The following is a 144,179-nucleotide window of genomic DNA, read 5'->3' on the forward strand; positions in this document are numbered from 1 at the left end:
GTAATATAGTTTAATTAGCTTTGAACACACACACACCAATGTGTGCCCTTTAGTTTTATACCTTAAGAAGCAAATGTTTCCATCAGAGGCTCTTTGAACAGAGCCCAGACGGGTGCATATCAGCTCTAAGTCATTATGCAAATTGCTAACTAGAATAGCCTTTTGCAAACATTTCAGCCAAAACCTTGGATTTTTCAAGTTAAGAGGGCACTTTGGATACCCTATTCTAATCCCACTCATTGCATCAGACTGATTTATTATTATTATTATTATTTATTAGATTTATATACCTTGAGAAGCACACGAGCAGTTCCTTCAAATGTTTCACCAGAATCATGCAGAACTAGCCTTTGTCTTGCTTCTGTGGCGCAATGTATTTTATGGCATATATGTATGGTGCACATCTACCACAAATAGGAATGTCACCCTGGTGCACCTTGCAGTACTACCTGCAGAGCTATCTGTGCCTTGGAATAGTTTGTTGAGGGCAAAACCAGATGCAATGTGAGAGTCGTGATCAGGTAACCTGACATGTTTTAATTTGCTTAGAAGTCGCTTTGCAGGAACAGAGGCAGCTGGTTTGGATGAGGCCCATGACACTTTAGGGAAAGGGGGTAACGCTTTCCTTCCACACACAAAAATATCCCCCTTCTTCAAGCTGCAGAGGGTTAGAAGCTGAGAACAATATAGGATATTTGGATAGGACCTGTATGTGTGGTTGAAACACAGAATTGTGTGTATTCCTTTCCCTAATTTTCCTGGGGTTTTCTATCCTCTCCACTGCAGCCCAAATGCAATGTGACGTGTTAGATGTATATTTCTCTTGCAATATATTTTTATTCAATGTGGCTGCAAAATTGGGGGTATGTTCTCCTGATACCACCACAAATTCCAGTCCAATGAGGACCAGTTAGACATTGCAGAAACTACCCCTTGTCAGTAAAGTGAAGCGTGCACACATAGTTGCCTTGAAACCAGCTGGTGCTACTGCAAGCCCATCTCTTGGAAATGACTTTTCCTTGTTTTGAAAAATACAGAGGCTGTGAATACTGTCCATGCAATCCAATAGTGTTATGGAAGTGGCAGTGAGTTCAATGGGACTTACTCCAAGGTAAGTGAATATAGGATTGCTGCCTGAGTTACCGTATATGGAAGCTGACAGCTTTGAATACTAATTTTGCCTGATATTATGAGCTCTTAGCCAATTCATGTGTGTGGATTTTTGTCTGAACTTCTTGCCCAATGACTTCCTTACGCAATGAAACAGTGGGAATTAATTTGTTTCAAAAACGACATAGAGCTTGTCAGCCTTCATTGGAGTGAAGATGCTCAGAGCTTGCCTCTTCCATTAGAACGCTATTTAATTAAAATTTCAACTCCTTAAAACAGGTCTTCAAGTGCCTCATTGCATTGAATTGTAGTGGGTAGCAGAGTGTGAATCATTCTCTAGGAACCAGTTCCACTCTCAGCTCTGCCTTTATCACCCACCATCAGCTAACAAACAAAGCTCCAGTTTTTGTTACAAAGCTAGTGTATGGGTTTTCAGTCAGCAGTTTCTCAAAGAGAGAATTCAACAGGTTGCCGCACTTGGCCTCAATAAAGACTTCAAAAGGACGTGCATCTATTGAGAAAACAAAACAAAACCACCATCCCATAGTGGGTTGATAATATAATTGCATGCAAATGTCAATAAAATATTAAGGCAATCTTCTGCTAAGTTGGTGGAAATGGCATCTTTGTTTCGCACAGAGCTCTGCTGGATGATACCGAGACTGGTTCTTCAATCAGTATAATTTATTTTATTTATTATTGAACAAAATGATTATAATAAAACCTCTAAGCAGCTTACAAGAAATATTAAAATCATTGGTGAAAACATTTAAAAACAATTAAAAACATTTAAAAAATAATTAATTTTAACCGTAAAGACTTATCAACATTTATGTGTCTGGATAAGCTTGCCTATCATAAAGGTCATACTGGCTAACAAAAACAACTTTACTGCTAAAGTATAGACAGAGGCGTCTATGCAACTCTGAGACAACCTAGAGGTGCACTGCTTCACTCTGCCATTAACGATAAACATGTGTTAAGCCTCCTCAGATGTTTTGGACAACAGCACCCATCAGCCCTGACCGTTGACTATTTTGTTAGCTGACATTAGCTCATTAAGGAAAGGAACAACAACAACAACAGTATCCCACCCATTTTGCCTCAGCCACTCAGCATCTTCCAACACATATGAAAACATAAAAGATTACACATTAAAACTTCCCTATATAGGGCTGCCTGTCTTCAGATGTCTTCTAAAAGTTGTATGGTTGTTTATTTCCTTCACATCTGATGGGAGGGCGTTCCACACGGTGGGTGCCACTACGGAGAAGCCCTCTGGCTGGTTCCCTGTAATTTCACTTCTTGCAGTGAGGGAACCGCCACAAGGCCCTTAGAACTAGATCTAATTTCCTAAATGCTTTTAGTAAATAAATAAGTCATGGTTACTGGTGGAGCAGACATGCTAACTTTGCCTAGATTGCTGTTTTCTATTGTTTTCTTTGTGAATCAAAGTTAAGGTTGATACTCCAATTTAAGTGAAAAGCAGGTAGTATAATATTCTGGAGTATGTTCTGCGAGACCATCTTGTGATGTAGAAGGAGCTGGCAGGAAACAATGGCTGCTGGAAGTCAGCCTCTTAATTCGGGGATTTCATAAGCTGTAATTGCGTTAAGGGCAATAAGAACTCCAGCTAAATAAAGTGGCATGAAAAGAAGTAGTCAGCACACAGCAAATGGCACTGATTGCTCTTCACCCACTGCAAGCTTTAGAGTGTCGTCTCGGGAAATCCAACCACACATCCTAAGTGAAGAAAGTTAAGTCAGGTTTCGACTGGCCCTGCTCAAAGCAGAAATGGAAATCCCCCCCCCCCGCCCGCCCACTCCTCCTTGCTATTAGCTGTGGTGGTGAAGAATATCACTGTCAAGACTGCTCAGAGAACAATAGGCAATCCTGGAGTAGCTGGAGCTGTTTCATTCAGGCACAAAAAAGAAGCTAAAGTTCATTTGCCCCTGAAAAGCTCCCCCCATCTCAGGCTATGTGTTGAAACCAGAAATTAGTATACACCCAGACACACGAGGTTTTTGGTAACCCACCCTGCCATCACCAACATTTTGTAGAAAAGACTAATTGCCAAGTACCATATGCATGTGGGACCATTAGTAATTCCGTAGCTATGCAAATTAAAACAGTGATGTATGATTTATAGCTTTAATAATGTTCTGAAGGCTCTTAAATTTTAATCACTTGCAACATCCTTTTTAATATTCAATTACTTTATTAACTAATTAGGTCACTTGCTGAAAAAGCACATAAGGTTGGTGCTATTTTAATATCAGCTGAGCCTCACAAAATACCTTTGAAATGGCGTCAATGGTTTATTTATTTTAAACAGATCATTAAGATGCTATCATTAATAAACCATTTATAGGGAGGAAAGCCCCCCCCAAAAAAACCATAACCCCAAATTGCAACTGCTGTGTCCAGAGGCTTCACCACTGACTAGGAATAGTCACTCAGGTGCGAGACTCAGAGGCTCCTGGATGAAGAGGAAGATTGGCTCAAGTCATAAGAGTAATCTAGGGTTCCTGGTAAATGGAACCATCGGGCTAGTGATCAGTTTGCAAATATTCTTGGAAAGCACACACAGTGCTAGCGACCAGAAGCGTTTTCTAGCTTTCAAAAATGATTTGCCATCTCGGCCTTCCTTCCTCTTGGGAGAACATGGACTTGGGAACTATCATTCATGCCATGGTGACCTCAAGGATTGATTACTGCAATGCGCTGCATGTGGGATTGCTCAAGATGGTTGGGAGGCTATATGATGTGAAATGCCTGGGTGGTAGTCCACCAGGACCATGCATGAATCTGTTCTTTGCCATCACAGGGGTGGGCAGCCTTGTTGGGTTGGTTAGTTTTTTACTAGAACTATTTGAACCACTCTGCTTTTGCTGCTGTTTTATCTTTGACGACTTTGGTGATTCTAGCATTTTACTGAATATTGTCATTAGTTACTGTTACTTATTCATTTTACCGCTGCTTATTTCTGGTTTTTAAATGTATTGTGTTGTGATGTTAGGGGAAGCTGCCTTGGGAGGATTTTGACCCTAAAAGATGGCTTGTAAATATTTAAAACAGAAAGCCAATGAGAGCCAGGTGCAAAATAGATACGATTAGCATGAAAGAGCAGGGTACCGCTGGGCAGAATCTGAGACTAGGAGTTTGTTTTCCCATACCAGAAGTGCACTGAGCTCACTGTCCCTTCAAGCACAAGTCTTTCTTCATTTCATCAGCCTAATTTTGGCAGGAAAAGTCATTTTGTTGCTACTGTTGGTGAACTATTGAGAGTGAGAAGCCCTTTATAATCTATTGCAGAACAGCCAGAGAGACCAGTAGTTTCTAATATCCCCTCATACCTTATTGGTTCAAATAAAAGTTTTGTCTAGGCAGGCATCCCGCTTCTAACAGCGGACAGCCAGCAGTCACAGAAGAGCCTATGAGCAGATATGAGGACAAACATAATTTCAGTTGAGAGATACATTTCCTCTCAACATGGAGGTTCCATTTGGCTACTGTTAAGTTGTGGGCGAACATATCAGATGACACAGCGATTCTTCAAACAGCTCTTGTTTATTCAAAGGCCAGAACAGAACTGAACTGAGGAGCTCAGTCAACCTGCTTATATAGAGCTCCAGAACAACGTAACTGTTGCAACTTTCTAAAATTATCCAATCACTGAAAGTCACTTTCGATCCTTCATTTGCATACAAACTATCCAATCACTGAACGTCACTTTCAATCCTTCATTTGCATAACTATCTACAGTATTCCCCTGCTGGCCCAGGGTGAGAACTTCAGTACATAACAGCTACCATGGCTAAAAACTGCAGTTTCCCTGTAACCACCTATGTGGCTTGGGGACATCATTTCTTAAAGGGCACCTTTCTCCATAATAATTTCTTTTCATCTATGGAAACTGATTTGCTCAGGGTTCCACCTGTCTATGAAGTACTGAAATCTGCTAGGGTATGTAGAGTGAGGTTGCCTGACACATCAGACACCCCCCTTTTAAAAAACCCTCAAATCTTTTTATTCTTCTTCTGAAGGTAACAAGGTCTACACAGAGAATTTTATTGCAGCAGACTCTACCCTCTGTCCTCAAATGAACTAATTGCTGGTCCTCATCCAGATAATCCTTGATCAGGATTAGAAAAATCACAGTTTATTCATTACTTCTCCAACATGTATGGCTTCCTTTTGCTATAAAGAACTCGAAGTTTTCACCACAAGTGAAGGTAGTTTCAAATGCTGTGTATACCAATAACGTCTTAGAAAAGGGGATTCCTTTTCCTAAGTATTACTTAATCCTCAACATTTCCTGGTAAGCAGCCCTTAGTAAACCAAGGGTAGAACACAATTTTAAACCTATGCAGGACATATTGGGACCATACCTTTTTCCAACGCATGTTTCCTTTCTAGAAAATGTACATATTGTCAAACTAAAGTAAGCACTGTATTATTTTCTGTGCATATATAATAGGTTTTCTGCTGCATAATTTTGTTTTTCTCTCACTTTTCTTCAACACGTCTGATGCTGGAATCTTAGACATGGCCTTTGAACAAAGCTACTTTGGGGAAATACGAGACTTTTTAAAAACACAGAAATGAAGTCAGTGTCTTGTTCTGTGTGTTATTCATGTAGCATTTTGTTAGGGCTGCCATAAGTCCGGATTTTCCAGGACACTACTGGGATTTCAAAGGCGGAATTGATATCCGGGGGGAATTTCCAAAAGGCAGCACTTTGTCCTCGATCTTAGGCAAGTCCTTGACCTTAGGCAATTCAGACCTCAGGTCTGAATGCCATCTGTCCCATAATACATTCATTACATGGCCTTGGGGGGGGGTGCATCTTGCACAGTCCCCCCACCACCACCAAGAGGAAATACACTTCAGCAGACCAATATTCAGATACCATTACATCTGAACCAGCAAACCATGGTTTACAATTCTGATTAGGAGGAGGAAAGCAAACCACAGGTTGCCCATTTGAGTGTAACAGCAGATGGTGTGTCATGAGAGAGGGGGGATGGCAGTGAACAGAAACTCTTTAAGCCTCAACTGCCCTGCTTTCATCTATATTAGGATAATATTGGGTTGTATCTAATGGTGTCACTCAGCTGATGGTAAGACTTCCATCAACAGAACAAGATGGAAGCCATTTTTAGCAATCTTCCCATCACCCTGCAGCCCCCAAATCTGATCTGGAGGGTTCCTCAGCTGAAAGATGCCTGACCACCAGCTGAATGACTGCACTGGACACAGCCCACTGTCACAGCTTTCCTGACAGTTGTAAGGATTGCGACGATATGTGAAGCACCTTGAGCATTTCAGAGCATTGCATATAAATTATATAACTGTTGTTTTCTATCCTTCTTTAATTGCTTGCTAGAGTGCCATCTAGCTTCAGCTGATTGATTAAATGGGATCTGAACTGATAATCAGAATGTTGCTCTCACCCATTTCTGATGACATTGGGTTGTATCCAATGTTAGTGATACTCACAATAAATCTACTGAAATTACTAGCATGACTAACTTAAGCCTCTAAACTCCAATGAGTCTATTTTGACTAGGACTAACATACAAACAACCCATTGTTTTGCCCATTACAGAGACTAAAGGTTGATATGTTTGCTGTGTCCAAAAGTTAATTCAAATAAGATGAGTTCTGTGGCAACTGCAAAAGACAGCATATTTCTATTGTGGGGTTTCAAAGATTTTAGTCCATTTGTTTGGAAAAACCAGGCAAATTCTTTTCAAGTTATAATAAGCAATTCATTGGCAGTTAAAGCTTTACAAATTTCAAGAAACACTGCCAAAAGCACAGCTTTTCTTTGATTTAACATAACATATTTACTTATGTATGATAATAGCTTTGTGACACTGTGCGGATTTCAGCAAAAATCAGCAACAAGCAGGAACACATGCAGCCTCAGGGCTTGTACAAGTACTCGTATTGCACTACATAATACCTGCAGTTTTGAAACCAGGGGGCATTGTACCCCCCAGAGTTAGGCTGACTTAGAGGCATCCATACTTTTCACATCACTAGCACATTATTTCAATTCCTAGTCCAATTCTTTCACCTAAGGCTTGGGGTACATTAAAATATCATATTGGTTTACTACTTGTCAAATGGGATTTCTTAACCACATTTCAGGACATAAACCTCCCAAGACAATTCACAAGCATTTTTTCATTAAAAAATAATAATCAGGTGCTATTATTTGTATTAAATACAAATTGCTGAAGTTCAATACCATTCCATAGACATCATACAACAAACCTCATATAATGAAAAATACAATCTGTGGCACAAAGGGCCAGTGTGTTTGGCTGTTAACCAGAAGGCTGGTGGTTCGAGCCCACTCAGGGATGGCTGTGGGCAGGATTCCTGCGTCGCAAAGGGTTGGAGTAGATGACGCTTGGGGTCCCTTCAAACCCTGCGATTCTATGATTCTAATAATGAAAAAGATTAATAAAAGCAACATAAAATGTCCCCTAAGAGGCAGAACATAAGGAAGTACAACTTAGCCTATGCTTCAAGAGCATAAGGTTTATTTAGAACCACAATGAAACAATGAGAGCCTAGGCTTTGTTTTACAGGACAATTTTAATAGGTGTGGGTGAACAAAATGGTCTTCAACTGCACTGAAAAGACCATTCCCTCTTCCCTCCCTGACCATTTTTCCTTGTGTGCCATGTTTCTTTAGATTGTAAGCCTACAGGCAGGGGACTGCCTTAATTAATTAATTGTATGTAAGTCACCCTGGAGCCTTTTTGTCTGGAGAGAGGAGTACAAATGCTCTAAATAAATAGATAAGGTGCTAGGAAACTGTTCTGCAACTACTGGGGTGCTACCACAGAGAAAGCCCTTTTTTCTAGCAGCCGCCTGCCTCGCCTCATTTGGTGGTGGCTCATAGAGTGAAGCCTTTGAAGAGGATCTTAAGGTTTAGGTAAGTATATGCAAGGAGGCAATCTTTCAGTAAAATTACAGCAACCTCCTGATTTATAGGCAGCAAGAAGAAAAGTTCAAAGAACAGCACTATGCGATTGAAATAGGAAAGTTTCCGAGGATCTCTTAAAAGCCATTAAAGATGGGCCCATGCACATTTCCTTGGGAACATTACAACGAAGAGGAAAACATCAAATCAATCATCTACTAAAATGCCAGGCTGTTAGCAGCCAAAATTTGGCAACCAAGCTAAACCAAGATTTTTTAAAAAAGCAACAGCAGCTTTGCATCACTTGGGCCTAATGCAAATTTGCATCTGGCCAAATATATTCACCTCTTTTATTACAACCTTCTCTGTAATGGAAGCCCAATGAAGCAACAGGAGAGGTTCCCCAGCCAACCATCCCACCTCCATAACCCTCCCCCTACATTGTTCCCCCCACCAGGCATAGTTTCAAATCTGTATTTATAATGGAAGGGAATAAAAAGGGGCTAAGGAAGGCCCCAGGGATGGGGAAGCATATCATACAATCATTGAATTTTAGAGTTTGAAGGGACCCTGAGGGTCATCTAGTCCAAGTCTCCATGGCAGACGGCCACCCAACCTTTGCTTAAAAATATCCAAGGCAAAGGACTGTACTATCACCCTGGAAAACTATCTGGGGTTGCATTCCAGTCAGTGACACACAATCACCAAACACTTGACACAAAGCTATTTCCCCATTAAAACACACGCAGACATTTAATTCTTAGTAACTCCAGTCAAGTTTCACCTTCTATTTTCCCAAAATGCTTTGGGGGGTGGGAATTAATCTGTTCTGTATTTGCAAAAAGTAAAAAACAATATCTCAGTAATTATGGAAGACAGATGCAAATAACATCAGGTCACAGCTGAACTGCAAGCCTTGCCTTACCTAGACCCTTAGATCATCTTTGGAAGACCTCCTCAAGATCCCCTCTTCGGGGAAGGCTGGTGTCAAGGGTGAGAGCCTTTCAATTGTGGCTTCCCATCTGTGGAATGCTCTCCCACCTAGCATCTTCTTTAGCACGTTCACACAAAAACCTGATTCTCCACTGCTCATTGTCATCATTTCAGCATCCAAAGCAAGATTGGGGGGCAGCGGTGTGTGTGTGTGTGTGTGTTGCTGCCGCTAAACAATTTGTTAAACCCTTCTAAATATGAAAGCCCAGCCAATCTACTGCTAACCACCAGCAGATCTTAGTTTATCTTTTGGCCACCCCCCAATACATAGCACAGCTTTTTGAAAACAGTAGCACAGTGTCCCCTAGTCTGGTGGCCTTCCAGATGTTTTTGGGACTACAACTCCCATACTTCCTGACTAGTGGTGATGCTGAATGGCTCTGATGGGAGCTATAGTCCGACAACATATGCAGGGACACAGATGGAGAAAGCTGCAGTACTGGATCACAGGTTTCATCTGAAATCTTACTGGCTTGGAATCTGGAAAGGAAGCAGAAATACATGTATTGCATCCAGCACACTCTTATCACAGTAGATTATCATGCATTATGCTGGCTTCAGCAATCAGACTTTGCTGTGTAGCTATTGAATCGAATTGTTTTATACCACAATAGGAATTAAATGCATTTCTTTGCCCCTGTGAACATTTCCAGGAAGGGCTTTAAATGAGAAATCTGTTCTCTTTCACATCAGCATGTTTTATTGCAACCACTACCTGTCTACCCGTTTATTTATTTGTGTGGTGGAACACTAGGCTCTTTTTAGCTAATTTGCATTGCTAAAATAAGCTGGTTTTGTAGAATGTAGAGATCACTATTTTAGTGGTGCAAAGGAACGGGGAGATGCCAACTTGAAAGGATACTGGAGCCCAGTGTGCAGCTGAGCACCAGAAAACGAAAAGGGAACAAAACGAAACAAATACTCTTGCCAGCGCTGCCCATGCTTCACAATGGAAGGAAAATGGGAGTTCTGTTTGCAGAGACAAAGGCACGGGTACCAAACAGTTGACTGTTAACCTCACCAGCCCAATTCAATGTGACAGTGACACTTCACAGCACATTGCATCCAATCTCTTTTGAAGCTGACGAAGATTGTTTCTGTTTTATATCTATTGGTTTATTAATGGACCACAGCCTCTTAAACAGATGCATATTCATTAGGTAGCCAGCTGTTCGGAGGTTCCCAGATGTCGAATGTAGCTTTGTCTTAGAATGTGTGTGTGCTTTTCTTTCTTTCTTTTTTTTTATAAAAAAAAGCCCCTTATCATGAAACAAAGTAATTCAGGCCTATTAAAAGAGCTAGTTAATTACTAAACTGGTACCTTATGGCACCCAGTCATTCTTTTGCCCCTTTTTATGATTTGAGTCATAAAAACCCTGGGGACTTATTTATGAAAGCCATCCAATACTTTAAAATGAAACACTACAGAATTTTAGACTCCTTTGTGTAATTGTATCTACTAGAAGAACTCACCTAAATTGGCAGCTGAGTTGTACATTATGGGCCGAGGTCAGAGATAGCACAGATTCTCAAAACTATGGGGTGGAAGCCTTACCCGCAATAGCCTAGAGAAACAAAAGTAGGCAATTTGCATTCAATCTCTGCTGTTGCCATTGAATATTGGACTTGAAGATTGGGGGGAAATGCAAAGAGGAATTCTAGCGTGCCTATGGGAGGTTATGGTACATGCAGGAGCAATATCCATGGTACAGGTCTCTGCTGCAACTGGGTGAGAGGTATTCATGGCTCCTTTGTAATTGTTTCATACAGTGAATTTCCCACACATTTGATCAGTGCTAAGTCCCTTTTCAACATCAACCAAACCTTCAGCTTGAATGGGGAAGTAGAAATCCAAGAAATTTACAGATATAATAGCTGCCATCAGAGGAATTGCTTCCTGCAGCTACAGCTTTGCCCTGCCCCATTCATGGTTTTTATTTCCCCCACCCAAGCAGGCAACAAATCACTGGTTTGAAGCCGAGATGGCTCAGTCGAAGTGAGAATGTAAGAGCTCTAAAGGATAGAAGGGCCCCAATACCTAGTGGCCAGAAAATCATGGGACTGAAATGCTTGAACATTGTTACATAGCTGGATTCTGTTGCATAAGTAAAACCTTATCACACAGATATGCAACCAATCATGAGTCTCTTTTTAAGAATTACTTGTAATCACAATTTCTTACCTTACGTGGCTGTTTTGCTCCAGCTTTACACAAGCACTGGCTAAGGGCAACTTTAATTGGGAATTTTCATTTTCCAGAGCCATTTTTCTGCATTGGTGTTTCAAGACATAGCACTCCATTCCATGCATTATCGTCACATAAAGCCTTGTCAGAACTTGCCATAAAGTGACACATAAAGTGGCCATGTTTGATACAGACACCAGTGTTTGCCCAGTACAGGTCAGGCTGAACTTCCCTTGTTGGTTTTCTTGCTGGAATAGCAGTTCATGGCTCTTGTTCCTTTGGCCAATGGGTGGGGTCAGAAGGATTACAAAATTGTTTGTGAATGGGAGTAATCAGGGAAGAGTTTCTTCCTGGCAGCGGCCCTCCTCTTCCGTGGAAGGTCCCTCCCACCCACTTGAGAAAAAAAAGAATATTCCTGATGCTCATCAGAGTCTAGTTAGTGAAAAAGGAAACACATTTGAACGCTTTTGCATTCCCCCTTCTTTTCCTAAGTGTCAAGAGTATCATATTCTTACCAATTTGACAGCTGAAAATTTATAGCCCAGTTGAATGCCAATTGAGCCCTAAGTCAGTCATCTAAGTGGGTTTAGTGGAACTTATTCCCAGGCAAACAGACACAAGATTGCAACCATAATAACTATTGGAATACAAATTAAAATGAGAGAAGAAAAATAGCCTTCCAAAGTAATTTGTAACTAAAAAACAGCAATTTGAGCACATTCCAAATCAAAGCTTTTATTACATTTCATATTATACCTACAAACACCTCAATCTGTGTTTCACTGCTTACAGAATTTCAACTTGTTACTGTGGATAGAAAGTGGGTTTCACTTTTGGGAAAGTAAGATGCAGCTTTGGAGTGAGAACCCAAGAGCCTAGTACACAAGCTATTTTAGGGAAGTGTGACACAACTAGGTGGCTTCTATTGGAACGTTGCAGAAAGCTGAAAGGACTATTGCTTTTCCAAATGTTGTTGGGGATCAAATGCAAGTCAAACTTTCTTTAAAACCTCCTCAGACATTTCGTAAATTCCAGAAATAAGCTATAATATTAAACATAGCCAAGAAGCAGCCTGGTATGGACTTGCAAGTGAACCTGCTACAAAGCAGTGCATTGTGCAAAGTAGTGCATTGTGGTATCCTATTTTCCAGGATACTTCATTCCACTGAACTTCCCTCTGGTCCCTATTCAAGCAGTCAGCATTTTGTGACCAATGAACAGGTTAAATCCTCATTAAGCCAATTTTTTGTTCCCTAACCCCACTTTTAAAGGTTTTTTTTTTAACAAACAAAAAATCTTCTCCTGCAAACATTGAGACCCTTCCATGCCTGCTAATGTTTAGATGGTGCTGTTTGGGCTACATAAGGATCTAGACTCAAGAGCGTGAGTCCACTATAGCAGTGGTTTCAACCAGTGTGCCATGACCCCCTGGGGTGCCTTGAATGATGGTCAGGGGTGCAGTGGGCAACACTGGCCTCTGTCCCTCTTTCTTTCCCTCCCTCCTCTGATGCCCTCTTGTATCTCTGCTTCCAAAAGGCTTGCACAGTTGTTTACTGCTGCAGCCCCGACTATAAGCTCTGCAGGCAAATGGTGCCTCTGGAAGGCACCTCTCTTTGGGGTGGGGGCAGCTCAGAGACCTGGGACAGCAGCAGCTACCCGGAGGACTCCCAAGGAGAGGAGAAGAGGCTGAGGGATCTCTCCACAAGGGAGGGTGTTCAAAAAAGGGTGAGAGGTCACAGGCAAGGGGCAACATAACTGGGCTCCTGAGCCCCTCAGCGTGATGCAGAAAGAAGGTAGTTGGTCAAAGGAGCGATGGACTCAAAAAGATTGAAAACCTCTGCACTATAGGATGACGGTTGCTGCACTGAATACCTAGGTATGATAAAGTGTCCTGGAATACACATCTCTGGAAACCCGAGACCTGGGAGAATATAAATGGTTTTAAGCGCTGGTTACATTTATTGTTGATATCACCTTGAGTGCAGGATGCCTGCTTACATTATGCAAAAACTTCATTGATAAATCCCTCCTGCCCTCCTCCTCTCCACCAGAAGTGTCAAGCTCCTCTTTGCTGATGGATCGAGATGAAACAGATGCTGCCATAAATACTCTTGTTTAGTGGTTTCAGATGCAGTTTCTGTTTTGTAGAACACACTGAGTGCTCAGGTTATCAGCAAGCGTGCACCTGTGCCGTTTATGCCTTTGCTAGGTCCTAGTGTTCTGCGATGGCATGGTAAATGCATTCCGAAGCACAGCCTTACAAAAAGACCCAAGCATAATGCTTAAGTTGCATACAACACGATCATCTATTTTGGGTGGAAACTTTAAATCTGAAACATACCAAGTACCTGATGAATGTGAGTCCTATTGCCTTCTTCGTACAATCTTTTCTTATTTTTTACCTGCAAGTCTCATGACGTCCCAATGTGAGCCTGTAAGACTGCCAAGCCTCTGCAGGTTGCTTTGCAACTATCTGCCATTTCTTTTTCCTCTGAGCAATTGTTTATTTGGGGGCAATTTGTGAGATCTGCACACCAAGGTGAATACTCTTGATACTACCATCCATGGTGGTTGATTGAACTTAACACGATTATGTAGAGAAGCAAGCTTCAGGAGTATCCACTTTTATGGATGTCCTTTTTCTTGAAAGTTTGACAATACATTTTTCACAAGCAAACACATGTTACCATATGCCCTAGCACTTTGTGGCCAGGTTTAAGAGGCACAGGTTTTCAATGTTTTTAATGCCTGCTTTGAATGTGTCACTGTTACTGCCTGGACCCCTTTGGAAAGCAATAGGATTCAATCCCAACGCAGAACTACTACCGAAATACTTGAAGAGTTTCACATCATTTCCTAAAGTAAATCTAGTCCAGTTTCAACACTACTTTGTTCCCACTTGCTTTTTGAAGCATTCTTTTAAAGCCTGAAGAGGCACATCCCAGCCTTTCATTGTATTGTATTGAGCATACATTATTGGACTTTGGTGCCTTGACATCGTAACAGTAGAACGAGGTTTTTAAAAACAGGTTTGACAACTTCTCCGTTCCCCCTGAAAACCCGTTTGCTCCCACCTCCTGCAGTTTTGTAGGTTCATTTTTATTTTATTTTTACTTTTTTGTTTTGCTTCTCAACATCTGTCACAAGACAAACTTATGAAGACAATTCCCACAAAAAGTTCAAGGGTTTCAAAACTGGAGCTGAAGAGAAGGCGATCTGTCCCGCACAGCCAGTAAAGCTTGTCTTGATTACTTTGATGTAACAACACTTGAAAGCTCTATTCTTTGAAACTAATTTAAACACATTGAATTGTTGAAAGATTAAAAACCGCAGTCAGCTAATTACACTCACTCTCATCTCTTATTCAGCAAATGAATCACTTTTCATTACCACTTAGCTGAAGTACATGAATTTCTGCCTAATTAGAAATGTTGTAGATGGAGCATTAGCAAGGCTGGAGTGGGTCAAGATATCTGCGCTGCTTCATTTTTAATTCCTAACAGTAGAGTCAGATAGGGAAGGCGGGAGATAAAAAGTCATTAAACAATTTTAAATTATTTATAAAAATTACTTTGCCCAAATTATAATTATTTCTCTCTCCCCCCCTGCTCTCATGAAATGTCAAATGGAATGAAAGGAGAAGCAGCCCCAACACTGTTTTTAATGAACACTTTAATGTTATGTATAACAGAACATTATGAATACAATGGAAATAAAGTTTTATCAATTTAATAATAATAAAAAATATCCAACGTAAGAAAGGGGAGCCAATAAAGTTTCATACCTAGAATATAGTACTCATTCTCAGTAGCAGCCCTGGCTCTGTGAATATAAACTGAACCTCTGCATCCCAGACTAAAAACCATGATCTGTGTTTGAACCTAAATGCAGAATCATAGCAGGAAAAGAAAAAGCCTTTAATTTATTCTTTCATTTCCTTTATTTTCATTAATCCATAAAATCTGACTGCTACAGGTTTCCTTTAATAATAATAATAATAATAATAATAATAATAATCTATATATTTATTCATTTATATATATTTATTTAATCCCTTTCTATTGGATTCCGCAATTGCTAAGGCCATATTTACATAAAACAAGTGAAGTCACCAAATGTATAAAATTTAGAATCCAATGCTGCTGGATTAACAAAAAGTTTAGAGGTGTTCTTTCTTAATTTAAAGATGCTGTTTCTCATTTTTTGTGTTGCAAGAAAAAAAAATTCTTGCATTTTGACTGTCAGTGATGTAAACAGTGACCCCAGAGACCCCAAGGGGGGCTGCCACTTTTCACTGGAGTATGGCTGCAGAAAAACCACCCCAACCAAAACCCAACCATATATATATATTCTCTAGAGTTCTCTGAAAGGAAACCATACAGCAGTCTGAATGAAGCTTCTACCAGTTCTGCATTGTGTACTAAAGCAGAAAGAGGTAGGAAAACCCCACCCGTCCCACCCTATTCATCAGCAAATTGCTTAAAGAGGTCTATAATAAAAATTTGGATAGTATAGCAGTGTTGCTGGAAGAGTAGCAAAAGTATATATACATTCCAGGTCCCTTTGAATTAGCCATAATCACATATGTAAGCCATTTTTTTTTTTGGACAAAAATATATATATATTCTTATAAAAAATTGATCAGCATACTTTGACTTCAAATTTGACTCAGTGGTAGGAAAAGGAACGGATCCAATTATGATAAATAGATTCCAGGAGGGGAAAAAAGAAATCAAGTATAAAATTAGATTCACACAGATATACCCAGCCCCCAAATTCCAGAGTTTCCACAAGTTTCAAAGTTAAAACTGGTTCTGCCATCTAAGAAAGGCTTTTAATTCTCTTGTTAAAAAACAAGGCCTAGTGATTGCAATATCAACCATATCACTCGGTGGAGGACGTTTTCTTCACCAAAACTTGAACAAAAGTAGGTTGGGAGTTTACAAAATGACCTTTGGGTTCTTTAGATGGGCTCCTTTAAAGTAAGCAATAAAAGAAAAAGAGAAAGCATTTGATCAGCATTTTCAACCCTTATCCCAGCTTTATTTGTGCAGCTAAAATCCTTCATTCAATCTGATTGGTTTACAATCTTTATTTGCTAAAATTTGCAAAATTTGCAAAGGCATCTTGCTTAGGTTGCACAGTTCCAGGAGTCATGGAGGATGCCACAGCTATATTAGTAATGCCCATGCCCGACAAACCCATTCCAGAAGTTGGCATTGCCATGTTCACATTCATTCCCATCATGCCCTGGTTCATCATAGGTGTGCCTCCCATGGAAGCCATCCCGATTGTGCCAGTCATCACAGTGGGCATTCCCATGGGAACAGGCCCGCCCATCAATGGGTTTGCAGGAGGTCGAGCAGGCATCATGCTGGGTGGTGAGTTGAGGCTCATGGTTGCAAAATTCTGAGACATCACATTCATCGGTTGTTGCATATCTACAGGGCAGAAATGAAGTTTTAAATGTTAAGGTGATTTTTTATGATATTTCTATCATTCAAAGAAAATGCAAGTATATTCCCACCCCACCCTTATTTAACGCATTGGCTGTATATTAAAAACAAAGCTGATCCTTAAAGGCATCACCCAACGTATTTCTATATGCCTGACAACTGAAGTCCAGCACAAATCCTAGTTGTAATAGTTCCCCTCCCTCCAGTTCTCTTCTTTCTCCATGGCCAAACCATGCTTTGTCTAGATATCCACTTATTTATTATGCCCAGGGATCCACAAATATAGTGCATTCCCTCTACATTAGATCTTTTTAGGCACAACTTTGTTAGTACCTGGTTCAGAAACTGGGGGAAAGGGAGAAGAAAATGAAAATTCTGTTGAACAAGAATCCCCTTTCACTGCTTGGGGGCTGACTGTTCAAGAGTTTGGGAAGAGACACTACAAAAAGCTTTTAAAGGCTGCACTATATTATTAGATCAGGGTGAGGAAAATTCAAAGCACAAGCAGGCCGATATAGTTTGTGATCCATCAAGCTGAACATAGTTGGCTCACCAGCCACATGCTCTCTGGGATCGCAAAAACAAAAGGCAGAACCCAATGAATGGCTGGTCAATCAAAAGTTGTGCATACTCAAGCAAGAGAGTTTTTAAATAGTAGAAGGCTACGAAGTTGCAGATAATATACTCTGGTCACAGAAAAGAGAGAATTTATAGGTGCTGAGGAAGTCTAGTGTTCTGGGGCTTTTTAACACCCACCCACCCTTTGATCAAGAATATATTGTGAAGTGTGACCTCATTGAAATACATGCACAGCAAGAATTGTATTACTTACTTTGTTGCTGAATCATTGTGTTGAGTGATGGTTGCTGGGGCTTGGAAGGCTGCATACCAGGAACTAAATTGTCCAAACTGATATTTACACTAGGGTCTGACCAAGTGGATGGCAGGGTTTTGCCTACATTTTTGGGGACCATCTCTGTGCCCATATTATAAAGTGGATTAGGCTTCTGTATCATTGGGTTAACACCATGCAAAGGCTAGAGGCATTAAAGAAAGAAAAAAAGAGATCTTTAGAGTTATGCTACGAATTGCCAACACAGTATTTTACAGCTATAATTTATAAGAGAGAGGAGTTCATCCAGTCTTCATAAAGAGAAACAGATGGACATTTATGTTCTCCTAAGAGAACTGAAGAAAGTTGAAGTTCATGCTCATAAAATTCTCAAGAGCATCTCTTTAAGTACTTTACCTATCATCTGGTAGTCTTCTGGAACTGTGCCAAGAGTGGTAATTCAGAAGTGCCTTGCTTCCCCCCTTACCTAAAAATACTTTCTCTGAACCATCCTTCTATTTTAGATGCTTTGGAAAGTTAGTTTTCTTCTTCTTACATTTACAGTATATTCCTCCTTTCTTCCATCATGTAACCCACACAAGTAATTTCCACGAGGTCTTGCACTGACCAGACCCTGACTTGCTTAATTTCAGTAGGTTAGTGGCCTCATGCGACTTCAGACCATACCTGATCAACTAGTTGCTAAGTTTTCCAAGTCCAAAGACTTGTTTTCAATAGTCAACTACTCTTAAACTGGGTAAAACTATATGTGAGCCAGTTTGTCAGAAACAGGTGGCACTGCCCACCCTCATCCCCCTTGCTACAATCAATGTGCCACAAGTTTGAAGTCTTTCTTATGTTCTACAACTCTTAAGATTGCTTTAGATGGTTCCTCTCTCAATTTACTTGAATCTTGAAGAGGGGCCAGTGAAGCAAAAAGGCAAGAAAACACTTTAAGAGCTACAGAAAAGATGCTTTAAGTTAAGTGTGTGTCAAAACTATCCGTTGAGTAAACCGTAGTCAAGGGACTGCAGAACAGCACCATACCTGTGACCTTGACATAGGTAGATTGATGCTGACAGTGCTGGAACCCATCATAGATAAATTCATGCTTTGGGAAGAGGTCATGGTGGCTTGGGAGGTACCCATCAAATCAAAGAGGTCAGAAGGATTTGAAGCAGCTGGAGGCTGGCCAAGGCTCTGCTGAGCAGAGCCACCAAAGAGCTCAACAGCTGGCTGAGCAGAGCCACCAAAGAGCTCTCCAGCTGAAGCAGCAGGGCTTGGAGAGGTTTGGTTGAAGGCACTCCAGTCGCCAAACTCTCCATTCCCACTTGCTGTTGTACCTGGGGAGGGAAAAGAAAGGTAAGAGTCTTGATGAAAAGCACAGAGCAAATGCCACATTCCATGAAGTGAAACAAATGAGAGCCGATGTATGTCCATCCAGATTAACATCTGCAGGTAGGATCTCCATCTGGACATTACTCTCCCTCATGAATATTCCAACAATTTTAACAGGATAGCAAAGGGGGGGGGGACATAAGAGTGAAACAGCCACACCAGTGCTAAAGTATGGCTGGTTATGTGCCACCTGTGGAGTCCACGTGAGTGGGACATAGATTTCCTAACAGGCAAATCTGCAGGATCCACTTTCAACACATAAGAATGTGGCAGGCATAAAAGACACCTGAAGCATAGCAGAAGCTCAGTATCTAAACTGCCAGTAGCTCAAAATTGGGAGCCTTAAGCAAAGCTGCAAACATTAACTCATTGATGTTTTGAATCAATCACTGTGAACAAGGCTGGTCTCACAGTCGCAAGAAGTCATAAAAACAGCAATTTGTTCAAACTCATCTGATTACATATACATTACTTGCTGTATAGAGTTATTAAACCGGTACAGCTAAGTGGGATACCAATAAAATAATGGGCTTTCAAATTCAGTTGCCTCAGGGTGTTTATCTCACCTCTGTTGTGCTTGTTAACAGCATTGTGTAGTATTTATTTAGCGCTCTATGGGAGCTTTGATAAATATGCATTCAAAGCTCACACATGCTCTCAAATCTTTGTATAGCATGTGCATAGAGAGCTGCAAGACATTTAGTTCTTTTAATGGCAGTCTGCCTGTCTTTACATATTTTAAAAATACAAATTTTACGTGAATAAACTTGTGAGTGAAGCGCCAAGGTGTAAAGATCATGAGGAAATAGATGTTTGGTTTTTAAAGCGAACGAGCCTTTGGTATGATTATCAATTGCTAGCCGCTGATGAGTATTTCAGTTTTGAAGCGCAACAGTTACGTAGATCTTACTATTGTAGCCTGATGCACAAAGGCACACAGGGGCACACATGCCAGCACTGGTTTTCACACAGTTGAACAACTTGCAATTTACATTTAACTGTTAGGCCTCATCAGTGCAGATGGAAAAGAAAGCATTCAAAATTTTAAAGCAATGTTCACCTGACAGGTTTAAGTCTGAGAGAGGAGAGACCCTGCTGATTTCAGAATAATCTGGTCTGTACAGCCAGCTAAGAATTAGTGATCTACAAACCTGCCTATTACTTAGAATCTAACTCACCTAATCTTAAAAAGGTTGCAATAATTTACATTTCATGTCAATAATTCGTAATAGTACCTGTTCGCCTGGGTATAAAACCCTTGTTTTAATTAATTTCTCCTCCACAGGTGGATTAAAATTTAAGTAAGGAAGGGCAGGGAGGGAAAAGTACATCCATCGCTTATCTGTGCACTACAATCCACTTTAATGCAAGTGCTGGGCTAGAATTCATTAGCTTGGGGCCACAATGAAACATTTTGCTTTGATCTCCCTTACAAAAGGGACTTTATTGGGAATATTTCAATTAGTACTGCCTATTAAAAATTTAAGCACACTTACAAGTATTCCTGATGGATAAGTAAATGCTGATTCTCCAGTTACGGGATGCTCATATCCAAACACAAATAAAGGAAAGGGGGAGAAGACAGAGGCATTTGATGCCACTCTTCGGGGAACTTTACCAAAGATGATTAATCAACAAAAGATTTCTGGGGGGGCTTTATTGCTCAAGAATGATTAATCATTGCTGGCTGCTTGCATAAAGGTGATTGGTGGAGATTAATCATATTAACACTGATAAAGGAGTATTATCAAGCTTAGACTGCATTATTAGCATAATAGGATTTGAGCACCACAAACCTAAATTTTCAATAACCTGTAAAATCAAGGCAGAACATTATTAAAGCTTAAAGTATTTAAGGGCACAGTTCTCAAGTCAAATCCTATCCCTCAATACAATGCATTTTATTACTGATGGCTGCAAGAAACACCACACCTTCTTCTATGCAATATGCTTTGTGGTAGAACAATTGTTTCAGCTACTGCTTGGTTCAAAACTCTTTGAACAATCCCAGCTCTGTTGACCAGCTATCTTTCCTCAGTAATAAAACATTAATTCATTGGGTCTTTTAAAAAGTAATTTGGGTAACAGCAATTATTATAGCAGTGTGGCAAGAATACAACAAAAGACAGTATTTTAGGGCCAATCATAACATTTGTATAAGCTTCCTCACCCCTACAAGGGGCTCTTACTGTGAAGTTTTCATGTTTTTTTCTCCCCAGTGGACAATTTTTAGTTTGTGTGGAACTTAAATAAATCAGTACACACAAATTAACAGTCCCCTCCTAGGACATGTAGCAATCCTGCCTTATGCACAGCATCTATTGTCGAATTCTAAATGTTTCTTGGGTCAATTCTAGCCTTCTTCCAAGAGAGTACTTTAATATAAAATGTGGACTTGTAGAATACAATTCTTAAGAGGCTTACTGCAGATTACATAAAAGATTACCATTACAGGCGAAAGGGGATGGAGTACACAACATACTATACTATAGCAATAGCTACTACTCAGTATTAATTAATTGGAATTCATTGTTGGTACCTGTGAAAATCATTCCAGCCCAGTATTTCAGTTAGCTTCAATTAATGTTAAAGGTGTTTGTGAGGGGAGACAAAGTAATGATCATTACTGCAGTATTAATTCATTTAAATTCATTTTGGTGCTTGTAAAAATCATTCCAGAGCAATTATTTCATTTGTGTGCGCGCGCATCCTCTCTGCTGGGGGTGTGCATATGTATGCTGCTCGTCCCCCTCTTTCACCTGGGTGGATTTTGCAAGTGTGTGTGTCCAAGTGCACATGATCTATGCAATCCTCAAAGGTGTAGCAAACCCTTGATGTGGCCCTTGAGCTGGAAAAGGTAAGCCACCCCTGGGCGAAGGGTCAAAGGAAAAGCTCATTCCCCAAATAATTAATCCCTCTGCCCCGAATAGGGAATAAGTCATAATAAAATGAAACTGCATCACAATACAACACGGCAGAATATAGCACCTTTAAAATGAGAACTCGACATAGAATTTAATCTATTCTGGAAGAAAAGACACTTTCAGGTAGTAAGAGACCAAAATTTGAGAGGTCATCTTTCTGTTCCACTCCCTTGGCACTGTACCTTGTGATGGGGGGCAGCCTGCTGAGGCAGAGGCGGCGGCAGCAGAGCTAAAGTCCGCAAACCCTCCGAAGGGGTCAGTGGCTCCACCTACAACCAATCAAAGGACTTGTTGTAAATTAGTGAACACAGCCCCACTCCAGTAGCAGTTCACATCAAATATTAAATTTTATATTTAAATATCTCGTACGTGGAGTCAAGATATACAGTCGTGGGAAATGGTGCAATCCATTAAGCGTATTGAAGCTTAAAGTACTTAAGGGCACAGTTCTCAAGTCAAATTGTATCCCTCAATACAAGATATTTTACCACTGATGGCTGTTATACAAGGATGGTTGTCATGGTACAAAAACTGAAATATGTGGAAATCCTGCAAACCGGGCTGCAGGAACAAAACCTGGGTGTGTATGCAATCGTGCACTTGTGCTTTCCTTTGACTAGTTTGTGGGGAGTTTCCACCCTCAGTTTTTTCACTATTCTGGCATGCACAAGCATGGAAGAGAGCACCACGAACGATCATGCGTTAAATGAAGATTGATTCAGAAGGGTGATAGTCCAATCAAAACAAAATGTCACAAGGCATATACATGGCTGAAGTCTTTCTTTCCTTCTTTTTTGTACACAAACAAACCTGTCAAATCGAATTATGCCTGCTTTTATGGTTCAGTTATATCCCACCACTTGTACATCAATGCAAGTGGTCTATATTCTACTTCGTAATTTCAGTAATAATTTACCAAGGTTGCATGGAACGCAAAACTGGTGAAGACCCAGTGTAGGCTTGGAAGAAATATCACACAGTAAAGATTAATGCAATTCTAACTCAGGTACTAGATATAAGAAACAGAACAAGTCTTTTATTGGAGAAATGCCTTTGTTTGCTTATTATGCTGCATAGAATGAAAAATTTAAAAAGGCCTCCTTACATGTTAAATCTTGTGAGACTGAAAGCAGGAATGACTTGCACAGGATTTCAGATTCAAGGTTTTAATGCATAAAACCTGCACTGGTATTCATTTTTTAATAAGTTTGCTTTCTTTTCAGAATAAGAACATTGAAAGTCCCAGTTGTGGATACTAATGATTTATTTACTACAAAATATAGTATCTTTACTATTCTTTCCTACACATTTTTTATCAAAATAGTAAAGATTCACAGCCTCTGCACTGGTCATTGTTCTGTACATCTCCTTATGTCAAGTTTGAGGGCCAAACTAAATAGGATGATTGCCGCAGGTGGGGATGTCTGAGGAGGAATGGGAATGCTGTACACAAGGAGGGCTTCATTTAATCAGAAATGCTACAGTTCCTCCCAAGCTATGAGCCCTAAAAGGAAAGCCCCCATTCAATTTTTTAAAATTGTGGACATTAATTGGCCCTCTGAGAGAAATACATACAAAAAATAGGCACTTTCTGCAGATATATATATTTTCTGTGAAGGAAAATGTTTGGGTGAAGCTACTCTCCGCCACCATATCTTTAATAAAGGGCTTTAGGCTTCTAGTTGGCAGTTTCCTCCTCTGAAAGTACCGAAAAAGTGATGGCCTTAGCTGTTGCCGTTTGTCCTTAAAAGATTTCACCTCTGAGCAGTCAAACCCTTCCAAGGAGTACCAGCAGCTCAATTATTCTGCTTTTAGTGTTTGCGTACATTATATGGGTTACATCACAGCTGCTTAGCCTGCAGTGCTTAGAAACTAGCCAGGTGGGACTGTAACATCTGTGTTGCACTCAAACACCACCAGGGACAGCTTCCAACATCTGGTGCCATTTCTGAATTGTCTTATCGCTGCAAGACATTCTGCTCCATCTGCTGCTCTCAACTCGGTTAATTAAACTAGAACCATTGCCTTTTTAATAAATGGCTGGCAGTAATAAAAGGAACAATTCCCTTTCTAATACATGTGTACTTGTATTTCTTTTTAATGCTATTTTATTTTAGTCAATTATTAGGAAGTCATACTTCATTTTCAGATAGGAGCATCTCCCTTCAGAATGTACATGGATATGCTATCAAATAGGAGATTTTAACAACTGCAGTAACAAGACCCTCCTAAAGTCTTATAATAGGTGAATTATGTTGTAGAGCATATCCAAAAGACAGACAGATTGGGCATTTACCACTATAGATCTTAAATCATTATGGGAAACTGTGATGGAGTTTTATGCAAAGATAAGCATCACTTTTATCTAAGTAGCTTGATGATGTACAACACCTTTGCGCTATCCAGAAGATGGAAACAAACAGTATTTACATAGCATTGCATGGCATATGCAACCACGTGCACATGTCTTGTCCGTAAACACTAGCATACTTAAATGATTACAAATTTCAAGACCATGGTTATTTGAACTAGCAGTGCTAATTTAGACAATACAGGTAAATGATACCAAACAGTCAATTTAAAAGTAACAACCGTATGGCAAATGCTTGAGCCAGTTAAAAATCAGGTGAAATCTTTTGGGATTAATCTGCTTCTGCACATATTTTGGTGGTCCCATGCTCTATCTAGTTGCTTCCTCAGAAAACACAGAAAGTTTACTCAAAGCTAACAGCAAGTCTATGAAGATGGTTACTTAGGATGCAGTGCCAGCACAGCCACCTGGTGTTGATAGTGGTGCAACAGGGTGAGCTAACAACTACCATTTCCATATGAAGCACTGCACAAATCTGTTTCATTTTCTTTTTCTATCCTCTATTAAATGATAGAGATTTGTATTAGGCATTGCTCAATGTATTTACCCCCCTCCTTGGGGGGAAAAATGCTTCCCACTGTCTTGGTGTGGACTAGTTGCTTGGCAGGCACCTCCACAAAAACATGAGATTTCCATGCCCCTATCTTTACAAAAGAGATCAATGCCTATTGTGGCCCCTTTTGCTATTTTGTGCGTGCCACAAGCTAATGGAGCCATGCTCTTTACAGCAAGTAGCCACACAGGTTAGGGAAAGTGACCTCCTTAGGAAGGACAGTGCTAATCTTCACAACATCATTGGCTAGCCTCAAAGACTCCCAAGTGAGAGCTGTCGTTATAAATTAAGTCCTTCCATCTGTCTCCTTAGGGCAGCAGAAGATGCTATTTGTGGTGGCCAGCTGGTAATGTGTCTCATCTCTAGGACATTTTCTAAATGCTGATGTGGAAAGAGCGGATAAGCTTAACTTCCACTAAAGGAGTGAAAGCAGAATAATTGGCAGTCAAATGGCAAATCCACAAAAGATTCAAAAGAAAGATGAGTATGTTCTGTTCTCACAGCAACAGTCTATAAGTTCAGGGTTTTTTCCAGATAGAGATTTAAATTAATAGTTGAGCACTCCTTCAAATTACGGGATACCGGCTGTGGCTGAGATCCAAAGAGCTCCATACACAACTGGAAAACTGATTGAGGGTGGGGGCATATTCAAGTCACACTGAATCCTACCCCATAAATCCTTTGACTTTCAGGAGATACTTTTTAGGAAGTTGTAAGGGAGTGCAATAAAAACAGGAGCTTGAAAACCCCAACCTATTTGCCTCTTGGGATTCTCAATCCCTAAAGTTGTTGCATCAACTTTAGATTTATGGAGAACAAGGGGAATATCAACATTATTTATAATAGATGATCTACCTGTAGATAACTGGAATGAGAGTAGAACATTTTATTATATCCAAACATGTTTCAAGTGTTGTAAGAAATGCTCCTCTCTCTGTATTTATTTGTAAGACCAAATATATGTGTACACCTGCTGTTGTCAATATTATGAGGAGGACTGAACAATCTGCCCATTAACACTCCATTTACATATGAGGCGGTGGGAAAGGCAGGTAATACAGCATCAATGCAAGCAAGATCAAATACAATGCTGAGCTGCATAGGAGCCACTCAGATTAAAGTGTTTCCCACACAGCTGCAGATGTGTCTAGAACCCTAACCCTAACACATCCTTTTCTTTAGCCACAGGGATGGCTCTGTGCCTGTAAGATTAGCAGGACTTCAGTGAGTGCTTCAAATCAGTGGGAGCCCATGGTAGTAGAGAGGTATGGGTCATGTATGCAATGGCTCTTGCTACAAAGCTTAACAGAAACACACAGTTTCAGTGAACCGTAAAGGAAAAATATTGTATTCCAAATATTCTATCACTGTAGAATACTCCATATGCCAAAAAAGAAGCAATGTCTGTCTCCATTGTGTTATGATCAGGTTTTAAAGGGAACTATGAAACCAGATGGTAGAGAAAAACACAATTAAAGCTAAAAGTAGAATGTTTCTAAGAAGATTGAGATCAAGAACTAAAGATGTTGACCCTATTCCTACATGAAAACACAACTTTAGGAAAGTGGAGGGACTGAGCACTGTTCATGTATGTTAAAAACCCAATAAAAAAATAACGGTAGACAAACTGGAGAGATATTTGCTGGCGAAGGAAATCTCAATGCCTAGTAACAAAGACCCAGCAAAAAGACTCCTTAAGTTTCTATACAATCACCAGAAACTTTTATTGCCCTAGCCCAAGGCCATGGCCTCATTCAAAAAACAGTCTAGATATATGTACCGTATTTTTTGCTCTATAAGACTCACTTTTCCCCTCCTAAAAAGTAAAGGGAAATGTGTGTGCATCTTACGGAGCAAATGCAGGCTGCACAGCTATCACAGAAGCCAGAACAGCAAGAGGGATTGCTGCTTTCACTGCGCAGCGATCCCTCTTGCTGTTCTGGCTTCTGAGATTCAGAATATTTTTTTTCTTGTTTTCCTCCTCCAAAAACTAGGTGCGTCTTGTGGTCTGGTGTCTTATAGAGCGAAAAATACGGGTATTTCTTAATATGGACAGCTTCCAATCACGTTTGCTGCCGTTTAAAATACACCTACTCACAAGAATTCAGAATCCAAAATCATACTAAGTACAAGGATATAATGCCGACTCTCATTCTCCAGTATACTGACAGGAGAAGAATTCCTGTGCCTCTGCAAAGTTTTCAAGCTGCTGCTTGCATTTTCTAAGGAACCCTTCAAAAGCAGGGACTGGCAGGGGGCAAAAGGATAAAGCTTAATAGCTGTGGCCTAAAGTCCTGCTTATGAGAAGATAATTTCATGTTATTATCACTATGTAATTAATATACACAGGACAAAATAATAATAAAATAATAGTAATCCTGGGGGGGGGGGGAATGATTGCAACTGTTTGAAATTTTGCTTGGGTTTAATACATAGTTGAAGTTCCAGATTTAGCCAATCATTAGCCAATCATGTATATCCTTCTGCAACCAGAGAAGCAATCACACGAAGATGTTTGTGCAAGGCTCACCAAAGGTCGCTGAAACACCAGCTGTTTGTAGGTCATGGGACCTGTTTGCACAAGGTGCTTCAATTGCATTTAACCCCCCCTCCCTTATTATCCCACACTGTTCCAGAGCACCCACTGGAGCATCTTTTTAGTGGATGCAGGGGGCTGCTGTTGGAAGAAGATGGCAGGAAAGTCTCCTTGCGGGAGCACTTTTATGGAACCAGCCCCATGTTGAAAATTTGTATAGGAGCAACCAATTCTGGCAGAATCATGACAGTTCACAAAGCCCAAAAGTACAGCCACACCTTTTCAGAAGCTCATGGTATTGTAAATGGGAGATAAAAAGGGGTGGAAAATAATCTTTCCACTAACAACGTTAATGCTGTGTGCTGAATCTGTTGAGAAATTCTTCCTTCAAGAGAAAGCATTGGTTCAGTTACATAGCTCTTAATCCTCTTCTTAATTTGCTCACAGGTAATGTGGATTATAAAACTGCAGCTATCAACATCTAGCCACCTAATATAAGATTGATGATTCTACAATCACGCCAGCAGAGCAGTGAAGATATGTAAATAGAACCATCTTAATATTTCATGCCAGCCAGAGACAATCTTCCTGACTTTGTCCTGATATGGCTATTCATTGGTTTTTTTAAATATACCAAACATGCACTCCATTATAGAAAGTAACATTTACTTTACTTAAGCCTCAGTTTCACTAGTCGCCTACAATGGAGTGAATGAATTGAACAGTTTTGAAGTGACCAAGAAACATAGTTATTTCTGAGGTCACCCAGGAGTCAATGGACAGGAAACAAAAATAAGAAGTAATAAGGTCACTTTTGCTGTACACATTAGATGTGACTTGTAAGTCAGCTACTCTCACCATTGCCTCTCTCTCCATGTGTAACACGAGAAGTGTTGAAATCTGACTGGATTACATGCTTTTAAAATTAATTATGAATAACATTGCATTTCAGCCACCAGAGTTCCTGACAAACTGACTTAGCTGTGAATCTTTCTAAGGTGCTATGGTTATTATTAATCTATACAATATGGTAATTTGCATGTGGTTTTATGAATAAATACACAGCTCTACATTTAACTGACTGATACAGTTTCCCTTAGCTTCCTAATGCATACCTTTGATTTCAGCAGAATTAAAATGTACTAGACTCACAAGCTACAGCTACTGCTCAACCAGAACGCAGAAATACATTTTACCTGTTGGGACTGATTGATCAGTACCATCGAACAAAAGATCGACCAGGTCACCAGATGACTTGCTGCCAGGAACCTAAGGACAAGCACAATTGAACTGTTTTAAGAAATATGGTTATGAATATGCAAAGGTGTGTGTGTTTGTGTAACTTATATTAAGAGAATTACAAAACTGAAGAATATAAAGGAAGTTATTATTGTGCAACTTGTTAACAAGGATTAAGCTGTTACCTCCCATCAGACAATGTGAGGAGAGGTGCAAAAATATTTTTAGAAAACACACCCATTCCATAAACATAGCAAAGGCTGAACCATTTCTTAAAATATTTCCTACCTTTATAGTTTTGCTAACATGCATTAAAATTTCATTTTGAGACATTCAAAATACTAGAAACATCATTTGGTCAATTGTAAGCTGCCTAGAGTTTTAAAGCTTGATATCTTTCTGCTTATAACTAAATTTGTATAGCCTTCTTTGTGCTTTACAATAGTTTTTAATCCTCTGGTTATTACTGCCTTACCTCTGGGATTATTCCAATTAAAATGAAAGGCTGATATGAGGAGTGTGATGTCTAAAGGCACCAAAGAAATTCAAAGTTGACTTTGAGATTTGAACTCAGCATCCCAAATATGAATATATTTAATTGGAAGTAACTTCTTCATTTCCTGAAGTAATTACTTCCAAGCATCTATGGTTAAAACGGCATCCCACCCCAAGTAGGTCCATCTTCTTTTTTGGGGAAATTGGAATAAAGTGAATGTTATACCAAAGGTGGAAGGTATATTTTAGGTTCTGCTTCTTTGATAAAAATAGCAAAATGCTAGATACCAGAATACTAAAAGCATAATTTAAGAAATTTCTGCCACAAAGTAGAGGTAGTGTGATACCTTCTGCTGCTACAAGGAAGGAAATGTATTTACCAATACAATCCATGCATTAAAAATCACAATATTATCTTGTTGCATGGGTGCACTTTATCATTTATGACTAAATCCTAGATTTTTGTACACATTCACAAAGGACGGCAATGGATGAAAAGTTGCTTTTCCTGGAGCACCATGTAATTTTAATAGACTATAAACCTTGGCACAAAGACAAGTACATCTATGGTAAACTCTATGCACCTGGGGGTTTCTAGAAAACTTGCTCATTACAACATTAGCGATTATGTGGACACAGGGCTCACTTTGATTTGCTTTTAAGAAGTTCCCTCCAGTACACTTGTTGAAGACTCTCACTCTTGGGTGGATGGGGAAAATAATTGGAAGCAAAAAAAAAAGTCCAGGATAACAAGAGGGGAAGGATGCAATATCAAACTTAAGGTTGCAATCCAATACACACCTGCCTAGGAGATAACAACCATTGAAAATAGCCAGACTTCCTTCTCAGCCAACATGTATAGGACTGCACTGTAAATGCACCTGTGGATTTAATGAAGTCTGGGAGTGCTGGAGAACAAGATTTGTCCCATCTAAGCAGCAAGCATGTGCAGCAGATTGTGAACTTGGGGTGCAACTGAAACATGACATTTGGAGAAGGCGAACTTACCTATGCAGCAGTGCACCAACATCTCTTTGATCCTGGGCCCCCAGCCACTACACATGCAATAACTAGCACACAGGCACAATGTCTGCCCAGGCTAAAGACATGAGGCATACAAACAGTGCACAAACAGGCAAACAGATCCCGTTTAAAGCACAACCTCTAGACATGTGCAACCCTAGATGGTTAAGTTCTTCTTCCTTGCCCTATGCCAAATATAAATTGGTAGCAAAGTACATGTCTGGGTATGGCCTTAAAGGACAGGGCAGACCCAGAATTAAACATTTCAGCATCTAGTAATACAGTGGGCTGGCCACGTATGCAAGGGTTCAGTTCTGGAGGTCCTCCCACAAAGGCAAAATTGCATAAAGTCAGGAACCCCCAGGGCCCCAACCCCTGCAACCACTCCTACTTCTCCAAAACAGACCTTGCTTACTGGGCTCTGAGAAGGTCATTAAAGGGCCCCGACATGCTCCCAGAGCCCTCACGCCTCCTTTCCAAAGCCCGATAAGCAAGGCAGAGGGCTTAAAAAACTCTGTTTATTCAAAACATTTGTACCCACACAGTTGCTTCCAACAGAACAAAATACAAATAAAAAAATCAAGTACACAAATTAAATAGAACTTTCATTTCTAGGTCACATATTTTTCATGCCTTTTTGTTCGAATGTTTAAGCTTTCCCTCTTTTTAAAGTGAAATTCTTATACAAAGATCCTTGCCTTTTCTGAGGGCATCTTCAAAATAAGTTATTGAACAGAGATACTTTGGGCACACTAGATGCATACATTAACTGCACAATTTAGATGTAAAGGATCTGCTTGCTGGTGGATCAGTGTACTGCCATATGGTCTTTAATTTAGGGAATACTTAAAATTTGTACCATCTGATTATAGCTTCACTAAGTTTAACCATCAGAGCTGTCAAACTGCTGTTTTTACAATTGGGCTAATTTAAATAGTTACAGTGGAAAGGGAACACTAGCTTTTCTTCATTGTTTCCTGACTTCCTTCCTAAGTGGCATCACTTTTAGTACATACTTGGCAGTGCCAGAAAAGTAATATGCATCCTCTTTCCCTCCATCTATGTGGGCAAGAAAAAAAACCCACTGCATTACGGCAGAAGTAAAACATGCTTTCACATTATGGTCTTAGTGTACTTACCTATGTAATATACATACAATCTCTAGTATTCTAGCTTCCCTGAGGCTGACATGGGAGTTTTTAAAACTGCCCATCTGTTCACTTCATGTCTTCAATCTCCCTGCAATTTTGAGCTTGACAGATTCCATCAAACAATGACTTCTGATTCCCCTGGTCTTCAGACATTAAGTGATCCTTCCACTTCCTGAGAATGCTTGCAAAGGTGTGGCAACAGATTTTATCTCATTTCTCTACTTTATAACAAATAAAAACTTCCAACTGAACTGAAGAGGTGGAATGCTCAACCTGGATTACATTCAGTGTACATTATACTTCTATTATATACAGACTTGTGTTGGATTACAACCTGGATTACAATACAAAATGGAAGTAACCCTAACACAGGCGTCCACAATTTTAGCCTGGCTAGGTTCCAGCCCCAGGCAAGCTTGGTGATACTTGGTGGTTTTGAGAGTACCTTTGTCCAAGCAGCAGCCAAGGAAGCCTCCACTTCTCTTTCCTGCTATGGAGGAGGAAAGGATGAAAGTAGGAAAGGATGACGAGAGGCTAAGCTACTCTTCCAGAAAGTTGGGAAGAAGGATAGTCACAGTACACAAAGCAAGCGAAAAACGCCAAATCCTGGACTGGTAGGTAATCACAGTGCTCCATCGTAGGTGGGTCCTTCCTGTGACAGATGATTCAGTAGTTTCCCTGTCTTCTGAAGTTAGAAACCTAATGGAATGCCTAGGTCCCTCTGCCTTTACTCCTGGTTAAATAGGTGCCAGAAGCAAGGTGATTCTTCTGCTTCTGGAGAGGGGACATCTAGTCATGCTGATCATGCTTTTGCTACAGGCAGCAACTATTTTAGGCACATCTGATATGTGTGCGCGACCACGCGCACATGGCACTGAACCTGGAAGTGAGCCAAAAAGTCCCAAAAGGGGGCGGGGCAGATGGGGCACCTGCAGGCCTTTTCAATGGCATTTCAAATATATGTGATTTCAATTAAACGTGTGGTGCCTTGGAATGTAACCGCCACATAAATTGGGAGTTGCCTGTACAGGTAAACGAGCTCTACATGGAGCTTCCCTTGAGACTGACTAAGAAGTTCCAACTAGTGCTGAATGCTTATTTCTGCGTGTTGAAAGGTGTTGGAAGGCCAAACATACTTAAACCTATTCTACAGCAACCTGCCCTAGTTACCAGATAGTTTCTTACCTTTGAAGCCCTTCACAGCTTGGGATTCAAACACCCTGGAGACTGTCAAAACCCGTATCAACCTAGGTGCTGCGTCATTCTTTGGTCTGAGCTTGTTCTATATGCCTAAATCACATGAGATGAGGAGCAACTGCTTAACCCAAATGCAGTTCCAGTGCTTTCAGTGAATTACTCCCTATGGCACACTTGAAGACTCCAGATTTATTACCTTTAATGAAAACAGTACTTGATTAGGAAAAATGCAAATTCAAATGTACAGTTGTGCCCTCCTACCTTTGCTGTAGACTGCTGAGTGTAAGCATTCTGGTCTGGACTTCCTTTGTCCCCTGTGTAATGTGCAGCTGCTCCCAGGTCAATGGTTTTGGAAGGATTTGCTGTGCGCTTGTGTCTGGTGGTGGTGGTCTCTGTGGCTTGTGTAATATGGATGTGTTTTGTGGTCACTGTCTCCTCCTCATCTTTGAATTCTCCTTTAGGCGATTTAGCTTTTCTAGATCTCTTTTCCTCATCACTATCACTGTGAAGGGAGGAAACAACAAAAACCATATTATAGACAAAAAGGGGAACAAAAGAACTTGAAAAGGTAGCTAGCAAAGCTATCTTGTCATCAACATCTTTTAGAGGGAATTTCAGTCAAGAAAATATTTAAACAGAGATTTTCTAAACAAGCAAGTCTGTGGTAGGCAAAAGTGGGTGGAGCAATGGTGGTGATTCTTATCTTTATACAGAAGACTAGAATCCAGCCTGGCTCAAATAAGATATTTCTGCTCATAGCCCATGTATAGGATCCACCCCAATTTCTTCATCCACTATCTAGGAAAGCAAAAGGCATTATTGCTGTTCAATGATACATTCCAGTCAGGCAAAAGCATTTCAGGAGTATATGGGGCAGGGATGGCGAGGGGGGATAACTCAGAGAAGGGAGTATGGGCTGGGGAGAAAGGGTGGTGGTGAAGACTGTATTCAGTCCCTGAGCCAGAAGTTCCCCGTTCCAGTTATAAAAGATGTTGTTTCAAGGTTTCCCAAGCCTACCACCCATTTTGTGACTGCTTTGGACTTTGCACCATTACTAGCCAAGCTTGCTTTCTCAGTTAGAGAATTATGAAAAAAAAAGTGCCCATTAAGCTTCACTACACAATATTATACTAGAAATGCTACTTCTTCACTGAGATTGCAAAGACTTTGTTTGGATCATTGGGCCACACTCCCAATTCCCCACACTACAACTGGAAAGGCTGATCAACTGAAGCATTGTGCAAAAACAGTCTCTACCAATTGTATCTGGTGAGAAGTCTCATTCTTTTTTGGACAATGATACAGTAAATATGTATGTCCTCATAATCATGGGACTCTACAATTACATATCCTTTGTGCAGCTGTCCTATACCTGCTGTGTATACTGCACAAAATGTGCTTGGAAGTCATACCCTGCTTTAGAATTTCCTTTCCGCCAAATTTTAAAGCCCAACCTTTTGTTTGGAAGCAGCGTAAGAGCCTAGTATATTGGGGATCAGGAAGGGGCAATTTCAAAAGTCTGTATTATATTAATATAGACTAAATCTTGCCCTGAATAGGGTGAACAATAAAGAAGTTTGAGGGACTGTCTTCATCCAGCTCCCACTGTGGCATCTCCCTGCCCACCTCCCAAATCTGTCACCAACAGATCCAGCTTGCCCCATGAGAGTGGGTCCCCCCTCCAAACACAAACAAACAAATTGTCTTATCCATCCTGTCGTTACTTTTTTTAAAAAAGCAACGCTTATTGGTGTAACATTCCTATGTTTGTGAGGTATGCACAGAATTTATAAATATTGTAAATAAATAAATAACTGTGTACATGTATCTATTTACAATATTCATAGTTTGTGGAGACCTCACAAAGTCTGCCTCCATGCGGCTGACGCAGATAGCAGCTTCTTGCAGAACCATGGCCTGCAAGCTGGAGAACAGGCTTTATCTTCCACCGTCCAGTGCAATTCCTTTTCCTTTCTGTCATCAGCCTTCATCATGATTTAGCAATACATTTACACCAACAGCAACTAATTTTAAGGCTAATGCCAGCTTAAGCAGGGTTTGCAAATGCACTTGAAACCATGATTAGTATAGGAAGGAACCCAGGCTAGTATTGGCAGAGATACTATGGTTGAAGCCAACAAAGAAATGGAATTTGGAAATTCATACCGGAGGCAGATTTCTGATTTGGATATCATAGTCTGCAAGGAAGCAGCCTTAAAACTGCATTCGGCCTATGTATATGCAACTTTATAAATTGTTTTGAAAAGTCATCACTTGACCAGTGTTTTTGGCAAGGGGCAGGTTAAGTTTCCAGCAAAATTATGTTACCCACAGCTGTACTTTATTTGGAAGGTAAACAGTTTTTACATTGTATGATGTTTTTCATTATTAAGGTATGCAATTGGTACAGGGCAAGATGCACTGTTGAATAACACATGCAAATGTAACTTGAAATATAACTGTGAAAGATTTCTGTTTCAATAAGCAATAGAGCACTGAGTCACCTAATTTCAGAAAGACTGTCTTGTTGTCAGCATGGAGGTAACACAAACTGCAGTATGCTCTGTGGGGTAGCCTTTGTTCTCCACTAACAATGGCTCAGGCTTTGCCCATTATTATTATTACTTAGTTATGCCTCCCACTGCATCTCAGCATATTATCTGCTTGCCAGCAAAGGTCATTTAATTCATTAAGATCAGTGAACATAAATACCCAGCATTTCATTTTCTATTCCAACAGAGATTACAGATGCAAAGTAATAAGGGGGCCTAACAGCCCCAACCAAGTGTAGAGGGAATAAATTCGCCAAGCACTGCTGCAGAGCACACTCTCTTCCTTTCAAGAGGGTTTGCGCAGAAACGCAAGCCCCAATGAGGTGAAGAAATAACGGAGCAAGTGTTTCTGGGTTTGCTGCCCCCACACAAAGTAAGACACTGCCAGATTCCATGTAATGGTTTTACTTATTCATTCCTGTCCCATCTGTAAATTCAGAAATCTTTCCCAAGGCAGAGTATGAAGTCATATGAAAGGAAATTAATGACATACAGTGGTACCTCGCAAGACGAATGCCTCGCAAGACGAAAAACGCGCAAGACGAAAGAGTTTTCCGTTTTTTGAGTCGTTCCGCAAGACGAATTTCCCTATGGGCTTGCTTCGCAAGACGAAACGTCTTGCGAGTTCTTGTGAGTTTGTTTCCTTTTTCTTAAAGCCGCTAAGCCGTTAATACCCGCTAAGCCTCTAATAGCCGTGCTTCGCAAGACGAAAAAACCGCAAGACGAAGAGACTCGCGGAACGGATTAATTTCGTCTTGCGAGGCACCACTGTAATCAAATCATTACCAAATACAACCAATACAATACTGATACGAAAAGAGAAGAAAATTAAAAGCCGATAGCCCCCAAACCCCTAAAATTGGCATTCATTAAAATATCATGCTAATAAAACAGACTTGACCTGCACCTAGATCAACAATGAGCAACTGAGGGTATTTCAATGCTAGGATGCCATCACTGAAAAGGCCCTGCCTCTAGTCATCAATACCCCAACTTCCAAAGGCAGAGCTGGGACCACTGAGAGATGGGTACAGTGGGTACTGATGTACCAGTCCCAGAGCCAGCTCTGAGTTGCCATTGAAAAAATAAAATCTCTAGAAAAAAATTTGTGAAGGAAAATGTACAAGGATGCTTCTAAGTTATTTCTGTGAGAAGAGCCAGTCGGGCTGCTCCCACCTTTCAATGATTTTAGCCAATGAATGAAGTCAGAGCTATGACTGATGAGTTGTTTGAACAGCAAGCAGTAATAATCCTTGGAATTTCGAAGAGCTGCTGTTGTTCGCTCCTCTTTAGTGCACTTCCCCAGCTTCTGTCTCATTTTCCAGTCCTTAGAATCTCTCGTCTGCATTCTGTTTTTCCTAGCAAACTGTGTGGTGGGTTGTTAGCCTGAGATTAGGTACTCCCTAGAAGTTATTTCCTACAAATACTGCTAAAGAGTAAGTTTATACACTCATGTTTTTCTTCATTCTTAAATTCTTTAGAAAAACCAATTGTGTGCTCTTTCAACACATGATTTTCTTTTATAATTTCTGTTTTTTTTTTAAAAAAAGCACAATTCTTACAAAACAGAGTTAAAATTTTCTCAGATTATGTTGAATAAATGTTCAACTGAATGAAGTTCAATTTTTCTGTGGGTGGAGAGGGGGGGGAGTGAAGACAAGAGGAGTTATTTCCACCCCCACACTTTGTACTATACCCTGCTATAGTAAATAAAAGCTAAAAACATCCATCTTGTGATAGTATATTCCTAAAATTTCCATGTAAAATGTAAATACACTGTCTCTTATATTTTGTTATAGAAACAAAAATATAGCCATGTGTCAGGGAACTGCCATCTGAGACGCAGGAGGTGAAAGGGCTCACGGAGGGTGAGAGAGACCATTCAGCTGAGGAGGGGACCAGCAGGGGGAGAAGTGGAGTTCCAAGGGAAAGTGAGTCGGAGGGAGGGCTCAGAGACACTTCAAGCGAGAACAGTGGGGAGGTTTCACGACCTCCTGTAGGGACACCCACTCCTCGCCGGAAACTGTCACGCCGAGAGTCCAGAAGACGCGTTTCCGTTAAGGAGCTTTTATGCTGGAAGAAGTTCCGTAAACGCCCACTGTCCGATTCAACGAGCGACTGATGGAGCCATGCTTAAGGAGCTCCGTCACAGACAGAGGTTTGTGGACTTAGCCAAACTCTGAGGGACAAGGATTTTACGCACAAGCAGCTCACCATCCCATCACAGCAATCGGACAGTCCCTGAAAGCAGCTTGTGCAGAGAGGCATCATGAGCAACCCAGCCGGAGCCGGGGGAGCAGGAGGAGCTGGAGAGGGTCCAAGCCTGGAAGAAAGGTACAGGGTGTTGGAAGTCCAGCTAGCACTGCAAACGGCGAGGCTAGAAGAAAGGAGGGCGCAGGATGCAGAAAAGGCAAAAGGGGCTACACTAGCAAGAAAGATGCCAGGATTGGTGCAGAAGTTTGGGGGGGACCCCAGGAACTACCAAGCCTTTAGGACAGAGATGCAGTATGCTCTCGAACTGCAGTTTAACGACTTTCCCGACGAGGCATCGCGAGTGGCGTTTGTGATTGGCCATCTCGAAGGGGGGGCGAGAGACTGGGTTAGACCCCTGATGGCGGGGAATAGTGAAATGCTGAAGGACACGAGGAAGTTTTTTCGCGCCATGGATTTGATGTTTTCCAGCGAGATTGAACAGGGACTGGTGCGCAGACAATTGATGGCTTGCAAATAGGGGAGCCGATCGGTTCGTGAGTACTGGACTGAGTTTACAATGTTGATACATAAATTGGGATGGGACCTATCGGCGGAACCCATTCAAATGCTCTTTGAAGAGGGGCTTTCTTCGGCGGTGAAAGACGAACTTTCCCGGGCGCCCAGGGCGGAGTCTATGGACCAGCTGACCAAATCAGCGCTGACCATTGGAGCGCGCCAGGAGGCAAGAGCCTTGGAGAAGCGGGAGGGGAAAGGAGAGCGTTGGAGGAGGAGACTTCCGGGTTAGCGCCAGCGCTGAATGGCGGATTTCTCCCGGAGCTCCGGGAGAGATCTGCTTCGCGGGTTCGGGTCCTGTAGCTCACGGCGGAGCAAGGACCCTCAAAAGTCACAGGCGCGTAGCCTGTGAACCGGAGACTCGGCGGGCACCTTTGCCCCCCCCCGACGTTGTGAAATAGCCTTTTTAAAGGCTATAGATCAGCGGAGGGTGTGAGGAGCGGTGCTGAGAGTCGCTTTCACCCAGCCTGCGAAGCGAAGCCGCGTCGCCATTAGCGGAGAGCGCTGACTTCTTCCGAAGATTTTGGATTAAAAAAGAGCAACTTTCCGTGAGTAGGATTGAGCTTGCATTAAAAATTGGACACTAAAATTAAGGAATTCGGGCACCGAGACGGATAAGCATTAAAAAGGAAGTCTGCTTTCCGTCCTGCAGCAAGATTAAAGCGAAAGACAGCTAAGCTGTAACTTTTGACAGGAGAGTTTATGAGCCAAGAAACCCAACACCAAGTAAAGAACTCCCCCCCCCAGAAGGCAGGAGAGGGGGGGAAGAAGATTTTAAAGGGATTCCCTGCCTGTTTTAAAGGAGATTGAACTGTTTACCGCTGCTTATCTACCTGGGGGTCGGACTGCCGGAGGAAAGGAACCGGCTAAGGACGGTCGCTACAAAAAAGGTTAGAAAGTAACTGATACATAGACTTTGGTTACTCTCAACTTGAAACATCGTATTTGGCTACATAGTAAGTTACTTGCAGGGCACTATTGATTTGGATCTTTTGGGACCTGGAGGGCTTTTGTTTTTTGGAAGTGTGGGAACAATTTAAAGTTTAGGAACTGACTTTACGCCCTCTAGAGGATTTGGTCAGTTTCAGCAACCAAGTGGAATTTAAAACCTGAGAACTTTTCTCTATTGACAGCTTAAGAGTGTGGGAATGACCTTGAACGAAAGACTTTGTTATGGCAGATGGTAAACAGAAAGAAGATTCATAAGAAACAACTTTGAGATCTGGTAGACAATACAAAGTGGACTCTTCTATGCAAAGAAGGGCCTCTGTATCAGGGGCCTCGGGAACTGCAGCTGTCACAAAGGCAAGAGTGAAAACAATGTCTTCGGAAGAAGCGTTTACAAAGGCCTTGGGAAAAATAAGTGATTCTTTAGAGGAATTAAAGAAGCAAGGAGCTGAAACAAATAAGAAAATTGAAGAAATTTCTGGGAAAATTGATTTAAATACTAAAAGTATAACTGACCTTGGGAATAAAGTGAACTCTAATGCAGAAGCAATTGGGAAACTACTGGAAGATTCATCTACAACGCGAAAGATAGCTGAAGAAGCCAAGGAAATTGCTACTGCTGTTGAAGGGAAACTTCCACCGGTGTACAGGAAACTGGATGAGTATGAACTGACACTTTCTATGCAGGATATGCAACGCAAGGAGAAAAACCTAAGGATTAGACTTGTGCCGGAAAAGGAAGGAGACAACTTGGTGGATTATTTGACAAAAGAGTTTTCTGACTTCTGGAAGCAAGATTTGAAAGAAGAAGAGTTCAAAATAGAGAGTGCATTCAGGTTGGGAATAAGGCAGAGGAAGAATAGACCCAGAGATTGCTTGATAACTCTAAGATCCAAAGAAGAGAGGGATAAAATATTGAACCTGCACTACCAAACAACCCTTCGAATTGAGGATTTCCATATTGAGATCTTTAAAGATATCCCCAAAAGTATCTTGGATGCAAGAGGTCCTTACAAGGATCTGGTGACACTACTGAAGAGGAACTACATACTATTCAGGTGGGAGTTTCCCCAAGGCCTGTCTTTTAAATACAAGGGGAAGAAAAGAAGAATAAAAACAGTGAGTGATAAAGACAAGTTCCTGGGAGAACACGAAGAAGACCTACAGAAAGAGACCTATCCAGGAGAAGGACATCCTTCAAGACTAGATACGGACACAGAACCACCGACAAAGGACGAACAACAATTGGGAGCTGTAGGAGGAACTAAATAACCCCATCATGGCTTTGCAACTTCTAACTTGGAATTGTAATGGTCTAAACAATCCCCGAAAAAGGAAAAATATATTTCATGCTTTAAAGAAAGACCAATTGGACTTGATTTGTTTACAAGAGACCCACGTGACAAGAGCACATAGAAAACTGTTAATAAATAAGAGATTGGGACAAGAATTTATATCTTCAGACAAAGTAAAAAAAAGAGGAGTGGTGATCTACGTAAAAGAAAATTTGCAGCCGAAACAAATTTTTAAAGATGACCAAGGAAGATATCTGGCAATTGAAATTCAATCTCAAGGAGAATAATTTTTGATAGTGGGGATATATGCACCAAATGAAGGGAAAGCAGAATTTTTTAAGAAGTTGCATGAGACTTTAATGGACTATATGGATTATAAACTGATTATGATGGGAGACATGAATGGAGTAGTTTCAACAAATATGGACAAAGCACAAAGACAGGTAGTTACAAAAGATGGAAGACTACCAAAAACTTTTTTTGAAATGACTGACAATATGGATTTGATAGACATCTGGAGAACAAAACACCCATTAGAGAGAGAGGGAACCTTCTTTTCTGAAGCCAAAATGACATGGACTCGGATTGACCAAATTTGGGTGACTAGCAACATGGCGTCGAACATAAGGAAAGTGGAAATCTGCCCCAAAACTCTCTCCGACCATAACGCAGTAAAGATGGTGATGAAGCAAACAACAACTGGTTCCTTCAGATGGAGAATGAATGACACCTTATTCAGAGACGAGGAGATCTGTAAAAAGGCCCAAAAAACTTTGAAGGATTATTTTGAAATTAACCTAAGAACTAAAGTAGAAAAAAGAATAATATGGGATGCAAGTAAAGCCGTGATGAGAGGGTTTTTGATACAACAAAATACATTAAAGAAAAGAAAGCAAAATGAGAGGAAAGAGAAAATTCTGGAAAAGATAAAGGAAGGGGAAAGGAAACTAAGACTGAAGCCAAAATCGCAAGTGGTTTTAAGAGAAATTAAACTGTACCAAACACAATATATGGAACTGATGAATCAAGAAATAGAATGGAAAATTAAACAAATGAGGCAAAAGACCTTTGAATCTGCAGACAAATGTGGCAAGTTACTGGCTTGGCAAATAAAGAAGAGACAAAAACTCAACACGGTAACAAATTTAGAAGTGGAGGGAAAGAACATATGCAACCCAGTGGAAATTAGGAACTGTTTCCAGAGCTACTTTAGACAATTGTATACACAAGGGCCGCAGAAAGATAAAGACATACAACAATTCCTCGAGAAAAATGGGCTGAAAAAGATTTCCCAGGAAAGTAAGACAATTTTGAACCAGGAGATATCAGCACAGGAAATAGAAGATGCCATTCAAAACATGACGTTGGGCAAATCACCTGGACCGGATGGATTGACTTCCAAATACTACAAAGTTTTGAAGGAAGGGCTTATACAACCTTTGAAGGAAGTCTGCAACGAGATCATGGAGGGGAGAAGGGCACCCGATACGTGGAGAGAGGCCTACATTACACTTATACCAAAGACAGAGACTGAAAAGACCCAACTTAAGAACTACCGACCCATCTCCTTACTAAATGTGGATTACAAAATCTTTGCTGATGTTTTAGCAAAGAGACTGAAAAGAGTTTTGATGGAGGAGATTCATGGAGACCAGGCGGGCTTTCTCCCGAAAAGGCATTTGTCGGACAATGTAAGGAATATAATTGACATTTTGGAGAAGTTGGAAGTGAACATAAACACTAAGGCTGTTTTGATATTTGTGGACGCCGAGAAAGCCTTTGACAATATTTCTTGGAGCTTCATGTTGAAGAACCTCCGGGGGATGGGGGTAGGCCAAGGGTTTGAAAATGGTATAGGTGCAATATATTTTGAACAGAAAGCAAAATTAATTGTAAATAATGTGGTAACAGAAGAGTTTAAGATTGAAAAAGGGACACGACAGGGGTGCCCTATCTCCCCATTACTTTTTATATCGGTCCTGGAGGTTTTGCTTAATATGATCAGGAGGGACCAGTTGGTTAAAGGGATTCAGGTCGGAGCTAAACAATACAAACTGAGAGCATTTGCAGATGACCTAGTACTTACATTGCAAGAGCCAGAAGCTAGCACGAAAAGAGTTTTGGAAATAATTTAAGAGTTTGGTCAATTGGCAGGATTTAAATTGAATAAGTTAAAGACTAAGGTATTGGAGAAAAATTTAACACAGATTGAAAAAGAAAGGTTTCAGAATGAGACGGGGTTGACTGTGGTTAAAAAAGTGAAATATCTGGGTGTGAATATGACAGCTAAGAATGTGAACCTATTCAAAGATAATTATGAAAAAACTTGGACAGAAGTGAAAAAAGATCTGGAGATCTGGTCAAATCTGAAGCTTTCCTTGTTAGGTCGAATTGCAGTTATAAAAATGAATGTATTGCCAAGAATGTTGTTTCTGTTTCAAGCATTACAAATTATGGACAAAATGGATTGTTTCAAGAAGTGGCAGAAAGATATATCTAAATTTGTCTGGCAGGGCAAGAAGCCCAGAATAAAATTTAAGATATTAACGGATTCAAAGGAAAGAGGGGGGTTTGCCCTGCCAGACTTTAAATTGTATTATGAAGCGGCAGCTTTCTGCTGGCTAAAAGAATGGCTGCTTCTTGAAAACACAGACATTTTGGATTTGGAAGGATTTAACAATATCTTTGGGTGGCATGCATATTTGTGGTATGACAAGGTTAAAGCGCATAAAAGTTTCAAAAATCATATTGTCAGGAAAGCACTATTAAATGTCTGGGTTAGATATAAGGACTTGCTGGAAAATAAGACTCCAAGATGGCTATCACCAATGGAAGCTAAGGCAGTTAAAAAGCTAAACATGGAGTCGAAATGGCCAAGATATTGGGAAATCTTGGAAAAGGAAGGGGACAAATTGAGATTGCAGAGTTTTGAAAAACTAAAAGGGAAGGTGAGAGATTGGTTACATTATCATCAAATAAATGAAGTGTTTAAATTAGACAGTAAAATAGGCTTCCAGGTGGAAAAATCAAAATTAGAGACTGAACTGTTAGAATCCAGTACTAAGAATTTGTCAAAAATGTATGATCTGCTGCTGAAATGGAATACACAAGATGAAATGGTAAAATCAAGTATGATTAAATGGGCTCAGGACATTGGTCATAACATCATGTTTGCTGATTGGGAAAAGTTGTGGACCACCGGGTTGAAGTTTACGGCGTGTAACGCCTTAAGAGAAAATATAATGAAAATGATTTATAGGTGGTACATAACCCCAGTCAAGCTTGCAAAGATCTACCACTTGCCTGATAATAAATGTTGGAAATGTAAAGAAAAGGAAGGTACATTCTTTCACCTCTGGTGGACGTGCCCGAAGATTAAGGCATTCTGGGAAATGATTTACAATGAACTGAAAAAGGTATTTAAATATACTTTCCCCAAGAAACCAGAGGCCTTTCTCTTGGGTATTGTCGGCCAGGGGGTGTTAAAGACAGATACAATTTTTTTTATGTATGCTACAACAGCAGCTAGAATACTTATTGCAAAGTACTGGAAGACACAGGATCTACCCACACTGGAAGAATGGCAGATGAAGGTGATGGACTACATGGGTTTGGCAGAAATGACGAGCAGAATCCGAAACCAGGGAAGAGAAGCGGCGGAAGAGGAATGGAAGAAGTTTAAGGACTACTTAAAGAAATACTATAAAATTAATGACAGTTAGAATGATGTTGGGTTTAAAATTAAAATAAATGGTTACTATTAGCAATGGTTAAGACAAAGAGAATAAGGATGATTAACATAAATTTATAGTAAAATAAGGGAAGATTCGTTGAATAATTGTAAGAACTTGGAATACAGAAACGGGAAGCAAGAGGAAGTCGAGGAAGTAAGGTTTAAGAAATTAGGACATGAAATGGTACTTGTTTTTTGTTCTGTTATTGTTTGTTGCTTGTTTATGTATGTTTTGTTTGTGTTAATATAAAAATTGTTTAATAAAAAATATTATAAAAAAAAAAAGGAGAGCGTTGGAGGGATTTGCGCATTCCAGAGATTCCAGAGCCAAGTTTCCCGCCAGGAGAGCCGATGGAAGTTGGAACAGCGCGCGCGCGCGCAGTTTCAAATCCCAGTGAAGGGAGGAAGAAGGAGGGAAAGAGCGCCAAGAAATGTTATCTCTGCCAGCAGCCAGGTCACTTTGCCAGAGTCTACCCGCAAAGAAAGGAATGGCAAGGGATGGCGGGAGCTGTTGGGGGGAAGGAGGAGGGAGTCCAGGAGCCAGTAAAAGCCAACGCCTGGCTGCCACCGTCAGGGCACTGCAGCCAGGCCAAGGAGCAGTAAAAGTGCCCACTCCGGAACCTCCAAGACCAGCCCTAGTAATAGAGGTGTTGCTAGAGCTGGCAAACGGATACCCACTAAAGACAAAGGCGCTGTTGGACTCAGGCAGCTCCTGTAATTTTATGAGTAAGGAGTTTGCAGCTGAACACCAGATACAGACACTCCCTTTAAGCAACCCCCTGCAGGTGACCACGATCGATGGGAGGGAGCTGTTGGGAGGAGAAGTTAGCCTACAGACCGTCCCAATGGTTATGAGGGTGGCCAGGCACACCGAAAGGATAGCGTTCAATGTGGCCACCCTGGGAGGGGCTCCCGTCATTTTGGGAATGAGCTGGCTAGCGTTGCATGACCCGCTAGTGGGCTGGCATCAGAGAGTGGTCTCCTTTGGGTCAGCACATTGCCTGGAACACTGCAGAGAGGGAAAGGTGCCAGAAGGGGCAAAAGCCTTTCTAGCAGGGACGGAAGTGGCGGACAAAGGGAAGGTGCCCAAACAATACGCTGACCTGAGCAAGGTCTTCAGCGAAAGGGAAGCAGATAAACTACCACCGCATAGAGACTTTGACTGCCAAATTAACCTGGTCCCTGGGGCCCAGCTCCCCGTGGGCAAGCTGTACGCCATGTCAGACAGGGAAATGCAGGAGTTAAGGGAGTTTATTGATAAAAACCTGAAGAGGGGCTTCATCAGAGAGTCCAGAGCGGTGGGGGGGAGCCCAGTGTTTTTTGTGGACAAAAAAAACACGGATAAACCCAGGCTTGTAGTGGACTACCGGCGGCTAAATGCCGTGTCAGAACCAGTGACTTTCCCCATGCCCAGGATTGATGACATTTTGACCAGGGTGAGGAAGGGAAAGATATTCACGAAACTGGACCTGAGAGGGGCATACAACCTGATACGAATAAAGAAAGGGGATGAATGGAAAACCACCATGTTCACCCCTTTGGGGGCTTTTGAATATCTCGTTATGCCATTCGGATTGCAATCAGGCTCCGCCTGTTTTCAATCGCTCATGAACCATGTCCTGGGACCTTTGCTCTACAAGAATTGCGTGGCCTTCCTCGATGACGTGCTGATATATTCAGAGAATGAGGAGCAGCATGTAAAGGATGTCAGGGAAGTGCTGAGCCAGCTGCAAGCAAACCAGCTGTGGGTGAAATTGGAGAAGTGTCAGTTTCACACCAAGGAGGTGGAATTCCTGGGGTACCGCTTATCAGACAAGGGATTAGCCATGGATCCAGGCAAGGTCCAGGCGGTGCTGGAATGGAAGACACCGAAAACGAAAAAGGATGTGCAAAGGTTCTTAGGGTTTGGGAACTTTTACCGTAAATTCATCAAGAACTTTGCCCACTTAACGGCTCCCATCACGGACTGTCTAAGCAGCAAGAAGAAATTCGTTTGGACGGCGGAGGCGGAGCAAGCATTTGAGGAATTGAAAAGGGCATTCGCTTCGGAAGAACAACTCCTGCATGTGGATTTACAAAAACCCATGAGAGTGGAAACTGATGCCTCAGACCGGGCGGTGGGGGCGGTGCTGCTTCAGCCAGGGAGCAATAAGTCGGAATGGAGACCGTGTGCCTTCTTTTCGCATAAGCTGAACAAATCCGAGAGGAACTACACCGTATATGACCGAGAACTACTCGCCATTCACGAAGCGTTCCGGAGATGGAGACACTTACTAATTGGCGCACAGCATAAGGTGCAAGTGTGTACGGACCACAAGAATTTGGAGTATTGGAGAACGGCACGAGTGCTCAACCAACGACAAGTGAGATGGGCCCAGGAGTTCTCCAAATTCCATTTTGAAATCTGCTATGTGCCAGGTCCAGAAAACATCAGAGCGGACGCTCTCTCTCGCAAACCTGAATATTTGGAGGGGGAGGGAGCGCCTGAAGAGAGACATATTATCCCAGAGGACCACTGGGTGTGTGGGGCGGCCTGGGTGGGGCAAAGAGAACTGGTAGAGGGAACGGTAAATGATGAATACGCCCAGGATAAGCTCAGAGGTTTAAGGAGAGAGGGAGAAGACCCCGGAGGTTTTGAAGAAAGAAACGGGGCATTGTATTACAAAGGGGCACTATATATACCCGAAGGGGAATTGAGGGGGAGAGTACTCAAACAGCTGCACGACAATCCCACAGCGGGGCATTTTGGGCAACACAAGACCATGTGGTTGGTGACCAGGGAGTTTTGGTGGCCCAAGGTGAGGGAGGATGTACGGGAGTATGTGAGAAGGTGTGACCAATGCCAGAGAGCCAAAGGAGAAAGGCGGGCACCAGCGGGGTTATTAGAACCGTTACCCACACCAGAACGACCGTGGGAGGCGGTATCGATAGATTTTATGACTGATCTGCCTAAATCCCAGGGGAAAACCGCCATACTAGTCGTAGTAGACCTGTTAACTAAGATGGGTCACTTTGTAGCTTGCTCACATGCAGTCACGGCGGAAGAGACAGCGAAATTGTTTGTAGAACATATTTTTAGGCTGCATGGCGCCCCCTTGAGGGTGGTCTCCGACACAGGGAAACAGTTCACGTCCAGATTCTGGAGGAAACTTATGAGCTTGTTGCACGTAGAGGTCAACTTTTCGACTGCCAGGCACCCTGAGACCAATGGGCAGGCGGAGAGGGCAAACGGTATCCTCCAACAATACCTGAGGTGTTATGTCAATGACAGAGAGAACGATTGGGTCAAAAAGTTGGCGCTAGCGGAATTTGCTTACAATAATGCAGAGAATGTGTCCACCGGGATGAGCCCCTTTTTGGCTAATTATGGGTGCCACCCCAGGGCGTTTCCAGGGGGAGGAGGGGAGAGATGGAGTGTCCCGGCCGCTGAACATTTTGTAGAAGAAATGGAAGCGATCCATCGTCAACTCCAACTCAACTTAGAAAGGGCCAAAGAAGAATATAAGAGGCAGGCAGACAAGAGCAGAAGGGAAGGTGAAACCATTAGGGTGGGGAGTCAGGTCTGGCTATCAACCCAAGGGTTGCCGTTCAAGGGGGGTTGCAAGAAATTGAGACCCAAAAGATTGGGACCATTTGAGGTCATCCAACAGGTCAACCCAGTGGCTTTCAGACTCCGGTTACCGAACCACATGAAACTGCACCCAGTATTCCACAGGTCATTACTGTCACCATATAGGGGGGAAGGTGAAGGGGTATCCACACGGGGGCCAGCCATAGAAGAAAGGGAAAGCAGCAACCATGTGGCGGAAATCATCGACTCCAGGTGGAAGGGTAATCAGGTGGAGTATTTGGTCGCGTGGGAAGGGGAACCGGATTCGGAAAACACCTGGGTGACGGCAGAGGAGGTCCGTGACGAGATCTTGATCGAAACGTTCCACCAAGGGTTCCCCAGGAAACCTCAGCCAGTAGCGAGGTTCCGGAGGGAGTACTTTGGCACCACCGACGATGAGGAGGAACTGGAAGGATTCAGGGAATCGGAGTTGGAAGGAGGAACAGACTCCGATGAGGAGGAGTACTTGGAAACCGGAAACAGCAAGAGGTGGAGGGAAGTGTTCGAAACTTCGGAAGATGAGGGAGGTTCCTTCAGGGGTTTTGCTCCCTCGCCTCCCGCAGAGGAGGGGAGGGAAGGGGGTGAAGGGGGCCCTGGAGGGGAGGTGGATGTCAGGGAACTGCCATCTGAGACGCAGGAGGTGAAAGGGCTCACGGAGGGTGAGAGAGACCATTCAGCTGAGGAGGGGACCAGCAGGGGGAGAAGTGGAGTTCCAAGGGAAAGTGAGTCGGAGGGAGGGCTCAGAGACACTTCAAGCGAGAACAGTGGGGAGGTTTCACGACCTCCTGTAGGGACACCCACTCCTCGCCGGAAACTGTCACGCCGAGAGTCCAGAAGACGCGTTTCCGTTAAGGAGCTTTTATGCTGGAAGAAGTTCCGTAAACGCCCACTGTCCGATTCAACGAGCGACTGATGGAGCCATGCTTAAGGAGCTCCGTCACAGACAGAGGTTTGTGGACTTAGCCAAACTCTGAGGGACAAGGATTTTACGCACAAGCAGCTCACCATCCCATCACACCATGGAAACAGGAAAAAGGGCCCAAATAATAGTGTGTGTTGCCATTTAAAAATCTCCACACATCATATAAAGATTCAGAACAGAGTAGAATATATTGTAGATTTAGTCCGATTTGATACATCTGGATTAACATTTAATACACTGCTAAATTCCCCCTCTCAAGATCAATTCACCTTTCAAAAGAAAAAGAAAAAAACCCACTGGAAAGAAGTACAACTTTAGCACCTTAATGAATTTTTTATTCTTCCAACATGCTGTTGTGAAAAATATTAAATATATGAAAGCTCCTACTGCTTTAATCTCATCCAGATGAGATTTGTATAAAGGCTTCCACAGCAGTATCAGAAACTATTAAGTATCAGTTTGATCTGCTGACGATAAAGTTCAATCCACTTGTTGAACAGATCAACTATTGGAGTTTGCACAGCAGGCAAAACTTCCAAAATGTTTTCCTTTTAATGTAGAGGGCATTTAATGATCTCATAAACAAGTGTCCACTGTACTTTATGAAAAGGTTAGCTGAAAAGTAAGCTGCCATTTCTTTAGGCTAAGAGAAAGTAGCAAAATGTTCTATCTTTCTACTTTTATGACTTGGACACAATCAAAACAAAAAAGGTAGCTATTTTCCTCTGTACACTCTTAATAATCTAAAAAAAACCAAGATACTCCTTCACTCCATTTCACTGCTAGCGACAAAATTAGGCCCCTACTACAGTTGAGACAAATGAAAGCATTGGCTCTTTCCTGGTTAGAACAAACAGCTTCTCTACGGAAAACTTCACCAGAGTTTTTGCCATTTTTCTAAACGCAACAATCTGAAAGTGATTTTTTTTAAAAAAAAATGAAAGCCAAGATGATTGGAATTTTAATAAACTATTCAATAGGGCCCTGATTAGCTTTACAATTGTAGGCTAGCAAACTCCTTGAACAGTTTTTACAGAAGGCAGTTAGAATTGTTGTGGGCTACATAGATTTGGGATGCCTCATGTAATGTGTTGTCCACTTCAAATTGTTCTATATTGCCTGCTTTATGTTTAGCTGCCCGCCTGCAAGGAATGGTCACACCCCCTATTACTGAAATAATGGTGCCAACTGCAGAGGTATGCACATGTGAAAGAGATAGAAGGACAACAGAATCCAAACTAAAGCCTATTTTTCGTGATTTATAGGGTCTCTTGGACATCTTAAAAACTTGGATTACCAGGGAGGCTGCAGATCTTCTGGCTGACTCAGATGAGAGCCAGATTTTCATTACTTTCAGCACAATTTCTTCTTGGTACTTTGGCCACTGAAAGACTAGATTTTCCCAACAAATTGCCAACAAAAGGGAAATCTTAAATTCTGTGCTACAAAATCTACAAGGCTATGACCAGAAAAATTCACAAAAAATTACAACCATGTGCTTAACTATTATTCTCATTGGCTAAAATAAGTGTTCTAGGGCACAAAGGGGTGGGATCTACAAAATTCATGGAATGTACTCATGGAATGCTCACACTGACAGAAGGAGGGAAGATTATTTTTTGCTGATTTCCCTCTTACTCCTCCTAATGTATAGTAGATGGTTGGGGGACCCTCTCTAATTACATGGGAGGAGGTGCAGGGACTTGTAGGGATAAACAGGCAAATCTTGTCTTGCTCCATTCCCTTGTAAGTCTCCACTAGGTCAATGGGCAGAAGGAAACCTTTCGTTTAGATAACGGTCTACCAATTTCCAAGCTATGAGTGTGCTTAAATTTAATTTATACAACAGCATGGGGCCCTGAAGAAGAGATGGCACAATGCTATGTGAAGAAATTACAGTCTGATTCACGATGGTACCCGTTCCTTTTCTAGATGCTTAAACCACATGGGGAAGCCAGCCCATATGTTTTCAGTTTATTCTTCCATAGCTATAAGGACTATAATGCTTAAAAGATGAAAACCAACATTTTCAGGATTTCAACCTTATCCCACAATTACAGGAAAGAAACTGGCAAAAGCTAAAAAGAGGTTATGAAAAGGACAATCAATACAGCAACAATGTAAAACAATGTAAAAATAAGTAAGTACCTGCATCTTTCTGGAGAATCCTCTCTGTCTTTCCTCCGGAACTTGCTGATGGTGTCATCAATTGTGCTCCCGATTTTATCACTCAGCTCACCTAACTTATCACTGAATGGAAATCCGCCTTTGTTTTTATCCCATTCTTCATCCCACTTGGACTTCGGCTCAGTATCGTATCTTTCATCTAAATAACATAGGTAGATAGTAAATTTTTTTTAAAAGGGTGGGGGAGCTTTAACAAAAAATGCCACTAATTCTTGTCAACAGACCTTTAACAGTTTTCAAAGCAAACAGAAACTTTCATGATGCTGCAGCAATATTATTACCATGAGAAAGCATGTTATGCCAACAGTTAATTGGCTCAAAATGTAATCAAAAGATGTTGATGAACTGTAAGGCAAGGCATCGAACTTCAGAATAAGACCAGACATTGTAAGAGCAGGCTAAAAGGCTTCCCTCACCTAAAGAAATGAACCCTGGCTTTATGAGCAACTTGTGAGAAATGAACCTGATTTGTTTTCTAGCCAGGCTGCCATAGAAAACTGGAAACCTTTCAGAGACTGTATATGTTTCAAAACCTCATGAATACAGAAGGTTGTACCAAACCCTGCAAGACAAGTGTGAAAACAGCTGGCAATATGTCTAGCCTCAATCACCAATTTTAAAGGCTCTTTAAATCTATTAAGGAAAATGCAGCATCTTATCCCCTTATGCGATACTAGGGACTCTTTAATTTCTCAACATTGTATCACCACCAAAAATTTGCCACCTAAACAAAATTTGCTTCACAATACCGAGAACCAAGTACTACCACCTAGCTGCTAACTAAGAGTATGAGATGGCAGCATTGCTCAATTGTATTTAAACAGTGTCTCAATTGGTGCAGCAGTAAAACTGCTAGCACATTTGCAAAGCTTAGCATGATTCCTGCACCACAGAGAGCTGGACTAGATGACCCTCGGGGTCCCTTCCAACTCTAAAATTCTATGATTCTATGAATTCCATAAGGAATTTGAATCTTCAAATTATCTTCTGTGTGCACTTTTTATTAAAAAGTACCATAAGGGCTAATATATTGAAGCTTTAAAACTATCTCATTACAAAGCCTCCAGCATTAATCGAATTCCTGAATAAAACGGAGACTTAGCTTACCAAATATTCTAAAGGAATATTACAGACATGTAAATACAGATTGGGCATCTTAGTGAGATAGCTCAGTCGGTAGAGCGTGAGACTCTTAACCTTAGGGCTGTGTGTCTGTACCCCACACTGGACAAAAAGATTCCTGCATTGCAGGGGTTGGACTAGATGACTCTTGCAGTCCTTTCCAATTCTATGATTCTCTGTTTCACCTGTGTTAATGCTCCCATTATCTGAGCCAATTTGATTCATGACATCCACCTACCTGACTTCTCAGGGGGACTATCCTGCACACAGTGTCCCACTCAAATCAGGAGCATCGTACTCCTGACCTTGATGGTGCATATAGTGAGTTCACCCTGATAACACATATGCAAACCCCACTCTAGTTTATATACATGAGCAAGCCACAACCCAGCTGCTTCAAAGCACATTAGGAATCCCAGGTGCAAGGCTATGCCATTCACATAAGTGGGAAACCTCTTTATGCATGGTAGAATATAAGAAGTTCCTGGAGCAAGCCAGTCTGCCATCCTCTTCTCACAGTGGCCAACCAGATGCCCAAGGAAAGCACAACAGCAGGACATCCCCAAGGTATGTTCCCTTATAGAATATAGGATATTATGCATGTACAAAAGAGAGGGATGCTTCTGGGGTGGCACGTCAAGTCTCAGTTCCCCTCTGAGGAAGGTACGCCTGACATTGTATTCTTTATAGTTCCAGTTTAAGACATTTTATTTGCCCAGCTATTTGAAATTATTGTATTCTCAACTAGCTGAACAGTCTTACTCCGCTCAATTTTATCCCAGGTGCAAGGCCTCGGTCCTGTATACCTGAAGGAGCGTCTCCACCCCATCATCCAGCCCCGGACACTGAGGTCCAGCGATGAGGGCCTTCTGGCGGTTCCCTCGCTGCAAGAAGTGAGGTTACAGGGAACCAGGCAGAGGGCCTTCTTGGTAGTGGCGCCTGCCCCGTAGAACACCCTCCCAGCAGATGTCAAGGCAATAAACAACTATTTTATTTTAAAAGACAACTGAAGGGAAGACAACTGTTTAGGGAAGTTTTTAATGTTGGATGCTGTATTGTTTTTAATATTTGGTTGGAAGCCGCCCAGAGTGGCTAGGGAAACCCAGCCAGATGGACGGGATATAAATAATTGGGTTTCCTGTTGTTTAAACATTCCATTGTAGATTTTAAATTTCTATGCATTTCTAAAATTTGTATGCATTTACATTTCTATGCATTTTCTATTAATAACACCCCCACTGTACCATGGCATCAGAGTCTTATAGAGAAATGAATTGCAATAAGGGTTGTATAACCCAGAATATGCATAAGAATAGCTCAGCTACCTTGAAAGGACCGAGTTGTTCTGTAAGAGATGGAGTTCACTGCAGGGAGTAGATCCCCACAACTTCTGGCTAGCAGACAGACACCTGTAACTCAAATACTCGACACCCCCTCCCCACTTGCTGGCCTCCTATTCAAATATCCTATATTGGGTTTTTACAAGATAAGGAAGGATTCCAATGGGTTCTTCTTCCCACAGCCAAAGGCCAAAGACTTTCAACATAATCTGTCACTCTTGTTCATTGTGGTTGGAGCATGAGCTTTTTGGGGATGGGACAGAGGCAGCTCCCATGCTGCAATGGTAAATATAAGAATCAGGCCTCAGGGGAAACTAGTTCAAAAGTGTTGCCTTATAATGTTTGACAAACATTATCTGCAGTTTCGAGATCAATATTGTTCTACACACAACGCCGAATAATTCTAGACCTTTTTACGCTCCCCCTCCCCACTTTGCCCTGAAAAAAGTATTCCCCCTGGTGCAACCCCATGTGCTACAAAGTATGTGTATGTGCATATGTGTCACAACAACAAATAGGAAAGATCCACATGGCCAGCTTGCCTACATAACTGTCTTATTCGCAGAGACATCTGAGCCACATAGGAGAGCATAATGGAGAAGTGGTCCCTTGAGTAGAGTGGGGTGGGAGAAGACAGCTTTGTTTGCAGTCCAAAACACTTGACAGCAGTAGCAACTGTTACGAGAGTCCGAAGCTAATCACTGTTTGGATACAAACAATCTGCGTTGCCAGAGAATCCAATAAGCTTATCCTTATCTAGCCAACTGTAGGGATTTTGAAAGGAATCTTAATGCAAACCTCTTCCAGTATATACTGTATTTTTCTGTGTATAAGACGATTTTTTCCTTCCATTTTCTGACTAAAAAATGGGGTGGTTGTCTCATACACGGTTTTTGGCAGGGCGATCAACAACTTTGAGTGCTATTGTCCCCCAAAAGCTGAACAACTTTGGTAACCTAAAAATATTGATTTAATTTTGGGTTCAAAAAAAATTGGGGTCATCTTATACATAGGGGCATCTTATACACGGAAAAATAGGCACTTACCATCTCCTCTATGTTATGAACTAAGGTTACTTCTCTCTCTGTGTAACTTTTTTACTTCCCTTCTCACTAAAAATGCTTTCAGATCAATAAAAGCAAGACAGCCCCTGCCCTTGGGCTGATAATCCAAAAAGACACAACACAAAAGGAATCAGATTGGGGGAGAAAAGGAAAAACATAAACTCAGGCACTGCTTCTTAACGTTACAAAGTTCCAATAAGGACCCGTTTTGGTGGAAACAGTTCGTAGAGAGGAGCTAGAAGGAGCTAGTTTCTCAGCAAAGCTGATAGGGCAGTCCTGCTTCCCCTTTTCTCCATCTTCTACAATCTGAAGGAAAGGCTGTTAATTTAATTTGCTAATCTCCCCTCGCTGTTCAGTCATATGAAGGTCTACTTCCTTCAGATAATGACACCTATGTAGATTGGTGATGGCACTCATATATTTTTTAAAGAACATATATTTATTATAGCATATCCACAAAACCAAGCTAACTTTGCAATATGCCAACTACTGATTACAGTGCTGTACTCACTGTATCTGAATCCTCCAACACTGTCTGAAGAAACCCCAATGTATTTATCTTTGTTTTTCTTTGCCTTTTTCCTCTCTTCACGAAGTCTATCATCGTCCTGGGCAAATTCTACCATTTCTTTCACCTTCTGACGTATATTTATACCTTGGTCTTTGCCATTCTCATCTGTGTGAGCGTATATAAAAAAGAAACAATTTAGTAGAAACAGTTAACCTCAAGCATTAAGTACCCTGGAAAAAAATAGATATAAAAAGAACACAAAATATTTTAAGGTTATGGTATTCCAAAGCAATTCTCTGTAATGAGTGAACAGCACAGTTTTTTTTATAACCAAAATTTCATCTTAATCTAAGGGGTAGCATTTGAAAACAATGTCAACTGAGAAAGCTTCTTAAATGCTGCTGATCTACTAAAAATATTAGTTAAAAAAAGATTCAAAAACAGAAACACATTTTCTGCCAATTTTAACCCATTTAAAGCAACCTCCTCTCTCAACCTTTTTGGGAAGGCAGTTTTTCTTCAAAATACTAATTGCTATGTTTCTGTCTTGATTCAAAACTGTATTTTAAAAATGCTGTCAGCCCGAGTGCACTACAAACTAAAATTTGCTTCACTTCTCTAAGCCTCTTTCTTATTCAGAACACACACTGGCCTTGCTGCCTTTCCACTGTAAATATTATTTGGTGGGAGGAGAAAAAACCCCCAGCTTCAAACAGATGTGTATGTTTTGGAGCTCTAACCTTTTCTTCCCATATGATTAAAGCTATTCCTTTACACACACCACAGGGGACCAGTCTCTAGTGCATATTTTAATATAAACCCGAACACTCATGTTGTGTTGGTTCTGTTGTTATTAGCCAGTCTTTTCTGCAAGTTCTTGTCTTCACTAATTAATACTCTAGGGTCCCACGTCTTGAATTCTGCACTCTTCACACAACCGGCAACAGTCACATTCTAATTAGAGCGGGGAAGCTTCTAAGCTGGTTCAGGTGACTGACAACTCCAACTACTGTTTTAATTTGCTTATAAGATTTTTCTATCGCTCACCTACAAAGTGGTAATTTTCCAGGGATCGCAAATCATAAATGTGTTCTCTGGCACTTGTAACAACACGCTCTGATCCATTCCTTATGAGGTAAGATAGGAGCAGCAGAGACTATAAAAATACAAAGCACCTTATTATTGCATGAACAAAAGCCATCAGTATTTTTAACTGCAATAAAAAGAAAAGCCTAAATGCACAAAAATTAGTAAACAAAAGCAGGATTTGTTCCCATTTAAATAAGCCACCTTGAAGATTGTTGCTCCTTAAAGCAAGAACCACTCATAATACAGTGCACAAATTTAAAACTGCATTTACTCACTAAGACAAAAAATGCAGAACATTAAATCATAAGTTATTTGCCTGAAGAATGTTCTCCAGGAGGGGGAAATTATGGTTAAGGCAATTTAAGACGAAGAAGGAGGAAAGAAAAAAAACACCCTGAACTCTACAGAATGAAACAATTTTCTTTTGTGTCTCTCTTTTTTTGCAATTGCCTTATTCCCAAGAGTTTTTCCATTTAAAAGCATTTTTATGGCAATTTATCTATGTAGCTTTCTGCAGGAAATGTGTTGATGTATGAAACTCACTATTTTCAGGTAAATTTAAACAAACTTCAAAACAAAAATAAAGTTGAAAAGTATTTTAATTTTGTGAACTTCCTGCAATTTCCAGGCTTTCCCTTGATTTTGAAATCATACATAAATAAGTCATTTGGATGCCAATAGATGCATGTTTATAAATGGCAATGATCTGAAACTAGTAGATAAATCTCAAGTATCCTTAAGAATGTTAAATCCTATGTATGATAGCATTAAAAATTAATTTATATTATGCTGCAGGGAAAACAATTACTATAAGGTAAAACCTACCGGGGGGGGGGGTAACCTTGCCTGAGAATTAAATACAGTATGTTCAGTGTACAATATTTTAAGTCTTAAGGCCCTTTTCAATGCTATAGGAAAAAGAAAAAAAATGTATCATGATGCATATGCTGAATTTAATTGCAAATGCAGCTGAAAGAACACAAGGGAACAAAAACTTTATGGTGAACAAGTAACTGGCTTTCTCTTCAGTTAGTTACAAGATAAAATGTAATTAGCAAAGTTGTGCATTGGGGGGAGTCCAGTACAATGTGTGAAATGTATTGGTGGTAAATGTATGTGTTCATTTCCAGATTGCTTCAAATGTAAATTGAGTTGCAAAAGAGACATTCAGAACAAATATCAAAATGAGGGTCTCACTAGTAGGCCAGCAAAAGGGTGATTTCCCAGTTTTAAAAGATCAAATTACAGACAATCCTCTATTCAGTATTTAAAACAGTAATAAAAATAAAAATTGCTAGAAGGCATTCATTAAAGAGTGTTTGTAGGGAAAATCCTTATTTTTCAACAGAGAACTCTTCTCTAAAAACATACACAGGAAAAATCAACTTGATTAAAATCAAGCTTGTACTAACTGCACACAAAGGATCCGGAAACCTGTGAAATTTAGCATGGATATTATGTTAATGATAGCACAAAACTGAGTTAATTACAATAGGGCACTGTTGTAAAATTAAAACATTCAAGTAAGTGCCATATTTAGAACAAAATTAAACCTTGAAGAAGCTCATAAAAAGTAATTTTATATACATACTTTATAAACTCTCCGCCAGTTCTTTTTGTTGTCTTTCAGCATTCGTGTCCAAAGCATGTTCATAAGTTCTGGAAACTGTTCATACATAAAGGTAGCCCTAAAAACAAAAGAAAGGCAAAAGAAGGAATTAGCTGTTTTCAGGAAAGGTCTGCTAGGACCTGCATTTGACAGCAGGTGGCAGACTTGCTCTAAATTAGAGCTTCAATCCCAAATACAGAGCTACTGACATTTGTACAGAAGTATTTCATATACAGAATTACTCACTAGATTAGCAATGCTGATAAGTTCTTCCCCCCCCCTCCCCAACAACGGAAATGAAGAACTAGAAGTTCCTTGTTATCTTAGCCCATCACGCCATTCATTTGCCCTTCTTGAGAAAGCATTTATGAAGGAGCACCAACTTCCTAATTTTGTATTTCTGAAAAATGCTTTGCTAGACCCCTACCCGAAGGAAATCTTATCTCCTACAAGTTACAATGCTTCGTGGAAATAGGTTTTAATAAACAGTTGCTTGTGGCCATCATTCCAAGTACCATTAATACTGATCTCTCCATCTCATTTATTCTTCAGAAGTGGTGAAGCAGGAACAATTCTTACATGTATTTCTGCATAAAGATGTACCTTCCTTCACTGCTGAGTCAAATTATCACTTACTTGGCAATCTCTCCCATGAGTTGCCCTGAAGGTCCCCACGGATCATCGTTGGTTGCTTCTCGAACCTTAGACTCGATTTCTGAATAATTCATGACCACATTGGTGCTGCAAAAACAGAATTAAACACATGCATAAAGATTAGCATCAAAACTGAGAAACACATGAAAACTTAATAATGACACTAGCGGGTACCTTAATGAGATACCTCTACAGGGTGGGAAAGAAAACATCTTTAGTGGAGAAGCTGCCCCGAGGACACCGCAACACATTTAACTATCTTTAAGAAGGTTTTACTATTCCATTAGCCTTCCAGAATATAGCTTAGAGACTAAGGATTGCATTAGACTTGGAACCATTCCAATAAAATATGGCTGATGGACAAATTAAAAAACTGAACCACTGAAGACTGGCCATTGTTACTTTGCTTGTACACATAAACACATGCACGCTACAGCTATTTGCCACACACCTAGAACTGAATCAAATGAAACAACCCTATGATGAAAATGAAACAATAGGTCTTATTGGAGCAGTTGCCAACAAAATTAAAAGAACTGAAGCAGAGGCACCAAGTATCACAGCCTGAAAAAGGTGGGACAACATGGGCAAAATCCGTACAAACTCCAGTATTTCCCTAAAGACAGTCTTAAATACCATCTACAAGGATTAATAAATGAATGCAGGAACCAAAAATTAAAGGTTTAGTACAGGGGTCAGCAAACTTTTTCAGCAGGGGGCCGGTCCACTGTCCCTCAGACCTTGTAGGGGGCCGGACTATATTTTGGAAAAAAATATATGAATGAATTCCTATGCCCCACAAATAACCCAGAGATGCATTTTAAATAAAAGGACACATTCTACTCATGTAAAAACACGCTGATTCCCAGACCACCCGCGGGCCAGATTGAGAAGGCGATTGGGCCGGATCCGGTCCCCGGGCCTTAATTTTCCTACCCATGGTTTAGTATCAACTACATTTAGTACCTTATGGCCAATACTAAGCCTTTTCTTTTTCTTGTATTTCCACATAAATCCTTAAAAAATATACCTAGCTAATTAATATGCCTTTAAAATTTGCAAACACACATGGGAAGGCAGATTTGTCCCCCCAGAATATTATGCTGCGCAGAGTAGGCAACTAGGAGAATGAAAGGGAGAGAATTGCCACATGAGAATTTCAAAATCAGGGTCACTTTGGAGCCGCTGAGTCTGAAATAAGAGACATCACCCAACTCGGAAAGGAAGAAAACGAGCACATTTATTTCTCTACACTAAAAACTGGCAAGAAACTGAGATGTATTTTCAGATAGCCTTGCTACTGGGAAAGTGGCAATATTTTTTCCATTTACATTGCACACAGGAATGCATGCAGTGTTGTATATAATACGCTTTCCCTAGTCCTCTTTAAGCTTCTTCATATATAATGTGCCCTTTATAGACACGTGTGATGGACAAGGGGAAAGAGACTCTGCAGAGTATGCAGCTATTTATACTACGATATGAAAAAATATGCTGAAGAGAGCTTTCATGGATTCTCCCAGCCAGAGGCAGAGGCTTCAATGAAGCTTCCACCAGTGTCCAAAGAAATTGCTAAGCTATATTTAAGAACCTTTTGCTACTGATCTTGAAATTTTAGTTGATGCAGGGTATATCTAGAAGACCTTAGCAATTACTGGCCAGTCTCCAAGTTTTCAATCCTGCCAAGTTTTCCATTCTTCAACTTACGATTTAGCAGGAAGTTGTGGCTCAAACCTCCAGACCCTCCTCCATCTATTTTAATAAAGCTTCAGGCTAGTTTTGGGCCTGGTATTGGTATTTCTGGATTTTCCAGCAACTTTTGATACTAATGCTCCATTTTTATTTCAGGATCTGGTCGGCAGGCACCTCGTTGTGGTTTTAAGTGAAGTCTTAAAACTATTTTCAGTGGACAAAATTTAAAATGAAATCCAAAATGGGAAAAGAATGCAGCGTGTGCATTAGAAATGGTTTGGGCCAGTTTGTAGCAAGGAGTCCTCATGGAACTATCGCTGCTCCTGGATGCCTGGTGTTACAGGGATGATATCAATTGTGTTTGACACACCAGATGCCAACATGGAGAGTGAATCCAAACAGGATGGCGGGAAAAATCCAGTGGCTCTGGGAAGAGATTATGAATATGTTAACGTTAGCTATGTTTGCTGGCAGAAAATGCCCCTAAGTTCACTTTTATGATCCTCATGAACCACTTTGATGCTGGCTGTGGGCCAGTAATAAATTTTATTCAGGAACATCCAGTATCTAGTCAAGTCCCTTTCAGAAGAACAAGGTACTTTTTACAGATATCCATGTCTTTATAGCTGGGGGGAAACTATTGCACGGGATTGCCCTTGAATTTTTTTGTCTTCAAATTGTACCAAATGCTGTCCAATTCCTGGTAGTTGCAGGAAAATGCAACCATTAAACCGCAGCAGCAGTGAACAGCTATCTATTAAGTTTCTATTCCTGCATCAAAGTACATTTTTTAACCTAGGAAGGGCTTCACAGCTTCTCAGCCCTGCACTGATTAGCGAATGTATGTTCCTCTGCCAGTACTTCACATACCCCATGTTAAAATAAGCTAGGAATGTAATGGATAGAGTCCCTCCTGTGAGAGATTAAAATAGTTGCAGGACAGTGAAGACAATTCACTCTGGTGATGGCGTCAAGTTTACAGAAAACATTCCAAAGTGAAATCTGCCAACACGCCCCCCCCCAAACACACAGACACTAGGAAGAAATATGAGATACTGCAGTGGTCTCTGTTGTTGCTATTATTCTAGGACTGTTTTATTAGGATTGGTCTACTGATGCTTAAGACTTAATTTCCTGACACTATCATTTGGTTTAATTTTATTGATATTTTAATATGCTTTGTAAGACTGGATTGTAATGATAAGCAGCAAAGAACTTGATTTTTTTGGAGAACTTAATAATTTTAACAGCCAGAAATCCTTGAAGCCAAAAGCTAAAAATCAATTTTATCTATTCCATGCCTGAAGAAAAGGTAACCTGCATGTTTGAATTAAGTCAGTCAACAAATGAAAACCATTATTTGCACCACAATGTGTGTCAAAACAGATCTGTAATATCTGTATGGCTGCAATTAGAACTATTTATTCACTTTACTATCATCCCACCAAAGCACACAGTTCAAGGCTATGGTTCTGCATTCCCCTTTTAGTAGAGACAAATATTAACCTAATGCTATTTTTAATTCCCATTCATATGGAACTGGTTTTCAAGACAGGCATCTGAGGTTTTATAGCTTTCAGCGCACTAGTTTCTTTGTCCAATGTAAGGAATACCTGTGGATCAAATGGGAAAGGTTCTGTTTTTACAACCTTCCCCAAGCTCTTGTTTGAAGGGCTGGAGGAAAAGACTAAGATGAAGTGTTTCCTACATTTTTCTAGGTTAAATGCTCAAGATTGCAAGTCATGCAGGAAAGAAAAGCCACAAACATCCATTAACAGGCACCCATATCAGTTCAGTTAGGAGTGATTAAAAAGTTCAGGAGTAAAGCAATCTGTGAGGAAGTTGAAAGAGCAGATTGGGGGAAGTTAGAACAACACACAACCTAAAACTACTAGTTATAAACAGCACTAAGTAAGGCAGCACACTCTATCTCTGAATCCATCCTGCTATAAAAATATTATTCCCAGCAAAACAGGGAAAAGTACTAATAACCCCTCAAAAGAGATGTAGCATTCCAGAACAAAATCTTCAGCCGCATTTCATTCAGCACCAAACGTAAACCGAGGGGCGGGGGGAAGGTTGTGTAGTTTGGCTATGTTCCAGGTCATTTAAAAATAACTATTTCAAAAAAGGTGGAAATCTAGTTTTATTCTTCCTTTCCCATGTTTTCTATGGCCCTCAATCCATGCCCTACCCATGATGCCTGTGACCTTTAGAGCAGCTTTTTTTTTTTTACTTCCAGATGTGAGGGGGGAAAGTGACTGGTTTGATTGCCAAGACTTCCTGTGATTGATATAAATTTGATATCTGAGGACACTTTCAGACACCAGGGGGGAGGGCCTCTCTGGTTAGTTTACCCTGGGCCTCTTCCAAGGAATCTTGCTGGACTTCATAGACAGAATTCTTTGCAATGGGCTACACAATAGCTGGATTGACAAATGGACTGAGCACGTTATGCTTAAAGCCTGCTATAATCCAAGACACTGTCTGGCAGGGACCAGCCTGTTATTTTAAAACCTGAGCAATTAGAATATTTGTCACGAACCATTAAAAAAAAGTCCACATGAATAAAACTAGATGAAACTCATTTCTAACCCCATTACTGCTTCGGCAAAATCAATGTGGTATGTAGCTATAAAAGAAAGCAGAAGTTTAAACTAGTTTTAATCCTTATTTTCAGCTTCTTCTTTTGTGAGACCTACATGAAATGGGTTCTGTAAAACCAAGAGCAGCTGGCGAATTAGTTACCCAGAATTTGTATGCTACTCTTGAATCTCCTTTGCCTACTTCTGTGTAATATATGAAAAAGCTGACAAGACCACAAAGATAATTTGTGCCAAGTTTATGAATAGAACTCTGGTAAACAAGAGTGCCCTGCTGTTTAGTTGAAAACTTGCGAAGTAGAGTAGCTAATTTGGAGTAACCAACCTAATTTAAACACCAGCATTTAAAGTAAGAGTATTTTATTTATTTATTGGATTTATAGCCCAGTCTTCCTCTCGAAGAAGCCCTAGGCAGCCCAGTAACCCAGAGTCACATATACATTTTCCATCAAAGCCACTTGATTCATGTGCTATGAATGTCTAGTTCTTGCCAGCTTGGGTGGCTCTCTAATATCAACTAGAATCTCAACTAGATCATACCTGACAGGTGACCATCCAATGTCTGCACAGCAGCCTCCAAAGGAGGAGAGACCATCACCTCTCAAGGGAGTCAGTCCCACTGTGGAACAGCTCATATGGTCAAAGTTCTTTCTGATGCTTAGTCAGAATCTCCTACCTTGTAACTAGAATCCACTGGTTCAGTGTCCTACCTCCAGAGCAGGAGAAAACAGACTTGCGCCATCCTCCATGTAACAGCTCTTTAGATATGTGAAGATGACTATCATATCCCCTCTCCTCTTCATGAGGCTAAAACATACCCAAGCTGCCTCAACCATTCCTCATGAGGCTTGTTTTCCAGATCCTGGATTATCTTGATCACCATACATTCTAGCTTGTCAATTTCCTTCTTAATTTGTAGCACCTAGAACCGGACACTGTATTCCAGGTGTCTCTATTAAAGAAAAAAATGACTATTTCCCCCATATAATTCTATGACTGTCTAGTTAAGTCTGAAAATCATTTATATCATGTAAACGTCTTCCCATTAAAAGTGTTCTCTTCTTTCCAGAAAAACTAGGATTATATTCAACATGACTAAGGCGGGTTGCTTAATTTCAATGAGTCCACACTGAGTAAAAGTTGATTACTACCTATAGTTTTAAGAGTTGCCATACATTAGTGTGTGTGTGTGTACTCCATATATGTGTGTGTTGGGAAGTATCTCAAAATTCACTTTGTAGCAACTATGTTGAACTGATAGAAGTATCTAGGGATTGGCAAGTCTCCCCATTCCAAGAGTTCTGAGTGTGTGGGGGGGGCACTTCCAGAATCAGGATATCTTCCTAATCTTCATGATTTCTGACCTGATCACAGCAGCCTCATGACTGAGGGACATGTATTATTATAAATGCAAAATATGCACAGTCCTCAAAGCTCCCAGAGTGGGTCAATCGTGTGATTTGCTAAAGGTACCTCTAGGCTTCTCTGAGGCAGCTTGACAGAACTTCTACAACACTGTCAAAACAAACACCAAAGTGGAATGGATCCCGTAGCTGAAAACAATTACATTAATGCAAGGAAAATGATATCAGGTTTTGTTGTTTTTTTAGTTTCCAGCAAAAACAACTACTCTGGGCAGAAAGTTGCAAACACTGTGAGGTGAAAGTTTGACAATGAAGCCTGCAAGCATACACTGTTCTGGGTAATAGGGCTTCCCCTGAAGACTCATGTATGGAGTTTCTCTTAAAGTGTGTGCATACACCACATTTAGGATTTGGATAGGGAAGGCTCTTTTAAAGAATGATCTCAACTGCCAAAGCCTCTCTCAACACGCATGTGAATACAAATACTGTACAATCCAATCACTTTAAAGGACAATGTCCTTAAGGCGGTTTAAAAAAAATATTCCATATAAGCAAACAAACAAAGCTCACTTATCCAGAGTTGCCCTCCAATTAATGGAAGGGCTCCCTTTATTTGTGCTAGGACTTTGCTCCAGCAGAGGTCAAACCCACCCTACAGTTCCAGAGAATCCCCATTCTCCCTGGGGAATCTTTGGAGAGCACGCAGATTAAGAATGTGTTGGGTGAAAATCCTTTCCTTTCAAGCAGAGTATCGGGTAAATTTGTCTGAATCCAATCCACTGTCTTTTTAAAAATAACCTCTGAATCAGTCAGGGAAACAAGCAGCGGAAGTGGGAAGCAGGTTACAGTTAAGCTTTTTATTGTCCCAGGTATACAAAAAAGCAATTATGGTATTGTGCATGCTTGGAAAATATAGCCAACAAGTATATGACATCTGCAATGAAATATTATTGCTCCTGAAGTGTCTCAGATTTGCTCAAATCTTGTTCATCCATGTGCAAAATCAATATATAGTTAACACTCATTGCATCCAAGCAACATCCAAACTTGTACAATGTTCCCCAAATCTTGTTCTGCTAGCTCAGGATGACTGTCAGAAATCTAGTGGAAATATTGAAACTGAGGCTGTACAGTGGTACCTCGCAAGACGAATGCCTCGCAAGACAAAAAACGCGCAAGATGAAAGAGTTTTTCGTTTTTTACGTTGCTTCGCAAGACGATTTTCCCTATGGGCTTGCTTCGCAAGACGAAAACGTCTTGCGAGTTTGTTTCCTTTTTTCTTAAAGCCACTTGAAGAGGTGCAGTTGCGACGGACCGTGCTTCGCAAGACGAAAAATATCGCAAGACAAAAAGACTCGCGGAACGAATTAATTTCGTCTTGCGAGGCACCACTGTAATCCTAAGTATGTGTCTCTAGTCTAGAAGCAAGTCTCATTGAACACAGTGACTATAGAGTCATTTTTTTGTTAGTCTTCCTTCTTTTTATAAAAAGGCTGCATGAAGAATTAACAGCTTCTGGAATATATTTTGCATATATTTTGCTACTTTGGATTGTAGGCAACATTTATAGTTGAAGTGTGTGCTTATATTTCAGTATTTCTCGGCTTGTTGTACTATGAGTTGCAAATGGTGAACACTAAAAAGAGAAAATAGTAATTGCATTTTTAACAGGTTGAGTACATAAAACATGTTACAGAATTTTTTGTTTTAAATCAAAATCAGGTGTGGGTGTTTTTGTTTTTTGCACTTGGTTAGTTTTCATCCATTCAGTTTGATACTGTAACATAGTAGAAGATTGGTGTTATACACAGAGATGATAATATCATGACAACTATATTCAAAGCACATCAAACTCTATCACAAAGGCAATTTCTGTGGCAATGTTATTTTTAAAAATGCACTTTATGCAGAGGTGGGCAAAAGGCAGGTCAAGATCTAGGATCTCCTAATAAACCTCAGAAGCAGACCAAGGATTTCCATTTCCCAAATATTTTAACAAGGCAAACAAAATGACTCTCACTGCCCCCATTATACCTCTAACATGAAAAGAGAAAGAGAGTTTGTGTTTGAAAGAGAGAGAGAGAGAGATTTTGTGCGGAAGACTGAGCTCAGTTCAATTTTGGTACTCAAAATAAAAATTCATAGACTCAGAATTCTTTAATTCTAAGTAATGTTGTCTACCTGGCCCAGTTGGTGGATTTCTCTGTTCTATTAAAAAACAAAGTGGATGCAGCAAGCCTGAAATCTACCCTCCCTTGCTCTATGTATACACATACATTTTTATTTTTGGTTGTGTAATGTATAGCTGCATGGGGTGAAAAAGGGTATATCCCTACAGTCTTTTAAAAACATTTAATGGCTTAAAGTTTATCCTTCTTACAGGGATAAGAAAACCTGATTTTAGATGGTCTATCCCAGCCATAGACTAGTTTACATGCATGGATGGTGTTGCTATCCTCCCACCCAAGTTCTTCTGAATTAGCTGTGCCTGTCAATAAGAGTCTTATTATAAGCAGTTTTCCAGAAATATTTTTTCATTTGCTATAAAAATAACTTATGTAATGCTTCTCCAGCTGAGCCTGAAATGTCTTCAACAGAGCATTTAATCAGTAACACGAGAAACTTGGGCTCAAGAACCCCAGCACTGTTCATAAGCCACTAGAGGCCAGCAAACCATGTGAGAAACATTAACATTGACAAAGAAGGAAAGTTGTGTCGTTTAGCTGTATTCCATCTCCTATGAACTGATTGCCATGGCACCACTTCTGCCAGAGAGTAAGAACAAATTGACCAGTCACTCAAAAATTTAGGATGTTTACATTGCACTTTCCCGGGAAGCTCACACCCAAAATTTAAGGCTGCAAACCAACAAATAAAATCATTAAATGTATCAGGAACCATTTCTAACAAATATATCCACAAAACAGCAGATACACAAACATGTACAGATACATTTCTGCTTCATTTCTTTTTAAATAATGTTAATGAAAGAGTGTGTGTGCATGCATGTTAAGACTAACAAAACCAGAAAAAAACCATGGCCCGGAAGCATTTTCACTGGATGGTAACATCTATGTCTTCCATCTGCATTCACATTTTTAATTTAACTTTGAGACACAATGACATCATGGGGGCATCATCAATGCGTCTGCTGCATTCACATATAAAGCATGCACCTGTTTAATCAGAGAGAGGCCTGAGCCCTCTCATATCTTATCTTCCTACACCTGGTTGCTCCAGGAACGTCTTTCTTTTTCTGGCATCACTAGTGAAGTGATCTGATCTGATCTGGGGACTGTGACAAGCAGCTAGAGCAGCGGTCTTCAATGCCATATGCTATGACGACTGTTCAATTGCCTTGCAAGGAAGATCATCACCGTTCTTCAGGTTCAAGCTGATGTTTCTAAGGGACTTAGTAGTCCAGCTGCAACAAGAAATCCTTACTACCATCCCAGCTCTAAGTATGGAACTGGTCAGCAGGGAAAGCGTTTATCCCCACACACGTAGTGGGGCTGCCAATATCCTCCAAATAACTCTGAAGCAAAACACAACTATGGGAAAGATCCACAGGCTTCTCCCCTATTCCAAATTTGACATCTCATGAGGAGGAACACGATTAGAAAAAAGATAAAGGGCAGAGCCTGGTCAAAAAAGGGAGGCAGAGAATGATCTGGTATGCACTTAATGCTTAGCCATGATTTGTTTAGCTTGACTATGGTTTCTGGAACTATGGAATGTGCAAAGCCAGTCCAGTAAAGCCATGTTTTGTTGTTAGCTTACAAATAATGGTTTGCTATTGCTGTGGTTTGGTGTTATAGTGGTACCTTGGGTTACATACGCTTCAGGTTACAGACTCCGCTAACCCAGAAATAGTACCTCGGGTTAAGAGCTTTGCTTCAGGATGAGAACAGAAATCGTGCTCTGGCGGCGTGGCAGCAGCTGGAGGTCCTATTAGCTAAAGTGGTGCTTCAGGTTAAGAACAGTTTCAGGTTAAGAACGGACCTCTGGAACGAATTAAGTACTTAATCCGAGGTAGCACTGTATGTCTAAAACCAGCAGTCTTGTTTAACTATTGTTCGTTTGGCAACTGCATCCCAGACACTTGTCGAGCTACAAAGACATGAGGCAAGAGCAGCTGGAAAACCACCCAAACTCTGGAAAAACAAGACACAGTGTGTTTGCATGGTTAAAACAAAGCATGGCTTACTTTTATGTTTACACGGCAGCCACTGAGTTTCTCCTTGTGTTTCTGCTGTGTAGGAATTGTACAGAGGAATAAAAACCCAATAAGGGCATATGTGTGAACTCACCCTTCAGCAACACCGAGAAGCCTGCAACTTGGATTTTTAATGTTATTCCTAAATCTCCAAAAAGGCTTCCTAGTAAGCGTGCTGTGAAACATTTCTCCATCTGCTTGCTACCAAGCCAAGAAATACCAGACCATTCTACAAGCACCAAAACACCAACAATTATCTCTTCTGGCCAACAATGCCAATTTCAGCCCAGCACTGTAAGAATCAGGTTTTCTATTTCCATCTTTGGAAGTAAAGGTTCAATAATTTATGTGACAGATGTGCAAGACAAACTGAAATGAAAGAGATAAGCCAAGAAAAACATCCTGATGTCTACAACTGAGTTATGGCTTGGGGGAGGAAGGAACTATAAAAGCTATTTCCTGCTCCTCACAACTTTTTGTGATTTAAAAAAAGTACCAAGAAAACAAGATAGCCCATTATTCAGAACCCCTCTTTCTAAGCTTTCAGAACAGCTGAAAGCTGAGATCATAGGTTTCATTCTGGTCTCAGCCCACAGCGCTAGAAACTCTTCGTTGTTAATGAAAAGCTTCCCTTTCAAGCTGAGTGTTCAGGTTATGAAACCAGTCTCTCAGAGCTTCCACATTTATCAGAATGGTTTAGAGAAGTTTGAAAGATTAAATATGAAGGTGAGGTCTTTTAGATAGCCCTTTGATTAAAGCTATTATTTTTTTGGCAGAGCTCTTTAAAGGCCACAAAGGGCTCGCTTCCTGTATTGTAAGGGAGGAAGTTGCCTCCTGCTGGTAAGGTTTTAAAAGTTATTTGGCGGAGGGGAAAAATCCCATCAGATTGATCTTTCCTATCCATTGTAGGTCATTTTCACCAATGAATAGAGAATGAACATAGGACAAGAATGTGAACTTTGTCCTTTTAACACTTTAGCTCCTTTAATTCTTTGCCTTTCAAGCCTGTACCTTCTCATTCACTGTTTTTGTCATTTTAACCTTAAGTACACCATGAATTATGTTTCAAGGCATACTCTTGTGGAGCATTCTGCATCAGGTGAACTAACAATTTTTTTTAAAAAAGCAAGAGATCCTGTGGCACCTCAGAGACTAAGTGATTCATTGCAGCAGAACCTTTTCATAGCCAAGGGCCCACACCGAGTCTGTAGTAACTTGCAAGAAAATGGGACACTGGGTTTTAAAGCATACACTTCACATTACTGGCCTAGTGAAGGGGTTCTGATCAGGTAGGCTGTACCCTGTCTATGTGTCCTTTGCAATGTGTACTCAGCAATTAAAGAGAAGGAGGGAGGGAGGGAGGACCCCAAAGTAAGCCTATGCACTGAGGAAAGCTGAATTCTGCAACCGAATTAAATTACAGAAATGCAGCCTTTTAAAACATCTAGCCATCAGAGTGCTAAGGAGCCACAAAGAACACTGAAGCTCCACCCGCTGACCTTGTGTTATGTCTTTCCATGTGGCCCAAAGAGTATAGAAGAGAACAATCATATCTTCTATTTTGGATTTGTACAGACAACATTGATTATCACAGTAACATTTGTTCTTCATTGTGTGATAAATGCAAGACTAAAGCTAGCAACTTGGTTCTGACAGAATGGGAAACCATGCTTTCCTGCTATGGGAAGAAGCCAGGACAAACCATCCTTCAGAGGAAGATCAAGTGTCTACTCTCAAACTTAAAATTAAAGCACAATTCTTCATTATGTCGAAATTCAGGAAAACTGGGTCTTGCTAAAACTATGTTTAGCAAAAACAAGCAAACATAAAACAATAGTATGATCTAGCTGTAACTCTGAACAGTAGTGTGCCTGTTAACGGATGAGGATATAATGCAACTCTGCCCCCCTTGTCTCACTTCTAGTAATGCTAACAAAGCTCTATACATTAAGTGTCTTGAACTCCATACCCTAACTGCATTATATTTACAGAAAGGTAGGAGACCCAGAAACACATAAGTGTTTGACAAAAATGAATCTGGCATGAACACTTTTACAAAGTTTGCTGCTCCACACAAAAACGTACAGTAAGGTGTACCTCATCTTCATACAATGTTGTTCAATGGCCAATCTTAAATGATGAGGATATTGGCCTTTTGATGCCTGGTAATGGGCTCCCTTGGTAGTGTTCCATTAGAGATTACACCAAGCTTTGCTAAGGAGATCAAGACCATGTGATTAAGTCCTACTGCCAGAAGCATGTGTGCAGATGCGGCGCTTCTGGATGAGGATGCTTTGAGTTGCAGACATGCCTCCGGGATGGATTACATCCACAACTCGAGGTTCCACTGTACTCCCCTTTTCACCATCAGCTCCCTGTGCCCTCCAAAAATCAGCTTTGGAGGGTTGGGAACCACCCAGAACAACAAAGCAAATGACAGTGGGGGCTGCAAAAGAAGAAGTGGGGAAATCACTGAACATTACCCCCCCCTTCTGCCAGCGGGGACCCTCACTTGACTGTGTTTCCAAAAAGGGAAACACAAAAAAGGGAAATGCTTCTGCTGTCAACTACTACCAGCAACTGCAGGTGATACAGCACATCCCTAATCAGAACTATCCAGGGTGCTGACTTGTCCTAAATTTATTCATTTTTCAGTAGCCATTTTGGCTCTGGTGTGTAAAAGCAACCTATAGTAGCTAGGTAAAGGGACCCCTGACCGTTAAGTCCAGTCACGGATGACTCTGGGGTTGCGGCGCTCATCTCGCTTTACTGGCGAGCCGGTGTTTGTCCACAGAGAGTTTCCAAGTCATGTGGCCAGCATGACTAAGCAGCTTCTGGTGAACCACAGCAGCACACGGAAACACCGTTTACTACCTTCCCACCGGAGCGGTACCTATTTATCTACTTGCACTTTGAAGTGCTTTTGAACTGCTAGGTTGGCAGGAGCAGGGACCGAACAACGGGAGCTCACCCCATCGCGTGGATTCAACCCGCCAACCTTCTGATTGGCAAGCCCTAGGCTCTTTGGTTTAGACTACAGCGCCACCCGTGTCCCTATAGTAGCTAAGAACCCAACTTTTAATCGGAAAGGGTAGGATGCAGAGTTTTCGACAATTCTCCAAGCCAGGGATGGGAACCTCCAGTCCATGGCACTAATAACATCCACCAGGCCTCTTAATTTGGGCTGCAAGACATTTTTGTGCAAACTGCAGCCACCTTTCAATTACCTGATACAATGTTAAGCACAGAGATCTATCACAGATGTAAGAACTAAGTGCTAAAATAAGAGCTAAGAGAGCTCTTATCTCCAATCTTAGTGCTATGTGCCACAGTGCTAAGGCAGGAGATAAGCCTTTGTCTGTTTACAGCATTTCTCTTCTCTCTGACCACAGCACTAAGATCAGAGGTGCTTAATAAAAGGCAGAAGAAGAGGTTTATCTCCAGTCAAAGCACTGTCAAGAGTGCAGCACTAAGATAAAAAATGAGCCTGTGCCTGCTCCCATGTTGAAATTTGAATCATTTGACATCACAGGACATCAGGTGATGGAGAGTGGGCAAGATTTAGATGCTACCCAATGCCCATTCTTTACCCAACTCCCTGCCTTTATATTCATTGAAGACATGTCCTCAGGCACAACAAGGGACAGGCCAGCTATTCTTAGTCAGATTCAGCCCTTCCTCCAAACATGGAAACTAGGAGTACAGAAATGCAAAGCTTTGCCCTGGATTCCTTTTCTTAGATATGTCTGGAGTATAGAAAACTGGTTTTTAGTTCATCAGTTTTGGAAGTATATAAAATATATCTTCCCTTCCTTCAATTTGTGGTATCTTTTGTATACAGTCGTACCTCGGAAGTTGAACAGAATCGACTTCCAAAGCACGGCTTCTGATTGGCTGCTGGAAGCTCCTGCAGCCAATCAGAAGCCCTGTTGGACATTCGGTTTCTAAAAGAATGTTTCCCTTCCGGTTTTTGATCGTTCAGGAGATGGAACATTCTACTCTCAAGGCATTCGGGAGCCAAGGTACGACTGTACTGTATGTTCTGATCTTTGAGATAAACTTTGCCCTTTTTATTGTCCAAAAAAAGGCACTTACCTTGCTGCTGTGGTAATACATAATTTTTATCTTACATCTTATTAATAATACACTTTTTAATTTGTTAGTAAAAATTCTGTATTATAAAATGCTTACCAAAAAGCAGTGCAATGAGAACTGTTCAGAGTAAGATACAGGTTCACATTTGCTCTGCAGAATCTATACGAGTGGCTCCATTTTCAGGAAGTCATGAATTTCATTCCAAATCCTTTTATTATTTCAACTAGCTACAAATACAACTAAGCCTGCTAAACAAGCCTCCATCAATAGGCATTTGCAAAGTTGTTTTCCTTAAGAGGCAACACCCTCCTTATCATCAGAACAATGTAAGTCTCCTCCTCTTTCAGACAGCATTTGTAAAACTGGTTGCACTAGATGCTTAAACAACCACAAGAGTCCTAGAATGACAGCTTGTGACAGTTTCACTTGGCATGTTTTTCATTCAACAGTCAACCAAGCAAATTCATGAAAAAATAACCTACCAGATGGTAGCCTGTTTTTAGTGTAAGCTTGCCTAGTTTCCAAATTCTACATGTATCTAACCTTTTCAGCTAGACCCACTAGCTAGTCAATACACTATCAGCGTGATATGATAAATTCAGTACACTTCTTATAACAGTAAACTCTTATATTGTGAAATCACTCCAACAGTTCTGTACAACAAATCAGAATCATAATAACCATTACTATATAAAAAGTCCTTGCAGTTACAGCAACGTAACAGGCAATACATCCACTAGCAACTAGCCTCATTACATCAACTTCCTCCAAAAGGATGAAGAGGCAGGTCCTCTGGAATGCTCTCAAGAACTATTCCATGCTCAGATGTTTGGGGATGTTTTCAGGAAGTGGAGAAGCAGCAAACTCATGGGTACATCTGTAGACATTTCCACATGATCATAGTTATCACTTATTTTTGGAAGATACTTGAAGAAGAAATAATTATCAGCATGATATATAATCAATATATACCAGTAAAAAATATATACCCTGCATAGCATGTCTGGGGAGCATTGCTAGAGTTTCTTCCTTATCCAGCTGTTATTTCAACTTGTGTTGAACTTGAAGGAATGTTTCACTTTTAAATGCTCCCTTTCATTCACCAACGTATTCATTAGTCAAATGAAGAAATACACTGACTAGTCAATCTCTCCCTTGCCTACAATGTGAAACATATTTTATGCTATAAGATGGAACATAAGAACATAGCCATAATGTTGAAACACCCTCTAGGGTACTATGTGGTTTTAGGGCCGCTCAGTTTTTTGGAAGTCCCAATGTACAGAGGACTCGTGAAGTAACATGAACAAAGAAATGTTAACCATTTGCCAGTACTGCACACTAATCTGAAAAAAAGCTTGAGGAAAACTTAAGACTCAAGTGATATATTAATAAGCCAGAGTTCCATAGCAAAGGAGGTGGAAGCTCTGAAATTAAAGAAGAGTATTAACTTTCAGAAGAGTGGCTTCATGTGAAAATAAAGTCAAATTGTTTATTTAATAGGAACATGCATTGGTATTTTTACCAATTCTGAGTTGGTAAACTCAAAATATAAGATATAAAGAAGATTAGGTTTTAAGAGCAAATTTGAAAATGGTTCTTCACGTTAAAGGCGTGTTGCTAAACTCCCTTTACTTCAATGATTACTTCAAGCAGATGGCCTTTAATGTCACCTCACACATACCGCCACAGTGGTTTTATGCTGTCCTGTTAGGCCATTACTATCAGCATCACCACTATTCTTACTCTCACCTGTCAAATTAAATGCGTGAAGTCCAGAGGCCTGGAACAGATGACTGGTTTCTTAAACGGGCCCCAAGCAAAAAGTGGAGGGATTTATTCTCCCCTTGATGTACGTAAGAAATGTTAAGGCAGTACAAAGCAATTCAGAGGCGTTCACTGCTGGCCGCATAAAACCATCATCATGTAGTTACCAAAAACTACAGGGAGAAGCAGACCATGAAAAATTCTACTCTCTCACCTCAATAATGAAGCTTATTCTTCAATAAAGGGCCAGGGAGAATTAATGCTACCCCTTTAACATCTTCACTTAAAGTGAACAAAGAGGCTCATGCTGCCACATACCAATTAATCTAAACTTAACAGCTAGTGCTTTTCACTAACTCCACAACCCATGCTGCCCTTTAATTTCAGCTAATAGCCTTCATGAAGAAGTCAAACTATTTAGCTTTAATTTAGACAACTTCAGTGATTGCATAGAAGTTAACTGCTGAAAGGAAAAACAACCTTGATTAGAAATCAGAAAGTATGTTGGAAAGGTATGACTAGTAACGAGTCTGTGGCTAAATGCCTTACTCATGTGCACTGCCTTGCTTACAATACACAGCAGAAGGCCACATGACTTGAAGGAATTAAGAGTTTCCTGGTTCAGGAAAGTTTAACCATGGCTCTGACGCAATCTTAATGCCATGTGATCACCCAGTGAGTTCAATCTCTCTTTTTGTTGGTTATTCCCAGAACACTTAACAGTAGGAATACATAACTTCTTAGTGCCAGATCCTTGTCAAATCTGGTTTTGTCACTGTTCTGGGTCAGGAGGTCAGCATTTGGCAGATCACAATAAATGGTAGGAGGGCAGCATTCAGCTTAGTGGTTAACAAAAATGTCTGACTGATAGAACTAGGTGATACGACTTCTTGAATGTATATTGATTAAGTGCTTTGCACAACATTTTAAAACCAGCCACAAGCATTATGATCCTTCTATCTGATAATCCCATATCAAGATTTTCATAAACTAGTGATCTTTCCTCAGACATCACCTGTTCCCAGATGATGATGTATTTCACCAGAAGGCACCCAAGGGTAGGTTTCCTGAAGCTGACTGTGCCCAGTCCCACTTTAAGAACAATTTTCTGCAGAGTTTGCTGCTTTTCTGCTTGCACGGGAAAACAGCAATTCCATGTCTAGAAAAATCAGCATAGCCATGTTACTTCTGCTGCACAGGAGCCAAGAGATATGCAGGGATCATGGCACAGTATTCAGACAAGGCTTGTTATCACTTTAAGCGCTCACTTAGCTAGTATTAAAAATATGCAAGTTAGTCATAATGGAAATTTAATATGAACTGTAGAGTGATGCCTAACCGGTCTGTCAGGAGGGCATTCTCCTTTCCCCAGAATGCACAATCCATAGTAGGACTACTTGTTGGTTCTTAGCAGCGAGGCAAAAAACTATACTCAACTCATTCATCTTCATCATTTAACCTATCTATAGAATACATGCTGTCACTCAAAATAAAGTTTGGTGTTAAGCTACAAAGGACCTTGGATCAAATTAAGACCTGCATATAATCAACATGATCCTCATTCATCATTTTATTCAAAAGCAACATTTGATAAAAATCACTGAAAGTCCACCCAATCATGTAATGCAGAGGTCACAAATACATCTTTCCGCAGGGCCTGTAAGACGGAGTTGTTCCGCTAGGCCTTTGGTCAGGGCTCAGCCTGACTCCCCTTCTCTTTTTGTATAAGAACTAGTATGAAAGAGGCCTCCCAGCATTCTCACAGGCCCATCCATATAAGAACAGCGTAAACAGTTGGGCCTGATGAACATTTACTGTTCCCAACCCTAATCCTGCGGAAAGCCATCTAATTAGATTTTAATTTGATCCTGACTTGTTTTTAGAAGGTAATTTAATTATTGTTTGATTTTATACCAATGTTATATATTTGATGTTAGCCACCCTGAGCCCAGTCTCAGCCGGGGAGGGTGGTATACAAATAAAAGTTTCAAGTGTAGTCCTCCTGGGAAGAAGGTGATGGGACAAAATGTGCAGGGACCTTCTAAGCAATTTCTGAGAAATGTGAATGTAGTGTGAAAATGCTGAGTATTTTTCCTGGTACTGAGGAATGTTCTTTGTTGCCAATAGGCAGCAACTGCACCCCTCAGTGTGTAAAATAAATACTCTGTGATCTCCACAATCAGGACCAACAGGATATAGCTGACTAACCATGGCACACATAAGGTGGTTTTGTGCTATGCCATGCTCCCCACAATAGCTATTTTGTGTTATGCCCCCCCCCTGCCCCACCACACAGCAGCTATTTTACTACAGGTGCCCAAAGCACCCTCTCAAAATTTTAGATGTGTCTACTGGTCCAAAAAAATTGGTAACTCCTGATCTAGTGCCACTGGATTAGCTATGATGGAGACTGCAGTTGAAGTTCATCTTTGGACTCTGATTATTGGTTTAGGCTAGGAAACTCTAGAAGAAGCAGGTATCTGAGAATTTAGTTGTTTTTATTATACTTATTATATGTTTGCAAATCATATCAAGGCATATGGAAATCACATTGAGACACATGTAAAAGGAGACCCAAACAATAATAAATAATATTTGAATTTACCAAAAAAAGGGGGACAATGATTTACAAATAAAGCCTGCGTATGTGTAGCAGAGAAGTGGCACTAAGGGAGGAGGACCTGAACAGGAGCTAAAAGGTCGCATGGTAAAAGCCATGCACGCAGAAACCTGCAAAGAGAATGTCTAGGTTGCAAAGAGAATATAATTAAAGGCATGATTTAAAAAGCACAAGAAACATTGTTACGCACCCACCTTTTAAAGCCTCTTGTGTTAGTGGCAGATTCAAGGTGTACACACTTAATTTTTAGACAGAAGTGCTTCTTTAAAGAAGCACTAACTAAACTGCAGTTTCCAACATATTATCTAGATCAGTGTTCTCCTTGGTGGTGAATACTTCGCTGAGCTTCCAGATACAAGGGCATTGAGAAAAATGCTGCCTGTGAAAACAACTTGATAGACATTCTTATTTTATATGCATGCATTGTCTACCATGTTTTTAAAATCTCTTTATAGAGACCTCACTAAGTTCCTTCTCTCACAGGAGAGCTAAGCAGACACAACTAGGCTGGAGAACTATCAACACTTTGCATGTAAATGCACCATTGTTTGTTTGGTGGCTTTTGCTGTTGTTTTTGAAAGCACCAAAATAGGTCATTGTTCCTCAGCATTATCAGCAGCTGGAGAGGTTAGCTCACACAGCGGAGGGTTAAATGCCGCCTAAATACCATGATCAAACTGTCCCCTTGCTTTAAGATTGATGTCATATGCTGACCCAAATAAATCTTGAATACCAAGTAATGTTAGATGACCCTGTAAAAAGGAAGTTTTCAGGTAGGTTAAATAGCAGAAGATAAATACGAGGCTGTAATTTTATCATCAGCTGAATAATGTAATCTGACAGATCACTCATCATAACCTTTATATATGCTGTTTCTAGGCCAAGAAGTAGAACCTACTCACTGAATAGCTCATAATACCATGCAGACAACTCAAAGACACCTGCCCTCAAAAGAAAATCTGAATGAAGAAAATATTTTGAAATATTGCAAACTTACATACTCTCTCACTATTGGAGTGACAACCTAACAGTTTATAATGCAGTTACCCTCTATTGCAGGGTCACTATAACCAAACTGCTCTTACCATTGTACTCCCAACTTTACTGTACACTTGTGAAACATAGACCACTTATAAAAGCCATCTCTAACTCCTTGAAAAATTTCATAATGGCGTCTCTGAAAATTTTTACATATCACCTGGGAAGACAGGCAAAGTATTGCCAGTGTACTGGAAGAAGCAAAGATCACGAGTGTTGACGCAATGATTATTCAACATCAACTTTGTTGATCTGGCCATGTTGTTCAGAAATCTGATTATCATTTTCCAAAGCAACTACTCTATTCCCAACTTAAGAATGGTAAGTGTAATGCCAGAGGACAACAACAGAGGTTTAAGGACGCTTTCAGGGCAAATCTTAAAAAAAGGTAGTATAAACGCAAACAACTGGGAAACACTGGCCTGTGAGCACTCCAGTTGGAGAACAGCCTTCACCAAAGGCATCACAGATTTTGAAGAAGCACGAATTCTGGATGAAAGGGAGAAACAAGCTAAGAGGAAGGCACGTTTGGCAAATCCGCACCATGATCAACTCCCACCCAGAAACCTATGTCCCCAATGTGGAAGGACGTGTGGATCCAGAATTGGCCTCCACAGTCACTTTTGGACAAACTGCTAAGACCATATTCATCAAAGACAATCTTACTCAGCTACGAGTGATCGCCAAAGAAGAGACCATTGAAATAAATTTGATTATGGCCCAGAATTAAATGGAAATGAGGCTAGAGGGACAAGTAAAACTGGCTTCTCAATGTTCCTGGAAGAAAACTGGGTATCCTCATAGTTGTAGTCATCAACAAGTAATTTATGAGCCGCTATCAACATGAACCAAACAACAACGGTGGCTGAAATAAGAAAGACATGATTACAAGAAAAAGTACAAGCATATACAGCCCATAATATGAGGAAATGTAAAGAAAAAGTGAGACTGTTAAGTAAAACTTAAACCCACTACTGATTTAGTGAATCTTAGTCTTGTCAGTATTCATGAATAGTATGGTGTCAAATATGTATGACTCTTCACTACTTCACGTCCAGAAGTTCCGAATAACCCGTTTCCAGGTTTTGTTTAAAAAAGAGACTCTTCCAGGAGGGCAGGAGGGAGATAATATACAATCATATGTACAATACATGCATGTGTGTGTGTTTGTCTGTATGTGTACAGACAAAACACTAGGTACTTTTTAAGCGCAATATTAATTTTGGCACTCTTACAAAAATAAGTCTTTGTTTTATTGAAACTTATTACAAATACACCTGCTGTTCAAGACAGCTCTATCAACTGCTGCATTCTATGAGTTGCATTCAGCTGCGTCACTCAGCTGATGGTAAGGCTTCTGTTAGCAAAACACAGAGGAGGCAAATGTCAACAATTCTACCCCACCTCTGCAGCCCCCATGTCCTCCATCAATCTGCCCCACTTCAGAGACTTCAAACCTCTGTAGCAGATTTTAAGGCGGGGTGGGCTACAGTGTGGGGACACTGAAAATTGTTTCCTTCCCCATTCTACTGACCTTACCATCAGCTGAGCAACAACACTAGCTACAACTAAACCTGTTGAATACAGAATAATGCAAGTTTGTACATGCCTACTCAGAAAATGCAAATTCAATGAAACTTTTAAATTCAATGAAACTTGCTTCCAGGTAGGTTTTCGCAAAATTGCATTCCAAACATATCTTCATTTTGCCATTTGGAAACCTTCACTTTCTGTGCTGTAAGTTGATTATAATCTGGGTTTGAAAACAGTATGTACAGCCTGAGGATGTGGACATGAACCTTGGAAATGTGAAAGCCACCACATGAGTGCTAGAATCCTTCCTGGCTCATTAAAAAGGCCAGTGGGGACAGGTAAATGGTCAATGCCTTCTTACAACAAGTCAGGGTTCCATCATGCCTAAAGGAGACAGTTGGAGTTTTTTAAGCAAGAAAACATAGAAAATAAAAGAATGTTGCTATAATGTAATTATGAAGTAGCAATAAATCTGTATAGTCTGTTAAACTTCATTAGATTGTGAGCCAGTAGTACATCATTATCATATACAGCGTGTGTCATGGTAACTGGAGACAAAATTAGCTATCCTCAACTCATATTTATTTATATCCTGACTCATCCAAGTAAATAATATATTCTTGTAAACTCAAGTTGATTATAATTTATAGAGAAATAAGCATCTGAAAGATCCATGACGTCTTATCTTGAAACTTCAAGCTAAGCTTCATGGACTCAGAAAATGGCAGCTTTGAATATTCTTTTCACATGCACATCTATCCCTTGTGTGATTTTTTATGTTCATGTACGCACATACACATATTTTTAAATGCTCATCAATTTTTTCACTTGATGCAGAAGATGGAGGAAGCAAGTGGCATGTAAGGGTTAGAAGCTGTGCTGCACAAAAGGCTTTACAACCATGGTTCAGGAACAATATGCCTGGAAGACTCACAGATTGCCCTTCTGGTTTGGAAGCACTTTGTCAACACCAGGGCTTTGTAATCTAATCAAACGTAGCAGTATAAAATGACTAACAACTGTTTCCAAACACTGCTTAAAAGGTAATTTCATTTAGCACCCTCAAAGAAAAAAAATGTATGAGTTTTCACCTGTTTCCCCAAAATGTCTGGGTTTTCCATTTCAGCAGTCAGAAGACAAAGAGAAAATAACATTCCTCCCTTAAGTTCCTTGGTTTTTCCCAGGTCTTTACAAATCTGCTTCACAACAATGGTCTGGAGATTACACTGTATGTTTGTATTTTGGAAACAAATGATACTGGAGGAAGAACAATCATTTGTTTCCACTGTACCAAGACTCTCCCATTTCAACCATTAAAATCTCAGAGTTGTGGCTAAGGCGATGAACCTTGCTATATCTGAGCATGCCAGTGCACTCTAGCACAAAGGATACGGAGTTCATTTTCTAAGCACTTTACCTTCTCCACCAAGTGATCAAAAACACTTGCTAACTTTTTCAACGTCTGCAAGTTTTAGTGAAAACCAAGATATGCAGGTTACTTGCACTGGTAGACAGCATCTTGAGAAACTGTAATGCAAAATGCTTTTTAAAAGTCACAATAACACCCCTTCAGAAACTGCAGCCACACGCTACTTCATGAAGTGCTGTTACATCCCTGTATTTAGCAGCAGTGTCAGCAGTGTTAGCAGCAGTGAAACATGAAAAGGTCAAGGGTGGAGGTGACATACAGAGATAGCATTTAAGAGTACCTGGGAAAGACTCTTGAGTTCCTCCTTTCCGGGATAAACCAGTATTCCATAAGTATCAACAATCTAGATTCCAGGGGTTGTATCCAACCAAGGTGTTTTTATTAGCACAAGGACATATGCCTGCACAATGGGGCTTCCTCTCCTCTTCCCACATACCCCCAAATCTGTTCCAGGGAGTTGGGGGGATCCTCAGAACAGATCTGAGACAGGCATATGAAGTCCTTGCACTAATGGTATGACTTTGTTCAATACAAGCCCCAACTTCCATACGTGTTGTAGAATGATGTCTGAATGCAAAGAGGGAGGGCATCAGATCTACCAAGTCCCCACAAATCCATCTACATCTCTGTTGAGATCAGACATTCAAAGACAGGCATAGGCAAAGTCAGCCCTCCAGATGTTTTGGGACTACAACTCCCATCATCCCTGACCACTGGTCCTGTTAGCTAGGGATGATGGGAGTTGTAGTCCCAAAACATCTGGAGGGCTGAGTTTGCCTATGCCTGCTCTCTAAGAAGATGCATCCCCCCCCATCTGTTATTTTGCATTAGACATGATCATACCAGGAAATGAATGACTGGTTACAGGATCAACCCCCCTCTGCTAATATCCAAAGGCCATGCTGTTCTACACTTTTCTACAGAATGCTCACAACATTGGGTTTTTTACCTGTGTCATTGCAACAGCTTGGAAAGCAGCTCCAAGTTGTTACCAACAACATAGTAGTGCAATTATGTGCTGCAGTGCTAGGAGCCCCACAACTGTTAGGTACCTATGTATCAAAAAGCGACCTATGCTTTTATAGAAATATGAAGTAATATAATATAGCCACCCGTGCTTATAGTGCATTTCCTTATTTTATCTGACCAACTGACTCAAGTCAAACTGGAGTTCCACAATACCTGAAAGATGAGAAGCTTCTACTTAGCAACAAACTATATGTTTCCAGTTTACAACCAAACTGTGGTTTTGCCATTACAGTGGTACCTCAGGTTACGCACAGTCCTGCTTACAAACGCTTTGGGTTACGAACTCCACAAACCCGGAAGTAGGTGCCCCGGGTTGTGAACTTTGACCTGGGATACGAACGCAATCCACTTCCGGGGTCGCAGGAGGCCTATGTAGGCAATGTGTGCCTCAGGTTAAGAACGCTTCAGGTTAAGAACGGACTTCCGGAACGAATTAAGTTCGTAACCCAAGGTACCACTGTATCCATAAGTGGTAGGGAAACATGGGAGTCTGAAAGCTAGTGTGTGCTCATGTAATGGTTTGTCATTACATCTGAATGCATCCACTTTCTTGCAGGTTTTATACTGCTTCAAAAACCTGCAAATCCTATCTGATCAGAGAAGATATCAGAACTAAATAAAGTACTGTATTATTATTCTTACCATAAGATACCAGGGCAGGTTACAACATTAAAACACAGTATTAAAAGTGTCTTAAAGAAACTTACAATCACAAAAATAAGGTGTTAAAGCCATCCTGATACTTTCATACCACTCAACTCCAAAGAAACAGGCAGGAAAGGGGGATGTGAGAGGCAAGCCAGGTAAAATCTGTAAGCTAGGGTGGCAAGCCTGTGGTCCTCCAGATGCTACTGGACTAAAATTCCCTGCGTCTGTGATTGCTGGCCATGCTGGTTGTGGCTGATGTGAATAACAACAACAATAATCACAATAATAATAATTTATACCCCAGCCACACTGGGCAGCTTCCAACAAAATATTAAAAATACAATAAGACATCAGGCATTAAAAACTTCCCAAAACATCAGGAAGGTTACAGGCTAGCCATCCCACCTTAAAGTCTTTTCAGCCAGTGCAAAAGCCAAGGCAGCTACAACTACAGTGTAGTCATATGGGCCCGACAATTTGCAGCTCACAGCACTCAGCTGAAACCGACATGAAAATGTTGAGCTAGACTCATGCACCTTGCATATGATTTAGCTGAACTGTTGATGAACGTTACTCTTATAGCCTACTGCCACAATATTGCCCTATCATAGCCGTACCCAACCTGGTGCATAGGGCAGCCTTATACGTAACTTGCACTGACTGAGGCTGAGGGAATTTATGGTCAAAAACCTATGTAGGTCACTAGTTTGAGGAAGGCTGTTCTATAACACTAGGTCTCCCTAAGACCCTTAACAAAATTATTTCTCGTTGTGTTTCAAAGTTATTGTTCTCACCATGACAATGAATAGTTCAGCTTTACAAACAAGCCCACAAAATTTACTAGCCTACAAGAAATTTTATTAGCATGATGGGGGCTGGCAGAGGAGGCACAGAGAACTCCATCCCTCCAGTAGCAACCCACTGGACTAGGAATTTATGTTCTGGAAGGTTTTGTTGCTTGTCGCTGAGGACAGACGGAATACCTGATCCACCCTCCATCTACATGGAACTCCTGGTTGCCCAGGGCTACCAGTCAAGTACTTAAAATACAAGGTTGGCATAGTTCACCATAGGTCACTCTCAGACAGATAATACTAGAGTTCATTGTTCTTTGTTAAAGTCACAAATGTAACAGGTTATAGCACTGTGTACAAGTTAGAGAAAGATATGCCTTATAAAATAATTAGACTCAACATAAGCAACGAGCTTATTTTTCTTGTTAAACTCAACAAGACTGATTTTTTAAAAAAATAAGTGATGGTTTAGGGTTAAGTATCACATTATCATTGCTTAACATATTCTTTGAACTTTGACAAACAGAGTTTATCAAAGATATTACATATGGATGAGTAATCCTGTCAAACTAAATCAACAGGCACTTTTAAATTTTTACTCGTTCTCGTCTCTCATTCTAATTATATATTGAAAACCAATGACAGAACATTAAAAGAACTTTCACAAAGTGAATTTTGAACCACCACCCACATTCTAATACTCATTAGCTGCATGGACTAAATGCCATCTATTAAATATACAAACTCGGTTAGGTGAAATATAATTGAGGAAGAGTTTATCACAGAAAGTGAAGCATCCCATCCCCACTCTGATTTCTGTGAAATGAACCATGGAATCCCATTTTAAAAGATAAAAAAGCTTTAACAACAGGTGGGTTGTTTTCTTCCCAAATCTGTATGCACAATGCTTTACGTTAAGGGAAGACAGCATGATTCAGTATCTTGCTCAACAAGTCTAAAAAGGAGGAAATTCTAAACACACACATTACAAAATACTAACTATAACTGTGCAACCATTGGAGTGCACAGAGGTGGGGGAAGAAAGAAACTATCATACTTCAACACAGTTAACGGCGAAGCCACACCACAAGAATCTACTATGAAATCAGTCAAGTAGTATTCAGTATGGAGCTGTCACATGAATCAACCACCATGCAGTACCCGGATCACTCTTGATCAAGTAGGTTAGAAAGATTTAAGTTATCAACTTGACTAAACTCTGCTTAGCTTAGGATAAATGTTTCTCAGTGTTATTCGTTACTTGCTGCTGTGCAATTTCACCCAGTTAATAAAAACTGCTTCAGGCTCATAAAAATCAAAGGTTATGTTTGTTCAAATGTTACAAGTTTAAAATTAACTTGAAAGACTGTAATTTAGCCCAGAAAAGACAAGTACACTCAGATGAGAGGGCTGCAAGCAGCAATTACATCTTCAGGCAGACAGTACCTCACTCTAAAAATCGACACACTAGAGGAATTCTTATATAGCTCTTGTGGTATGTGGCACTATTTCCATGATGAATTATTTCTAAACTCCTCTGTATGTGAGCTACTCCATTGGAAGCAGAAGGGATAAAATGAAAGATACAAAATCCTCTTGACTATATATAGCAACAGAGCTACATAAGCTGGTTGGTTGGAGCCCCAAACTACTCCTTACCTTCCTGTGGCAAGCATAATCTTTTCTTTCACTAGTTTTTTCCCCTCCACACTGAGAAGTTCTACTCAACTCTGTATTATTAAAACCAAGCATCACCTTGAGCAACAAGTTTTACAAACCCTGTGTTTAATGGATATAATCACAGGGATGTATGAACAGGATTGCAGCCTCAAGGAATTAAGATATATCAACAGTAGCAACTTTTAGTCAGAATTCATACAGGAATTATGCCAAGCAGAGGGGAATGAGAAGATAAAAGCATTCCCTTAAGCCTAAAAACAGAGGGGGGAAATAAGCAACAAGCACACAAACAGAAGTTTTTTGCCCCTTTCTTAAATCACCTTTACATGAAACATTGCCAACTCCCATGCAAGCTGGCCCATGAAATGAGAAAATTACATTGAGATCCTTCAGCAGGTATCCCATCTTCAGAGTTTAGGCGGGTAGCAACCAGTGATGGGTTGTTTTTTCTGTGAAGGCAGCCATATTGTAGAACTTTCTTCTCAGCATATTTGCCTGGTGGTCAGTTATCTTTTTAGACAACAGACAGACTGCCCTGTTCTGCCATGTTTTTGGTTATATTTAAGATCCCTTTATTAGGTTTTTTATGTGCTCTGTTTGTTGCCTTTACTGGCATTTAATTTTGATATGGAATTTTATTGTTTTTATGATAATTTGCATAAGCCACTTTAAGATAATTTATATTGAAAGGAGGGATATATCCTATAAACAAATATAGGGGCTCCTGGTGGGGACAACAATTGACAAACACTTAACTAACTGCCATAACCTGCAAGCTAGTTGGGGTAGGAAGTTTTTGTTAGGCATTTGTACAGAGCTGGGCACAAGAGTATGTGAACCAAGTCTTGATAAATAATGCTGATAATGCAAGAGAGCCAAAGGAAACTGGAATCAGCAATCCCAAGTCTCTAATCTATCACACTGGAGAAAGTTTGGATGAGGTGGATGTATCTAAAGTGGTCCCTGCTCTGCTCACTGAAAGTCCAAGCGGGCAGTATCCACACCAGCAGTAGCCAGCATAAAGCTCTAAAACAGCTTTCAAGGGTGGAAAGGGGGCAGAGCTGGGAAAACCAAGGATCTGCTGGGTCTCAAGACAGACAAGCAAGCTGCAAATTGCAGTGCCGGGGGGCAGGGAAATAATCTGGGTCCATTTGCTGGTGTATGAAAACAACCTACTTTTGGGGGGCTGGTGCACCCTGGGGAGGCTGAGAATGACACAGTGACTACACCATCAGTTAAGCCCAGTTGTTGCAAAATATGTAACAGACAGTGTCAATTCAGATATCGAACTTTGCAACAAATATTAAACACATGGGGGGGTAATGGGTATACTGAGATCATTTCTCAATCAATATATTTTCAGCTTCATGGTTTCTGTGAACTTATAGAAGAATCCAGTAATGTACGTCAGATGCTCTGTGTGGTTTCAAGGTCAGAGTAGGTCTAAAAATAAGCAAGCCTTTTAAAGCCAAGATTGATGTACATGAAAGCACTGTTGTCTTCACTTAGAACTGACGCTATTCTTTGAACAAATGTTACCTACATTCTGCCCTGAAGTTAGCATAGGGTCCTTTTAAACAACAGCAAAGAGGCATTCTGAGCGGTCTTAAACAGTGTTACAGGCACTGCTTTCTGAAAAGTGACCCAAATCCCAATCACATGTCTTCTGAAAACTTTTTTTAATGAAGCTTTTGGTGCACTGGTACGCATTGTGTCTTGGATTTCAGAGTGTTATTTGTGGAGGGGCAATTCTTTTCCCCAACTATGATTCAGCATTCCTATTATAGGTAGGATGAGGAACTTAGCCCTCCAAATGTTGCTGGATTCCAGATCCCATAAACTCTGGTTGCTGGCAGAGGCTGATGGGAGTTGGAGTCCAACTACATCTGGACAGCTATAGGTACTGCAACACTGCTATATGCCAACAGCAGACAACAGCATCTTACCTTCATTTACAACATATTTGCAAACCTGTAAATACAAACTAAGACAGGAATAGAAATCAAACCTGTGATATACATTCTCCAATATTACCTAAGAGATGTATGTCAAAGTAAATTACTAAATTTGAAAACACTCACAGTATCCCGCTATCAATGTAACTGTGTGTACAGAAATGTTAAATGCTCTGTTTCACACATTCCTCTGCTCAATTACTATGAAACCAAGGCTTCTTTCTCTTGTGATAGATAACACAGAAACTGTCTTGTAAAGTTTTCACTGCAGAGAAGTATCTGTAAATCACAATTATTAAAGCACCAACATGTTTTGATGGATTAAAACACTGTATATGGTCTCTTTAAACATCAACATTCACAATGAACACTGTAACCACCAAAAGTTCACAAAGTGTCATTACATAAATGGAAATTTATTTAGCAAATGTGCACTTCACAGAGGTCTCTAAAAGTAAGCTTTGCTTCTGACTCTACAGAAGTTTCCACTGGGTGTTTCACAAGGTAGTGCAAGGTGCTGATAGCAGGAAGAATTCAAGGCATACTTCTTTTGCCCTTTCTAACATTGATTAAAAGACAATTCCTGAAAGTGAGCGTTCTTGAGAATTACATTAACAATATCATGTTTTGAGAAGCATTACACAAGAGCTGCACTTTTAGGCGGAGTGAGCATGTGTCTTAGTCCCTGCCCACAAGCAAGGGTGGTGCAAAATATTGTGTGACTGCCCATCCCACATTTTTTACTGGCAGTTTTGAGACTTACTATGGCTGTTGTGCTTGAAACAAGTTAATTTAAAGGAATGCCATTATCTCAAAATGGTACCTGGTACATGGAGTAACCCCCTGCCCCACCAACCCTACCCTAGCTGAAATATCAAGTTTTTACTTCCTGCATGAAGTTCCTTTTCCTCCACCACTTCACTAAGACTTGGTGAGGAGGTGGGGGGAGTAGAATAGTTTAGATAGCCTAGCTATTTATAAAAATGGGAATAGGCACTGCCACTCTCCTAAATGCCGATGGAAGTTCAGAGGTTGCTCCAAATCAGCAAGGGCAGGCTCTGACAGTCATGCGCTTCCACCAAAGGTTGAGTATGAGTTGTTCACAGATAAGATCTGCAAGTGTTACGGCTTAAAACTGTGGTGCTGGGAAAGGAAGAAAGAGATCCTCCGAAGGAAAAGGAAAAACCGAAAGCATATGGGCCCTAGTAGAGACGTTAAGTTCGATGGGGAGTCAAAGGGCCAAGATCCCCAAGAAGCAGCAAAAATATCACTCTTGTGGGGAGAGTCAGCTACAAAGAGGTAGATATCCCACTGGAAGGGAAAGACCAGGTCGTGAGCACGGGCAGGTACATGTATCAGTTACAGCCAAGTGAAACGTAAGAAGTTTCGGCGAGAACGACAAACTGCAAAAGAGGGCGAGGAGGAGGCAAGAGCAGGCGCAGGGGGGAGCACGGGAGGGATCCTGAGTAGGACCGGGGTCGGGGAGGGTGGGCAGGAGGGCTAGCCGGTGAGACCCTAATTCGGGGTGGGAGCAAAGGTGGACGTTACAGAAAACGTGGCTGGGCAGACGGAGGATAATGGGAAGGGAACTGGATCAACGGGACGCGATCGAGGAGTAAGGGCGTAGTAAGAGTTTAGTAAGAGTTTAGTAAGAGTGGGGGCGCGCGGGCTGAGGGGCAGCCAGACAAGACACACAGATGTTCCCCCCCCGACACCCCATAATACTCACGCCTTGTCCACCAGCTCCCGGACTTTCCACATATTGAGCATCTTGGCCGTCGTCGTCGTCGTCGTCGTGGCGGCGCGGAGAGCTTCCCCTCCCGGCCTAGGCCCCTACTAGCGCGTCCCCGGTCTCCTCCTCCTCCGCCTCCTCCTCCGCCAGGAGTCCGGCTAGCTGCTTCTCCGCCGCGGCAGCGCCAGGCCCGTCTCGCCTCGCAGCACCACCTCAGCTTCGCCAACGGCACAGAGACGGCGAGAGAGAGAGAAGCGATCGGTCCTGCCCCCCGGAAACCGGCAGCGCTGGGCCGCAAGGCCTGCTGGGACAAGAAGTCCGGCCGAAAGGCGGCCGGGAACGCCGGGCCTCGTTGAGAGAGAGGCGGGGGGGGGCAGAGGGATTCCGCCGCGCAGCATGCTGGGAGATGTAGTAGAGGGCGATCCCCTCCGCATGGCTTGCTGGGAATTGAAGTTGTTTCTTTTTGGGATCTTGCTCTAGACTTCAGTTGGATTTCCTGGAAGAGGAGAAGAAACGGTGGAGGAGCCTTCTGCAGAGAAGAAGTTGAGCTTCTTTAGGCCAGCGTTTGTCCTGTACAAACCAGTGCGAGAAAAAAGGAGAATAATCTTTAAGAATAAGAATAGTTAATTATGTGAAGTTCTCTGCTGCAGTCATGCTAGCTAGAACCTTAATTCTAAAAACTCATGTACAGTGGTACCTCGGGTTAAGTACTTAATTCGTTCTGGAGGTCCGTACTTAACCTGAAACTGTTCTTAACCTGAAGCACCACTTTAGCTAATGGGGCCTCCTCCTGCTGCCGCGCCGCCAAAGCACAATTTCTGTTCTCATCCTGAAGCAAAGTTCTTAACCTGAAGCACTATTTCTGGGTTAGCGGAGTCTGTAACCTGAAGCATATGTAACCTGAAGTGTATGTAACCCGAGGTACCACTGTATTGTCTCTATTGAGGCATAAAACTGCAGCAACCACAATGATGACAATCTAGAAAAACCAGGAGTTGTCCAACAAATGTAAGAAGAGCTGGATCAGGCCAGTGGCATACTGAGTCCAGCATTCTGTTCTCAAACAGTGGGCATCCAGATACCTGCAGGAAACTTGCAATAGGATGGGAGCACAAGACCACTCTGTCTTTCAGTGCTTTCCAGCGACTGATATTCAGAAGCATTGCCGCCTCAAACTGGAGGCAGAGTATAACCATTGTGGATAGTAGCCATGTATAGCCTTATCCTCCATTTCTAATCCTCTTTTGCAGCCATCCAAGCTGGTGGCCATCACTGGCTCCTCTGGGAATGAGTTCCATAGTTTAGTTATGTGCTGCATGTGTAATAGTTGTGGTGCATGGGGATTATTTCATCATTACAGGTGCTCACAAACCATCCATAGCTGGGAAATGGTACCATGTATGCATTCCATATATTGCTGACTCTATATAAGCAGATAACCTTGAAGTTATATGCTTATAAATTGGCCAAGCCAGGTAGGGTGTTTTTTGTGAGTGAGGATCTCTACCAAAGATTGAGCTAGAGAAGGTTCAAAACATTATATGAAATGTAATCACTTCAGCAACCAGTCACCTCCCATATCTTTGGCAATGGAGATGTGACAGGCACGTTTCTGAATTGTATTTAAAGACTGATGGCACTTCAGGGAACATATTTGAAGAGGGTCCCTATTTGTGCCTTTTATAGGAAATTTTCAGCTTAAATTTTTTTATTTTAGTAAGCAGAGTATCAGCCTAAAACGTTTCATTTATTGTGTTTTCACTATTTCTCTAAGCTATTTCAGTTGGCTTTTCCCTGTTCTTCAACATTTTGTCTGGATTGATACCAGGAAAAAAGGAGAATGTGAAAATCTACTTGAGGTAGTCATAATGCTATCAAGGAAATGATGTTCACAGCTGCAATGCATATATTAGAGAGCTGTGTTGGTATTTACAATGGCACTAATACACCTAGTTTGTAATACTGAAACTATCTTTGTTCCCAAAGGATTCACAATTCTCATGTTGGATTTCAATAATTCCGGATGAGTCAAGTTTCAGAATGCCCCCAACTAATCAGTGTTAAACTGAGAATACAAATATTTCTGGGATTCAGAGCAACTATTTATTCTTTTTCAAAGTACATAGGGTTAGCATCTATTATTTCATTTCACACTAGATGTGAACTGGGAGCAATTCAGGGGAAATAGAGGTAGGTAAATAAAACTTGATAGAAAAGTTGGGGGTGGGGGTTGTCCTCCTCCATTCCTTCTGTAGTCTCTTTCTGTCAACATTTAAATTGCACTTCCATAACTTTGGTGGACTATGACTTTATTTTGGAAGTTGTTTAAACATTTCCCCTTGTCGTGACTATCAGATGAGAAACGTGATGGTCACAAAGATCACCACAAATCAGAATCCTGGTCCTTAAAGCTAAAGCATAACATTGATTGGTTCAAGCAATGCAAGAAGGAAGAGGAAGAAGAGGGTGAAATTGATGTTGGCACATGTTAGAGATGGGTGGAAGGGAGAAGCAAACTATGGGTGTGCTGAACTTCAAAAGGCACTAGGCTATTCAAGAAATGGTTTCAAGAAAATCTAAATAAGCGAGTTCCAGAAGAAAACCAGAGATTAAAACCTGGGCATTGTCAGGATCATATATGCTGTACATGCACAACCTCCTTTTCTTCTCATGAAATCGCAAACAAATGGAAGGGAAGGCTATGGGGACTCAGGCATTAAAACTATCTCAAGAGAATATTGGCTCATCCTACTTGACAACAACACGTTGCATGATTTGTCTTCAGCTATTACACAGCTATTCAGGAGTACTAAGCAGTTTTTATAACTACTCTCTTATGATATAATGAACAGTGCAGAGTTCATACTCATAAATCCTTTCTCTACCTAAGTTTCTCATCCAAACATGACTTCATCTTTTTATACCTCATAGTATTCCTCAAACTTTTTCAAAGGAGAACCAGAGAGTCATCATGAAAACCAGGGAGTCATCATGAAAACTGGATCTCTTTGTATATTTCCCGGTTTAATGTATGGGATTTCACCTGCTAGAGTTGCATAAGCGTGTGCTCACAGAGTTGATTTTGAGATTTCCCCCTCCCCCTCATGCTCTGTTTCATTCATGATAATTGCTGATCATGATGTGCCTTAACTACTTCATCCCACATAACAGCCCTCCTGACACTCATACTGAGCACACTGAAGGCTAAGGAATATCTTGCAACATCACTGAATGTTCAAGTCTTGGCTTGTGTATCTGGTCTCTGAAGCTCTCACCGTTCTTTAAAATAATTAAGGATGGGTGTGGTGGGAAAGAAGTTTGGGTAGGTTTTACTAGGTACCTCTGAAGGTAACGACTGGGTTAGTAATGATGAAAAACTACATTGTCCCTTATAAAACAGAATAAAAATAAAATCAATTAGAATGCAGCTCAAACTGCACATTTCTGCTGATTTAACCCTAATATTCAAGTCAGCATAAACAGATAGTATCTCAACACCCCCCCCCAAATGCTCAGCCTTTGACTGAAAAGGAACCCCATAGCTAGATGGGAGCTGTCCAGATGTGGTTTAAGGATAGTGCTTCAAAGAGGGCACCTTTGGTCAATCTTAGAGTTTACAATGAGGCATGGAGGGTGAGGAGGCATTCTCTAAAAAGTGTGTTGCATGTAGATCCTAACCTCATCATTACAGGTGATTAAGGAACTATAGCAATACAAACATTTGGAATAAGCTCCTGGATACCATGCCCTACAGTAAGTAACTCAGGCTTGAGTTTATGTAAGTAATACAATTGCATATCACTTCCTTGTTAGCTTCCCGGTTCAGCCTTGCCTCCACTTCTGTGTCTGGGTTCTTTGGTGTGTATGTATAGCATAGTTGTATAGAACACATACATCACCAAAGCAACAACTATTAAAAAAACACAGACACAGATTAAGAGAGATAGTATTCTGTTGCAGACCTACAAACAACCCTGAACTTAAATCATATGCAACTAGGGCCAGAAGTATTTTTCTTTTCTTTTTTGGGGGGGGGTTGAAGGTAGGGGGAAGGAAGTGACCTATTTGTTCACTATTACTATTGTTTACTTCCCTCCCTGCCCCTTTTGCCTTTTGTGTCATTTTTTGTGTGGAAGGCAAGCGTGTTTGGAGGGGCTGATTTGTTTGGACTTTATAAACCACTCTAGGAGCCCTTTTGCCTGAAGAATGGAGTACAAATGCACTAAATAAAATAATAAAATAAATGAATACCAAAAACAGAAATAAGCAACAATATTTTAAAAAGCCAACTTTTAAAAAACAAGATGCAAAGGGCTGGATTTTAGGGGAGAACATTTCTAGAATGCAGCCTTTGGCTCTTGTGTCATGGTAACTAAAGTTGAGAGAGCGTTGCATGAGTAAAGGCCCTAGCAGAGGGGAATTGATCAGTGAAAATTTGCAGAGGAGTGCATGGTAGGGACCCGATTAGAAGACTGGGATCCAGGGGATCATTTTTAAATACAGTGGTACCTCGGGTTAAGTACTTAATTCGTTCCGGAGGTCCGTTCTTAACCTGAAACTGTTCTTAACCTGAAGCACCACTTTAGCTAATGGGGCCTCCTGCTGCTGTTGCGCCACCGGAGCACGATTTCTGTTCTCATCCTGAAGCAAAGTTCTTAACCTGAAGCACTATTTCTGGGTTAGCGGAGTCTGTAACCTGAAGCGTATGTAACCCGAAGCGTATGTAACCCGAGGTACCACTGTACACTTTTTGCAATGATATTGAACATGCCTTTGGTAACAAATGCAGTTATACCATGCTCAGCACTTGTTGTTGCCACTCTGTGGTTGACAACTGGTGATCATTTTGTAAATATAAAAGGGTCATATTCAACATCACACTCTCCCAGTCCTTCCATAGGCACAAGCATTTCCATTTGCCCAACAAAATGACCTGCTGTGTGCTGTTCTGTGATTAAAATAAATATTAACATTAACACTGAAATGGTTACAGAAGGGTGGAAATGATCTCTGTCTGTGGGTCAGAGAAATTTTCTAGAAACTGTAAGAAAAAAAGAGCTGTAACTGAAAAGCAGCCATACTCACGGTGTAAGTGTATTTAAGACTAGTTACTGTGCATGGGTGCAGTAATGGGACAAAGGAAGGTGAAGAGTGTGTGTTGTCAGTCATGCAACACAGCAAAAAAGGGGGAGAGGCAAGTTCCTTCATGAGACTTAATGCTATGCGATTGATGATCATCCAGGCAGCATCCTTCTGTCAAGTCTATGTAGTATGCATGAGTATATGTATAATTTCTGCATGATGTAAGAAGCCTTTCAAAGGCATAAATAGCTTATCTGGAACCAATGGAATAAGACTTGACTGGTGTGAAACTGAATTGACATCTTAACTAATAGCAGTGCAAGTTGTGTTGGAATGTTGTATCATGAAAAGAAATAATACCTTATTCTAAGAAAAGAGTAGAGTTCTTTTTAAATAAGGAAATGTGTGGAGGGGGGGTGTTACAGCTTACTATGACAGTTCAATGCACTCGTAAAATATCTGCTTATGGAATATATTAAGTGTTGCACTTAAATTGATTTGACCCTATTAACACCAACCGCAAACAAGTTCGAGTCAATATTATTATTTAAAAGCAAAGGAGGGACTGATGAGAAGCAAAAGAAAGGTCACTAGTAGTTTCATAGCTAAGGTCAAACTGAGGTTTCATTTAAAAGCGTGAATTTAACCACCAGTTTATTTTCAGACTGAACAATTTAACCGAGTCACCAGATTTGCATGCCTGCTTTTTTTGGGCAGTGCTACATTAAAATAATGTGGTTTGTATAGAGCAGTGAAACCATGCTTATGTTTACTAAGAAGGAAGTCCCTTTGTGTTAAATGTGCATACCATATGTTATATGTGGTACCTACAGTAGAATTCAACAGGAGAATCACCGTGGTAAGTTGTTTCATGGGGAATGTGCATCTGTTTTGAGCCCCTGTAACAGGTAAACGGCGTTCCGTGTGCTGCGCTGGCTCGCCAGATGCAGCTTGTCACGCTGGCCATGTGACCCGGAAGTGTCTGTGGACAGCGCTGGCTCCCGGCCTCTAGAGTGAGATGAGCGCACAACCCTAGAGTCTGTCAAGACTGGCCCGTACGGGCAGGGGTACCTTTACCTTTACCTTTAACATCTTGCCAAATTATGAAGATAATTTTTGCTATTTCCTTTCTTCTACCACCTTCCTGCTATAGTGCATGATAACACATGTGGTAAAATTCTCTGAGCCACTTAGCAGGACATTGTGGAGACTAGCTTACCAAGTGGTTACATTACAGTGATACATTACTCGTGTGGTAAATGGTCATCTATATTCAACCAGACTCACTTTAGGTTTTTCAGTCAGTACCGTACTGACATTTCAAGCAGCATCTTCAAATAGCTGCCATTTATTTATTTAAAAAATCTATGATTTGGCCTTCACCTGTACTGATACCAGGACAGGAAACAACATAAAATAAATGTTAACAAACAAAACTAGTTCTTAAAACACATGTAAACACATGCAAACAAAGGCAATCAAAAGCAATTAAACAGGAGAAGGCTAAAACAGTCCCTTAGAATCATAGAATTACAGTCATACTTCGGCTCCCGAATGCCTTGGGAGTCAAATGTTCAGGCTCCCGAACAATCAAAAACCGGAAGCGAATGTTCCAGTTTTCAAATGTTCTTTTGGAAATCAAATGTCCAATGGGGCTTCCACAGCTTCCAATTGGCTGCAGGAACTTCCTGCAGCAAATCAGAAGCCGCGCTTTGGAAGGCGAACATTTCTGAAGTCGAATGGACTTCTGGAACAGATTCTGTTTGACTTTCAAGGTATGACTGTATAGAGTTCGAAGGGAGCACAACTGCTGCAACCCCCTGCAAAACAGGAATCTTTTGCCCAATGTGGGGCTTGAACCTTGAGATTAAGCTGTTGCTGAAAATGTGTAAAGCTTGAGTCAATGGGTACATCTGCAGCTGGCAGCAAAATGACAACAGTCTCAGCACCCATCACACATACCTGTAGCAGGAGGGTATTCCACAAACTGTGCTCTGGTACAAAGAAGGCTTTATTCCATGTTAACACTGAATGAGCCTCCCCTAAAAGTGGATGCGAAGCGGAATGCTAATCATATAGTACAGGCATACTGATATAGGGAAAGGAAAATTATCAGATATATTGGTCCCGAGTTGTACCTTGAATTGGTCTCAGAAACAAATAAGTAGCCATTAGAGTTTGGAAGTTGGTGTAATATTGTCAAAATTCTGGCAGCAGCATTCTGCAGGAGTCGCCTTCAAGGGCAGCTCCCTGTCTAATGCACTAAAATGATCACAATCATTTTAGTGCATTAGACAGGGCATGGATTAGAGCATGGACCACTGTGACAAGGCTATGCCTATCCGGGTATGGTCATAGCTGGCATACCATCTGAAGCTGGAAAACCTTGTTCCTTTTCATTGATGCTGGATTTAGGAGTAGTTCCAGGCTACATACCCGTTCCTTCAAGTGAATCCTACCCAGAGCAGAATGTACACCTAATTCCTGGACAGAGGAACCACCTACCCCATATAGCCTCCCTCTTGTCAGGATTCAGATTCAGGTTTATTGGCCCTCACCCACCCATTACTAAATCTATACGGATTCAGAATCTGCACAGCCATATCTGATTAGATTTCCATATTGCTGATACATGGGACTAACACCAGCATGAGTTTGACCAAACTGCGGGAAGCAGTGGAAGATAGGAGTGCCTGGCATGCTCTGGTCCATGGGGTCACGAAGAGTTGGACCGACTAAAGAGTCGGACCGACTAAACGACTAAACAACAACAACAACAACACATTCTTCCAGTGTGAAATGCCCGACAGAAACACTTGTTCCCTTTTTGTCCAAAACATGTATTAAAGGGCAAGCATGGCTTGGCAATGTTAAAGTCATTAATACTGCCAATGTTATGGAGTTCTGATTATCTGAATATTATCTGAATACCCAGGGCAAGGTACTTTGAATATTTAAGGTTCTGGAGTGATGGAGAACTACATAATTTGAGTGAATTACTGCCTGAAGAAAACAGGTGAGAGTGTATGTTTTAATGCAATTGATTTTATGCTGATGGATCTACTTAAAATGCCTTCGTAGTTGGATTCCTGCAGTCCGCTGCCTTCATCCCAGAGTGTTTTTGTTTTAATGGAGCAAAATGATGCTCAGCCTAGCCTTTTTTGTCTAGCATAATTGCAAGGTTTGCCTTGCCAGAAGACATATACAACAAAAAATCATACCAACTGAAGGAATGTCACGGCCTTTCTGCTCATAAGCCAGCAGCAGTCCCGACGATTTTGTAATAGGCTTAATTCCCTGGCCCCCTCAAACAGAATGGGTTTTGTTACTTCTCATGCTGGCATGGAGTTAATGCAAGCCTTCCGCCTCCAAGATTCGAGACCTCGAGGGAAAAATGTTAATCTCTTAAACTACTTGGTTTGCCAGAGTTTTCTGATGGGGAACCTATTTGCTGCACATCTCTTTTGGTACACTGGGGCATTGGGAGGGGGCGGGGGAAGTGATGATAAATGGTGCTACCTGGAATGAAAGGTTTTGTTATCGAGAAGAAGGAATAAAATAAGAAGAGGATCGGCAAGGTATGAACTCTAGAGAGGCAGGAGTTGTCAGAAACCTTTCCCCATCAAACAGGCTTCAGAGAGCCACTGCAGACGGGTTTTTAGTAACAGTCAGTCATAAGAGTGTAGGAAGTTGACGTCCTGTCCCTCAGAGAGCTGAGGTATTGACAAAAGACATGCAAACTTGAAAAACGTACATTTGTGGAAAAATCCATCATGACAAGAGACTGCACTTAAGTCACCAAATGGACCTCACCCCTGGGACAGAACTCACTTATGGTTGTACATCCAGTGAAGCCATCCATGGGATTAAGCACACAGCCAATAAAAAGGGTACCATTTGGCAATCAGATCTTTCAAAAGCTATTTGGCTTTTAACACTGAGGGCTTGCTGTCATTGACATGTACTTCCCTGCAAAACCTCAGTGAATCCATCAGAAGTGCTGAGCCATTTGGAGCTGTGCTGAAGCACAAACATATTCAAATGTCATTTAAAGGAATCCCTCAAATCTACCTTGTTGTAATCCTGACTAAGCCTTTCAGCCACCGTTTACATAAATTGCATAGGAAAACTCAGATTTTTGTTGTTGGTGGTGCATGTTTGTACCAGCTAGTTGATTTTAAGGGATTAATGTTGTGGTCCTTGACATGTCTACTCAGGAGTATAGCCCATTGTGTTTGATGACTTACTTCCATAGAAGTGGGTATTGGCTTACAGGGGTCAGCAACCTTTTTCAGCCGTGGGCTGGTCCACTGTCCCTCAGACCTTGTGAGGGGGCCAGACTATATTTTTTTTTGGGGGGGGGAATGAACGAATTCCTATGCCTCACAAATAACCCAGAGATGCATTTTAAATAAAAGCACACATTCTACTCATGTAAAAACGTGCTTATTCCCGGACCATCCGCGGGATGGATTTAGAAGGCGATTGGGCCGCATCTGGCCCCTGGGCCTTAAGTTGCCTACCCCTCGCTTACAGACAAATCTGAAACTTCAGATTACATTGCTTTCCTGTGATCCTTTCCTCTACTTATTTTCTTTAAAGCATGAATCGACCTGGGGCAGGCAGCATCTGGGACAGAAGAAGTTGGCAACTCTTTCTTCTGCAGTCATTAAATTACACTCCCCAGGCTGCTTTTTTTCATATTTTAGAGGAAGGCAGTGGGGAAGATATAGAGAACTCATATCTTTCAGTCACAGAAAATAAAAGTAAAAAATGGCTTGGGAAGGATTTTGAGTTGAAGAAGAAAGATTTTAAGTTGCTTCATTCCACACACCCCTCTGCTTCAGGTTTCAGCTTGCCCAGGCTGATTCAATTTTTTAAAAAAATACACCAGGGGAAAGAATAATGGAATTCTGTATGATACGTTGTTTGAGCTTGAGTTAAATAGTTTATTTAGGTGCTTGCAAGAGGAGTTCAGAGTCCATCATACTCCTGGGCTGACAGTGAATTCTGAATGCAAAGTAGAAAAGTGTGACTTTGGTAGAATTATACTAAAATAATATTGAATTTTGTCAGAATTGCACTAAAATAATATCAAAACATAATGAGGCACCTGGTGAAGAAGACTTTGGCCTGGAAGAGCTAATGCTACGATATATTTACAAATCTATTAAATAATCCTTGGAAGCATGAAACATTGCCACTCTGTGACATTTTGTTTGGTGTCTTAACAGTAACATGCTGTGGATTGGGGTTAGTGTCTGGAGTACGCAAAGGTATTTGAGCCATTATTCACAATTAACAGTACAGGTGGCATCCCAAAATGCACTACATACTGAGAAAATCGAAACTGCTGCACATTTGTAAGTATGCCCATCTTACTTTGAACATATGGATAACTAAAACTGGGAACAATTTGCAGAGAGATGGCCATTTTAGTCAGTTGTAGAAAAAACTTGTGGCACTGTGAATACTTATTTAATTTAGTTATTTCATAAAATTTATACACCACTTGATTGTTTTTAAGAAAACCTCAAAGCAGTTTACAAAAAAAGTTAAAACAATAAAATTATCACTAAGAAAAACTAACAATAATCTGAGACATATGGAAAGTCAAAATAACAACAGACTAAAAACAAAACTCACAAATACTGGAAGGGGTGTGGGGAGGTCTAGTTTTTCCTGGGCCAGAATCCATTTGATGAATTAGATGCTGGTCCACAAAAGCTTATGCTGTAAGTTTTGTTTGTCTTAAGGTGTCAGCTAAGCCTCATTGGGTTGCATGCAGACTTAATGGTGCTTACTGTAGACACATTGAAATAAGTATTAATTTCACTAGGTCTTATTTGTGTATGACTGTAATTGAGTATGACTATAAAAGTAGAGACATCACCTTGCCAACAAAGGTCCGTATAGTAAAAGCTATGGTTTTCCCAGTAGTGATGTATGGAAGTGAAAGCTGGACCATAAAGAAGGCTGATCACCGAAGAATTGATGCTTTTGAATTATGGTGCTGGAGGAGACTCTTGAGAGTCCCATGGACTGCAAGAAGATCAAACCTATCTATTCTTAAGGAATTCAGCCCTGAGTGCTCACGGGAAGGACAGATCATGAAGCTGAGGCTCCAATACTTTGGCCACCTCATGAGAAGAGAAGACTCCCTGGAAAAGACCCTGATGTTGGGAAAGATGGAGGGCACAAGGAGAAGGGGACGACAGAGGACGAGATGGTTGGACGGTGCTTTCGAAGCTACCAGCATGAGTTTGACTAAACTGTGGGAGGCAGTGGAATACAGGAGTGCCTGGCGTGCTCTGGTCCATGGGGTCATGAAGAGTCGGACACGACTAAACGACTAAACAACAACAACAAATAATTGGATATCACTCCTTAACTCTGTTTTTTTTTTTAAAAAAAGAACCATAAGTTGCATGGTTTGAAACTTTGACCTCCAAGTTGGTTGGCTGGTCTTTTTCCACAGGGCTTTGCTGGAAATTTTACAGCACTATCGGTGATGCCAAGTCCTGGATGTAAGCAGAAAGGTTTGGCACCATTGGGCAGTCCATGAGTTCTGTGGTGCCTTTTGGATTCCATGGACTTAGCAGTCTTCTGGCAGCTTAACAAAGCATCCTTCCTTTCCTTTTTTGGGGACTAGAATAATAATGATGATAATAAAAGATTGGAACAATAGATGTCTTTAAGTATGGGAACACAAATCCTTTATCAGTCTCCTGGCCATGCACAATAAACAAAGCTGGATATTTATTTCATTTATAGCTCAGCCTTCAGAGACTGTTGCTGCTGTGTGTGATATACTCAAAGAGTTGAATTTGTCCATACACTACAGCACCCAACAGCTGTTTTCTGGCTAATAGCAACAAAGGCCGAGGGTAAATAAATGGCTGGAAACCCCCAAAGATGAGTTCTCATGATCTAGTTCCACCCACATGCTCATATGGTAGTGTAGATAGGATTTTTAATTAAATAAATGAAATAGAATATTTGGAAATGGGGTTGTTGAAATGTCACTATACCATGCCCTTGGTTCTAAGTAGGTAACAATGTAACAATGTAACTTGTTCAAGGAAAAACAAAGTTTCCTGCAATACAATTGTCCTGAAAGGGGGGGGGAACAACCTTGCCATCATTTTAAGCATGTCCACATCTCTTGACTTGAGAAATATCTCCCTTGTCTGGGGCAAGTGTGCAGATCAAAAGCTCAGGAACACAGGGTAAGAAAGCTACAGTTAGAATTGTATTCAGCACTATGTGAGCAGAATTCTGCTTGTGCAATAGGACTGCCATTTTCTCTCCTTACCTGCACACCCCAAAATCTGCTTTGGATGGTCCCCCAAGTCTCTGGAGTTGATTTTAAGGCCTGCAGGGAGGAGGGGCTGGAGGGGAGAGGAAAGGAGAGGAGGTTTTGTTGCATGCCCATGAGTCTGTTGTGCAAGCAGAGCTTCTGAGTTGGACATAGCCCAAGTACTACTTCTGGTGATGGCCTATCAGGGGGTACATTTAGCTTCAACCCCTGCAGGCATTCTGGTTAGAGAGTACCTCAGAGTCTGACCTGATATGAAGCAGCTTCCTGTGAAAACTATGTAAAAATAACAGCAAGTATGGAATCTAGCAGGCAATCTGGGCTGGCACTGGTGGTTGCCATAGGACTGGGGTCTCAGCAGGACTTCTTTTCCAACCCTGAACCTGCTGCCATCAGAGCTGTGGCAATGCTGCTGCTTGCTGCTTGCACTGTTGCCCCTACCTCAAGTCACTCAGTTGCACCCATTTTTACTTGCCAGTGGTACTTATTAGGGTTGTCCAGCAGCTTTAGACGAATCCCAAATCCTGAGCCAAAGCAGGGTGCTTCAGAGGCTTTTCTGAGCTTGTTCAAGGCAAAGCACAATCTGTACAAGGTGCCTCAAATCAAAGCAGAACCTCCCAAAGCACTTGTTTTGTGTTTCTGCAAAACAGAAACGCTGCCACCAGGTGCCTGCAAAAAGTGAAACCAAAGTCTCTAAACTTAACATCCTGTATATGGAAAACACGAGGGTGGGGACTGAGCAAATGAGTGAGGAGAAGGAGTGGAGATTGCTGTGTTGTGACTAACAGGTCAGGCTGATAATAAGAGGGAATGATTTGTCCAGGCTCTCCAGTCCCAGTGCTTTGTGAGAAGGGATCTGACAGAAATAAAACATTGTCTTGGTCTTCTTACTCTGTGGATGTTGTTCTGTTTCTGAGGAGCAGCAGCATTAAAGAGTTGGAGGATTTTGTTTACCACACATCTTTCCAAGCCAGCCTCTTATTTATACCCCACTCGTTTTCTTCCAAACTGTAACTGCCATGTTTACTTTGTTCCTTTGGATTTAATCTTGCTATGGTATGCATTTCTGTTTGAGTAAGTGTTGATTGCTTGCTCTTATAGGAATCAGTGGGTGCCCCCTGCACCTTCCATTTAACATAGTTGTGGGAAAGTTCAGGGTCCAGTCTTCTTTCATCTGTCTTGAGTGATTTTAATATTTTATTAACTTCTCTGCTGTAGTTTGCCTTATTAATTATTATCAAATTATTGCCTTTGCCTGTTTCACACAAACACACCTGCTTGCTTTGTGCTGGCAGCAGTGTTAGTATATATTCTGTCTCAGTGATTTTACTGTTTTATTAATTTCTCAGCCATAGCATCAAAATTTGGGTGTGTGTCTGTTTTGTGCACATTTCAGTCTGTTACTGAACTAAAGTGCTATTCTGTGTGCTCAAGCATTTACTGTTGTGAGAAGCAAAGCGTTACACAATGCACATTTTGTCATTTATCATCATCATCATCATCCCCGTATTGTTAACAATCCATTATTTTGTCAGATAATGAGAAATGCACATGGTGTTGGCAGCAACAACCGGGGAGATTAAGTTACTATTTGCCAAGTGCCATGGGACTTTTGGGGTTTGGGTTTGGGATGGGTTTTTGGAAGACACCTGTGCGCGAATATGTTTTATGTGTGGAGATCAGTCCACACTGACCAACACACAGTCTTCACAGTAAGGCTCTGTTCCGATGGTATGCGGTAGATTCTTATCTGCTGCAACCTTCATCTGCCTTCACAGCCATTGTGACATACCGCTTGTTATCTTCCACCTGTTCTGCTTTTGAGGACTTCTTGGATCATTCTTTGTGTAGCACTTCCCCCTTGACCTTACCACCTTGGGTGACCCTACTGGGAGTATGAGACTCCCGACAGTTTTGCTCACAATGATCATAGGAACGTGCAAGCTCACTCACCACAATAAGGCAATGATCCAGCAAGTGAATGTGAAGAAGCATACAACTATTCTGTCAGCAGAGACTGTATTGAATCTTATCAGAACTGTGAAAACCAGGTGAGAATTGGCAGGAAAGGAACAGTTTTACAGGATGCTAAATTCATGTGTGCCTGGTGCTGATCAGTAATGAGTCACCCTTGCCATGGAATGGAGTTGAACCGACCAGAAACTTTAAGGAATATGTACCTTCAGCAATTGAGAAAAGGCACAAAGGCACAACTAGCTGTAGGCACCAGTAGAGCACTTGCTTTTTTATACCTAAAGGCTTTTGAGCTTTGCATTCTCCTCAGTAAAAGGGATACCTTGCCAGAGGCAATGGCATTCCACTGCAAGGGGAATATATTATTAGAGAACTGATACAGAAACAGAACAGCTGTCTGACAGAGATGAGCTTGTGTGTATGTGTGCCTGTGAGGGACTGAGCTACATACTCATGTATGGTTAGCAAGGCACAGTGGAAATGTGCATAACTTGTCCAGGTTTCTCCTTACTCCACCCAGCTCTGTACCAACTTGTCACTGTTATGGCTTCATATATACCTCCCAGATAATAGCTCTGTTTTAAAATGCTGGTCAAGTGGTTCCTTGCTTGCAAAAGCACTCTGCGTTTCAGAGCTAAGAAGCCCAGGTAGGGCTTGACAAAGAGCTGCAGGAGAGGGGGCAGCAGAGGGGGGAACATCTTGCTGTCCCCTTGTAATGCTAGGAGGGGAGCTTGTCGTTCTCTAGCACAACAGGCCAGATATCACCCTTTTCTTCCCTGTACCAGCAGCCAGGGAGAAAGTGTTGGGAGAGCCCGACTCAGGTTGACTTGGTGGAACTCCACATATCTGATTGTTTCAGCCACCCACTGAAGAGGAAGCAGTGGAACACCGGTCATTTTTCAGCTCTGTGACACCCCATGAATTTACAGAGGGGCCAGATACCTTGGGATGCAAGCCCAGTGCTACTGTAGCGGAAAGGGGAATAAAAAGGAAGAAACTGCTTGACATCTTCCACCATTTTGATACACCCAGCCTCAGGTTAGGAAAGTGTCGTGAGGTGAAACTTTTCATAGGGCAACAGTTAGGGCCAGAGGCACCAGCTTGCAAGGGCAATTTGAGGTATGTGTGTGACATCGTGTACGTGAACCAGGCAGAAGCTTCCTGGGCTTTGGGAAGGAGACACCAGAGGAACATTAAGGCGGCTAGCCTAGTTCCCCATGTCCACTGACCGCACACCACTGGGTTAGGATTATTCTCCCCACCTCCTCAAACTACCTTATCTGTGTATCCAGATTTAAAATTTTGAGATGTATAATTGGCCTGTTGAATTCTTACAGCCCATTGTTTTAGCTGTTCTCTCTGGCAACACGCCATATACACCAGCAGGTTCAGAATCTTCAGGAGAATATTTTTCTTCTTCTTCTCACCCTCAAATGGAGTACAATTAACATGGAAAGCAACCGGCAAATATGGAAATGAGTCTGCTACCGAGAAATCTGCACAAATAGGGTTATTGGAACACCCTTAGAAAGTAGATTATTTTTCAGTCCAGTCACATACTGGTTACCTATGTGATTGTGTGTGAAGAAAAGGATGGAGCAGCATCTCTGAGAGTTCTGTCTGTTCCCAGCTACGCTGTTTGAACTGCACATCACAGTCCAGTGACTGACAACTGCAAAGGCATTAGCTACTAGCCATGGGAAAAAGGACAGGGGGAGAGAAAGAACCCACATTGATTTTGTATGATCAATACCCTAAAAAGTTGTATACCTGTATCTGTGGAAAATAGTTTGTGCAGCTAGTTTTCTTGGAGAAAACCATGCTGGAGAGAAAATCACAGTTTCATATTTTTCCTTGCTTACACTGAGAGCCTTATATCTTGCTTATGGATAGTATGTTATAGAGGATCCATCATCGAATCATCTGAGCTCCTTGGAAGATAGGAAGCTGCTTCTACTGAATCAGACCATTTTCTAACTTAATATTGTCTACACTGATTCAGGCAGGGAATATTTCCAGCCCTTCCTAGAGATGACAGGGACTGACCCATCTGCAAAGCAGATGCTCTAACACAGCCCTTCCATCTCTCCCCCTCCCTTTTTTTTTAATTTCAATACATCTGTAAGAAAATGAAGGGCCATTTTCTTTCTGCAACTGCAACGGGATGTTTTTCAAGCAGTGGTTTGTTGCCAGGCATCCAGCTCCTAAGACATGTTGCTTTAGCAAACTAGCCTTTGTATTTGTGTTTAGTGCACAGAGTGACAGGCTCTGTTTTGTTTTTCTCTTTCCTCTGCCCCCATAATAGAACTTCAGATTTTTTTTGTTTCAGAAAAGGGCAACCAAAATGATCAAAGGGATGAAGGAGCAACACTGTGAGTGATGGTTGCAGCATTTGCCACTTTTGAGGAAAGGTGAGTAAGATGTGACATGATGGTGTCTGGAAAATATTGGGGCTCAGTACCCAATACCCTGTGGGTTCAGCCTGGATGGCCAATAAAATCCAGTTACCAATTGTCAGTAAAGCAGAACATTTAGTTAGGCTGTGCAAGGCTGGTGTGACAGAATCTCAACTAGCTACTGAGGTGGGGCGGGCACACCAAATATAAAAACAGCACAAGCAATTATACATTTACAAGCAAAGGGAAGTGAAGGGACATTTACGTCCATATATGGCGATCCTTCTACTAGCTTGTACTGGTTTGATCAAAAGACATAGCGAGTCTCTTATCTTTCTGTCCCTCCTGCTTCCTCAACAGTTACAGCAATAGCTCCGGTGTATCTGTCGTTCCACCCTTCTCTTGCAACACAACCTTCACATTTCAGCCTGCGCTCGTTCACCCTTCTCTCAAATATTTCAATTTTTATTCTGCAATTTCTTCGGCGATACAAGTTTATAAAATTATGCGTGGCATGGAGAAAGTGGATGGGGAAGAGTTTTCCTCCCTCTCTCATAACAGCAGAACTCATAGACATGCAGTCAAGCTGAAGGTTGGAAGGTTCAGGATCAGGCATAGGCAAACTCTGGCCCTCCAGACATTTGGGACTACAATTCCCATCATCCCTAGCTAACAGGACCAGTGGTCAGGCATGATGGGAATAGTAGTCCCAAACATCTGGAGGGCCGGAGTTTGCCTATGCCTGTTCAGGATAGATAGATAAAAGAAATCACTTCTTCATGCAGCGCAAAGTTCCATCTAGAGACAGGAAGGCCTGGAAACCCCCTGGAAAAAATGAAAAAAAACCCCGTTTCCCCCCAAAGCCATTTCCCCCCCCCGAAAAATTGAAAAAAATAGTTTGATATACTTTGAATATTCCACAAACTATTCCCCCCCCCAATTTTCCTGAAAAAATGGCTTTGGAAAAAAACAGAAAAAAACTTGTTCCCCCCCCCCCGCATTTTTCAGTTTCCCCCCTAAGGCCTTCCAGCACCACACTTTAGAGCTCCCAGCCAACTGACACCAGGCAGGTGCTCTCACTGTACTCTTTCCGGCAACTGCTCAAAACATTTTCATTAGGGCCAGCCCAACTGAACACAGAAGCTGCATGCAATTTACTTCCTTTTAACCACTGCTGACTTTAATCATCTTTTGAGTACTCTTAAATACCTGCTTTTAACTGTGTTTTATCAATCAATTTAATGTACTGTTGTATATTATTGTAAACTGTTTAGAAAGCTCTCTTACCATCATGCGGTTTATAATAATAAATTCAATTTTAAACACACACACACACATTTTCCTTTCAAACAGAGTTTGAGCCTTAGTGCAACATACTATTCAGTAACTAGATATTGGTTACTTCTGGGCCTGGCACGCAAAAAAATTGCCTTATACTTTGCCACAGCTGTCTTCAAGTAGAGATGGGAAGGCCTGGAAAACCCCTGGAAAAAACAGGTTTTTCCCATTTCCCCCCAAAGCTGTTTTTTCAGAAGTTCATGAGAAAAATGACAAAGAGGAAGAAGAAATGGAGAATGATAGCAGTAGTTCAGAAAATGAGATAGAATAAACTGCATGTATACGTTGCATCTTCTTCTTTTTAAAAAGCACTACTCAAAGGGTAGACCTTCTATGGAGCTTAAGTATTGAGGTGGATCTTAACTTTATTTGCTGTTGGTGCTAAGGGGCAAATCTGATTATTTTTTATGTTGATGGTTTCTTGCTTTTTTGTTGCTTTTGGGGGGAAAGGGGGAGGGTTACCTGTTTTATTGCGAGCATAGTACTCTTATATACACTGCGTTTCACGCAATTTGTAATACTATGCCACACTGAACTTTTTTTCCAATTTTTCCAAAATTTCCATTTTTCCGAGAAAAAAACAGGGGGGGAAACGTTTTTTTCCTCATGGCTTCAAAATTCCTGGAAATTTTACATCTCTAGTTCCATCCCTCCCACAGAAGGCAGCGATGGCCACCACCTTGAATGGCTTTAAAAGGGGATTGGACAAATTTGTGGAGGATAAGGCTATGCTCTTCCTCCTTGGTAGGAGGCACTAATGCTTCTGAATACCAGTTGTGTAAACCACAGGGGAGAGAGTGCTCTTGTACGTGGGTCCTGCTTTTCGGTTTCTTTTATATATAAATTTAATTTTATTAAATTTTCTCTTTTACAATTTAAAATACTCATTTAAACATCCTTAAAATATCAAAGACTTCCCTTCTTCTCTTTCCATGGTTCATTTTGCATCTCATAAATCCCTGCATATTTTTCAAAAACTAAACCATTCAGTATTCCATTATTGCATTCATCAAAACATATTTACATTGTTGTGTTGAATTTATCTTAATGCTGCCAATGTTTTCAGGTGTACACAATTTCCCCCCATATATTCAATAAATGTTTTCCAATCCTCTCCAAGCATATGTTCTTCTTGTTCTCTTATTCTATATGTTAAGTCTGCAAGCTGCACATATTCTGTCAGTTTAAGTTGCCATTCTCCTTTAGTTGGGATGTTGCTCGTTTTCCATTTTTGGGCTAGCAAAACACGGGCCGCAGTTGTAGCATATATAAATAACTGTGGCGTTTGCCTCCTAGGATGGGTCATAAGGAAAGGGTTAAAATAGGTGTGATGTGATTGGCTAGTGAGAATGCAAGGGGGGAATAAAAGTTAGAGTGGGAGGTTTTGAAAGTTAGTTGAGGTTTGAGAGTTGAGGTTTGGGAGTTGAAGAAGGAGGAGGGAGGAATAGGCAGTGGGTTGGTAGAGTTGTATTGTGAGAGAGTGAGAGGAATTGTTAGGTGGAGTCAGGTAGATAGTTGGAATAATCAGTTTGAAGTCGTTAGGAACTAAGATTAAGAAACTGTCAAGAAAAACTAACTGAAACCATAAGCTTGTTCCTGCATTTAAAAATGAACTTGATTATTTGTTTATGTTAACAACTGACTGGACTCCGTGTGTCCCCGTGAGATACGGGGTGGTGGCAGTGGAAAAAGCTATCGCAGTGAATAGCTGGGAATTTCAGTCTGAATTATCCCCAACCAAAAGGACTCTGGTTTTTTTTTGGGGGGGGGGAGAGTACTTTTAAACATTTTTTTCAGTTCATTGTGGATTATTTCCCAGTACTCTTTTACCCTTTTACAAGTCCACCACATGTGAAAGAATGTTCCCTCAACCTCTTTGCATCTCCAGCATTTATCTGATTCAGTCTTATACATCTTAGCACTGCTTTTGGGTTTCCCACAGACATCCGGTTGGCCACTGTGAGATCAGGATGCTAGATTAGATAGGCCATTGGCCTAATCCAGCAGGCTATTCCTATGTTCTTAATTTCCTCTCATATGCATTTTAAACTCATTTTTTTTAAAAAAGTGTTATTCTTTTCAACAGCAAAGTCAATTTAAAATGAAACTTGACTGTGTTCACACAACTTCTCCCACCTGAGGAGAGATGTATATCTGAATTGATTTGCATATTTATTGAATATGTGTTTCCTAGGACGGCCACACTGAGATGCTGTATCTCATTTGCAGCATGTTCCTGCTGGTTTGGAGGCTTGTTAAAGGAGGGGGGAAATATGTTTTCAAAAAAAAAGAACACATTACATGTGGACTGCAAACATAAAAGTGACTCAAGTAGGAAGAGAAAGAGATAGATTGGCAGCCTGGAGTCATAATAAACCATTAAACCGTTTACAGGAGCCTTACCACAGCTTGCTGAGTTTGTTGTTCAATTACTGTTACTGATGAAGAATGCCAATAATTATGATTTGGAGCTCTGTATGACATTTGTATTTGTAAAAAAAAATAAAAAATTAATAATCTGACTGAAAAATCAATTGAACAACTGTGGAGCGGTAGCTACCTCTACATTTCTGGCACCCAGCTTGGTTTTAGACAAAGAATTATTATTGTACTGTAATAAAGAAAGATGGAACTGGCAGAGAAGTGCAGCTTGCCAGAATCCTGCATTTCATGTCGGAAGGTTCACACTGTAGCCTGTGATCCTACCTGAGCAGAAGCTTCTGGCTGGCTATACAGCAGTGGCGTAGCGTGGGGGGTGCAGGGGGGGCCGGCCACACCGGGCGCAACATCTGGGGGTTAGGGTTAGGGGGCGCAAATCCATGGATTAGGGGGCGCAAATCCATGGGTTAGGGGGCGCAAATTACTTGCCTTGCCCCGGGTGCTGACAACCCACGCTACGCCACTGCTATACAGTGATCGTCTCTGATACTTGCTATAGCCCACAAAAGAGCCAGCCGAGACTGGGGTGGCATGTAACAACAGAATTTAAAAACAAAAAACCCAAACACTATTTTAGGCTTCACTTCTGTACCCATTTAAGTGGGGTTGCACCATTAATGCCATTGTCTCTTCTCAGCCGCCTCCACCCCGTTTATCTCCATTTCCTAGGTAAGGATGGCGATCACTGGACCTTCTCACTTATTTTTCAGGCTCTCTCAGATGCAGTGCCATGCCACCCACTGTGTTCATTAAGGCTTACTTCCAGGTAAATGTGCTTTAGGATTGTAGCCTTAATTAGGAAGTTTCTGCTTTCTCTGTGCCTTTGACCTACATTCCACATTAATCCAAGCTGCCAACAGGTATTTATATACATGCTTGGCATCAATTCATTTGGACACACTTTTTTTAAAATAAAGGATGGTGTTAGCATAAGATTTTGGAAGTCATAAATAATAATGCGTTCTTTGGACTATTGTTCTTCTTTGGCAACACATGAAATAATAAGCTTTTTTTCTGTATATATATAAAAAAACCTCAGGTAAAGACAAATGGGGATTAGGAGAAAAAGACAAATTGGAATAATGAAGGAAAAGTCATTATAAGAAAAAAAAAAAGAGAGATTGGTAGAATCTTCTAAAATTTAACCTAAAAGAGAAAAACTTGAGGTGAATAACTACATCATGTGGAGTGCAATGCATGTTTACTCAGAAGTAAGTCCCACTAAGCTAAATAGGGTTTAAAAAAAACCTCAGGACTTACTATTGCTGCCTGCAGTGAAAAGGGTTATTTATATACTGTATATAAAAAAGGGACCCAAGCTTCCTCTTCTGGAACAAAATGTGCATACAGATTTACACTAAGGTTTGTGTACCAAAAAACCAAAAAGATGTCACAAAGGGCCACGCAACCCTCATGTCAATGCAGCAGACTAGCAGAAGTGTCTCTCAATTCTTGGGGTGAGGAATGGTTAGTGCATAGGTGGCGTGAGAAGTAAAATACAGTGTGATTGGAGACAGCACAGCCTTTTAGGAAAATGTTTGATGCTACTACAGCACACTTCACACAAAAACCCTTACAAAGTCCATGAAAGTGTGAGGGCTGAGCCAAACCATGGCTGCATGCGCACCATACATTTAAGCACATGGCCTCCCCAGAATCCTGGGGACAGGTAATGGTAGCTCTGGGAAGGGTGAACTACAGTTCCCAGGGTTCTTTGGGGGAAAGCCATGTGCTTTAAATGTCAGCTGCTGATATTGACATGCTGCTGTGGCCATGAGTCTCCTGGCATCACTATATTCCACTGAACGTGCAAATACACATATGATCCAGAAACCTGTGCATTCAGGATTCCTGCACTTGAAAGCTCTGTAAACAGCTGTATGTGCGCTTCAACTGAACTGCCATCAGGAGCATGGTTGGCCATTCCCCTGTCATGTGCTCACTGAGCATGTGCCAGAATTTTTTTTTTTTTTTAGTCTGTGCTTATGAGGTTACAGGCAAAGTAAGTACCGTAACCTCAGCTACACTGAAACTGGTAAAATAAGGCCACTGCACAGAAATTTATCTTACAAGAAACTCGCCCCCTCCTTCTCATAGAGTTGATTTGTTTTACATATATTTCAGTTGTTATCAAATTTCCATTTATGCAAGCTGCCCTGGGGATTTATGTTGAAAGGAATTTCTAAAATAAATAACACAGCATAAGGCCCCTACACAGAGGAAAATTTCCCTTAATTTCTGAACACTTTCTTTCTGGTCTCTTTGACAGGTCCGGATTGGCTGGCACTTCCTGCTTCCTTATTGGTTGATGAGGTCTAAATATAGAAATAGGCCCTCAACAAACTAGGAATGGCTGAAAAATATGTTAGTTATGAGCCCGTAATATAGAAATCTTGGCGAGTGAGGTACACTCACCTCACTTAAAAACCATTCAGCTCTGTGAGGGAGGAAGCTGAGCTTGAAACATTTCACAGAATTACATAGGAAACTGACCTAGACCAAGTCATTATAAGAAAAAATGAGGTCATTGGTCTATCTAGCTCAGCACTGTTGACGGTGATTGGCAGCGGTCTCCAGAGGTTAAGGTGGGAGATTCCTAGCCCTACCTAGAAATGTTGGGGATTAAATTGATGATCTTTTGCATGCAAAGCATGCACTTAATTCATTTATTTCATAAAATTTATACCATCAAATGATAAGTAAGAAGAATTAATAGCAATTTAAGACTTTGAAAAAGTTAAAGTCGCAACAGACTGAAAACTCAAATCAACTTTTTATACATCTAGGTAAAAGGTAAAGGTAAAGGTTCCCCTGACCGTTAGGTCCAGTCACGGACGATTCTGGGGTTGCACACTCATCATGCTCTATAGGCTGAGGGAGCCAGCGTTTGTCCACAGACAGCTTCCGGCGCATGTGGCCAGCATGACTAAGCAGAGCACGAATATGCTGTTTACCTTCCCGCCGGAGCAGTACCTATTTATCTACTTGCACTTTGACGTGCTTTTGAACTGGTAGGTTGGCAGGAGCAGGGACCGAGCAACGGGAGCTCACCCCATCGCGGGGATTCAAACCGCTGACCTTCTGATCAGCAAGTCCGAGGCTCTGTGGTTTAACCCACAGCGCCACCCGCGTCCCCAGGCTTGTCTAAACAAAAATGCTTTTAGCAGGCAATGAAAAGAGTGCAGTGAAGAAACCTACCTGAATGGCCACACATGGGGTAAAGCTTGCAAGTAAACTGATACTAACAGCAGCACCTTGAACTTGGTCTGGTAACAAATCGGCAACCAGTGTGGAACTTAGAGCACAGGTGTTGTACCACAGAGCCATGGCCCTAATGACCTAAAACTACAGCTCTGTACCTGTATTATTAAGGGCACAGGAGCCAGTCCCATAAAGTCCATAATGACACTACCGAGTGCTTGTGCTCCAGCCATCTCTTTCCCAACGCATCCAGTAATGCTTCGATGAACTGGATGAAAAGCAGCCTGAACAGGGGCTGCTAACCTGAACCTCTTGTGAAATTCTGGTGGTTTCCTGAGTCCATGCCATCAAAACATGCACTCCACCCAAGCATGTTAAAGGAAGCACACTCAAAAAGCAAAAGCCCTTCCTCGCTTTTCAGTCAGGGCACCCTCTGTACTTCTATAAGTTTTACCATTTTGTTGGTTTAAAAAGGGGTGGATGGGGTGGGGTGGGGGAGGGAAACCTTAACAAAACATTCCTTATTTTCCGGAGGAGTCTATTGCTGCCTCCTTGCCTCTGATAGGACATTTCCTTCTGCTAAGAGAGTGATCAGTGGCTCCCTTGGGCTTCTGGGAGGAAGAAAAGGAGGGGAAGCTGGGGACAGATTCACACCTGCTAATAGATGAATTGTCAAAGCAGGTCACTGGGGAAAATGGATTCCCTCACGGAAATGCAAAGAGTTAAATAATTCCGGGTGTTTCCTTGCATGAATTATGGCCTGCTGGAAAACGGGTAGAGGGGTCTCTTGGAAGGGGAGGGGAAAGCCCCCTCACATTCCAGAGGAGACTGCTTGGTAGTATTAAGAAATATATCTCTGCTAGCTCGGCTCTCACTGTGCACGCCATACTGACAGTGCCTTTTCCCAAGTACTGAACAAAAGGATATTTGGTGTGGGGTGTGCGTGCGAAATAACAACACAGGAGCTGGGGTTGTGAAGCTTCTTCTTCATTGTACATCACATTCTTGCTGGAAGGGAGGGTCCCCCGAGTGAAAAGTACAGCCTGGCCTTGAGTAAAAAGGGCTAATACACATCAATACACTCCCAGCGTCACTTGCACTGTTTTCAAGTTGACAGCTCACACTAGGACTCTTGCAGTGTCTCTCCTGTGTCTGGAAGAGCTGGGATGTCAGTTACAGGGGAGGAAGGACAGGCTTGGGCACCCAGGCATGAGCAGAAAGAAAGAGGTATGACATGCTCCTAGTAGCTACTCCTGGGTGTCATCCCAGACCTGACCTTTAGAATGCAAAGCGTTTTGTCAGATAGCTGGCAAGAAAGCCAGCTCCCTCAACCCCTGGGAATTCAGAAAAGGAATGGGACTGTTCTTTCTCCCCCTCCCCCTTTATCTCTCACAAATGCACACACTTTCCTTCACATTTATCCCCTTACTTCAAATCACAGAACCACAGAATTGTAGAGTTGGAGGGGACCACAAGGGGCATCTAGTGGTTCTAGTCTTGCAATGCAGGAATCTTTTGCCCAACATGGGACTCAATCTTGATCTCTTAATCTCATGACCCTGAGATTAAGAGTCTCATGCTTGACCTGCTGAGCTACCCCAGATCTGCTCTTCCTGAATAGCAGGTGCTTTTTGTGATTTGGTCCATTAAATTATTTGAATTATTAGCCACTTACTACAAAAAAGGTCTCTAAGTGGCTTAGATTCAGCATCTAAGTCTTTCTAAGATTCAGAGCCAAAGGCACAGCATAAAAACAGAAACAATACCTTACAATAAACACTATTATAATGACCCATAAAAAACCCCAGCAGTAGACAGCAGAACATTTACCGTGATCCATCATATACCTGGGGGGAGAGATAAGCTAAAAGGATGTTAATGATGGTGCCAGGTAGACCTCACTGGGGAAAGCATTCAACAAGTGGGGAGCCACAAGAGTAAAGGCCCTCTTCCTTGTTGCTGCCCTCCAAACTCCCTCAAATGGGAGACCCATAAGAGGACCTCAGAAGAAGATCAAAGGATAGGTCCTACCCTCAATGCCAAACTTAACATTTGAGGATGCTGGCCTGAAAGAAGTGCCTAAAGGATAGCTTGTTTGAGAAAAGCAAATAAATTTCCTTCTCTTGAGTTCAAAAGTAATGCATGTGTAACTTTAAACCACCAGAGGGCATTGTTTGTTTATCAATCCAGCTAGCACTTGTTTGTAGCTCTCTAAATTAACTCCACCTCTAAAAACTGAGTCATTTTGTTTATTGTTCTCTTCCAACTTGTTGAGACAAGTTGTCTGTTCTCTCTCATCTCCATCCAACCAATAAATAGTTCCTGCATGAATACAGCCTTTGAACTCTGCAAGCTGCAAGTGATTATTCCAATCTAATTCACCCAAGCTGCAAGGTCTGCCAACATAGCTAGCATTTGGTCACCTCACACCAACAACCATTTTAAAGCAGCTGCTCAACTGTGTGCATGTGTGTGTGTGAAATCCATGTCTGCATGCCCTTAAATGACCCATAAGGTTAAGGTAGAGGATTAGTCACTGTAGACATCTGAGGAGCTTGAAAAATGGAGACTGTGTGTTGAATGAGAGGTGCATTCTGGGGCATTTCCAGAGAGTCATGCCATTAGAAGAATGCAAGGTGATAAAATGGCTGCAAGCATAGCCGAGACCTAAATTATTAATGTTGATTGTGAGCTACTAGCAGTGGTGTATTGACCGGGAGTTCTTTGGTATCCTAGCAGCCAGTGTGTACTGGAGAATTCCGCGGACATTTAACTCCACTCTCCACGGCGGAGTCAATCAGCCATGCAGATCTCTTGTTCTAGGAACCTTGTCAAGAGAGCACCACTGTCATTTCTCCAGTGACACACAGAAGGCACCCGAGTTATAAATTGGGCTTCAACATAGCCGAAGTCAGAAGAGGGTAAAGGAGAACAGCGGTCCTGCATGTGTCAGTAGCCACAAGAAAGTGTGGAGCGCATTAAGAAGCTGTTAATCAAATCCAGGCTGTGGATCTGTGCTCTGTGCTGACATCTAGCGGAGCAACTGGAACATGGCGCCAAATGCAAAACAATGGCTTGTTTCACTGACTGGGTGCTGCTACATACAAAACGGTTTACTCCACCAATCACTAAAACAACCGTAACAGTTTCCATTGTGCTTAAAAGCTGCAGAAGAAATGACTGTACAAAACAGTAATTTGGCTCGAACAAAGCCAGGTCTGTTAAAGCTTCAGCTTCTCCCAGATTGGCTGGCAGGAGTATAATCTTTTAGCTCTGGCTCAGCTAAAAATGTATCAGAGGTTTTGAAGGCTACAGATATTGAACAGCCGCACACAGTAAACACATGGTAGAACCCAGCCAGACTTTAGCACTTTAAAGTCCAATCGATTTCTGTGTGCCAGTGTGTTAAAAGGGTGTGTGCTTCAGTCTCCAGTAAAATCAGTGTTATCTCAAGAGTGCCTTACTGGATCATGCCCATAGCTCAACCTGGTGTCTTCAAGTTGTTGTTGTTGTTTATTTGTTTATGAATCACTTCCCATGAAGCATCTTGAAGTGATTTCGCAATGCAGTATAAAACAATTACACATATAACAACTGTTAAAACAGTTGCATATATAAAAACAATTAAAACAATTAGATGGGTTTTTAAAAAAACTATTTCAAATCTCATACAGATACCAGCTATATCAACAGGCTTTGGGGAACCTCAAGGTTTGCAGAAGTATCTTCATATTGCTGCTTACTCTTCATCCAATGCATTCCACAAACTAGTTTTTGAAGCTGCATTCATGCATGCACCAGGATCCATAATGACCCTGTAATTTCTTGACAAATACAGCTGTTTGTTGCATCTCTCTCCCCCCCCTTCCCCAATCCAGCTTCAATCCAACCAGAAATCTAGATGTGGAGCAAGCAGTAATGTGAACATTTGAGGAGGTGGCTGCATATGCGCAGATCACTGTGCGTGCATAAATAACATTGGGAGGGGTGGGGATGGTCATCTCCACCCCTTTCTCTGATGTGAACAACCCCTTGCAAATGCGGCTTGAGATGCAGCAGGGGAAAATGACCTCACTGTGTCTTCACTGTCTGGCCTTCTGAGCTGAGGGCAGTAGAGTCTTAAAAATGGATTTAGAGCAGGGGTAGGCAACCTAAGGCCCAGGGGCCAGATGCGGCCCAATCACCTTCTCAATCTGGCCTGTGGACTGTCTGGGAATCAGTGTGTTTTTACATGAGTAGAATGTGTCCTTTCATTTAAAATGCATCTCTGGGTTATTTGTGGGACAAAGAATTCGTTCATTTTTTTTAAAAAAAAATTAGTCTGGCCCACCACATGGTCTGAGGGCCGGTGGGCCGGCCCACGGCTGAAAAAGGTTGCTGACCCTTGATTCAGAGCATGATTCAGAGCACCTGCCCCTCTACAGGTGTGGAACCTGGCTAACTAGCAACCTTTTTGCATTTTTGGTTCACATGTCGCGGCACATGTGCTTTTGGCAGAAAGGGGCACACACATGCAAGCGCTTCACATCTGATCCAAGGGAGGAATTCTGAAACTCCTGAGAAACCAAGCAGGGTTATACGTGCTGCATATAAAGTAATGAGGTAATTCTCCATCAGCAGGGATCTTCGGAAGCTAATAACATCCTAAACCTCCCTTTTGCCAAATACAGATGAAGGAGGCATTGTATCTGTTTTGACTGCTCTGTTTGGCTCCCTGAACACGGCTAAAATAGATCCTTTCTCAGCAGGAAAGTCAGGCTCCTGCTGCTAACTTAACCTGATCTTGTGTCGTATGGTCTTGTTTGCAGCAGATGCAGCACTCCTCAGGATGAGTCACGTAGACAGCAAGGCTGAGACTCCTTACTCATGGTTAAGTTTGCCTGGTGTCCCCCCCCCCCATTACAGCTATTTACTAGAAGGTAATGCCAGGCTTGTGACCCAAGGCACCCACAACATCCATTTAAAGCACATAGCTTCCCACAAAGAATATTGGGAAGTATATTTTACTCTTTGCAATCGTCCAACAATTCCCCCCAAACCCACAGTTTGCAGGATTCTTTGCAGGAAGCTATGTACGGTATGGATGTGCCCCTAGTGACTTTTTATTTGTGAATACATACACACAAACTTACTTAAAAAGCCATAGCATTTGTCCTTCTAGCTGCATACTACCTACTCTGTCCTCCAAGGTCTGGTATATTCTTCTGCCCCTGGTAATTCCTCATGCCCTGAGGAGTGGGAAGATCTCCAGTCAGTAGTGGATGATGTGGTAGGGTGAAGATGCTTACAGAATCTCCCAGAAGGTGAGTTGCTGCTATTTACCCAGGGGGGAGTGGAAAGGCAACAGGGAGGGTGGTTCAGGGCAAACACACCAGCTGGAGCACTAGATTGGCCCTGCAGGTGTGTTTGCCCTGCGCTTCCCTCTCTGCCACCCTAGCCCCCTCTTCAACTCAGTAAGTCACAGCAACCTGCCAGGAGGCAACCACCTCCAGCACACCACACTGCTGCTTGCTCCAAACATCTTCTGTGCCCAAGAAGCTCCATACAAGCTCATATGTTGCATCAGAGAATACATTGGAACCTGAAGAAGCCTGTTGGGGATATAGTGTCATCTTAGTACATCTCCTGCACTGAAACAGATCCCTCCCTATTCCTAACCAGTACTAATATATCAGCTGTAAGCAGATCTCACATCTAATGATGCAAGGGATCAAGATCTAAAACAGTAATAATTTTGTTATTGATGCTGTGCGATGGACAGAATTAAGTTGCGGGTAATTTGTAAAAGCCTGGGATCATTTGTTGTAATTTTAGAGCAATTTACCTTCCTGGTGCACGTTGGTTGCTAAAACTGAACAATAAATAAAACAGTAGCACTTTTTTTTTGAGAAGGATTAACAAAATACTTCCAGGAAAAAAATAGCATTTTATTTTTGGATGCTAACCCAAATTACAGTCTTTAGAAGGCTCTTACATGAGCACACAGATGGTATTTAGCTGGAGTTCCTTTGCGCTGGTGTTGCGTTATGTTCTTGGATTTCGTTTAGATCTGACCCTGCATAGAATTTGCACCAGAGGGCAAGAAGAAAAGATGGCGCACTGCAGGGAGCTTGTTAGTACTGGAGAAGGTAACAAAGCATAAGGGGAAGTATAGAATTGAGAAAATAAGGCAAGGTTGTTAGAAGTAAATGGACAAGGGGGAATGAGTGCTGTTTCTGCACGTGGAGATCATGAAAAACAACAGAAAGAGGCAGAAGTGGAAGTCACACATGGAAGAGAATGAGGGCTTTCCCACACCTCCGTTTGCCCCATTGCTTTCCAGTTGGGTTTTCTGAAGATTGCCATTTGTTCCGATTTATCATTAAAGTGCAGGTTTTCTGGGGGAAAGTGGCAGGGCAAAGCCAAAATCGCTCAGACCTGTGCTTTCCAGGCATGGGAAAAGCAGAAGTGTGGACAAGCCCAGAATGAGTAGGTAGAGCAGAGCAACAGAAAGAATGATGTTTTAGCAGGGCTGAAAAGAGGAAAACGGGCTTCAGGATACAGCAATGTGTATTTACATGCATGCAATATATGACTGCAACAAAATGCTTGTATTATATATGGGGAGCTGGGGTGGTTCACTTGCGAGTGCCAGCACATAATATGTGAAGAGGCCCTGTGATATGGGATGATGAAGTGAAAAAAGAGGCCTTTTTATGTAGAAGGATGTAACCAGTGCCAGTCAAAATGAAAACACACCACAATGCATGTGTAAGAGCATAAGAAGACCCCTACTAGATCAGATCTAATGTCCATGTACTCCGTTGTTCCATTTCCAACTTGCTTCTCGAACGTTCATCAGAAGGACATGGAGGCAGCAACCCTCCAACACAATTTCCCTCTCAGCTACTGGACGAGTACCACTTAATATTCTATTAGGCCCAGGATGGGGAAACTTGTGGCCCTCTAGAAGATATGTTGTCATGTTCACAGTTTTAACCAAGATGTTGTCACGTTCATGGTACCAACAAAGATGTCGGAATCTATGACTTTTGTTATTGATCTCAGAACATTCCAGTCTTTAACCAGAAGCTGACTACATCTCAATGTCTACTGCTAATTCCCCTTTCCTTCTTACAGGGAACCACATTCTATTTGGCCCCAACAATCAAGCAACCATCTTATATGAGAGCAGATTAGTTTTACGCATATCTGGTTCCCTTACAATGGCTTAAATCACCCTGACCAATGACTGCGCTTCGTTCACCATCAAAGCACCAAGCCATAATAGCTAATAAGAGCACAAGAGGAGAGAGTGGACCAATGAACCATCAATCAATCAATCAATCAATCCTTAAAGGTAAAGGTACCCCTGCCCGTACGGGCCAGTCGTGTCCGACTCTAGGGTTGTGCGCCCATCTCACTTAAGAGGCCAGGGGCCAGCGCTGTCCGGAGACACTTCCGGGTCACGTGGCCAGCATGACGAAGCTGCTCTGGCGAGCCAGCACCAGCGCAGCACACGGAAACGCCGTTTACCTTCCCGCTATAAAGCGGTACCTATTTATCTACTTGCACTTAAGGGTGCTTTCGAACTGCTAGGTGGGCAGGAGCTGGGACCGAACGACGGGAGCTCACCCCGCCGCAGGGATTCGAACCGCTGACCATGCAATTGGCAAGTCCTAGGCACTGAGGTTTTACCCACAGCGCCACCCACATCCCTTTTAATCAATCCAAAGACCAGACAACAGAAATAACAATAATAGCATGTATAACTCTGCATCAGCACTAGTTAACAAGAAGTACGTATATGCTTCTTAATCTGGAATTTTCAGGAGATATGGCGTAAAACAGAGCCTATATTCCACACTTTTGTCATGATTCCTATGCAGATTCCTAGTTCTTCTCCACTGCTATGTAATTGCCCCTGTTGTCACCTACCCATGTCTGGCAGATAGTAGGTTTGTGTTGCAAACACACAGTTGTCACTTCTGCAGATAAGTTTATTTAAAATTTGGTCACACTACAGATATCTTAATTGAGTTTTTTAAAAAATAAAAAATAAAACTGCCACTGCATGCTAATTAGGAACAGATTTGATTGTTTTAAAAATATTGTGAAGTTTGTGTAATTGGCTGCAACGGTACTGAATTAGCATATACTATCTGTTGCTGCTCTTCTAGAATATAATTGGGCTTTTACTGTGCTTAAAATTGAGATTGATGACTTTAAAAAAGAAACCTTCTCTCCTCCCCCATAAGCCACAGCAGTTCTGTTTAACAGGAGCAGGTGTGTTTCCACCATGTACTGAACAAATAATGACCACGCTAGTCTTAATTAGACACTTTCCCCTCTCAGCAACGTCTGGGGCCTTTTAGTTTAAAAATGTGAGGGGGGCAGGATATGATAGAGGTGCTTAAAATTATGCATGGCGAGAAAGAGGACAGGGATGATTTTTTTCTCCCTCATAACACTAGAACAAGGAAATACTACATATGGTGTAAACCTAAATTATGGAATTCAGTATCCCAAAATGTAGTGATGACAACTGACTACTAGTCATGACTGCCATCAGCTACCTCCATGATCAGAGGCAATGTGCCTCTGAATACCAATTGCTGGTGGGGGGGTAAGAGGTGAAGGCTATTGCCCTCCCATCACCAGTTGCCAAAATTACTTGTCTTGTCTGGCCTTAGGTACTGTGCACCTTGGCTTGTGGGGGTAGTAGCTCCATTTGCTGTTCTGCCTCAGGCAACAAAATACATTTGGCCAGTCCTGTTCTCACCGTGTGTGTGTTTGTGTGTGAACTTACAGGACTCTCTAGCTGGTCCTTGGACCACATCCCAGGCCACACCTTCCCTCATCAGGCCACCCCTCTCACTGGCTTTGCTTTGCACCCCATCCTCCTGGCTAGAATGTGTCCTTGAACTCTGATAATGTCACTTGCTTGCCTAGATCAGTGGTTTTTTGACCATGCCCCACCTAAGCATCTCTAAAATCCTGACCCCCTCCCCCGTGACATATAATTCTTGTTATTCAAAATGTGGAGGAAGCCTAAAAGGCCATTAACTGTTAATAACTCATTCTCAAATTGCCCCCCTTAAAAATCAAATTGCCCCCAGTGGGGTGGGTGCCCCACGTTGGGAACCATGGACCTAGACAGAATATGGAGAGGGGTGTATACAAAGGTAAAAGTCCTATCCATTGCTTTGTTTAGGGAAGGTTTTAATGTTTGATGTTTGATCATGTTTTTAACATTCTGTTGGGAGCTGCCCAAAGTGGCTGGGGAAACCCAGTCAGATGGGCTGGGTATAAATAATAAATTTGTTGTTGTTGTTGTTTGCTTACTTCTGCCTCTCACTAAGAGCCAGTGTGGTGTAGTGGTTAGGAGCAGTGGACTCGTAATCTGGTGAACCGGGTTTGCATCCCCGCTCCTCCACATGCAGCTGCTGGGTGACCTTGGGCTAGTCACACTTCTCTGAAGTCTCTCAGCCCCACTCACCTCACAGAGTGTTTGTTGTGGGGGAGGAAGGGAAAGGAGATTGTTAGCCACATTGAGACTCCTTAGGGTAGTGATAAAGCGGGATATCAAATCCAAACTCTTCTTCATCTCATCTACCACTGCCACATGGCCCTCAAAAGGTTGACCAGATGAGATTGTGGCCCTCAGCCTGGAAAAAGTTCCTCACCCTGTGGCACCTCTACTGAGTTTGAATCTGAATTGTTCATTCTTGGAGCATAACTCAGGTAGATGCTACGTACATTTTGGTTTAGATTCATGCTTTTAAAACAAATTAAATTCCTGTTAAGCAAATCTTCTACGTTATTCCTGCCTCTGAGTTCCCTGCCTATTTAAAATTCTGTTCCATGAGCTTACCTGGATTGAAGCACAAAGGTACAGTATCTTCACAGGGATAGCATTTAGTGACTCTAAAGTACAAAATGACACATTCAACCTTCTTTGTATTTATGTTCAGGTATGTTTTGGAACCTTCTGGCACATGTTTTATAAAATTCTTTTTTCTTATACAGAGCTAGATTTCAAGGTACAGGTAAATGTGTTCAAAAGCTGCCCTTGCACTACTGTCACCATGAGCAACCACCTAAGCAGCATGACATTTGTCTGTGCATCCTCACACATGTTCTGCAGCTAAGGAACTTCAGAACTGGCTCGGGTTTTTGTGGGTTCCAAAGCAAAAGCTATCAGTGAGTTTCTGAAGGCTGTCATCCCAAAGGAAAAAAACCCCTAAAATTTCTGTTTGTGTGCGGTCAGAGATATATAGCCTAAGCAGGGGCTTTTGCACCTCTGGAGTTCCGTTAGAATCTCAGTTAAACTAATAAAAGTTTCTAAACTCTCATAATAAAAGTTAGAGTAGATACAGTTATTGTAACTTCTGCTTTGCAAGGAGAACATGCCAAGTAGTCCTTGGAATACAAAACTTTGCCTTATCATTGTGCCTCTTTCTATAGCTCCTTTCTGTCGCTTTCTCCTTAAGGCTCATACAGAAACTCTTAAAGAAGGCATGGCTGACCTTTAGCCTTCCAGATGTCAATAGATACAACTCCCATAATCCCTAACTATCTGGCATGCTGGCTATGGTTGATGGGAGTTGGAGTTTAACAATATCCGAAGGACCACAGTCTAGCCACCCCTTGTCAGGAGTGAGCCAGCAGTTCAGGGCAGTTGAGCAGACAAAACACCTCATCTCTGCTGCCCTTTTATACTCTGCACGCTGATTGCAGCATCTGAGCTTGATGAGGCTTGTGATCCTCACCTGTTCAGAGCTGAGGAATCGCACCCCTCCTCCCAGACAGCTGAGATGCTATGTCTGCTCAACTACCCATGTTGAACTGGATGTGCCGGGGCTGTGCTTCGGGTTTGACTCTGGACTGTATCCTGACTGCTGGACTTCAGACTTGGCTACCTAGATTGACCCTGAATCTTGCTTCCTGATGTTTGGACTTTGGATTTTGGATTTTGGGCTTTGGACTTCACTTGTATGGTTCAACCCTCGGACTTTGAATTTGGACTTTGCATACTGACTTGTTGCCAGGTAGGCCAGCGGTTCAGGACAGGTGTGTGTGCTCATGTTGCGAGTTTGGTAACCCACTAATAAAAATATAATTAGATCAGATACTGTCAGGCTTAAGCTATCTTCTAACCTCCAGCATTTGGGAAAGAATAATGCTGTGTTTTGCTGCTTCACTGTGATGTTACACACTCCCTCTATAAAGTGGGTCTGTGTACTGTCAGGTATAGGATATATGCTGTTGCTCTAAGTATATAAGGGGCTATTCTGTAACCACAATACTGGTAGGAAGGAAAGTTATCTTGGCTGTGCAGTTTTGTTGTTTGTGTAGTTTAGCTCTGGGGGTCCATTTTCCTATTTTGTGTCAAATGACAGTAACTGCAGATCCCACCATGACAGTGTGCATGAACAGATAATCGTTGTCATTGTTGCTTTGTCTAGGCATGTTACTTTTGAGAGCACTAACTTGTAATGATGTTTCAGGAGTTTTATTGCCATATTATTGGGCAGCAGTCAGAAACCAGCTTAATGCTTTTGAGGGTTTATAGGCTGAATACCTTTCCGCTTAGTTAAATTTCATGATCTAAATTATGGCTGAGATCCAAAGAAGAGCCTGGTGGACTGCCTCAATCTTCTTCTTCTTCTTCTTCTTCTTCTTCTTCTTCTTCTTCTTCTTCTTCTTCTTCTCATGCCCTATCACAAATCACGTTGGAAACTTCCATCAATTCCAAAAGCAGCTTGGAATGGTGTGTCTGTGTGTGCAATGCTGTTTGAGAAAAACATTAAAGTTTCCTGGGGCTCACAGAACTAGTTTCATGTTGTTTTGGAGCCATATGTGTACCAATGAATGAGCTTTTGGTTTCATATAGCTTCTTGTCTTTGTTTTTAAAGCGAGGTAAGAAGATCCCTGATGCATCAGACCAGTGGCCCATCTAGTCCAGCATTCTGCTCTCACAGTGGCCAGCCAGATCCCTAGGGGAAGCCCTCTCCTAGCTTCCCTGCATGTCTCCTTTTGGAACCTGCCAGCTTTTGAATTACACTGCTGGGTTTCCTGTCAGAAAAGACTAAGTAGTTTGCACAGTAGAGCCTGCTTAACACATTCCCATGAAAATATTCTGTAAAACTTCCATGGCACAGAACGATGACCTAAGAGTTGGAAACTGCCATGGAGCCGTGCCTGGTTTTGAGCTGGGGATCTGGTGGATTATACAGTCAATGGAAGTGCAGGGAATAACTTCCCGTCCTGTTTTTTTTTAAGTATGTGGTATGCCTTTGTTGACCAGACTGATTTCTACCTTTTCCATCTCCCTTTTCTCCCACATAATCATGAATGGGTGCATTAAAGGGTTACGAAAGCCCGACTTGGAGCTTGAGGTTACGGTCCATAGGCATGGATCTTCTGGCTCTGAGGGCAAACTGCCAGCATACTGGATGAATCTTAGGCACCAGTGTGAGGGATTTTATTCAATGTCCCTGCTGGGGATTCTGCTAAGCCCGAGCCATAACCTCCATGTCAAGGGTCTGGTCTCAGTCTGGCCTCACCTTCTCTGCCGTGTATTGCAAACCTTTCTTTGTAGTGTGGCATTCATCTTCCTATCACATGTAAATGTTTCTTGGAACAGTTCCCAGAGTTTGAATTATAAGTAGTTGAGAAAGGAAACTGCAAAGGAACTCATAGAACCATAGAGTTGGAGGGACCCAAGGATCAGTCCAACCTTAATACAGAACCTTAACCCCATGATTATCTATGTGATCATGCAAAGCTAAATGTTCTACATTTTGTCGAGTAGCATGGCTTTACATTGATGTTTAAGGCTGACATCAATGCTTGGTATCCTTGTGCTCAAGGTCCCTAGTAGGGCCCACTGCTGTTGCCTCCCCTGCCCCCCTAATTTCCCCCTTCCTGTCCCAACTACGTACAAGCAATGCTAGTGAACTGGATTGGCTGGTGTTTTTTTTAAATAGTTAAAAAAATTCTAAGGGAAAGCTGGATTTTCATGTTTTAAAATAAAAGCAATAGACTCTGACTGAATTCCTTACTTGCGTAAGAGGTCTCAAATCAGAGCTGACGTGAAGTAGGTTACAAGTGGGAAAGAGCTTTAATAAATTTCCTTTAGCGGAACTTGATGCGATCTCTTGACCTGAATTTTTACCCTATTAATTTGCTTTAAAGAACACGTGTGAGCCTAACATAGCAGCAAAATCCTCAAAAGAGCTGAACTATAAATGTTAAAAACAAAAGAAACAGCTAAACAGAGCAAGGGAAACCTCATGTATCATTAAATTATATATATATATATATATATATATATATATATATATATATATATATATATTATATATATATTACCTAAATCAGTAAAGATCAAGCAAGGTAGAAGTTTTTTAAAAAGACAGAGAGAGGAGAAGAAGAAGTGTTGCTATTCAGTGTTAAAAGAAGCAAACCTGGGAGTAAGCCCAATGCTTCTGAAAGGGGCTTTTCATGATACATCCTCATGAAAAACGACAACCCTCCCATAATCCATCAGATATGGTTCTGCAAAGGCATTTAAATGTGGGGTCCTGTCAAGTAAGGCAAAAGCCTAATGATGGATGATCCAAAGGAGTTTATCTTGCTCTGGGAAAAAAAGACTTTGGAACTGACACTTTATGTATTTCCAAGCCAATAACAACATCTTAAAATAACGCCCTCTCCCTCCCTCAAAGAGGATCTGACAGCACGGGAGAGGAGGGGGCTGAGAGAGCAGCGATCACAAATGATTCAGTTTCAGGGTCTGAGAACTTTGTTGTGGGCAGCACAGCTCTGAAATGATTTATAATTAACTACAAGATGAAGACTCAAATGCCATGCTTTCATAACAGGGCTATAAAAATAACCGCATTCATGGTGTTTGCAGAATTGGAAACAAATGTCCCAAGGAAAACAAGAGCTCTTTTGCTTTTTTTACCCATGCTTTGGTGAAAGGAAAATACTGGGAGTCCGAACATTAGCACAAAAGATGAGCCAGTATCATCTGTCATGGGAAATTCATCTGGGCAAAAGCAGGATTGCTCCATTACTCCTTTATGACTCTGACAGATGTATAACTACACTGAAATGCCTTACATTAAAAGCCATTATATGCCCTCCTTCTTTTTTCAAGTTTTGTTCGTTTGCATGTAAAAGGTCTCAGAAAGGAATACAATGCCCTACAGTAAAGGCGTATGAAGTATTACCTCACATTTTCTGGAAGGCATTGGAAAGTTAAGATAATTCGAAGATCCAAGTTAAAATTCATGGCCAGCCCCAATATATGATGACAGCCCTGGACAATTATTTCCATTGGTAAAACAATAATTTTACTTCAGAACAATGTGCATTTTGGTCACAAAAAGTACCTAATTATTGTGGTAAAGTATATTTTATCACCTTCACTATCACCACATTTTTATGAATATGAATGAAGAGCTGTTTGACAGTGGAATGGGTGGAGGACTCTCCTTCCCTGGCGGTTTTTTAAGCAGTGGATGGATGGCCATCTGTCATGGATGCTTTAGTTGAGATTTCTGCATTGCAGGGGGTTGGGCTAGATGATCCTCAGGGTCCCTTTCAATTCTACCATTCTGTGATTCTATGATTATAAAAAGAGAACTGCATTCCCCCTTTTTCCTTTCTGACTTAAGGTCTGAGGAAGTGTGGCATTGATCAGGCCTCACAAACCAATATCCATCAGTTTTGTTTGTGTGTGTGATTATATATAATTTATATAGCACCATCTCATGTAAAATATCAAGGTGGTGTACAACAATATATACAAATACAATAAAACATAAAGTACCACAAAAGCAATACAAGGCAATTATTGAAATGACTGGTTAATCCTAAGAAAAAAAAATAAGTGAACAGGCCTTTCAGAATAAAACAATATTTAAGAAATATCTGAGAGTCAGCAGTTGAATCTCCGTTGGAATAGTTTCCCATAGCATACTGAATGCCCAACTTTTAATTGTGGCCAGCAGGGTCTCTGTAACATGGGGAACAATTAAATGGTAGATTACACCATGCTGCCTCTTTCAAACAGAATCAGTAGTGCAATGGGACATTTCCCATTTTGATGTGAGAAAGACCCACGTTCAAATTCATTTTCCCCCAAACCAGCTTTAATCTGAAGTGAGAAAGAAGAAGAAGAAGAAGAAGAGTTTGGATTTGATATCCCGCCTTTCACTCCCCTTCAGGAGTCTCAAAGCGGCTAACAATCTCCTTTCCCTTCCTCCCCCACAACAAGCACTCTGTGAGGTGAGTGGGGCTGAGAGACTTCAGAGAAGCATGACTGGCCCAAGGTCACCCAGCAGCTGCGTGTGGAGGAGCGGAGACACGAACCCGGTTCCCCAGATTACGTGACTACCGCTCTTAACCACTACACCACACTGGCTCTCAGAAAAAGAATGACACAGCTGCATTTTAAGCTTACTCGCTTTGCCAGACCTTTCTTAGGCATTACAAGTACAGGCCATCATAAAACATCCATATATAAAAATTTAGAATATACACAAATAAACAGCCATGTAAAATATATAATGACAAGGATTAGCAGTTTAAGCTAGTAATGTGTACACAGCCTTTGAGGGGTCAGATGCCTTCATCAGTTGTTTCATCAGTCAAACCCATATCTTCAAGAAATTACCAGGTTTTTATGAATACACAAATCAGGAATGCAGAGCTTACTTCAACAGAGTAAATGACTTTCAGCAGCATTTGTGCTGATTATTTCTGGAGTGGTTGTTCCATATTCTATCATTCCTCTATAAAAATGTTTCTCTTCTGATCTGGACCCCTACTATGCTTACACCAAGATGGGAAGGAGGAGTTTGGCAGGAACAGGACATCACAAACACGTCAAGTCAAAGCAACTTTTGTTTTCTGTGCCAAAAACCTCAGTGGCATTTACAGACTCTACAATATTTTTTTTTAAAAGAAAACTCCTGAAAGTTAGCACATAGCATCCCTTAATGATAAACAGAAGTAAAATTCCAGTATGTATTTATTTAATTTGATATATATTCCTCTATTCAAAAACTGAGGGCAACGTGCAGCATTTTTGAATATTAAAAACATCAGATGCTTGCTCAAATAAAGAACAAATTACCTTTCCTCTGAAATATATTACCATCCTATTTCAGCAGTGTCAGGTCCCTAAAGAGAACATTCTGTGCTACCATCTTGGTGTCCATATATCCAGTATGAAATGCCTCCATGTTGCTGGTCAAGATAAACTTGCTGTTTTGCAGCTCAGTAAAGCATCCATCAAAGTTGGCAACTGCAGATCAATATTGTTTTCCGCATCGTAAGAATCTTCAGAATCCCTCTGCAATTAGAATGTTCCTTTATGATGGGACATGGGTATTCATGGAAGTGGAGACGTCTGAAATATTCACAAGCCATCACACACACGATTTTGGTGCATTGCATGCATGCATGAATGGCTTGTGTGTGTAGGACACCTTTCCCTCAATAGAGTTCTCTGAATTAGGACTTAAGTTCTGGAATTAACTTCAATGAGTTTTTCCGGCAAGAAAAGTAAGATGGCCCACTGACCAAATAAGAGCAATAAGACCAAAAAAGAAAAACAGGGGAGAGAAAAGAAGAAAATTGCTAACCAGGACTAGCCTCTTCATTTGATCATCTCAAACAGTGGATGCAATCCATTAAGTGCAAGTAAATACCCCGAGTTTTGGGCCAGTTGTCGCGGGGGATTGATCTCTCATCTCTGACTGTCACAAAAACCTGGGCACTCCAGAGAGGCAAAGGAAGAATGAGCAACCAACTGTTTTCTTTCAGAAAGTTATTTATTGAAAAAGTCTCCAGACACAGTAAAAAACAAGCTCAGAGTCAACCATGTCCATAGCAGCCAACAGGGCAAAGTCTAACAGGCTTTCGGATCTCGCAGTGTAACATTTAAATCATTACCAATTTATTATAGGCAAAACTTACTTCTAATGCTGTATGCAAAGCTTGCTATCCTTTTTTGCCCATTGCCACTGACAGTTAGGCCATTGTTTCTTCTTCTTCTCCCCCGTCCCCCAGCTAGAACATTTTCAAGGGTAGATTTTGTTGTTGTTGTTTCATTCTTACATCAAGGTCTTTCTGATCCCAAGCTTGCTATTATCCATAAATTAATTTCTGGCACTACAATAAATTCTAGCAAACCCAATAAAACTGCAAGCTTACAGTTAATTCTTTGCCATTTTTCTTTTTAAAACAAGCGCTCCATGAGAAAGGAGGAATAAAAAGCAGTAAACGTTTGCTGGAGTGCCAGCCGGATCAACAGAATGAATTTATGTTTCCAATTGTCTTCCTTCCTCGTCAAAGCTCTTTAATTGCAGTCGACACCCTTTATTAGCTTTGTTGGATGGGGCCAGTTTTAGAGCACCTCGTGCAATAATTCTCAGGAGCCTGCCTACAAACACACTTTCCATTCTCACCCCAATGTGAGCAGATGCTTTAGCCTCAGTTCAGGCAGAGTTTCTGCTGTTTTCCGTTCAAGCATCAACTTGATTATGGGTAAAAATTGTGGATATGGTGCCTGCTGTCATACGCAGCCTCTGAGATAAAAGTTTCCAGGGTTAAAAAGGAGAGTGGAATTTGCATAGTCAGGCATCACCTTTAAGATTGGGGCCGACTAAGCACATGCAATGTTGTTGTTGTTGTTGTTTAGTCGTTTAGTCGTGTCCAACTCTTCGTGACCCCATGGACCAGAGCACGCCAGGCACTTCTGTCTTCCACTGCCTCCCGCAGTTTGGTCAAACTCATGCTGGTAGCTTTGAGAACACTATCCAACCATCTCGTCTTCTGTCGTCCCCTTCTCCTTGTGCCCTCCATCTTACCCAACATCAGGGTCTTTTCCAGGGAGTCTTCTCTTCTCATGAGGTGGCCAAAGTATTGGAGCCTCAGCTTCACTGTCCTTCCAGTGAGCACTCAGGGCTGATTTCCTTAGCACATGCAATACCCCACAACAAATATTTAACTTCAAGTAAAGTTAAATAAATCAGGTTTCAAAACCCAGATGATAGCAAGAAGGGGCAGGAACAAAGGAGCATGGATACAAAACCAAACCAAACCAAACCAAACCAAACCACACCACACAGCATCAGAACAACACCACCAAACTGGAAGGCTAAGGGCTAATTTAGCATGACAGACCCTACTGGTTCTAGAAGGTGAGCTATACAAAACCTTTGAGCCAGCTATCTCAAATCATCCCAGGTGTTGAGGGTGGTTACTTGTCCCTCCCTCCTCCTTCTGAAAAGAACGTAGAGCTGAAGAAGGAAGTTGGAAGAGTGACTCTCTTTCCTGTGTCCTCTTTCAGCTCTACATGCCTTTCAAGGCTCAGATTGTTTCTACAGTATCCAATGTTTACACAGATGGATCCCATGGAAAACTGGAGTGTGCACAAATGTGCTTTCTCTCTTTCTGTTGGTGTGGCACTTGGCTGTGACAAGTGGCCGTGGCATCCGTGTGGGAAAGGGGCCCACTGTGAATCATACTGGGTGGGCATAGAGACCTCAAAGGATAGCACCCACAATTTCCTCCTGCTCAGAGGAGACCAGCAGTGGCTGCTATTCAATGAGAAATTGCTTCAAAGGCAGCCTGGTGGGGGTGCTGCTGAGATGGCGGATCAGGCTTCCAAGGAGTTTGTTGCAGCCACGGCTGCCACTGTGACAGCAGGTGATGCATTCCTTGGAGGTTGGTTCTGCTGCTTCTGTGGATCCTGCCGCCTGAGGCGGTCATCTCACTTTGCCTCATGGGCTGCCCGGCCCTGCTTATGCCTGTAGATCTCCTGGCCTGCAGCCATTACTGAATCATTGCTCAGAGTGTGACAGTTCTGCAGAATAACATTTCTGCAGAAAGCCCTTGACATATTTGTTTGCTATTATTATTTTTAGGTGATCCAGGTTTTATGTAACTTTGGTTTTCTTACGAGTCGTGTTATTCCATTGTACCGCTGCTTTGGGATTATTATAATAAACAGGGGGCTAGATATTTCTTAAATAAATAAACAAATAAGCCCTCATGCAGGCCTCACCATAGACTGCCATGAATTAGCCAATAGGATTTAACACCATTAACAACCAAGGCAAAGCCTGTCGCTTGCAGCTCATTCCTCAAGACAAAGGAAAATGTGTATCTAGTCCATTAGGTAACTGAAATGTGAAAATAGCTTCATTTTTCTTGGCACGATAATACAGATTTAGAGCCTCATTTCCATTAAAATTACTGGGTTGAAATGTCCACTTGGAATTCTTATTATGATTGATATGTATTTACAGGCAAAATATACATTCTGAAATCTCTGGTTAAACAGTCTGTCTCTTTTGGAGTCATCCCAGTTTGGAGATTTGTATTAGGAGATGCAAGGTCAGGGGGAAGTAAGAGCAACTACCTCAGGACAGCAGATGACCTTTGAATTAGTGTGTAACTGAGACTGAGATTCCATTTGTTGGCTGATGTTAATTCATGCCAAAACTTTTGGCTATATCAGAATATCAGGAGCATGATAGTAATAAGCTGTAATAGGCTGAGCAAAATCTATCAAGGGCCAGTTTAAGGCTTAAGCCCAACTCTTTCTGTATGGCTTTAAATTTCAGTAAATATCTTCCACCATGCTTGCTTTTTTTTTTTTTGGCTGTTACCTCATGGGGAAAATTACAATACCCTTTTGTTAATTATATATATAAAAACTAAACCGTATGTCCGTAACAACCAGAATTCTTCAAAACAGGAAACAACCCACATCAAATCAGCTAGAAAAGTGCACACAGTCTAATGCTATCCTTAAATTTGGCAGTCCAGAATAACATAAACAATGTTCATTTCTGTATGAATTTGTTTTTCATTGTGACTCTTTCATGATTTCTTATATAATACATCAGCTGTGGAACTACAAGGAACTTTTAACACAGTTCATCAAGAGTTATGCATGGCTGGTCTTTTCACAAATCCGGAGTCCATGTGGAACCCATTATGGGGTTACTGCAGATCACCATGTGGTGATCATGTAAACTTAATTTTCTCATGCCCTGACATTTCTTAGGATGCAATCCTACACAGATCTCCTAGGGACAAAACCCTACTGAATAAAGTGGAACTTGCTTCTAAGTAAAAATGCAAAAATGTTCTCTGAGGTAGCAATCCTACTTTTGAGGGAACAAGCCTTCTTGCACTCAGTAGACCTTTCATCTGAACAGACCCATACATAATTACACGTGGTGAATTCTTTTTGTATACAGTACAGGAATGTGTATGGGACAGGAGAACTGGCCTGCCTCACAACCTAATTGGAACAGTAAATTCTTTAAGGGTTATTGAGTGCTAGAACATTACCCTTGCATAGTTAGATCTAGCAATAAATATTGTTTCCTCCAAACCTAAACTGGCAGTCCAGTATAAAGGCCAGAATGAGTCTGATTAATGGCACAATCCTATTCATCATTACTCAGAAGTAAAGTCCCACTGTGTTCAGTAGGGCTTTCCCCCAGGTACATAAGATCATAGCCTAAGCGAATCAAAGTGAGCTAGTCACAGTTGTTCAGCAATGAAGACTCAGGAAAGAAATACATTTAAATAATATTTTGGAACACATATTCACATAAGGAAAATATCTGGGTGGCAGTCAATGGGTTCTTTGCCCCTCCCATGCCTACTGATTCTCCACAGCAAACCCTCACAGGTCTGTTCCATACACACTCCAGCTCACCTTCAATTTTGAATCCCAGTAGCCGTGACCTGGTGGTGGTGGTGGTGGTGGAACCAATTAAAAAGGTTTTAGTAAAGAAGGGTGAGGAGAATTAAGAAGGAAGGAAAAAATAAGTACTCCTCTCCCACCCACTGATTATTCCATGCAAGTCATTGTCTTCCCTGCAGCTCAACGGTCACATAAGCATTGCAAGGGAACCATGTGGTTGGTACTAATCTACTGCTTCCCTCTTAATTGTAGCTTTGCTCTTGGGTGAAAAGAACTGGGAGGAGAGCAAAAGCAGAATGCCAGAATAGAATAAGTACCGATGGTGGTCACAACAGCAGCAGGTAGTGTTTCAGTTGCCAGAGCACCTTTCCTTGGAACACACCTGCCCACAATTCATCTCACCTTCTCCTTTTTTTGATTGGTGGATCTATGGATTTCTGCCTTGTAGTTATAGAGACAGGGATATAAAGGATGTATCAGGCCAAGGAGGAAGGACCTGGAAATCACTGTTGTAGCTTAAGTTGTTTCATCCCAGTAACTTGAAAGGCAGCAACAGCATCCCTGGTGATGGGATCCATGCCAGCTAATGTTTCTGAGGAATCCAGACTTCAGGCAGACTTTCCTTAGTGACATGCAGTGCTCTCTCTCTCTCACTTGAAAGAAGAGCAGTGCTGGTTGAATACAGCTCAGCAGTGTAATGTTAGCAGGTACTGCAGATGGATGATTTTAGATACTGCCTAGCCACTTAGATTTTGGAGATGTAGAATATCAAGAGCTGGTGCCTGAAGCATCTCAGAAGAAAGGGGTTGAGGGTCCACTTGACTTTGCTTCAGTTGGGTTGGCTTTGTGTCCATGGAGACCGATCCTCACTTGGGAAGGTTCAGGTATAATATGAGACCATAGAACAGGCAAGGCTCCACATAGATTGAGGAAAAGCCACTGAGGGTCAAGACCGGGTCAGTCCAGTGGGCTAGAAAACAGTAGAATGCACCTAGAAACAACCTCCTAGTTTATAGAATACTACAACAGGAAACATTTGTTTCCCTCCCTGTCAGCAGTTCATTGGTCTCATTTGCTCCCTCACTGGCCTTCCTTCACATTATGTTGAGTTCAGGCTAAGGCCATAGATTTCTTTTCACTTCTTTATGTCATAAACAATCAGCTACTGACATAATGGACATCTATCTCATAGCCATTGACTTTTGCCCTGCACTTGTAGGAACCATTACTGTATCACAACAAGGTTTTATGGATCTGGTGGTCTGGAGAACAGATGGTGGGATTTAATTAGTTCTCAGATTGGGTTCCTTCTTTTAATTCAGGGGTAGCAAACATGCGAGCTGCAGGCCAGGATTTTCCAGTTTTGAGCTTTTTTTTGGTTCTGGCTTGAAGAGTTGGTATAAAAAAAGAACCGAGTTATTTGTAGCAAATATCTTATATACGTAAAAGTAGTCATGTAAGCAATCATCCTTGATTCAAATATTTCTTCTTCTCTCTCTGTGTTAAATATGGCAGTGATTTCCAAAATACATCAATCTGCCAAGTGAGGAAAGACTAAATGTTGTAAAGTCTACATTTTTTGTTGATGTTCTTTCTGTATACTCTTCCTGATGGACTTTTCATGAGACATGATGATGGATTCTTCACAAGAGGCCCCTGAGAACACTCAAAATACCGACACGCCATGTTGTGATGCTAATCTGGAGAAATAGCCTCTTGTAACCTGTACTTTTCTTGGAATCGTTCCTATTTACACTCAAACAAAAATGGCCGTGATGAAATCTAATCCGTGATTCCAATGCAAACAATTTGAATGGAGTTTGAATTTCCTCTATGACAACAACAACAATAATTTACAACATTGTGGAAAAAAGTATATAGGAATTGGCCAATGGTCTCATGGCCATTTGTCAAAGTCTACTACCAGGAAAACTGTAACAGGAAAACTAAAATATGAAGTCTTAATGCAAACTGGAAGACTTATATGAAACTGGTCAGTTTTAGAAGTTTGACAAGTGTCATAAGCTGCCGCTTAGTTTTAATCATGTATTTGAATATATCTGAATGTTACTATTTATTAATAAAAATATTTATATACTGCCTGTTGTGTGGGCATATTGAGATGGTGTGTAACAATATCACAAAATGTAAATGCAATCAAAATAGTAAAAATTCATTATAATGAGCAAACACACACACAGGCTTGGGAGCCTCAATAGCACCCCTCTAGAGGCTTCACCCGGGGCAAAAAAAACCTGGCTAGACCCCCTGTAGCTAAGGCACTTCCAACAAATACTGAGGGGGCCGAAGACATCTCGGCCCCCTAAAGTTGGCACGCCTGATAGTTAACTATGGACCAAATTGTCTCAATCGATTTGGATATAGTAGGAGATATGCTTACTACTAGTTTTCTCTTCTATCCCCCACTTGTCCCCATCAAATAATGAACTAGATAGGGAAGCAGATATGTGGCAGTACAGCAAACTGGTTCATCTCTGTAGTTCAGTAAAAAATATATATTCTAGACCTGTAATGATGGCTTTTAGTTATGGAGGAGAACATCTGAAAAGGATAATTTGAACAAAGGCAAAAGGACCATCACTTTGTTGTATGTGATATCTTATGGAATGAAAGCCTCTGGTGGGTGGAGCTTACTTTGTGAGTGAAGGTTTTTAAAAACAGACTAACTCCAATATGCTGCATTTCCTCTTCTGTTCAGTTTCCCCCTGTGCTTCTTGGTTTACCAGTCTAAACAATCCAAGACTTGGCATTTTACTCTAGGATCCACTGTGTATGGTGGACCATCAGCTGTGAAGCAGCAGGAAGCCATTAATTTTTCCAGCTTACTGCACCTGCTTTTTAACCAACCCCCCCATAATAATGTTGTTGTAAATCAATGAACATGGTTTATAATAGCAATGATGCCCTTGAAATCTGTTCACACTGCCATCAGCGAGTGGTTTGCCAGAGCATTTGCTGCCCTTGGCTTCACCTTGGGCTATTAGCTGACAAATCGGTCATTAGCCAATGGTAATGACCAATTTTGTAGGGATGATTGCTTAAATATCGCCCACCTTGAAAAGAGAATTATTGCTCAACTGAGAAACGAACCCTTATTTTCAACTCAGTGGACCTAATGATCTTATCTTATTTCCCATCCTACGGTGCTGTGGGATCATAGACGTGAAGGGCTGCATTCAACGACTTGTCTTCAGAGGGTGGGGGAGGGGAATGTTCTCCATCTTTGTATTAATTCTTGAAGCATCAGTGGATGAAGACAGATGGTAATGAAACCAATGTAGCTGAAAGTGACTGAAATGATAATAGATTCTTTACGATGTCCAGAAATTCTGGACTCTTAGTCTCATCACACACGCACTTCAGTGCCAAAGTCTGCCATCTTAAGCTTAGTATTCCTGTCGCCACCTTTGGGCTCACTAGAGCAGCAAAACCTAGCAGAGGTTTGCCCAGATGGCTCTTCCTCTCTTGCCAGCTTGGATGCAACAGTAGCCACTTGCTGGCATTGCTACTAATATCATGGATCAAGAAGCACAAGGTGGCCAGTGACTTCCCACTAGTCTTAATTTGGTTTCATATGCACTTTTAATTTGGGCATCTGTGGGGACTGTAAGCTCTCTTGAAGGTCAAAGTTTTGGGGGGAAACAGTGGGACAGAAATAAATAATAATATGTGAAAATTAAAAATGGGATTCCAGAGCTTGACATTGGGATGTATGAGGTGCTAGGGTAGGGGTAGTACCTCTGGTAGGGGACACATCACATTCCTTCTGGGGTAGTTTGTTCCCCTTTGGTTCCTACCCTGCATTCAGCTCTCACCTGTGGCTCCTAGAAGCTGTCAGCATGTGACAGTGGCCCAGGATTGGCTTCAACTGACTGGCTAAACCAGGTGAGGGTAGCCAATGGGTCTCAAACCCTCAGTGAGTTAGGGACTTGCCCTGCATGTGAAGGCAAGCTCTAGCGGATTGAGTGGACAAGACCAGTCATGGGTCCAACAGTCAAGAAGGTGGTTTCTGCACATGATGTAGAGGGAAGTGAGGGGCCTATGGGGTTTATCAACCTGGGAAGGTAGCCCAACTAGGAGAAGGAAAACTCTGATCCTAAACCTCTGCTGCCTTACGGAATATCTTTGGGAGAAGAAAAGGCTAAGGAGTAAACCCTATGCCTCTTGTATACCTCCTTCTGGCAACTCTTGCTGCTAGGCTGGTGCCCAATGTATTGCTCTGCTTTCTTTTGGACCACATTAGTGAGGCTGGGGGGGGGGGTCTTGTCATCTAGGCAGCCCAGGATCTTCATACACACTGCCCAGACTTTCACCCTGGGGAAGTCACTTCAATGCTGCTAGGGCAGTGGGTTGACTTCATTCTTGGAGGTGCACTCCATTATATCCTGAGACAGATGGATGCCAACAACATAAATGTCCCAGTAGACACAGGTTGTATATGTGTGTAAATAAACCATATATAATAAAGACACCACAGTCTCCCGCCATGCCTCTTTGTTGTAAAAGGAAACCCAGACCCTGGTAAGCACACCTGGAACCCCTGGAATCTCGCATCACTTAGAGATTGGGGTGGCATGTAACAATATGTTCTAAACTGAGACTGGAGTATTTCTCAAAAAGCTGCATGAGACCTATGGATTGTGGCTAATGTCATGTGTATTCCGCTTCAGAAGTCAGTGGTGAGAGCAGAAATTTGTACATAGCTTAACCCCCCCCCCCCACAGAGACAGAGAGAGACAGAGAAAAACAGAGATAGCGTCAGCGCCCCCTTGGGATATTCATATGGAACTGTTCATCAAATGATCAGCCTGATAACTAGGAAAGGGCAGTTTGCATCTCCCATCAGGGTACTGGGCTGGCTGGAGAGGTTCAAACAAACAAACAAACAAACAAACAAACAAACAAACAAACGAAAAACAGTGTTATGTCTCTTTATATATCTTCATTTTTACCACTGCTGCCCAAATTGGTGGGGTCTGCAGGCGGATGAGGATAGAAAAAAATTGTTTGGTGGCTGGGTCTATAGGGGAAAAGTTCCAAATAAATTATATTCTTTCCACACAAGACTGATATACAGCGAGGTTTGCCAGTCCCTGGTCAACACTAGCAGTGAGAAATTGCTCCCTAGGTGAGCAGGTGGTGACTTAGAGTTTGTGACTTACAGCACAGTCTGTAGCGTAAGGCATTTTTAAAAATCCACTAGATGGACTCAATTGAGTGCAGATTGAATTCTAGTCAATTACTGAGCCAGTACTTTCACTAGATCTCTTGTCCTTTGTGCTGTAGAGAAACTCTGCTGTTTGCATCCCTTTAGGCCGCTGAAGACATGTTAATATTGGCTTTAATTATTGCTGGACATTTTCTTAATTCTGTTGGTGTTTGGGCTATAAACCACACTGGGATAATACTTGATGAAGGACAGATTAGAAATTAATGAAATGCGTATATAGATTAAATAAACAAGATTGTCATCTATTGCTCTGTGAATGTAGTCTTAGGCTTTGGAAAGAACTCTTTTATGTTCTTTCATTTGCCTTTTCCTTGCCCTGAGGCCGAGTCACAGGAAAAGGTGTGAGGTAAACTCTAATTAACTGTTGCATTTGTTGCAGAAGCTGCAGCTGCCCTCATAAGAGAAAATAGCCTGGAAACTGCTTGTGTGCAGAATTGAGGGCTAGGTTAAGACTGCTTACCAAGTAAATAAAAATGGGTAGTAGACTGTATTATTTTTCCATGTCCTTGGGCAGAACTCCATATTGTGTATCTTGATGTGAAATCTGTACACCACGACTCTTGTAGTCATGGAGGATAAGGTCATCAGTGCTACTAGCCACAATGGCTATGCTGTGCCCAAATGGTTGGAGGCAGTGATGCTTCTAAATACAGTGGTACCTTGGGTTACAAACACCTCGGGTTACAAACACTTCGGGTTACCAACTCTGCTAACCCGGAAGTAGTAGGGTTAGCAGAGTCGGGTTAAGAATTTTACCTCAGGATGAGAACAGAAATCGCATGCCAGCGGTGTGGGAGCAGTGGGAGGCCCCATTAGCTAAAGTGGTGCCTCAGGTTAAGAACAGTTTCAGGTTAAATTAAGTTCGTAACCAGAGGTACCACTGTATAAGTTGCTGGAAACCACACAAAAGGATCTGATTTTGTGCTCAGATCCCGCTTGAAGGTTTCCCATGGGTATCTGGGTGGCCACAGTGAGAAAAGGATGCTAGACTAGATGGGCCATGTTCTTACATTCTTATGATGTGCAGTGATTGCCTGAGGGGTTAGTTGGAAGTCTATTCTCCACTGAGTGGACAGGGAGGAGATGGGGATGAGATTTATCAGGAGGAATGCCTTCACTTGTTCCACCTCTTGTGGGGAGTATAACATAAGGTCACCAGACGTCCCCGTTTCCCGGGGACATTCCCCGGATTTACAAATCAGCCCCCATACAAAATCCATTGAAGTTGCAAAGTGCCCCCGGATTCATTGAAAAAAATCTGGTAACCTTAGTATAACATTACACCTCTATTGAGGTGGGATTAGCCCATGACCAAGTTTAGGATTCCAGCAAAGGCCTACTTCTTCCCCACCACATCCCAGTTCCACCCACTTCCATCCTGCACTGGCAGCAGCCTGCTGCTGGCACAAGGCTATCTCCGCAGCAGCAAAATTTATTATCTGGTGTAGCTTTGCTCTAATGCCAACACCAGGAGAGTTTGGGAGGAACTCTGTCATGCTCAAGCAGGGAAAATCTAAGTACATCATGGCTCTTTATAATATTTCTTATCTCTGCAGCCAACTAGAAAGCTCCGTACTCAAGTGTGTGATCATAGACTGAATGTGTAAGGCAGCCTAACAAGCTGCCCAGTGCCTTTCATGATTATATCACAAGTGGTTTCCATCAGCCGACACATCAAACACACACAAAGCATGCCACCAGAGCTGAAACAATGTTGTTGGCAACCACCAGATGGTTTAATTAAAAAAAATTTTTTTTTTGAAAGCAAAAGTTTTGAAAAAATATGGACCATTCTTTTAGGCTCCCTTGGCTAATCAACAAAGGAAAGCATGGCCTTGTTTTGTTTCTAGAATCAAACAACCACCGCCTTGTCTAATTTCCCCCTCCTTAGTGAGAAGAAAGATAAATGTAAAGCTAAGCAGCCTCTGTGTGAAAATTAGAAATGGACTTGGAGTTGTTACATCATCACAATGTTGTTACATTGGAGCAGCTTGTTGTTAAGCCATTTAAACTCAACATATTCCGTAGTGCTGTAGTATAATACATATCAAAAAGGATGCAGTCATGTCTGTTTTGATACTGCCATGTCTTGGCGCTACTTGGATAGTCTTACATTACATGGAATTAGTTCCACATTTCTTATTTTGCCATTAGCATATTAATGCACAAAGCTGATAACACTAAAAGCTGAGATACTCAAGCACTTCTAGTTTCTTCATCACAGAGCCATGCTTCTTAGCTTCATAAGGCTGCATGAATGGATCAGCACATATTATTTTTATTATGTCCCCTGAACTATAGCTGATATACTTTCTCTGTTTCCTTGTTGATGGTGGAGGTGGTCTTAAATTGGTTGAAGTGAGTTTTACGATGAAGCATGGTATGTTATGGTTTTGATTCCAATCACATCTTGTACCTAATAGTACATCATTTGGGCATAGGTGTGATTCATTTAATTCAGGGGTGCCCAAACTTTTTTCAAAGAGGGCCAGATTTGATGAAGTGAACATGCGTGAGGGCTGACCTTTTTTTTTTTTTACAATTTTACCTCAAAGTTGTTGAGCTTTTTAAAGTATTCAACTTGTTGAGCTTTTTAAAGAATTTGACCCCAGTAAATAAACTGCCATGAGGGCTGGATAAAACTGGCTGGGGGGCTGAATTAGGCCCCCAAAACAGACTTTGGGCATGCCTGATTTAATTGAAGCTGGGGGAACGAATTATCTCACTGAATTTCTCCAGGGGAAGGAAAAATTCTCCCAACAGATTCTGGGTGGATAGGGTCACCATCAGCAGTGACAGTAGCACACATTCTTCCTTTTCCTTGAAGTCTTCATATTTTTGCTGCTGCTGCTGCAGCTTGCAGGGGCATCATCTGTGTTGCTAGACTGACCACCATTTTGCATCCTCCACCTAGCATCGTTCCAGAGCATGGCGAGTGGGGAAGATGACAGCCAACACTAAAATTGGTGGAGAACACAATTTACAGCAACTGAATAATAGTTGCTGGAGGGGAGAGGGCTCCTGAGCTTGGGTCCTGCTTCCAGGATTCCCATCAGTATCTGGTTTGCCACTGGCCAACAGGATGCTGGCCTAGATGGGCCACTGGCTTCATCCAGCAGGGCTATTCTTCTGTTCTTCTGACTGAGTGGCATTCTGATGCATGCTTATTTGAAATTAATTTCATTGTGTTCAATGGTGCTTGCTCTCAGGACTGCAGTTTTAAATCATTTGAGCTCCCCTAGTAATGCAGGGTTCCTAGTCTGATGTATGCACTGTATTATAATATGACAGACTTCAGATTATTTTCATAAGAACTCATACTCTTCAAAGCTATGCTGGCTAGAGCTGACTGGAGCTGTGCTCCAAAATGTCTGGAGGGCACCAGATTGATAAAGGCTGAACTAATATATTCAGAGTGTTATAATAATAATAATAATAATAATAATTTTTTATTTATACTCTGCACTTTCTGGTTTAAAAACTGGGCTCAGGGCGGTTAACAGCAAATATAAAACATTGATTAAAATGTGACTTAAAAACAGCATAAAACAGCATCAATATCAATAAAATTCAGAAATTCAGGGGTCATTTGGGTGGGGGGAAACAAAACAAAACAACTTAGTCAGTAGACATCAAAGGATCACCGGGGCTAACTGGCCAAGTTGGTCCTACTAGGGCCAGCAAGGAGACCAAGGAAGAATTTAAATGTGAGGTCCCAGAAAGGGTTTCTTCATAGAAGAGGAAAGAGAAAAGGAAGGGGTGGAGCCTCCACACCTAGCGCAGAGACTCCCTTCCACAGTCCCACAACAATTACAGGCAATTCTCCACTTGCGCACATTTGAGATGCATGCAGCCACACACACATGCCATTTTTGGCACTGAAAGTGGGTGGGGTGGGGGTGGAATGGGGCAATCCCCACCTGCGCATGTCCCAGTGATGCATGTGGCGGCTGGGAACAGAACCCTCTGCGTAAGTGGCGATTCCCCTGTATTCTTGAAACCATTATGCTGTTTTTGAGCCTAAATGCTGGAAGTGGGCAGGTATTTTGGTATGCAAGTCTTTTTTTCAGCAAGGGAGGGAGGAGTTAACCCTATGCAGCATGACACACACAAACACCCTTCCTCCAAAAATCACCCACCCATACAGCAATTACGCTAGAAAATAGACTTCTTTTAGCGCCAGTTTAAGGCTACCTTCAAGAGTCCAATTGCTGCATAACAGAGTGTCAATCTTTGTGGAGGTTGCATCTGGGGAAGGCAGCGCTAACCAGGGCCAGCCCACCCAGGACACACAGGGAGCAGATGGGGGGACAGTTGGGAGGGGTGGCAGATCCAGGCCCCAAGGAGCGTGCCACATCACTCGCCGCCACCGTATCCTGTTGCTGCTCCGCTGCTGCTACCTGCCCTTTCTGGCCTCCTTTTTCTCCCCCACCAAAGGTAGCAGGAGAGAGAGGCAGCTTCAGTGGGCGGGACGGGGAGTGGGGCTTCAGTGACAGGTAGCATTTTCTGTTTTGTTTGGCTCAAGCAGCAAAACATCCCGGCCCGGCCCTGGAGCTAACCATTCTCTCATAGCCGCCATCTTTGTGAAGGTTTTCCTTTTCAGCAGCAATTAAGGCTGGTAAAAAGCTACCGCACATACTTTTTTTCCAAGGGAAGTGGTGCTGGAGTGGAAAGGAAGGCATAAGAGATGTCATGCAACCAGACATGTGATTTTTGGTTCCATCTATGGGCTGCTGCCATTGGAAGGTTGGCCACTACTGGACGGAAAAAAATCACCTGCTCCTTCAGATTCCTTCCAGCACGACACCTATGCATTTCAGGTAGTATCTCTTGATCACTGTGGACAGACGAAACTCATTCATGCTAAATTCCCATTGTAGAGTTGTTGTTACTTATCATCCCTCACACGATAAACTACCAACCCTACAACTATAGGCTCTGAATGAATTGCATCTTCCCTGTGCACCACAAAGGAAATTCTAAAGGATGACCTGGATGTTTAGATGGAAACCAGATTACTGCCTGACATAGCTGACATGTATGTGAGCACTTTTTGTGGTGCATGCTAATATGCAGGTGTGTTTGCAGTAGCTGCAGCGTTGTAATGGTCACATTCTGCATGACTGCTGAAACTCTTAATCAGTCCCTCCTGATGAAACATTAATGAACTTTGTAAATGCAGGAAGCAGTGGGAAATAAATGAATTTCAGCTGGGGTTTGAAGAGCTGTCAGTTCCTCTTGCTGCAATGTTTCAGAGGAATGTCCTTTCTGATAAAGCCTCTGAGAAACGTGGAGGAGTTTGGAAGAGGGGTTGGAAAAACAGGATGCCGAATGGCAGGCTTTACTAATGTTTAGCATCTGCAAAGAATTCAGCAACAGCACACGGTGCAAGTGAGGGGAGTGTTAGCAAACAAGGGAAAGTTGTTAATCTGAGAGTGATGGGTGAAAGGGGAGAAATTAGTCGTCCGTCCCCCTTTTTCACTCTCCAGCTGGAGGCCTGCTAGCATTTTACAGTAGTGCTACAGTGAACAGACTTGATTACAGCAATAATGAACAATGCTACTTTGTGTGCCTGTAGATTCTTTCATCCCAGAACCACAAAGGACTTCACAAACACCATGTAAGTTCTGGACGTTAAGTCGGTAGGGATCTTTCACAATGGGACATTGATACTCTTAGTAGCTGATATTAGTATACAGATTAGTAAACAGAGTTATGGGGGGAAATCATAGAAGTATCTAACTGTCTTGATTTTTAAAACAATTCGTAAAAAATAAAATATTAGCACTACATTTGATGGGATCTTGAAAAATTATAACTGATTGGTGTCAGTGGCAAAGCTGGCATCTAGGTCACTTAACCTATTCAATGCGTCCATGTTCTTCTCTCATTGTGTATCACCAAGTAATACCTTGTTTAATTTTACCAATCAAACTGCTGCATCCACTGAGATTTTCTGAGAAGTCCAGCTATCTCAAAGGTGTGTTTAGTTATACACCTTTGCTGGTCTTTTTTGGTTCAAAGCCTCTGGAATTCCCGCAGTAATAAGGTTGCTATACATCTCTAGCAGTGTCCGGCAAAATGTACGGGTAATATCCAGACGTATGGCAGCCCATGTCAGCAGTGCCGTTTTTGCCGCTTTCCCACAAAAATAGCTCAAAAATGGCTCCCCCCTTTTTTCTTTTGCAATCTTGCAAAAAAAAAAAAAAGCAAGATCTTTGGGCAAAATGAAAAATAATAATAATCAACTTTGCCCCCCCCAGAAAGCTCAACAACTATATATTAGATTAGTTACCACAAGTACAATGTTCACAAGTACCACAGGTACAATGTTCATATTACCTGACTCAGACATAATTATTTTAATAGAGATAGTTCATACGTTCACTTTGAGTATCTCAGTGTTGAGGCATCCAGCAATAAAAGACCAAGTGAAATATGCACATGTT

The 144,179-nt window shown here is 41.5% G+C and overlaps 1 protein-coding gene across 2 annotated transcripts; it reads right to left on the reverse strand.

The window, feature by feature from the left end:
* Window positions 1-16,241: 16,241 nt before the first annotated feature.
* Window positions 16,242-88,301, reverse strand: CLINT1 (clathrin interactor 1). 2 transcript variants are annotated; one of them, XM_053377126.1, is made up of 12 exons: window positions 88,001-88,300; window positions 57,791-57,895; window positions 57,137-57,233; window positions 55,504-55,612; window positions 54,457-54,621; window positions 50,381-50,558; window positions 32,668-32,908; window positions 28,498-28,570; window positions 22,024-22,110; window positions 18,567-18,862; window positions 17,520-17,724; window positions 16,242-16,672 (listed from the first exon to the last, which is right to left on the reverse strand). In XM_053377126.1, the coding sequence occupies exons 1-12, from the start codon at window positions 88,039-88,041 to the stop codon at window positions 16,323-16,325; spliced, it is 1,947 nt and encodes a 648-aa protein (XP_053233101.1). In that variant the 5' UTR covers window positions 88,042-88,300; the 3' UTR covers window positions 16,242-16,322. The 2 variants fall into 2 exon arrangements, with proteins under 2 accessions (XP_053233101.1, XP_053233102.1); XM_053377127.1 differs by lacking the exon at window positions 22,024-22,110 and having other exon boundaries at window positions 88,001-88,301.
* Window positions 88,302-144,179: the final 55,878 nt, after the last annotated feature.

Source organism: Podarcis raffonei, chromosome 2, assembly GCF_027172205.1.
Source record: "Podarcis raffonei isolate rPodRaf1 chromosome 2, rPodRaf1.pri, whole genome shotgun sequence".
NCBI classification, from domain to species: domain Eukaryota; kingdom Metazoa; phylum Chordata; class Lepidosauria; order Squamata; family Lacertidae; genus Podarcis; species Podarcis raffonei.

Coding starts and splice junctions, on each gene's coding strand:
- CLINT1 (XM_053377126.1), bottom strand. CDS start 88,041: ATGCTCAATATGTGGAAAGTCCGGGAGCTGGTGGACAAGGC. Junction 57,234..57,790: donor CTCATGGGAGAGATTGCCAA/GTAAGTGATAAT, acceptor TTTTGTTTTTAG/GGCTACCTTTATGTATGAAC. Junction 16,673..17,519: donor CACAATGATTCAGCAACAAA/GTAAGTAATACA, acceptor TCTGCCCTGTAG/ATATGCAACAACCGATGAAT.